Raw genomic sequence first — 144,179 nt, 5'->3', positions numbered from 1 at the left:
ATCAATAAATGTAATCCAGCATATAAACAGAACCAAAGACAAAAACCACATGATTATCTCAATAGATGCAGAAAAGGCCTTTGACAAAATTCAACAACCCTTCATGCTAAAAACTCTCAATAAATTAGGAATTGATGGGACGTATCTCAAAATAATAAGAGCTATTTATGACAAACCCACAGCCAATATCATACTGAATGGGCAAAAACTGGAAGCATTCCCTTTGAAAACTGGCACAAGACAGGGATGCCCTCTCTCACCACTTCTATTCAACATAGTGTTGGAAGTTCTGGCCAGGGCAATTAGGCAGGAGAAGGAAATCAAGGGTATTCAATTAGGAAAAGAGGAAGTCAAATTGTCCCTGTTTGCAGATGACATGATAGTATATCTAGAAAACCCCATTGTCTCAGCCCAAAATCTCCTTAAGCTGATAAGCAACTTCAGCAAAGTCTCAGGATACAAAATCAATGTGCAAAAATCACAAGCATTCTTATACATCAATAACAGACAGAGAGCCAAATCATGAGTGAACTCCCATTCACAATTGCTTCAAAGAGAATAAAATACCTAGGAATCCAACTTACAAGGGATGTGAAAGACCTCTTCAAGGAGAACTACAAACCACTGCTCAAGGAAATAAAAGAGGATACAAACAAATGGAAGAACATTCCATGCTCATGGGTAGGAAGAATCAATATCATGAAAATGGCCATCCTTCCCAAGGTAATTTACAGATTCAATGCCATCCCCATCAAGCTACCAATGACTTTCTTCACAGAATTGGAAAAAACTACTTTAAAGTTCATATGGAACCAAAAAAGAGCCCGCATCGCCAAGTCAATCCTAAGCCAAAAGAACAAAGCTGGAGGCATCACATTACCTGACTTCAAACTATACTACAAGGCTACAGTAACCAAAACAGCATGGTACTGGTACCAAAACAGAGATATAGATCAATGGAACAGAACAGAGCCGTCAGAACTAATGCCACATTTCTACAAGTATCTGATCTTTGACAAACCTGACAAAAACAAGAAATGGGGAAAGGATTCCCTATTTAATAAATGGTGCTGGGAAAACTGGCTAGCCATATGTAGAAAGCTGAAACTGGATCCCTTCCTTACACCTTATACAAAAATCAATTCAAGATGGATTAAAGACTTAAATGTTAGACCTAAAACCATAAAAACCCTAGAAGAAAACCTAGGCATTACCATTCAGGACATAGGCATGGGCAAGGACTTCATGTCTAAAACACCAAAAGCAATGGCAACAAAAGCCAAAATTGACAAATGGGATCTAATTAAACTCAAGAGCTTCTGCACAGCAAAAGAAACTACCTTCAGAGTGAACAGGCAACCTACAAAATGGGAGAAAATTTTCGCAACCTACTCATCTGACAAAGGGCTAATATCCAGAATCTACAATGAACTCCAACAAATTTACAAGAAAAAAACAAACAACCCCATCAAAAAGTGGGCGAAGGACATGAACAGACACTTCTCAAAAGAAGACATTTATGCAGCCAAAAAACACATGAAAAAATGCTCACCATCACTGGCCATCAGAGAAATGCAAATCAAAACCACAATGAGATACCATCTCACACCAGTTAGAATGGCAATCATTAAAAAGTCAGGAAACAACAGGTGCTGGAGAGGATGTGGAGAAATAGGAACACTTTTACACTGTTGGTGGGACTGTAAACTAGTTCAACCCTTGTGGAAGTCAGTGTGGCGATTCCTCAGGGATCTAGAACTACAAATTCCATTCGACCCAGCCATCCCATTACTGGGTATATACCCAAAGGACTATAAATCATGCTGCTATAAAGACACATGCACACGTATGTTTATTGCGGCATTATTCCCAATAGCAAAGACTTGGAACCAACCCAAATGTCCAACAATGATAGACTGGATTAAGAAAATGTGGCACATATACACCATGGAATACTATGCATCCATAAAAAATGATGAGTTCACATCCTTTGTAGGGACATGGATGAAATTGGAAATCATCATTCTCAGTAAACTATCGCAAGAACAAAAAACCAAACACCGCATATTCTCACTCATAGGTGGGAATTGAACAATGAGAACACATGGACACAGGAAGGGGAACATCACACTCTGGGGACTGTTGTGGGGTGGGGGGAGGGGGGAGGGATAGCATTGGGAGATATACCTAATGCTAGATGATGAGTTGGTGGGTGCAGCACACCAGCATGGCACATGTATACATATGTAACTTACCTGCACATTGCGCACATGTACCATAAAACCTAAAGTATAATAATAATAATAATAATAATAAAAGAAAGAAAAAAAAAAAATATTCCATGGGCTGTCTCCAAGGAATACTTCAGTGTTGAAGCCAGGTCTATTCTGTAACTTTGTCTTAGAATCAGAGCTAAAATGGTCAACTCTTCCCATAGAAGTAGAGAGTAGAATAGTGGTAACTAGAGGCTGGAAAAGATAGTGAGGAGGGGTGAATATGAGAGAGGAGAAAGGAAGAAACAGGTCAGGCAGGCAGGTAAGGTGGGTCCTTGGTTGAATTCTTTCAAACAAAAGAAAAACCTGCAGGCACAGATTAAGGGAGCTTGCAGAGGGGGTCTTGCCTAAGACATGCCCACAGTTGCACAGTTAAGAAAGGTTACACAGGTGACTTGCCCAGACATGCCCGCAATAGAAAATTCCATCCCCTGACACATATGAAGTATAAGAGTATAAGGAACAAAGCAATATGCAGTAACTCAAGCTAATAGCCCCCATGTGTATTAAGAGGACAGGGTGGAGCTATCAGAAGTTCACACCTTATGCAAATGAGATGTCCAGGCCTCATCAATTTCTTGTAAAAGCCTTTGCATTCAACTGTAAAAAACGGCAACCCTCTTCTGAGTCCCCTCTTAGCAGCAGAAAACTTTCTTTTTTTCCTTATTAAACTTTTACTCCAACCTCACCCTTGGTGTTTGTGCTCCTTAACTTTCTTGGTTGTGAGACAAAGAACTCTGGGTACTAACTCCGGCAGTGAGAGACTGCTACATTGTGGAGAATTGGCAAGACTGTAACAATAGGGAGGAGTTGGTTAATGGGTATAAAATTATAGTTAGATAGGAGGAATAGGTTCCTTCTATAGCACAATAGGATGACCATAGTTAATAATTTACTGTGTATTTCAAAATAGCTAGAGGAGAGGATTTTTAATGTCCTAACACAAAGAAATGATAAATGTTTCAGGCGATGGATATCCCAGTTACCCTGATTTAATCATTACACAGCATATACATACATCTAAATATCACATGTGCTCCATAAATATGTACAATTATTATGTATCAATTAAAAATTAAAACGTAAGATTGTCAACCATGTACAGGAGAGAGTCTACTTTGTCCTTCTCTGACTACAGGCAGGAAATAAAAATCTGTTCCATGCTTAAACTAATACAACGTTTTCAAGAAAACTAAGTGAATAACTGTAAATCAAAAGCTTATTAAATTGAACCCAAAACAATTAAATGTATCCTTTTAATTTATTTCTTCCTTCATATATATGCCTTGAATTTGAGGCAATTGGCAAAAAATCTGCAACTATATTATCTCTTGTAAGCCTTTCACTTTTACTTTTATTTATCTTTTGGTTAGCTTATAAATCACTCTATGTGCCATCAGTGGCTTCGGTTTTGTTTTTAGGTTTGTTAGAAACACAGGGCATTATATTAAAATGAAAAATGTTTAGGTCTTTTAAAGGCTCCAAGTCCAAAACTTGAAATAAAGAGAGAACATTATTAAAGATATTAGAGCCTTAGCACTTTGGAGTTGTATCTGCAGGAGGTGAGTGTGGTCTCTCTATTCCTTGTGTCTCCATGCAGTACACTTTGGCAGTATGAAGAAAGTCAGCGGGAGCAGGCTGTCATCTGGAAAATGGGTCGGTGGTCAGCCCAGGCAGCTGAGTCCAACAACTATTTATTTTGTCAACAAGGGACAGTCACTTCCACATAGACTTCCATGTACATGAAATATTATTTGAGATTATAATTCAGGGATACTTTAATGGCCAAAATATGAATAAAAATGAGATTACCTCAAAATTCATCTCAAGGTGTTATTTAAAACTTGTGAAAGAGTTGAAATAAAAGTTCATTTTTTTTCTAATTTGGAAAAAAAATCTCTTCATATGCAGAAGCTATTTAAATGAGCAGATTAATTGGATTTTGAAAAATAGCATTTCCCCAATAAAAAATAATTCACTTAATTTTAAACACATGGAATATTTGTAATAATAACATGAATGGTTTAGGAGATTAAAGAGGAATAAAGAGAAGATAGATAGACAAAGCTGATGTATGAAGAAAAACAAAGAAACCTGAAGATTAAAAAGTCTTAGGGATATTTGAATCAGTGCAGTGATAAAGCCATTGAAGGAAGACAAATGATGGATAAATTATTACATTTTAACATCCCAAGTTAGAAAAAGTCAAAATATGACAATAAATGCACATAAGCTATAGAGCAAAATATATGAGGAGTTTTGTTTTATATATTAATGAAACAATACTTTACTGGATGCTTATGAGCTACCAAGTGCTCTGCTAAGCATTGACAATGTTAAAATAGAATTCCCAGTCTAGAATCTCATGAAGTTTATCATCTAGTGAAGAGACAGATATACAAATAAGCTACTCAAGTACAATAGATAAAATTCTTAAACATAAAGATTGTATCTAAAATTCAATAGGGACATTATCCTAGTTATCAATATGACCAACTTTATAATTGAGCCCTTCTGATAAACTGTTGGGAGAAATATTCTCATTGGATTTCTTGTGTTTCTGCATAGTCCAGCCTTTCTGACCCAAAGGCATGTTTTCATAGTCAATAGCATTGGAAGCTACAGATAATGTATCCTTCCGGAGAGATGTGGCAACTTTTTCTCCCTGGAGAAGTCCCAGGGTAGTAAAGATAAAGCCCTCTTCTCCCTCTCTCTAGAGACATTTGCTTACAGTTCAGGGTTAGGAGTCAAGGGATGCCTTTATCTTCTCCTCTAGAGGAGAATTACTGGCATTTTGGGGTATTTTGAAATCTTTCTCTCCAGAGGGTAGAATGGGCAGATATTCAAGCAGAACCCTCATCACTCAGTCTCCTAACTTGGTGGTTCTTCTCCTGAGTTATATGCACCCCTTTGTGTGCAGCTAACATCCTCCCCTCATTGTGTCATCCTGTGGGATTGAGGACTGGGGAACCTGGGCAAGATGCCGCTGTGGCTGCTGTTTCTTGTGTAAAAACAAACATGGGCTTCTGTGCTTCTCTGACCCAGGAATCTTGAGGTCTCACACACGTGCCCATGTGTGTGTCAGTGTATGTTTATATATGTATACAGATGTTTATATTTATATCACCAGCCAATCATATTTCAGCTTTACTCATTGTTAAGAGAAGCTAATTGTTATGAGTTAAATTGTGTCTTCCCTGAAATCATAGGCTGAAGTTTTAACCTGCAGTATCTTAGAATGGGACCCTGTTTGTAACAGTTATTGCAAATGTAATTAGTTAAGATGAGGTCATTAGGATGTGCTCTAATCCACCATGACTGGTGTTCTTACACAAAGGGGGAAATTTAGACATGCAGACACACAGGCAGGAAAACCATGAGAAGATGAAGACAGACATCAGAGTGCTATGTCTGCAAACCAAGTAATTCCACAGATTGCCAGCAAACCACCAGAACCATCCCCAGTAGAGACACATGAAACAGATCTTCCCTCACAGCCTTCCAAAGGAACCCACCTTAGCCCCTGGAAATGTGAGAACTGTGAGAAAATACATTTCTGTTGTTTAAGCCACCTAGCTTGTGGAACTTTCTATGGCAGTCACATTTATCAATACCTATTTGACACCATTGTTTTGAGCATATGGAACTCATGTTTTCAAAGGGGGCAATGTGCTCCACTCACTAAACCACTAAAGCTCCTCCTCCCACTACCAAATGGTGGGCACATCTCATTACATCTGCCTGTGTTCTCGCTGCTCAATGACTGGAAGTCTTACCCTGTCAGGAGGCTGACCCTGTCAATACCTGGCTGAATATGTGGCAGGTGTCTGGTTGAAAGAAGCCTTAGGAACACTGTTACACTGTCCTTCATGTAATGCAGGTCCTACAGGGTCTGGACTATATTATCTATGTCTACTTGGTCTGTCTGTATATCTGGCTGTCACTCCCTTTTTTTCTACTAGACTCACAGTTAATTCACTGTTGCTGGCAAGAGAGTAAATTGTAAATTGTTTGTGGGAAACATGGAAAAAACCCTGCACCAGAAGGTTATCAGCAGTGAGTCTGAACTCTAGTGTGGCTACTCCATTGCTGGATGGGTAAGTCACTCAGCATATCTAAGCCTCATGGTCCCTGTGCAAAATTGATCAACAATAGCTGTTGAATCCATTTCTAACATTGTGTAGTGACTCAAAAGAGATGATGCACACAAAAAGTATATGCAATATAAATATGACAATTTTTCTACATTTAATTATCATTTTCAATGTTTTTAAACTGAAAAGAAATGTTTGATTCTTCATCTTTTTGACTTATCAAATTTGACATTGTCAACCTCTCTTTTGTTTTTGTAACTCTCTTGCATTGTCAATCTCTCTCTCCTTCTTGTAACTCTCTCTCCTCTGAATTTCTGTGGCACAGTATGCTCCTGGTTTCCTTCTGCATCTTTGACTACTGTTCTTGGCCACATTCATAGGCTCGTTTTCCTCTGTGTAAACATTAATATTAAACATTGAAGTTTTCCAGGCTTGGCCTTAGGCTATCATCTCTGTGCATTTCCACTAGGCTAGCCGATCTATGGCCACAAATCATCACCTTTGCCCCCATAACTTGCAAATAGATATCTCCACTCCAGACACCTTCTCTGAACTGCAGACATGTATATCCAACTGCCCACTTGAAATCTCTCTTTATATTATTCAAGGCACCTAAAACTCAAAAATATCCAAGAAGCAAATTTTGCTGTTCCTAATTAAACCTTGTATTCTTCTAGTGTTCATGTGTGCATTAAGGCCACCAAATCCTTCCTGTTACCAACCCAGAAATCTAAGTTTCCTGTTCTTCCCCCATATGTATTCCATCACAATCCAGTAGATTTTAAATTCTGTATCATTGAAGATGGTTTAGCTATGCGTAATATAAATATTTGTCCATTTAAATTTATTTAAGTTTTTTTTTTAATGTCAAGTAATAAGAAGTCCTAGTATAAGAGATATCCAGGGTTGGTTAAGTCAGAACCAGCATTCTTCTCTACTTTTCTCTTTGTTATCATTAACAAGTCTGCCTTGTTCTGAGACTATTTCTATTATAGTAGCAAGATGACTGCAGCACACTTCAGTTTCACACACAATTTCAACAATGCCCAGCAGATAAAAAGGCCATCTCTTCTTAAGTATCTCATTTTAGGAATGCAGAAACATTTTTCCAGAAGGCTCCCAGTGGCCTCTCCCTTACATATCATTTGCCTGAATTGTATTACATGCCTATGCCTAAATCAATTACTGGCAAGGGAACTGGAACCAGTTTACCCTGAAGTGCAGAGGAGGGAAAGCACCTGAACAAAATCCACTCATTATTGGCAAAGAAGATAATGCAAAATAGAATTGCGAAAGAGCAATAGTATTTGCATCACTTTCTAAATATCTCCCCAAACTAATCATTCTTTTTATCCCAATTTCAAATACTTGTGATAGACATTACTGGTACTTACTAACAGTTTGGGTTCTCTTGCAATGTGTCCGCTCCAAGCAGAAGCAGTGGTACTGATCACCACACCTACAAGGTACAATAGGCTTCATTTTGCACAAAATGTGTGTAGCATTAAGAAAGGATATACACAGGTAACAATACAGTATTGGGGATTACAACCTCCAAGCATAGCTTCCAACTTTCCAGCACTGCTGTACGCTTGGCATGAGAGATGATGCTGAGAGGGTGTGGATGCCTTCAGTTCAGGGAAGCATCAACTATGGCATCTTTTACATTTTATTCCTTGCAAAGCACACAGCTCTGTTAGGTCTAAGTGACTAGTACACATGCCCCAGTGCAGCAGCTGCAGATGATCAAGTATGCGTTACTCAGTAAACTTCTTAGATACAGCTGCTTGGCTTATTGCTTAGCCTGCTCAGCAAGATACCATATATGGCTATACATTCCTTGAGTCCGAATTGCATTGAAAATACAACCATCCATCAAGTTTTCAGTTGTTCATGGGCCTAGAGCAGGGTTTCTCAACCTCAGCACTATTGATGTTTGGCCCAGATAATGTTTTGTTGTGGTTCTTTGCTGTGGGGGGAGTGCCCTGTGCATTTTAGGATGTTTAACAGCATCTTTGGCCTCTGCCCATTAGATACCAAGAGGAACCACTCCAGTTGTAACAACCAAAACTGTTTCCAGACATTGTAAAATGTCACCTTGGGCAAAATTGTACCCAACTGAGAACTACCGGGTTAGAATAAAGGCTACATATGAGGCATTAGCTTTGTTTCTGCCAACATAGGTGAATTCTCCACCCCTTGAAGTAAGAAAGCATGGCACAAGTGACTTTTTATTTTTTCCAATGAAATATGAGCAAAGGTTATGTGGTCACTTCCTTAAAAAAGTACTTAAGGCCGGGCGCAGTGGCTCATACCTGTAATCCCAGCACTTTGGGAGGCTGAAGCGGGCAGAGGTCAGGAGATCGAGACCATCCTGGCTAACATGGTGAAACCCCGTCTCTACTAAAACAATACCAAAAAAAAAAAAAAAAAAAAATTAGCCAGGCATGGTGGCGGGCGCCTGTAGTCCCAGCTACTCGGGAGGCTAAGGCAGGAGAATGGAGTGAACGTGGGGGGCAGAGCCTGCAGTGAGCCGAGATTGCGCCACTGCACTCCAGCCTGGGTGACAGAGCGAGACTCCGTCTCAAAAAAAAAAAAGTACTTAAAATCAGTGTACTATTTTTCAGTCTCTCTCTCCTGCTTGGGATTTGTGTAAGCACTTGAAATAGAGTGGCCATGAGGTCAAAGCAACCTGAGAGACTGTGCTTGAAGGACAGCTATGCTGGATGGTCAGCTGGGCTCACAGCAGACACAGAACAAACAGCAGATACACATTTGTTTGTTTGTTTGTTTTATTCCATTGAAATTTTAGGGTTGTTTGTTACTTCAGTGTAAACCTATCCTAACTGGTACCCCACCCCACTCCGAGGTGCCATCATCTTCGGATCAGAGAGCTACAACAGTCTCTAAATTGGTCTTCCTCAAACACACTTACTCTCTTCCGATGCAGTAATCCTACTGCCAGGTATGTTGTCTTAAAAATTCAAATCTGATCATGCCGTCCCTCAGATGATAACGCTTTACTGATCTCAATAACTTTCTATTGTGTTTAGAATCAAGTCCAAACTTGATAGATATTGCTAGCATGGACCACAAGGCCCTGCATCATTGGATCTCCTGCTTTGTCTCCAGACTCATTTTATGCATTTGTCTCTCTCAATCTCCTTATTCCAGATTTTTCCCTCACCACCTTCAAAAGGAACATTGATTTTTAGTTTCTGGAAATTTTCAGAACCTCACCTGTTACCTGAGTTTTGCATATGCTGTATCCCTCCTCCTTCTATGCCCAGGTAACCCTGACCCTCTCCTCAGAGCTTGAGTCAGTTGTCATTTCTTCAGAGATCCACTCCAGTATCTTCCTAACTAACCTAAGTCTTTTAATTAAAAGGTCTTTCTCATGATACTGTGTACCTCCCTGTATAGTAAATGTTCTGTTGTAATATTTACCTTAATTTGTAAGACTACATTGTTAATATCTAGGTTGTCCAGGAGACCATAAGCCCCTTGAGGTCAGGGCCAATTTTTACTCAACATTGTTGCGCCTACTATGTGTCCAGGGCATGACATATAGTAGATTCCCATCTATGTTGAATGATGAAAGGCTTTTAAATAACTGACAGTCTCACTGTTAGGAAAGAAATGTTTAAACCTTGATGTTAACCTTCCATATAGTTTCTAGTTGTGCAAATGAGATTGTTTTTAAAGCTATAAATCTGTCTTACTGCTTTAATGTCTGAATGGATTTGTGGGCCTGTAGACATTTAATGGAACACACATCTGGAATAATCAACTGGAACCACGAACTTCATACATTCACAAGAACAAGTGAAAGATGACCTTATTTTTATTCAACATCCTATTACAATTGAAGTAAGGAATAAAGCAATTCTGACCCAGCTGAATTACTGATAACCATTATGTATAGCTGGAGAGCAGAGGTTAGAAATATATGACCATGTCCTTTGTCTTTGCTCATTCACTTTGCATAAGAACAATACCTCATATCGGCCGGCGCGGTGGCTCACGCCTGTAATCCCAGCACTTTGGAAGCCGAGGCGGGCGGATCACAAGGTCAGGAGATCGAGACCATCCTGGCTAACACGGTGAAACCCCGTCTCTACCGAAAATACAAAACCGGGCGTGGTAGCGGGCGCCTGTAGTCCCAGCTACTCGAGAGGCTGAGGCAGGAGGAGAATGGCGTGAACCTGGGAGGCGGAGCTTGCCGTGAGCCGAGATCGCGCCACTGCACTCCAGCCTGCGTGACAGAGCAAGACTTTGTCTCAAAAAAATAAAAGAGGAAAAAAGAACAATACTTCCTATCAGTATAATTCTTTTAAATTGTAAGATCACTTTCATTCCAGTTGATCCTCATAAATAACCCTGGTCGAGTTAGGACAGGAAATGTATCTTCATTGTGCAAAAGAGTAAGCATGGCACAGAAAAGTTAAGTAATTTCAATAGTTCAAAAATCTAAGTAAATAGTAGAGTCAAGATGTAGTCCAGGCTTCCTGTCCCCCATCTGGGGTTATATGATTACTCATGTACTTGTGGATATTTGTGGTGGGATAAATTTGTGGTTGGCAAAACAGGGACAGGAGAAAGAAGCTGGAGATGAAGTCATCAAAGTCTCGAACTTTATATTAATTTTCACTTACTAAAACAAAGCCGTAAAAACAATGTATTTAGTAAAATGACATTGTCATATTCCAGTGCAATTAATGTTTATCCCGTAATACATTTCCATTTAGCAAGCATTCATTGTGTTGGCTTAGCTGATAGTATTATTATAATTATTATAATTATTTACTAAAACTTAATTCCAAGAAACATTTCAAAATTACCTCTGCTGCTGTTCCAATAATTTTCTTATACAATAATTTTACATAGAACATTTGAGAGAAGAATGAGAAAAAATAAAAAGGTTTTTAGTAGTTATCTGTATCTAAGCAAATTGCCCAAGTCCTGTTGCTCTGTAGAAGAGAAATAGCTTCCTAAGGGAGAACTAACTGGGTAACACAGTAGCCTTGTTAAATGTAATTTTAGGATAGTTTGTGATATACACAAATAACATGAGTTCCAGTGTGGGGAAAAGATAACCAGAAGTAAATCAATGGGAGAGAGTTTCAGTTAGGGACCCTCAATGCTGGGGACTGGATCACTGTACCCTCTATATCCTTTTAATTTTCCCATGGAGAACTTGGTCTAACAGAATAGAGCACAAGTTTTGAGTCACAGTGACCCGAATTTGATTCCTGGTGCTGCTATTTATGGCTGTGTTCAGGCAAATCTCCTGCGGTGTCAGACTCAGGGAGCTCATCTGTAAATGGGACAAAAATGGGGCCAGCATGACTGAAAGACGTGGGCGAGGAGCTGAGCACTGTGCCCGGCACATACTAACTGCTCCTCGTACCAACACCCCACGCTGCGGCAGTAGCCTTGACAACTAGGCTGAGTGAATGAGGTGCCAACTACAGCATGCTCTGTCTTCTGTAATGCCGGTCATCCGGGGGCTCCTCCAAAGCCTGTGCTGAAAGAGGGCCCAGGCCACCACTTCCTCCTCAGTAGGGGAGTCCCAGGCAGCCAAGTCAGTGCACCGCATGAAGTCCGCGGGACTTAAAAAGCAGTAACGACTGTGCAAAATGTTGCCTAAATTCGTTTGTGGTTGTTTTAGGCTTGTCTGTACAGAGATTCATTTCCCCCCTTTGTCCAACCATTTATGTTTTATAACTCACTCATTTATGCCCAAGCAACTCTCTCCGTCAACATGGTCTCGGCAGTCTTCCACATATGTGAGCTACATGAAAGCCAGCCAAATATGCTCCCACATTCTGAATATATGTAGGATGAGTGTAGAAGGCATCTCTTTCAAAGAATACTTAGCATTTTCAGGATAATTTTTATACCAAAGAGTTCATATCTCTGAAGAAACATTATCTGTATATAGAAGAAATACCATTTCAACGTAAACCAGATGAATAAACTGAGCTACAGATATATTCTACTCATTGATTGAAGTCACCCAAAAGACCTCATACCCCAAGAAAACAATCAAGGAAGGGAAAGGGGGGTGGAAATAATTTTTATTGTGCCCTTTCCTTGGGCCTGTTTCTTTGTCAGACTCTTTACATACCTTTCTTCATTTTTTTTTTCAAGTCATATTATTTGAAATATTTTGATATTGGCAAATACTACTTCTCTTACCCCCCCCACATTGATATTTGAACATATCTAAATTTTTCAAATCATATATCTAATGAGTTTGATATTTAGAGTATATAAAAACTCATACAACTCAACAATAAAAAGACAAATAACCTAATTTAAAAATGAGCAAAACTTTTGGATAGATGTTTCTCCTAAGAAGATACACAAATGGCCAACAAACACATGAAAAGATTCTCAGCATTGTCAGTACTTTATACCATTTAATAAGTACAACAATGTTACATAGGTTTTAATGTTATTTTCTTACAACCAAGAAAACAATCAAAATAAGGAGGATATTGGTTTAATTCAGATTTAATTTAGTGACTATCAATATTTTTATTTTATTTTATCATTTAAGAAATGATGAAGTTTTTATTCCAATCCAAAATGACTTTTTAGTTTATCTATGTGTGTGCTTTTAACATAAAAGATTTTCATAGTTAGAGCTGGGCGTGGTGGCTCACACCTGTAATCCCAGCACTTTGGGAGGCCGAGGTGGGTGGATCACCTGAGGTCGGGAGTTCGAGACCAGCCTGGCCAACATGGTGAAACCCCGTCTCTACTAAAAATACAAAAAATTAGCCAGGCATGGCGGATGCCTGTAATCCCAGCTACTTGGGAGGCTGAGGCAGGAGAATCTCTTGAGCCTGGGAGGCGGAGGTTGCAGTGAGCCGAAATCATACCATTGCACTTCAGCTTGGGCGACAGAGTGAGACTCTGTTTTTTTAAAAAAAAAAGAGAGAGATTTTCATTGTTGAATAAAATGTATATGTTGGAATTCAGCAAATTTGAACAATTCATTTAAAGTTTTAATTCATAGTTCTATTTGATTGCAAGTTACTTAAAAATAATTATATTTCTTCATTAAAATGAACTGTAATCTATCGTCTGATCCAGACTTCTACCCACAGAAATTTCCTCCACATTATTCTTGAAATGTGGCATCCAGGCACTGCTTAATGGCTTCTGGTGACCAGGAGCCTATCACTAGAAGAGATAACCCAGAGGATATTCTATTAGTTTATTGGCTGGCCTTAGTCCTGTCCTACAGATCTAAACAGATACAGTGACTTCCTTTTTCCACATATGATAGAACTGAAAGTGAGAATTCGTGCCCTTATTTTAGTGATGGTATTAGCTGAAAAAGTGACAATGTTCTAACATACCTCACAGCATCACCTGTCTAATTTGAGAAATGCTACACAGGACAGAGGCCTGGGGCAAGAAGAGAGGAAAACAGTTTGAGGTTGAGAGGTCAGGAAAGCAACAAAGAGGAATTCTATGAGCTGAATCTTTACGTCTGTGACTTTTTCTTTTTATTGATTTCAAAAAGATCATTTTATTCCTTTTTGTTTTTTTTTTTTCCACTTTCCTGGTCTTCTTTTCATTATTGTACTGAATTTGAATTTCCAATGGGAAACAGCTATTTGTACACAGTGGAACAGGTGCCTGGGGCAGGAGGGGAGTGGTCTCAGAATACAACCAGTAGGCCTGCCTGGCTACGAACACGGAGACAATGAGATTCCTGGACTCCTTGTTAACGTTAAGAAAGAACAGCATCTGAAAAAAAGGCTAATTCTCCAAACTGGCAGCAGAAACTATCCTCAGAGAAATTCCTCCCAATACAGTAAGAATTAAAACTCAAACTGAGAAAACGAGCAAAAGCAGCAGTAATCCTCACGGGGAAGCCAGATTGGAGCCACAAATCAAAGAGCAATATTAGAAAACGCTGCAAAAATGAGAAAGAAACATAGCGGGACAGCAGGAGGGAGCCGGGGGACCGTGCGTTTTCCTTTTTGTTGAACACACAAGCCCAGAGTGTGTTCTTTGAAAACTTCCCAAGAGATCAAAACAAGAAATTACGGCCTGCAGAACAATTGGTTAGGAAGACGAGGAGAGAGCTGAGATGAACAGCAAAGTCTCTTAGAACTGGGTCTGAGCTTTAACCCCTCCCCAGCCTGCATCTGACGGCATCCTCCTCCTCCTGCAGCAGCAGGCTGCCAATGCAGTTGCCGCACGTGCCTGAGGAGGGCGCCCTCCTCTGCTCTGCTAGATGCCGCCCTTGTCCTTGGACAGTCCCCTGGGAGGGGAGAAGTAGTGGCCCTACCCAGTCAGGAGCCCAGCACTGTATACAACAAAGAATGCTTATTTATTTATTGTTTTAAACTTAAAAAATCGTATGTAACATGTACAAGGTGATTTTTGATATACACATACTTAGTGAAAGTGATTACTATGATCAAGAGCGCTTTTTTTTAATGAACATAAATTGGCATTTTAACCACAATCTTGTACCTCTTCCTATTCCAACTTCTCCTGACATTTTTACCCACTAATTGAGTGGTGCAAGAGGGGCATTGATATTTTTAGAATCCAACTAAAAGACGGTTAAGTCAGAAGCACAATTAGTTTGGTGTATTTATAGTTGTTTAGCTGTCGCTTCAGTAGACAGTACAGGAAAAGCTTGTAGACATGGCCCCACCACTCACCACACCAGATCAACTGGCTTGACAAAAAGACACAGAGACCGAAGTATGTCACAAAATGAGTGGGTCATTGAGTGCCAGAAAAGAAATGTGTGTGTAGCCAAGGGGAAACAAGGTTTGATACGTGAGGAGCTGGAAGCTAGTCTAGGGAAATTCTTCTAAGTCTTATAGTTCATACAACAAATAAGCTTGATATATTTTTCCCCAAACTTGAAAGCAATCCCAAAAATGTTTGTGGTATTACCAATAACAATTTGTGCAGCTAAAATAAACTTTTTTATGTGATGAAAAACTAAGAAAAAATAACTTGGATCGACTTGCTAGAAGCAACATTGGATTGTTTTTCTGTTCTCTTTATAGATAATTGTGCTACAAAATTGATGCCATACAAATAAAGAATTTGCAGCCAAAAATGTACAAAAAAGGTATTATAGAGATATGTCAGTTTGTTAATTAATCAAAACACTATGTTCTTTTTCTGGATTTTATAATGTTGATTTTTTTTGTGTTTTAATAATTTGTATTGTGTTTGGAATTTTACCATTAACATCCCAACTAATTTTATATTTGGGGATTATGTATTCTTTTTTCTTCAAGGGTGCACTCCAAATTGTTAAGCTTCTGGCTCTAAAAATCCTGCATCTGCCTTTGCTTCTTTCATTGCACTTAATATATTGTGTCATCTTTTACTTGATTACACATCTCTGTTGCCTCCCGGGTGTCAAGGATGAAAATCTAATTATTTCTATCTAATATCCCCAGCACCTAACGTAGTAAAAGCTAGCAGTTGTTCAATATATTGTTGTTCATTGAAGTGTAATTGATGGCTATTGCAAAGAAAGTGGAGACTGGTGATACTATGCCTCAGATAGAAACCCTATGGCAACATCAAGACCTGAAGTGGTATTTTTCCTCCCCAAAGACCCAGACACTTCTGAGATCCCATTTCAACTTTGCAGCATTGAAAGGCAAGAACAGAAGCATATTTGGCAGTTATGAAGGGGGAAAAAGCCACCACAGAGTCTGCAAACCTGGACATCCGTGTGCCTCCATAGGAAAGAGATGCCCAAGAAAGAAGTTTCCCTGTAGGTAGAGGACTGGGTTGGAGAAGGTGTGGACCCTCCTAGTTGCCAGCTGTTTTCAAGCCTTGGGAATCTGGCCCAACGTTTGTGTTTGGGTCATATTTGATGCCTCCCAGAACACCTAAGTGAGGTTTGCACTATGTGTTCATAGAGACAACAAGCAGCATACTTCTCAGCATCACTGGGGGCAGAGTGGGAGAGCTGGAGACTCACAATGTGAATACCTGAACCAGGACAACTTTTAGAGGAGCAGCACACTTAGGTGGGAAGATATGGAAGGATATCAGAAACAGCTCCCTCAAGCCATTCCCTGGCTGCCCTCTCTAGTAAGCAGAGAAATCTGTACTTACCAGGTACAATTATAAATGCCCGTATAAGCCTGATGCTCATACATGGGATGTGTGATGTACTAATTAAGTTCCTTCTATATTCTTAGAGTAAGAGACTTATGGGATAGGAGAAAGATCCCGTCTTTCTACTTAGGTAGGACCCCAGTTAAATTTGAATTTCAGATCAACAATTAACAATTTTTAATTGTAAATGTGTCCCTTATATTTCACGGGACATATTCATACTAAAAAAATTATCTAAAATTGAAATTTAACTGGGTGTTCTGTGTTTCCTAAGTTTGGCAACCTTACCTAAGAACTAAATCTGCCCTGCTAAGCCATTTTTAAACCTGCGACCAGGGGATCTGGTGGAGATAGATGACGAAAGACCAACCCAAGGTAACGCCTCCTCTAGAGGGCAAGGACTATGCCCTTAATACTTGTCTCCTTTAATATATATGCATCTTGTATTCTGTGCGAAATGTTATAGTTAAATGGTAACTCTTATAGAAGCAAGTCTGAAATAGGGGAAGGAACAACCACACACAAAAAAGATTAACACATGATGTCTCTAATTTACAATCCAGGGGACATTTATGTCTCTAGAACAATGAATCTAAGTACCTTAAAATTGCTCTGTGGCAAAATGCCCCTTCCTTAGACGTAGCTGTATACTAGTATGCACTATTATAGGTTTGCTCCCAGTTAGATGTTGATTTCCATTGACAAGAAGATGTTGATTTTGGTTATAAGAATAGGATGACTGAATATGCAAGTATGTATTTTTTATTATAATTAGCATATTTTAGATACACTCTATCTAGAAAAGTGATGTACTTGAGTGGGTACAGAGTCGAACCTTGGTTCTATCTCTTACAGAACCCTTGGTGCCTCAGTTTTCTCATATGTAGTTTCGGTTGAAAATGATAGTGATATCAATGAGTTATAAGCAAAAATAACATATTCCATGAAAGTTTTTTATTCAGGGCTTGAAATATATAACCAGGTCCAGCAAATATTAAAGATTATTAGGCATTAAGCCAGGATTGAAGAGAGTGTGAAACATTATATAAAAACAGAAAAGAAGCCTGGCGCAGTGGCTCACACCTGTAATCCCAGCACTTTGGGAGGCCAAAGAGGGGGGATCACTTGAGGTCAGGAGTTTGAGATCAGCCTGGCCATCATGGTGAAACCTCATCTCTACTAAAAATACAAAAATTAGCTGGGCGTGGTGGCAGGTGCCTGTAATTCCAGCTACTCGGGAGACTGAGGCAGGAGAATCAATTGAACCTGGGAGGCAGAGGTTTCAGTGAGCCAAGACCATGCCACTGCACTTCAGCCTGGGTGACAGAGCGAGGCTCTGTCTCAAAAACAAACAAACAAACAACAAACAAACAAAGAACAGAAAAGGAGCTAGAAAGAGAGAGGAAAGCTTGGGAGAGCATACAGAAGAAGCTCTAATTTGGAGGTCAAAGACACAGAACAATGGAGAAGGAAAACCCTGTTAAAAATGGAGGTGGGTGGAGGTACAGCAAATATTGCAGGGTACTGAATGTAGACAAATAGTAGGGGAGACTATGAGAAAGATCCTGCAGAATAAAAATAACCAGTTTATAGGAAATTCCAGTAAGGAATGTATTTGGGAACAAATGGTAGAAAAATAGAAAGCCTAAAACCAATAGTTTTACTTCCTCCGAAGGAGGGAGATTTATTTTTTCTTTTTCTTTTTTTTTCCTTTTTTGTTGGAATAAAATGTAATAGCATGTAAAGCATTTAGGCATTTAGCTTAAAATTGGTCACATAGCAAAACTGATCAACAAACACCACTTTACTCCACCCCGATTTCCCTTTAAGAGCACAGATTTGGACCCAGAAACTAGAAGGGAACGTAAACCAACCACACACAAGTAGGATGCTTTAAAGTTATGAATCTATTTCAGGTGAAGTGAACAGAATCAGAATATATATATATATATATATTCTGTCCATATGAGGTGGTTGAGTTGAGTATTGGAAATGATTGTGTGTCCCGAAGTAGGCAGAGTGGGACAAAGAGGCCCTAAAGGAAAAGAAAGAGAGAAGCCAGGGCCCAGAACCTCACTCATCTCCTATCTGCAAAGTCAGGCAGCCTCTCCTCCCTTTTCATCCTCATCTGGCAGTGGTCCTTCGTAGCCATCCAGCGACAACATAGGGCTCTTGGTTCCATCTCCCTAGAAGCTCATTTTTGAAGGGAGCTCTTTAAGGAATCATCTTTAATTGCAATGTGCCTTAATGGATTTTACATTTAGTCAGGCATATCCTCTCACCCATAATTCCCTCCCAACGATGGCAGCTCATCCACTTACCAGCATTATGGCAATTTTCCCTTCACTGGAAATCTCCCCTAAGTGTCTACTTAGGAAGCTCTTTGTTTGATGTGGTTGACATGTTAACAGGAATAGCTCTGTGTTCTCTGAGGTAGTAAACACTGAAAGCTGAAGGAAATTTCAGAGAAGCTGGCAGGGGCCTTCCTTATTCCAAGTTCCTTTATTGAATTCTAAGTGGAAAAGGATTTGGAGCAATAATTAAAAAGTTTTGAACTCAAAGTTTTGTACGTGTTAGAATGGAAGAGGCTGGAGTAACCGGCTGCTCTAAATACACGCCGTTGGTTAGAACTGAGGAGGAGTGGCTGGCTCACCTGCGAGTCCTCTTTTGTACAGTCTATAACTAGGAGTGTTCTCACTTCTACATTTGCACTAAGCTGAAGCCCATTCACTAATCTGATTAATGATAAATCACCATCTATTCTTGAGCCAGGGACTTTGGGGGATAAGTAAGGCACAGAAGCTTACAGTCAAAGTGCTGAGGAGATTACAGTCAAACAAAGGAGAGCAATTTCGGACACAAAAGAATAGATGATGGAATGTGATCAGGGTCACAGTCAGAAACAATGGAGGGCTATTTGGGTTTCTGAGAACCAGACCAATTTGAATTGCTTAGGTTCAGAGCCCTATGCATGGCGGGAGTGGGGGGAATAAAAATGGATATTTATCTAAGTTTTGCAAGGATCCTGGTCCCGTTCCCTTCTGTGTTTTGCTAGTTTAGGAATGAAAACAGACTGTTGTTTTCTACATCCTAGTCCAAGGAAGGAAATGTTGACCACGTGGAACTTTTTCCTAGAGCGTGCAGTTGGGTTGAGAAGATGTGGACCCTCAGCGTGGCTGACAGTTATACACAAACTGCCTTAGGACAGCTGTGAGCTGCCTGGGAGCAATCATCACTGCCAGAAACGCTACCCCAAACCCATCTGTGTGTCTTCAGAAGATGAAGAGAGAAAGGTAAATGAAGTTGACTTCCTTGATTGGAAAGAATGTAGATTTGAGAGTCAGACAGACCTGGTTTCAGGTCTTAGCTTTGTTGTTATTTACTACTTAATCTTGCACAAGTTGCTTTTACATATCTCAGTTTTATTAAGGATAATATGGGGTTTTAATTTCTGTTTCATAATGTTCATCTTAAGTGACATAATAGAGCTGCAAAGGGGAGCCATTCCCAAAATTGGCCCCATGAATCATGATGCCGTGAACAACATGAAAAAAGTCACTATTGTTAACTTCAAGCAGTTTCATTTTCATGGAGGTAGAGGCTTTAAAATTCCTATTGTGTCTTTGCTGTATGAGAGTTGCAGAAAGAATATTTTCTTTCTTTTAGAAAGAAAAAGAAGATACTATTTTACTCAAGAAAAGCTCAAAAGTCACTATTAACCAGAATGCAGATGTTCTAAGCTACAAAAATGTTCCATTTGGTAATAATTGTAGGATATGGTTTAATCGGTAGTATATATGTTTGGAATTTTGTCTTCTGAGACATTTTGAGAAAAGCATTTCTTTTCTCTTTTGCTTATGTTATATACTGTGTTTATACAGTTATTTTGTTGTAGTTTGTTAGGTTATAAACAGTTTATTGTTAGTAATGAAGAAATTAGAATAGCATTATACAAAGCCGTAGTAGAAATTACTATTTGTTATTTAATATTTTAGATCTTATTCTACTTAACTATTTTAAAAAATATTTATATGTAGCTTAAAGCTCTAATTGGGAATTTTTCTTAGTTCATTGCATTTTTTTTTTTTTTTGTCTAGGTTGGATGTGTCATTTATTTTATGTCTGATATTCCTTTTTTTCCTCTTTTTTGAGTCCTTTTTTTCTGTATTAGGCTTGCATCGTTTTTTATTTTTTTTTTATTTCACTGATGCTTCATATGAACAATTTTACCTTCTAGGAGCTCTGATAATGCAACTCATTCATCTTTCCTTCTGAGCTGTAATCCATATTTCATCCTATGCACATTTTATTGTAGATGCCTTGGGTGGTTGGAGTGTAGGTAGGGTGGAGAGAACATAGCTGCTGCTCTATCTGACACTGGTTGGAGATGTGGGCTCTGTCCACCTGTTTTGCTAACTGTCCTACATCAGAGTTTATTCTTCCCAGGGTTGAATGTGTGTGTGTGTGTCTGTGTGTGTGTGTGTATGTATGTGTGTGTCTGTGTGAGTGAATATGCTATAAACATATACCCTGGACTTTGCTTGGTTCTCCCAGTCCATTCTGGGGCACTGAAAAAATTAAAAAAAAATCCTACTGTCATTTTCTCCATTTTTGATACGATGGGCCCATTACAGGGTGAGTTTAGTATTAAGAAAAAAAATTCAACTTTTTTTCTGAGTTGTTTTCTAATCCTTCAGTTTACTTCTCTTCAAATTGGAGATTTTGGTTAGATTCCTCAGGCTTTGTCAGATGTCTCTTCTTCCTATACTCAATTTTTCAGAAGTAGAGACAGAACTGAGCTCTGTGCTAAGCCGCACTCTCTCCTGGTGTCTCTTAATTTGGACATAAAATTACAAAGTTTTAAAGATAATATTTTAGACCTTTTCCTAGTTAATTTTTTACATTGACCTTTTTCTAAAATGCATTTTATATTGGGAAGAGATTCTGTGATTGTTTCATTCTGCAATGCTTACCCATGAGTTACAGTTTTATATATAGAAGCAAATAAGGAAGTTTATATATAGCTAGATAGATAAAGGAAACAAATATTCTATGAGAAGTTATGTAAATTGAAGTGAAACTGTATTATGAAACAGCATACAACCATCAAAACCATATTTAAGGAGATTTAAAAAAAATGACATAGGAAATGCTGGGTTAAATTTTGAAATGTTCAAGTAATACATACAGAGGAGAGTAACCTTAACCATGTAAAAAATACAGTTTATTGTTCAAGAAGGCTGACTAAACATATGTGTTTACCTCTCCTTCATCCAAAAATCCCATTGAAATGACAGAAGGAAATATAACAATAGCAATAAATCACAAGCAATGTGGCAATGATAAATAGCCAGGAAAGGAGCCTCTTGCATTTCAAACCAGAATAAAATTTTTAGTTTTTAGTTTTTGGTCAACTGTGGTCTGAAAATATAAAATGAAAAATTCCAGAAATAAATGACTCATAAGTTTTAATTGCTTGCTGTTCTAAGTAGCATGGTAAAATTTCACAACATCCCGACGCCATCATGAATCGTGTCTTTGTCCAGCATATCCACACTGTATACACTCTCTGCCCATCACTTAGTAGTTCTCTCAGTTATGAGATAGAGAAAACAGTTTACATAGGATTTGACACTTTCTGCCGTTTCAGGCATCCACTGGGGGTCTTGAAACACATCTCCTGCAGATAAGAAGGGACTTCTGTACATGCTTTGATAAACTCACCTGGTTAAAACACCTTTTCTTTATTAGTAACATGTACGATATACAATAGCAGTATTTGTTTTATGGTCCTAGTTACTAGGCTTTTATTCAACAATTATCAAGCCTTTATCATGTACCTGTCCTCTTGTAGGTAGTTAAAATGAGACAGTGTACAAAATAGGCAAAAATCTTGGCCCTCATATGTGAACAAAAACAATACAAAAATAAACTATATGCATATACACACACATACTCGTATGTATATGTACACACATATACGTGTGCATATATATATATGTATATAATTTGTTAGAAGGTGATTCATGCAGTGAGAAAAAGAAACCATAGGTCCCAGTAAAGGATATTAAGATCATTGGTGTGGGACTTGAGGAACATGTTGTGATTTTAAACAGGATGGTAAACATGAATGTCATTTAGCAGATGGCATTTGAGCAAACACTTGCAAAAGGTGAGGGAGATAGCCATTATAGCTGATGGAACAAGCAACACAAAAGTCATAAGGAAGAATTGTACTCTTATGTTTGAAGACATCAAGGAATCCAGGGCAATAGACATAGCAAGTGAGGGGAGGGTATGAGAGGAATTGGGTGGGAGGCACAGTGGGAGGCCAGGGCATTTAAGATGTTGAGGGCTTTGGGCTTCATGCAGCATAACTGAGTTTATTTAAGAGAGAATGCTCATTGAATGTTCCCATTAAACCATGCACTGAGGTAAGCACTTTATATTTCTGTGTGATTTTTTTGGTTAGTCTTCATAAGAACCCTATGTATAAAATAGTATTATTAATATCTATATTTTATTAACAAGCATGTTTAGTCCTAAAGAAGTCGATTAAGTCACCCAAGGTCACATAGATGGTAAATGATGAGAACTGTATCTAGGCTTTCTGACACCTGTCTGTTTGATCATAGCATTATCCTGAGTCCAAGTTGAATGGCTTCTATTTGATTTTGCAATGTCAAATTACCTGAAATGATGTAGACATGCAATTCAAATTTCCACTGCTGTGCAAAGACTTAATTCTTGCTATGGTCTGAAAGTTTCCATTCCCCTCAAATTGATGTTATACTGCTAACCCCCAAAATTATGGTATTAGGAGCTGTGGAATTTGGGGAGGTGATGAAGTCATTGGGCAGAGTCCTCATGAGTGAGATTAGTGCCCTATTAAAAGAGGCCTAAAAAAGACTCCTGCTCACCTCTTCCACCATGTGAGGGCACAGCAAGAAGGTGCCATCAGTGAACCAGAAACTGAGCACTCATGAGGCATGGAATCTGCCAGCGCCTTGATCTGGTACTTCCCAAGATCCAGGGCTGTAGTCTGTGAGCTGTCCAGTTTCTGGTATTTTGTTATAGCAGCCCAAAAGCTATACAGACTTAGCCCATGTGGACTAAGATAATTGGTAAGAGGTCTTCCCACTTTCTCAGCTACCAGAAAGTACATTTGAATTCAACTGAGGAACTCTATTTAGTCATTGTTTTGCCATGTTATCCCCACCCAACAAGCATTTGTTATGTTTTCATGTTGCAAGTTGGATTCTTGGAGAGGCCTTTGGGATCAACCCCTGTGAAAAGGAGGGAAGAGAAGGGGGAATAGGCAGAAGAGGAATGAGCTGTGATGGAGGCCCACTGATGGCCTCAGCTGATCTCACCAGATCAGCTTGGCACTCTGGTGTCTCTCAGCAAGACTTTATTCTCTTACATCAATCGATCATTGGTTGTGGGCCTCTGAAGGAGTATTGAAGCACAACACCTTACAGCATCCACCACAATCTATAGCATCAAAACGCTTTCTGATTACTTGAGTTGTCCTGGGTGCTACAAGGAAAATACAAGCAGACTCTAATTGTGGTTTTATTGATGTTGAAGTAGCTTCCTTTCATGGAAAAAGAGGCAAAAACCTCGACATTTCCCCTATTTCCCCTTCTGGTGTACAGAAATGCATTTGGTATGGATCTATAAATTTAAAGCTAATAAGATTTCTATTCTACTGATGCTATAACTGTTTGATGGTCTAAAAAGATTCTCAAATGATTTTTGTGGTGGGGATAACCTAGATTTGTGAAGGTGCACATATGTGTTCGTGAGTGTGTATGTATTTTAAAGATATAATAGAAAGAGGAGAGATAACATAAGGAAATGTATCACTTTTCCCAATTTTTCTTTCTCATGAATGCTCACTTCTTCCTTTTGCTTTCATGGTGGCTGAGGGTTATTTGCTGGCGGGACAATAGTCCCCGTGTCAAAGGGCTTGGTGGGTCAACTCACCAACTAAGCTGCCTGCTGACAGATGAGTGATGGAAAGATGTACTGTTGTATCTGTCAGCTTTGATGAGAAAAAGTGGAGCTTAGCTTAGAATCATTCTCATTTCCAGATTATAATTTTTATTGCTGTTTTATTCCTGAAAAGAGGATTGATTTCTTTCTGCATTATGTAGATCTCTTTTTCAATGCTCCCAGGTAAACCAATCTCAAAGCACAAAGACTGAAATTCCTCTACTTTCCACAGTTTGTAGGCAAAGAATTTAGAATGTGTCTCCTCACCACTTTATTCTTCTCATCACCTTGAAAAGTGACTAGCAGAATTCCCACTTGGTTTATAATAAAAGAAAGCAACAATTTCATCTATGAATTAGCATACTAGTATGAATGCACACTCTTGAAAATAAATGTGCTATTTTGTGTAGTCTTGTTTACTGAGAGAGCAGTGACTTGCATTTTTATATAAACACGCTGAATTTTACGTGTGTTTAGAAAAATTTGGCATACATATTTCCAGAATACTGAAAATCTGACAAACCCTTGTGCCCTACTGTCATTACCCAACGTTCCTTCTCTCGGAACTGCCTATTAAAAAATCCTGCAGATTGTCTCCCATCCCTTATTAAAATGTGCAGGAAATAAGCCTAACTGTTAAGTGTATGAAGGTCTTGAAAACCATACTCTGTTGGCTATTGTCATTGACATTAAACTCCCTAAAATATTTTAAAACAAGGACATTCAAGTTAACCTTACTTCATTATTTAACACTTCAGAAGGCAACATGGATTCTCCAATCTCTGAGACTGTTAGGAGATAAGATCTTCCAGAACCTTATCACTCAATCATAGAATCAAAGAATGTGCTCAGCTAAGACACATTGATTGACAAATCCTTTATGCACATGAGTGACAATGTCAGCTTTCAGGAAGCAGAGAAAAGATGAAGAAAAATAAAATCTCTAGATGACTCACAATTAACTAGGAAAAATTTTCTGGACATACAGACTTCATAGGTACCTTGGGAGGAGTTTATAATGTTTGCCCATTAATTGAAGCATTTATTTATTTAATAATCAAACATTTATTGAATGCCTATGGGGACCCAGGATTTAAAGATACAGAGCTTAAAAACTCAGACCTTGCCTCTGCTATAGGGATTTACAGAAAAAGAAATGAATTTATAATGCAATAGAATGAAGGCATCCCTGGAAGTACGCTCAGGAATATGGAAGGATATGGGCTGGAAACCAAACCCAAATAGCAGACATGGAGGAAGAAGTTTTGTTTTTCTCCAGGAATTCCACGTGACTTCAAATAAGCTTGAAATATGAGTATGGATAGGCCAGGCGGCCCAGAAACAGGGATTGGTGAAGTGGTAGTGATGGTGGGTTGGGGTTACATAAAGGAGAGAAAGGACAGCACATTTGGAGTCACCAAGGGGCGGGATTGAGAAACTTGCAAGCAATTAAAGATGGCTGGAATAGAACCGATGAGGCTAGAAATAAAGAGGTTGATCCATAAGAGGAGGACAAGGGCCATATCGATGCCTTATAAGCCCTGCTAAGGAATTTGAATTTTATCATGAAGGCACTAGGGACCCAATGAAGGCTAAGTAGGGAAATCCTATGGACATTTCTGCTTTAGAGCTGGGAGTTACACACAGAGGTTTTGAATCCATTAGGACCATGAAATTAGATATTCAGACCGGTATATTTTCTTAATGAAATAGAATCAATTATAATAAAAAGGAAATCTTAAAATACATTGCAAGTAGTAAGAGTAATTAATTTGTTTTATAAAATGTGTGTAGTAGGTCATAAAGTAAGTTTTTGTTACTGAGGGTGTGGCCAAAATAATTTGAAAAGCAGTAATTTCAAAAGATCTTTCAGGCAGCTGAAAGCAGGGAGACCAGTTAAAAGATTATTCCTAGAACCATATTATACAAGAGGATAGAAGTGGGTCCTGCAGAATCACTGGAAGATGGGAAGACGCATCATTTCATTTCATTCCTGCGATGTCTCTGAGCTGAGTAAAGCCTCCAGACTCTGCATTTCACAGAATGCAACATGAGACATGGATGCCTACGACCTCTCAAATGAAGGGCTTCCACCATGTTTGCAGTGCTGCTTTGCTGTTCCCTCCACCTCAGATGATAGCACTCCATTTCTACATGAAAGATCCATTATTCAAAAGGCAGCTGAAACTGCTGCATTTTCCATGAAATTTCCTCAGATCTCCCTATCTAGAAATAACCTAGCATCAATCCTTTCTTCCACTGTATTAGTCATTTGTGTAGCATGCCCCATAAATCCCTTTTTGCTGCATCCACATGTTGAATGGTCTTCAGAATAATCAACACTATTTGAAAAGTGCTTACAAGTGTATTTGCATTTCTTCCTTCTCTTCCCTCTTCTAGAAGGTAAGACACTTGAGGGCAGGAATGGAACTGTCTTCTTCACTATTTCAAGGGCCAGGAAAGGGAGTAACATTGAGAAGAGACTGAATAAAAAGTTGTTAAATGAAGGAATGGATTTAAAAGCACCCTGATCTGCAGTGTACCTGAAACAGCATATACTTCATATCACAACTGTAGTATCTTCATCCTTGCTCATGTTTTTTCCACTGCACCTAAAGTGCTTCTTTAAATAGAAGAATCAAAATAGTGAGATTCAATGATAAGTAGATGCTATTTTGAAATTTTATTTTGATTAGAAATGGATTGCAGTAATATTTTTACTTTCTGTGGAATGGTTATGTACATAATAAATACTCTGCCTGCATTATATTTGCAAAACATCGATGTCTTTGATTTTATGGCTTTAGAAAGTTTTTCAAATACAAATTCAATCTGCCATTGTTTGTGTGAGTTGGGGAAAGAAGGGCCCACACATTTTGGAGCTTCCCGAATGGCATGTTGGCAATGATTCCATGAGTCCTGTCCCTGAAGTCTTTGGGAAGGTCTCCAACTTCCTACCCACTTATTTTTTTCCTTGTTTATTTTTATGGAGGAAGCCAAAATCAAGTTGAGGATATTTAATTATAGGCTGTGGCTTTCTTTAGAGTTAAAATAATCAGTGATACATTACCATTTTGCCAAACATCTCATGATGCTCTTGTTTTTAAGGATGACAACAATTTTTAATTTAAAATGCAAACAAACCTGCTGCTTAGCCCTTTGTGCTCTACCTGTTGAGAGTATTTGGAAACCTGACATTGGAAGGCTTGTGTGACCTTTCATCAGGTTCAACAAGGCAGTAGCAACATAAAGAAAACCCTGGGGAATCAGACTCATGATACACTCATAGGCTTATTTAGCATTAAGATACAAATATCTAGGGTGTGATGTCCATGCTAATGGTTGATGGAAGAATTTACATTATTGCTATAACCTGACCATGCACAATTGTCTAACTCTTACTTTGGATTGATTACTTATATGTGATGTCATAATGTGGTTAAGAAAGGCAAAAACGTTACTGAAATCAAAATACCTGGATTGTAATTGCTGTTCTGCTATAAGTTAGTTGTGCAATAATTAGAGGATTCTAAAACAAAGCTATAACAGCAACCACAACAAATATAGACAAATGTAGTTGAATTCAAAGAATTAGAGACAAATTTAAAATTAAATTCTACTTTCAGCACTTACCATTTTTGTTAGATTGACAAGGCCCTCCACCTCTCAGAGCCTCAGTTTTCTTATTTGTGAAAAATGGTGCATCAGGAGCTTGTCAGAATTCACTGAGTTGTGTTATTGAAATGCCTGGGAAAAATGCTGGGGATATTATTTTTTTGGATAACTAAACTCAGGTGAACTGAAGCACTGCTGGAGCTGTTTTGGGAGAAAGTGACCAAGATCTAGAAGAGGTAGGAAAAGAGTCTTGAACAAAGAGTACTTGGAGGATGAAATTCAGTAATTCAAACTTAAAATAATTCAGACGTAAAGCTGTTGGAACTTTATTCTGAGGAATGTGTCTGTGAAGCCTGAGTCGCATGGTATGCGGATGCAACTTCCGTCTTTTTTCTGTAAATATTTAAGACCAAATAGTGCCAAAGAAAAGACACCCCCCGTCCCTCAGATTATCCTCCTCATGGAGTAATAAAGTCCTCTTCCTTGTAGTGTAGAAATGCTAATCAAATCACTGGGGTGTTTGCACTGGTCTTGTATAAAAAATATAATCCTGCTAAAATTTCTATGTAAAGGAATGCTGTCCCCATTCCTTTGGATTCGATGTTTCTGGGTGGCCAGCTTCAAACTTTGCCTCAAAGAAACTGTATACTTAATCATATTCTCTGAATCTCGTTATTTAAAGTTGACAGGAGGAACTGGGAAGTTCACAATGGAGAAGAGAAGGGAGCATATTAAAAAGAGAAGTGGGTTGAGAGTTGGCAATATGATTTATCCACTCAGCACTGCCACTAAATATGTATGCCGTGGGAGGCTGGTGACTGTCCTATTCTGGACCAATTTTTCTTGGCTTAAAAAATGAGAAAGTTGAAGTGGATGACCTTTGAAGTCTCTCACTGCTCTCACAGTTATTTGAGTCTAAGGATAAACCAAGCAGCTACTTGCACATTTTTTAAGGTATTAATATATGGTAGGAGGAATAGACTTATTCAGTGCTGCTATGGAAGGCAGAACAAGTCATGAAAGTTATACTGAGAAAGAATATTTGCTTAACATAAAAAAGGGCCTCTCAAAAAATTAGAATTATTTAATGATAGAAAAGCTGCCTTAGAAGGTGGTAAGCTCCAGTGTTGAGATTTTAAGTCTGTGTATTTCCTCTAAATATTTAGAATATTCTTCCTTTCACTTTTTCACTAAGCCAGTTCATATTGAGATACAACCAACTTATCACCTTTTTGGGGGAAACTTCCTAGGGTCTCTCTGTCTGGTAAAATCATCCTCTTTCTTTTCCCTCAGACTTTTGTGCTTATCTCTATTTTGGGGGCAAACATTTGTCATGAAGAGAAATTGAAACCTCTCCAAAATGGAAGAATACTTGAAAAATTATGGGCCATCCATGTGATAAAATACTTCACAATCATTTAAAATTTTGTTCATGAAAAGATTGTTTTGAAATACAAAATTATGTTATTTTATAATGCTACCTGAGAAAAGCAAGGTACAAATTGTGTATATAAGTATAGTCTTCTTCTTCTTCTTTTTTTTTTTTATTTAATGTTGTTTCACTCTTGTTGCCCAGGCTGGCATGCAATGGTGCAATCTCGGCTCACTGCAACCTCTGTCTTCCAGGTTCAAGCAGTTCTCCGGCCTCAGCCTCCTGAGCAGCTGGGATTACAGGCATGCGCCACCATGCCCGGCTAATTTTTTGTATTTTTAGTATAGATGGGGTTTCTTCACGTTGGTCAGGCTGGTCTCAAACTCCCAACCTCAGGTGATCCACCTGCCTTGGCCTCCCAAAGTGCTGGGATTATAGGTGTGAGCCACTGCACCCGGCCTAACTCCAACTGTTTTAAATGTGCTTATAAACACTTGAATAGAAGGGTATATATATTAAAATACTAACTCATTTTCAAAGTGGGCAAATCTTTACAGGCAAATATTTATTATTTTATCTACATTTTTCTTTATTTTCTTATGTTCTCAAGTGAGCATGTCTGCTTTTATAATATAATAATTGTTAAAATAGAAAAACAATAAATTGTATTTTGAAAACCAAGAAAATAGTTGATATTCAATTATCTGGACTTCTGGATTAGGTTTTGTGCTGTAGGTAGGAATACAAAACTGTCACGCACGAATCCTGATTAACAATCTTTTTATTTTGCAAGCATCTTTTGTCCTTCATCCTCATCCAGTATCCAGCATCACAGGCCACCGCAGGAAAGCTGAGGCCTCGTGAACAATGAAACCACATTAACTGAGCTCAGAGAAATTCAGCTTGATGAAATAAAGTAGTTGAAATGGAAAAATAGTTCCCTATATTCTTCTTGATTCCTTCAGGTTACCTGCTTCAACTATGGCTAAAGTGCTGGAGAATTTTGATTGCCAGCCACTTCTTGATCATTTCTTTGAGTCTCTATTCTTTCCTTGTTTAAGCCCTTAACCCTATCCTTCCAGAGCTCCTGGCATAAAAGGGGCTAAGGTCCTAGTGATTATAATACAACAAAACTCTGATGTTGACTCCAGGGAGGGAAAGAATTCAACATCAATGTGCTATAATCCAAAGAAAGAATTTGGTTTTATTGTGAGAAGGTGACTCAAGTCAGGTGCCTGCAATAAGCTAGAAAAAGGCAACTTTGTGAAAGTTATCAAACTGTTAATCTAGTTTAATCTCCTCAACCAGCAAACATTGGGAAAGAGCATACAATATTCCAGGCTCAGTGCTAGGCATTTAGGGTAACATAAAGGTAAAGAAATCTCAAGGTACTCATCAGGGATGGCAGCAAGAAGAGATGTGAGGAATCAATTATGGTGCTGAGCCATGGGCAAAACTCTACACATTATCCACAGTGTATACACATTATACACATACATGTAGATGTGAATGTGTCTTCCAACTTAGCAGACATGAACAATGAGAAAAAGAGTTTTACGATTGAATGAGAATTTACCGAAAAATATGAACAAGGAAAAAAGAGGTTTTTAGGTGGATGAAAGTGCCCAGGTAGATCCTCAGACATATGAATAGGTATATGTGATGGGTGACTAATTGTTACTTTCATTAATATTTAGTGGGAGCCTATGCATATTAGGAACTATACCAGGAACTGTTTTAGGCAATGAGAATCCCAAGCTGAGCTTATATTGTGTTAGGAAGGGAGAAAATAAACCTATTAACAAATGAAAGTATAATTCCTACTCTGCCCTCAAGGAGGTGGAGCTTGTCTTCCTACCTCATAAGTGTGGGTAGCACATAGTGCCTTTCTTTCAAAGAACACAGCGTGGAAAGGAGTAGGAGGAGAGCAACTTCCCAGTGGAGAAACATGACAAACTTTTCCTCCACCAGGTCATGAAGGTCAACATCAACAGTCATAAATCATGTGTGTAACATTTACCTTTGACATACTGCGATGAAAAGGGCACTTCACCTCTGCAGTCTTTCTCCCCAGAGCACATAACCCTAGTCTAATCATGAGAAAAAAATCAGACAAATTTCAAAAGAGAAAAATTTTATAGAATACATGGCCAATGGCTCCTGAAAACATTAAAAGTCATCAAAAAGCAGTAACATGTGAGGAATTATCCCAGCAGAGAGGAGACCAAGGAGACATGACAGCTGAATGTAATGTGTTGTCCTGGATGGGATCCTGGAAGGGAAAAAGGACACTAAGGAAACGTGAATAAAGTATGGACGTTAGTTAATCATAATGCATTGATATTGTTTTATTCACTGTGACATATGTACCCCTAATGTAAGTTGTTAATAATAGGGGAAACTGAGTGTATACAATATGGACTCTATAACATCTTCATAATTTTTCTGTGAATCTAAACTATTTTTTAAAAATATATAATACAAAGTCAGTTGATGATAAGTGCTATGAAACATAGTAAGGCAAGGAATGGGGTCAGGAAGGGGCTGGGGAGTGAGGAGTCTTTTGGCAAAGGTCCTAAGGGAGGTCTCCATGCACAGGTGTATTTGAAAGAGGCCTGAGTGAAGAGGGAGAGCACATGGGAATGCAGATCCGAAGGCCACAAGGCCGAGACACGCTTGTTGTGTTTGAAGGACAGCATGCATGCAAGCATGCATAGAGCACAGTGAGCTAGTGGGAGTATGATGAGGTTACAGAGGAAGCTGAGGCTAGATTATGTAAAACTTTGGGGGCCATAGTAAAGGATTTGAATTTTACTTGGAGTAAGATTGAACAGTGTTGCATGATTTGCCTTGTATATTCCTAAGATTTACCTGGTTGTTGCCTGGACTATAGATAGTAGAGGGCAGAGTAGAAACAGGTAAACACTTAGCACCCTATTGCAGTGGACTAGTTAAATGTTGATGGCTACCTAGGCCAGGATGGCAGTAGTGGCAGTGGTGAGTAGTAGTCAGGTCTTGGATGTGTTTTGAGGAAACATGGCATGCTGATGCATGAGAATCAGGGAAAAGGAAAAAATTAAGGATGTTTTAAAATTCTTTGGGAAATTGGGTGGATGGTGGATAGGTGGTCTGAGTCCATAAACTGAATGAGAAGAATGGTGGAGTAGAAGGGTGCAGATGGGGTTAATAGATTTGGTGGTGTAAGGCTGAAGACCTTCTCTGATTAAATCTATTTTTTTTTGCTGTTGTTGTTTGGAAAATGAGAAGCAGGTCAGTAAGCTGGGAGGAACTTAGGGAGCAGCAGATTTCAGTGGTAAACCAAGAATTCAAATTGAGAGATGTGAAGTTTGAGATTCATGTTAGGCTTCCAATTAGAGAATCAGATGGGTAGTTATGTAGATGACTTTGGAAAGCAAGGTAGTGATAGGAGCTGAAGTATAAACTTAGTTACCAGTTTTTATGAGTGTTTAATCAAGCATAAATGGTGAGTTTACGTAGGGAATGATTGTAAGTTGGAGGTGTCTGAAGACTGAGCCCTCTGGAACTCCAAGAGTGAGTGGTCAGAAAGAAAATAATTTAACAAATGGACATTCCATTGATGTAGAAGTAAAAGCAAAAAGCGATTGTATTCCAGGAGACAAATGCAAAAGTTGTTTTAAGATAGCAATCAGTTGGAAATGGGTTCCAAGATGGCTGAATGGGAACAGCTCCAGTCTACAGCTCTCAGCATGAGCAACGCAGAAGATGGATAATTTCTGCATTTCCAACTGAGGTACCAGGTTCATCTCACTGGGGCTTATCGGACAGTGGGGGCAGAACAGTGGGTGCAGTGCACTGAGTGTGAGCTGAAGCAGGGTGAGGCATCGCCTCCCCTGGGAAGTGCAAGGGGTCAGGGAATTCCCTTTCCTAGTGAAGGAAAGGGGTGACAGACGGCACCTGGAAAATCGGGTCATTCCCACACTAATACCGTGCTTTTCTGATGGTCTTAGCAAACGGCACACCAGGAGATTATATCCCACACCTGGCTCAGAGGGTCCTATGCCCACGGAGCCTCGCTCATTGCTAGCACAGCAGTCTGAGATCAAACTGCAAGGCGGCAGCGAGTCTGGGGGAGGAGTGCCCACCATTGCCAAGGCTTAAGTAAGTAAACAAAGCAGCTGGGAAGCTCGAACTGGGTGGAGCCCACCACAGCTCAAGGAGGCCTGCCTGCCTCTGTAGACTCCACTTCTGGGGGTAGGGCATAGCTGAACAAAAGGCAGCAGAAACCTCTGCAGATTTGAATGTCCCTGTCTAACAACTTGGAAGACAGTAGTGGTTCTCCCAGCACGCAGCTGGAGATCTGAGAACAGTTAGACTGCCTCCTCGAGTGGGTCCCTAACCCCCGAGTAGCCTAACTGGGAGGCACCCCCAAGTAGGGGCAGACTGACACCTCACACGGCTGGGTACCCCTCTGAGACAAAACTTCCAGAGGAACGATCAGGCAGCAACATTTGCTGTTCACCAATATTCGCTGTTCTGCAGCCTCCGCTGCTGATACCCAGGCAAACAGGGTCTGGAGTGGACCTCCAGCAAACTCCAACAGACCTGCAGCTGAGGGTCCTGACTGTTAGAAGGAAAACTAACAAACAGAAAGGACATCCACACCAAAACCCCATCTGTATGTCACCATTATCAAAGACCAAAAGTAGATAAAACCACAAAGATGGGGAAAAAACAGAGCAGAAAAACTGAAAATTCTAAAAATCAGTGCACTTCTCCTCCTCCAAAGGAACACAGCACCTCACCAACAACAGAACAAAGCTGGACGGAGAATGACTTTGATGAGCTGAGAGAAGAAAGCTTCAGATGATCAAACTTCTCGGAGCTAAAGGGGAAAGTTTGAACTCATGGCAAACAAGTTAAAAACCTTGAAAAAAGATTAGATGAATGGCTAACTAGAATAAACAATGCAGAGAAGTCCTTAAAGGACCTGATGGAGCTAAAAACCATGGCATGAGAACTATGTGACGAATGCACAAGCTTCAGTAGCTGATTCGATCAACTGGAAGAAAGGGTGTCAGTGATGGAAGATCAAATGAATGAAATGAAGTGAGAAGAGAGGTTTAGAAAAAAAGAATAAAAAGAAATGAACAAAGCCTCCAAGAAATATGGGACTATGTGAAAAGACCAAATCTACATCTTATTGGTGTACCTGAAAGTGACGGGGAGAATGGAACCAAGTTGGAAAACACTCTGCAGGATATTATCCAGGAGAAATTCCCCAATCCAGCAAGGCAGGCCAACATTCAAATTCAGGAAATACAGAGAACGGCACAAAGATACTCCTTGAGAAGAGCAACTCCAAGACACATAATTGTCAGATTCACCAAAGTTGAAATGAAGGAAAAAATGTTAAGGGCAGCCAGAGAGAAAGGTCAGGTTACCCACAAAGGGAAGCCCATCAGACTAACAGCTGATCTCTTGGCAGAAACTCTACAAGCCAGAAGAGAGTGGGGGCCAATATTCAACATTCTTAAAGACAAGAATTTTCAACCCAGAATTTCATATCCAGCCAAACTAAGCTTCATAAGTGAAGGAGAAATAAAATCCTTTACAGACAAGCAAATGCTGAGAGATTTTGTCACCACCAGGCCTGCCCTAAAACAGCTCTTGAAGGAAGCACTAAACATGGAAAGGAACAACTGGTACCAGCCACTGCAAAAACATGCCAAATTGTAAAGACCATTGAGGCTAGGAAGAAACTGCATCAACTAATGAGCAAAATAACCAGCTAACCTCATAATGACAGGATCAAATTCACATGTAACAATATTAACCTTAAATGTAAATGGGCTAAATGCTCCAATTAAAAGACACAGACTGGCAAATTGGATAAAGAGTCAAGACCCATCAGTGTGCTGTATTCAGGAGACCCCTTTCACTTGCAGAGACACACATAGGCTCAAAATAAAAGGATAGAGGAAGATCTACCAAGAAAATGGAAAACAAAAAAAGGCAAGGGTTGCAATCCTAGTCTCTGATAAAACAGACTTTAAACCAACAAAGATCAAAAGAGACAAAGAAGGCCATTACATAATGGTAAAGGGATCAATTCAACAAGAAGAGCTAACTATCCTAAATATATATGCACCCAATACAGGAGCACCCAGATTCATAAAGCAAGTCCTTAGAGACCTACAAAGAGACTTAGACTCCCACACAATAATAATGGGAGACTTTAACACCCCACTGTCAACATTAGACAGATCAACGAGACAGAAAGTTAACAAGGATATCCAGGAATTGAACTCAGCTCTGCACTAAGTGGACCTAATAGACATCTACAGAACCCTCCACCCAATCAGCAGAATATACATTCTTCTCAGCACCACACTGCACATACTCCAAAACTGACCACATACTTGGAAGTAAAGCTCTCCTCAGCAAATGTAAAAGAACAGAAATTATAACAAACTCTCTCTCAGACCACAGTGCAATCAAACTAGAACTCAGGATTAAGCATCTCACTCAAAACCGCTCAACTCATGGAAACTGAACAATCTGCTCCTGAATGACTACTGGGTACATAACAAAATGAAGGCAGAAATAAAGATGTTCTTTGAAACCAATGAGAACAAAGACACAACATACCGGAATCTCTGGGACAAATTTAAAGCAGTGTGTAGAGGGAAATATATAGCACTAAATGCCCGCAAGAGAAAGCAGGAAAGATCTAAAATTGACACCATAAAATCACAGTTAAAAGAACTAGAGAAGCAAGAGCAAACACATTCAAAAGCTAGCAGAAGGCAAGAAATAACTAAGATCAGAGCAGAACTGAAAGAGATGGAGACACAAAACACCCTTCAAAAAATCAATGAATACAGGAGCTGTTTTTTTGAAAAGATCAACAAAATTGATAGACCATTAGCAAGACTAATGAAGAAGAAAAGAGAGAAGAATCAAATAGATGTAATAAAAAATGATAAAGGGGATATCACCACCGATCCCACAGAAATACAAACTACCATCAGAGAATATTGTAAACACCTCTACGCAAATCAACTAGAAAATCTAGAAGAAATGAATAAATCCCTTGACACATATACTCTCCCAGGACTAAACCAGGAAGAAGTTGAATCTCTGAATAGACCAATAACAGACTCTGAAATTAAGGCAATAATTAATAGCTTACCAACCAACAAAAGTCCAGGACAAGATGATTCACAGCCGAATTCCACCAGAGGTACAAAGAGGAGCTGGTACCATTCCTTCTGAAACTATTCCAATCAGTAGAAAAAGAGGGAATCCTCCCTAACTCATTTTATGAGGCCTGCATCATCCTGATACCAAAGCCTGGCAGAGACACAACAGAAAAAGAATTTTAGACCAATATCCCTGATGAACATTGATGCAAAAACCCTCAATGAAATACTGGCAAACCGAATCCAGCAGCACATCAAAAAGATTATCCACCATGATCAAGTGGGCTTCATACCTAGGATGCAAGGCTGGTTCAACATACGCAAATCAATAAACATAATCCAGCATATAAACAGAACCAAAGACAAAAACCACATGATTATCTCAATAGATGCAGAAAAGGCCTTTGACAAAATTCAACAGCCCTTCATGCTAAAAACTCTCAATAAATTAGGTATTGATGGAATGTATCTCCAAATAGCAAGAGCTATTTATGACAAACCCACAGCCAATATCATACTGAATGGACAAAAACTGGAAGCATTCCCTTTGAAAACTGGCACAACACAGGGATGCCCTCTCTCACCACTCCTATTCAACATAGTGTTGGAAGTTCTGGCCAAGGCAATCAAGCAGAAGAAAGAAATAAAGGGTATTCAATTAGGAAAAGAGGAAGTCAAATTGTCCCTCTTTGCAGATGACATGATTGTATATCTAGAAAACCCCATTGTCTCAGCCCCAAATCTTCTTAAGCTGATAAGCTACTTCAGCAACCTCTTAGAATACAAAATCAATGTACAAAAATCACAAGCATTCTTATACACCAATAACAGACAAACAGAGAGTCAAATCATGAGTGAACTCCCATTCACAAATGCTTCAAAGAGAATAAAATACCTAGGAATCCAACTTACAAGGGATGTGAAGGACCTCTTCAGGGAGATCTACAAACCACTGCTCAATGAAATAAAAGAAGATACAAACAAATGGAAGAACATTCCATGCTCATGGATAGGAAGAATCAATATCATGAAAATGGCCATACTGCCCAAGCTAATTTATAGATTCAATGCCATCCCCATCAAGCTACCAATGACTTTCTTCACACAATTGGAAAAACCTACTTTAAAGTTCATATGGAACCAAAAAAAAGCCCACATCGCCAAGTCAATCCTAAGCCAAAAGAACAAAGCTGGAGGCATCACGCTACCTGACTTCAAACTATACTACAAGGCTACAGTAACCAAAACAGCATGGTACTGGTACCAAAACAGAGATATAGATCAATGGAACAGAACAGAGCCCTCAGAAATAGTGCCACACATCTACAGCTATCTGATCTTTGACAAATCTGACAAAAACAAGAAATGGGAAAAGGATTCCCTATTTAATAAATGGTGCTGGGAAAACTGGCTAGCCATATGTAGAAAGCTGAAACTGGATCCCTTCCTTACACCTTATACAAAAATTAATTCAAGATGGATTAAAGACTTACATGTTAGACCTAAAACCATAAAAACCCTAGAAGAAAACCTAGGCAATACCATTCAGGACATAGGCATGGGCAAGGACTTCATGTCTATAACATCAAAAGCAATGGCAACAAAAGCCAAAATTGACAAATGGGATCTAATTAAACTAAAGAGCTTCTGCACAGCAAAAGAACTACCATCAGAGTGAACAGGAAACCTACAGAATGGGAGAAAATTATTGCAATTTACTCATCTGACAAGGGGCTAATATCCAGAATCTACAAAGAACTCAAACAAATTTACAAGAAAAAAACAAACAACCCCATCAACAAGTGGGCGAAGCATATGAATAGACACTTCTCAAAAGAAGACATCTATGCAGCCAAAAGACACATGAAAAAATGCTCGTCATCACCGGCCATCAGAAAAATGCAAATCAAAACTGCAATGAGATACCATCTCATACCAGTTAGAATGGCAATCATTAAAAAGTCAGGAAACAACAGGTGCTGGAGAGGATGTGGAGAAACAGGACGACTTTTACACTGTTGGTGGGACTGTAAACTAGTTCAACCACTGGGGAAGTCAGTGTGGCTATTCCTCAGGGATCTAGAACTAGAAATACCATTTGACCCAGCCATCCCATTACTGGGTATATACTCAAAGGATTATAAATCATGCTGCTATAAAGTCACATGCAGACGTATGTTTATTGCGGCACTATTCACAATAGCAAAGACTTGGAACCAACCCGAATGTCCAACAATGACAGACTGGATTAAGAAAATGTGACACATATACACCATGGAATACTCTGCAGCCATAAAAAATGATGATTTCATGTTCTTTGTAGGGACATGGATGAAGCTGGAAACCATCATTCTCAGCAAACTATTGCAAGTACAAAAAACCAAACACCGCATATTCTCACTCATAGTTGGATATTGAACAATGAGAACACTTGGACACAGGAAGGGGAATATCACAAACCAGGGCCTGTTGTGGGGTGGGGAAGAGGGAGGGATACCATTAGGAGATATACCTAATGTAAATGACGAGTTAATGGGTGCAGCACGGTGAAAGCCCGTCTCTACTAAAAATACAAAAAACTGGCCGGGCGAGGTGGCAGACGCTTGTAGTCCCAGCTACTCGGGAGGCTGAGGCAGGAGAATGGCATGAATCCTGGGGCAGTGAGCCGAGATCACGCCACTGCACTCCAGCCTGGGCAACAGCGAGAATCTGTCTCAAAAAAAAAAAAAAAAAAAAAAAAAAAAAAGCACCTACCTGGGAGACTGCTGTGAATCTTAAAGGTGCCAATGCACACTAAAACTTTGCATATTTCCAGGCACATAAGAAACCCTTAGCATTACCTATCTCAATATTTTTCTTGGTTTTGTTTTGAATAAAAGCATTTGGACCTAATTTTAATGGTTAATTATAATAAATAATTTATTTGTGAAAAAAAAGATAGAAATCAATTGTGTCAAATGCTACAAAGAGTCAATTAAGTAAGTTCAGGGGTGGGAACTGACCAGTGAATTAACTCCTTTGACAAATGCGTGTTAGAGTAATGATGAGGATAAAGGCATGACTCGATGGAATTCAAGAGAGATTAAAGGGTGAGAGAGTGAAAACAGTGTAAGCAACACTTGCTGCAAATTTGTCAAAAAGAGGAAGGAAATGTTAATGGTATCTGTTGAAGGAAAAAAAAATTTTTTTCCTATTGGGTATTTATTAAGCACAATTTTTATTTGATGAAAATGACCCAATAGAGAAAGAATAGTTGATGGCATGCAAAGAGATGGGAAAAATTTTAGGAGCAAAGCACTTTAGGGACGAGAATAAATATGACCCAGTTTACAAATAAAGGGGTTTGCTTAGATAGGGGGTCTGAATCCATTCACTGAATGAGAAGAATGGAGGAGTAAAAGGGTGCAGATGGGGTTAATAGATTTGGTGTATGGCTGAAGACCTTCTCTGATTAAATATATATATATATTTTTTTTCAGAAAGTGAGAAGCAGGTCACCAGTTGAAAATGAGGAGGGGGAAGTGATGATTTACTATTTTAAATGTGAAGAAAAAGTGAGAAATAGTTGTTTTGTTGAGTAAGAGATTGAATTGGATGAGCAAATGTAATAGATTTCCTGGACAGAGTTTGGATCATACATTTGAAGTTAAGTACAGTTAGCATGTACTGTGATTTCTCCAGCCTCAATCATCTTGCAAGGGTGACAGAGACAAAAGCAAAAGTTGAATTTAAGCCAAAGTTTGGATTTTGCAGAAGATTATGATGAAGGAAACAGGCAAGAAAGAGAATGACATAGACAAGTAATGAGATGATAACAATAGATGAATCATATAGACTCTCGACTGAATACACGGTAGTGACAAACTGATGGAAGATGGAGAAGAAAAGGGGAAAATGTTAATGGAATCACAGACCTATCTGATGAGTTGTTGGAGTGTTGGAGTGAGAGATCTAGAGAAAGTAGAAATGGAAAAACGAGTGTTGCTACACAGAAGACTAGATGCTGAGGTGAAATATTTAATTATGTTTGAGTTATTGGTAAGGACATCTAAGAAATGGCCTGGGAGGTGGGGACAGTTAGACAAAGGAAGGTGGAAATGTAAGATGGGGTGTCTGGAAGACAAGAAGACAAGCTATTGAGAAGCTTGAGTAGTAGATGGTTTTGAGTGATCCAGGATGATGTTAAGAGTAGTAAGTCGTGGAGAAACCGAGCTAAATTAGGTGCTAAAATCTTGCAAAAATTAGGAGGATTAGTCAGAAGGATAGCAATGTGACAAAGGAAAATAGTGGGTGGTATAACTTTGGAGTATATTTGTCAAAGAAGCTGAAAGGTTTAGGGAGGACGAAGGAGCAACATTCTGGAACTGAGAATGGAGATCAAAGAGGACACTTATCCTAAGCCCAGTGAAATAAGAAAGATATCACGCCATGGGAGGGCTGTAGGGAAGGATAACCTCTGGGGAGGGCCAGGTTTGTAGAATGGAAGGTAAACTAAATATTTAGAGAAGTGATTGAATATATAATATGGAGATTTTACTTTTCCTAGAGTTTAAATTCTGGAGAAAGAATTTTGAGGAGTCTGGAAAGGATTATAGCTTGAGTCCCATGAGGGAACTTACAGAACAATGGATGGAAGAACAAGTTTTGACTTATTGTAGTAATAGAGACAAAAAGGGCATCATGCTAGTGTTCTCTTATGGAGAGGGGGAAACTACCAGAGTATACACAAAGACTAAAGAACAGAGTATGAGTATCGTGATTAGGAAAGGTCACTTCAGCAATTCCTAGTGATGTAGCAGACAGTGTTGGATGGAGAGAAAGTGGAGTTCTATGAGCCTCCAGGAAATCCAGCTGTGGGCATTGTTGATAACCAAAATTGAAGCTAAGAAAGCAAGCTAAAGTCATGGGAAGAAGATTGGACTTAGTCTTTAGGCATTAGGCTGCTGTATTAGGTTTAATAATGACACCGTCTGATATGGTTAGGCTTGGTGTCACCACCCAAATCTTGAATTGTAATCCCCATAATCCCCATAGTCCCTTCATATCAAGGGAGAGACCAGGTGGAAGTAATGGAATCATGGGTGCCATCTCCCCGATGCTGTTCTGGTGATAGTGAGTGAGTCTCACAAGATTTGATGGTATTATAAGCGTCTGGCATTTCCCCTTCTGGCACTTCTCCTTCCTGCTGCCTTATGAAGAAGGCGCCTTGCTTCGTCTTCACCTTCCACCTTACACCATGATTGTAAGTTTCCTGTGGCCTTCCCAGTAATGCAGACTGCGAGTCAATTAAACCTCTTTCCTTTATAAATTGCCCCATCTCAGGCAGTTCTTTATAGCAGTATGAAAACAGACTAATACACTCCCTCCCCAATAATATGTTCATAACCACAGAACCTGTGAATCTAACCTTATTTGGAATAAGTGACTTTGCTTATGTAATGAAGTTAAGGATCTTGAGATATAATCATCATGGATGAGTATAAGCCTTAAATCTAATGACATCTTTATAAGAGAAGAGAAGATAAAGAAGAGAAGATAAAAGAAGATAACAGAAGAGAAGACAAGAGAACACAAGAGAACAAAGACACAGACACAGAGAAGAATGCGACGTGAAGACAGAGGCAGAGACTGGAGTGAGGCAACAAGCCAAAGAGCACCAAGGGTTGCCAGCAGCCACCAGGAGCCAGGATAGGGGCATAGAACAGATTCTCCCTCAGGTTCCAGAAGGAATCAACCAAATACCTTGGCTTCATACTCTAGTCTCTAGATCTGTGAGTAAACAGGCTTCTGTGGTTTTAAGCCATTAAATTTGTGGTAATTTGTTATGACAGTCCTAGAAAACTAATCCATATGCCTAAGTAAGAATAACTTAGTCACATATATGAACACATATGCATGACTTCTCGCACTTTTGAAGCAGCTAATTCTCAGAGACCCGTGGCCAGCATGGTCTGAGATATCCTCAGCCCAGAGTGCTTATTGAATTGATAGAAACTCATAGTAATTGCATTACTGAATGCTATTCTAATATTGTGTTAGAAATAACTTTATTTTAACAGAATGAGCAAAGAGATTGGAATAAATTAGTTGCATGAGAAAAAAATATTGTGTGTAAAAGAAAGCAGGTCAAATATTTCAGTAGATGAGCTAACCCAAAGACAGTTTTCTGAAGCTGGCAGGACTCCTTCTTCATAAGATCAGCAAGAACTGATTGACCAACATGCCTTGGGGGTATGAAGGGACAAGAAGTTTTGTCTGACCTGACTTTGTGCCTTGACTTAGGACTGACCCCCAAAATACACCACAGAAAACAAAATAACAAATCTCTGCAGAAATTCTCTTGGACTCTTTCTGTTTGTTCTTTAGTCTTCATGGATTCTCTGGTAGTTTCCACTGTCTTCCCCCATGATGTGGAGAAGTTTCCTCCAGTCTGCTTCACCCTGTAAAGCAGATTGTCCGTGATCTCTGGCTCCTCTGGCTATGCCACCAGGAATCGCTCTAGTTTCCCAATGACATCCTGGTCTTGGCCCACCTGGTAGATGCTTCCTCTGGCTTCTCTGTGAGGTGATAGACTTTTGTGTTATTCATTTTTACATCAATTTGACCAATATTTTACCTCTTACTCTTTGCCAAGCATTGTTTTAGATATAGGAGATAAAAACATCTCATAAAGCATATATTTTAGTGAATGAGCAAGAAAATTACCATGTAAAAACATAAATGCCACTTCAGAAAAGAAACAAAATAAAGAAATATACAAAGAGGAATGTTATTTTGGAAAGAGTAATGAAGACAAACTCTAAGGGGTGACAGTAGAGCACAGATATACATTATCATGCATGTGGGGAAGAATATTTTAGGTAGAGAGAAAAGCAAGTGAAAAGCCCTTAGAACTTGCTATATGTGAGTAACAGCAGGATGCTGTGGACTGAGTTGGGGGAAGAGATGAGGCTAGAGAGACTGGATTTTAAGTGTCATTGTTTTAAATGACAGTGGAGGAGTAAAGGGAGCCACATAAACTGATTTATATTTCCAAAGTATCACAATGACTTCAGGGTGAAGGAGGGAGTATAGAAGCCAAGAGTGGACTTGGAGAACCATTTGAGAGATGTCCCCAGTAGTTGAGATGAGAGATGATAGTGACTGGGATGATAGTGACAATGGAGGAAGTGCTGAAAAGCAAACTGATTCCAGGAATATTTAAGGGTAGAGTCAACAGAATGTGCTGGTTGACTTAAAAATGGATGTGAAAGAAAGGGAGAAATCAAGACTCCTGGGCTTTGGACTAACAATTGGATGAATATTGATTATATTTATTGAGATGAGGAAGGCTAGTGAAGTGTCATGTTGAGATAGGAGATGGGAAACAAAAGAGGTCTGTTTTTAGATATTTAAGTCTGCAATGTATTTCTGATGTTTAGATGAGACATTGTGTAGGCAGATAGAAATATGAGTTGATGCTCAGGACAGAAATTGAAGCTAGAGTTACAATTATGGTGTGCAAAGCCATGAATAAGGATGAGCTCATCCAGGGAGTGAGCGGAGGATGAAATTTCCATGCTGGCATGGAAAGATAACAAAGAGGCCTGGAAAGTCTTCAAATCTGCAAAACAGTATTGCTGCCACCCAAACTATCCTCTTGTGTAAGAGAGATGGACACAGCACTGATGAAATGGTGTCAAAGGCATCATCACAAACTTCAGTATTAAATTGAAGTTGTCATTTGCTTGTCTTCCAATTATATTGGGACACTGGGTAAATGTACTAATCTTTGGTGATTTGGTGTGTGTGTGTGTGTGGCTGGGTGTGCTCTGTGTGTATTTATGTGAATACATGGACTTTTAAAATATGGATGATTATGAAATACATTAAAAATGGGTAACCCATATCCACTTGCTTTGCATTATAAAGCTTTCTTCCTGAGAAACTATGCTAAGAAACATTGGGGACAACTTTTTTCTTTTTTTAAAGAGAAATTGAGACTATTTTGTCCTGGCATCAGGCCACCATCAAAATGAGTTTGAGTTTTCTATTACAGAGGATGAGGAATTTATGGAAAAATTTAAGAGGAACTTTGAGATGTGGATTAAAGCTTAATAATGTGATCAAGGCTGGAGATATGAATTTAGGTGTCTTCCATTTATAAGTGAGTTTTGAAACCATAGAAATGGACATGTTTTCCAAGAGAAAAGCATGCCCAGAGACGAGAGGGCAGGGAGTAAAACTGTGTCCTTGTGTAAGCACATGGATTCTTATTTGACAGCTAAACTTATACAACACAGAGAAATGTCATTCCAAGAAGCTTAAAGCCTAGCATGTGGAAGTGTCACATTAAATATTTTTCCAGTTCATGAAAAAATGGAGTAAATGAAGACGTAGTTGAAAGGAAAAGAAATTTGCACAGAAATCTGAGAAGAAATAGTTGGAGATACAGCAGCAGAAGCAAGTTAGAATGTTGTCAAAAAAGGCAACATAGTAGAAAACTAAGAATTCTGAAGTTGTTTAAAATATTGAAAGAGAGAGGAATTCAGTTAGCAATGAGTCAATATTCATAGTTTATTGTTGACCTTGATGACAGCAGTTTTAAAACGATGCAGTAGAATGCTAGGAAATGCAGAAGAGTCATAAATCCAAGGAACAAAGTGAGGGTGAGTCTCTGAAGGCTTCCTGGAAGAAGTGTTACGAGGCTAGAGTCTTGAATGGCTAGGAGGAGTTTCCCAGGAAAAGTTGGAAAGGATGAAAAATATTAGTTAATATTTTCCAATCACTTTGTGTCCTGTTCCTTTTGAATTAACCCCTGACAGCTCTATGGAATGTGATTCTTATTCACAAATCCTATTTTATACTAACTAAAAAGAATCTCACATCAATCAGGTTCTAATAATGACTATATAATTTTTTGAGTACCTTCTATGTACCTGAACCTGTGCAAAGTACTATGGTAGATCCAAAGGTGCCAGAGCACTGTTCTATTCTCAAAGTGCGTATGCTACATTTGCAGATCAAAAAAAATGAAAGTCCATTTATAAAGCACAGATTACATGTCTGGTCCTACACTCTGGATTGCCGGCATTAAGATAAAAACACAAGGCGTGTCTCTGGAGAATTCACAATCTAGTAGTATTTAGATATACATGCAAACAGACACAGTTTCTCATGACCTATGATATGACAGGGTATTGTGAGAACAAAGAGGAGGGATGCCTAACCTAGGTCACATGAGGGGTCATGGAAAGTATAGAATGGGTAAACCTTCAGTGCAGTCTTGCAGGGGACTCTATCTGGGAAGTTACCTAGGTGAAGTTATCTAGGAGAAGCAGAATATCCTGCAAGGGTTAATGCAGAGATCTGAGAGAGTAAGCTGCATTTGAGCATTCAGAATGAACACCTGAAAAGTAAAATATGAAGATGAGGGTGATAGAGAAAAGACTTGAGAGCATGAATTTTGGCTACAAAATGATAACCTCAGATTATCCAGAAAAATGTGACTTTCTAACCTTTTAACAATTCCATATTTCCTAGTAAACCTTCCAATAACATCATCTTTATTAACAGCTTCTACAAACCCACTAGCATGATAGAGTTCTGCTTCAGCACATCTGGATCCCAAATGGTTGTCATTAGTCATTTCAAAGCCTTAGCTTATTTTATTTATGACTTGCTCCAATAAACACACTATTCCTACATGGAATTTAATGTGAACTTTTGACAGTGATTACTATTCAACATTTGGCCTCTAATCTCTTCTGTGCCTCGAAGTAGTTAACGAGCACTCATTCAACCAGAATTTATTGAGCACTTGCTACATGTCTGGAACAAGGCCAGGTGCCTTACAGTGGTGCTTCTCAACCTTCCATATCCAAATTTACTCTTACTAAACATTAAATATCACTCTTTAAAAAATATCAATTGCAATTTCAAAATTAGCTTCAATTTAGAACAACAGATATTTACAGAAGACATTAATTTCGATATAGAGATGTTTAAAGGCTTTTCTTGGCTCATATGATGACAATAGAAAGACAAAGGTGCACTTGATTGCTTGTTAAAAACTTCTCTATCCTAAATTTATATGTTCATTTAACCAATATTTATTGAAACTCAATTCTGCACTGAGCACTGATCATTTTTGGGATACTTCAATGAATACAACAAATAAAAAAAAAAAAAACCTGAAATGGAGCTTATGTTCTAGGAAGTTCAGACAGTAATATACACAAACAAAATGAATAAGCTAAACAAAGTTTACCTTTCTGTTCAAATCTAAGGTGCTGTTGCTGCTGCTGAATTTCATCATCAGTGCAAATAATGGTCTCAAAACCCATGTGAAAAATTGCAGGACAAGAGAAAAAAAAAACTTCCCTTGGAATCTTTCAGTCAAAGACTAAGCATTGGTTACTTAAGCTCACAGGCAGATATAGAGGTGGCCATAGAGGTCCCTAGAATCAGACTACCTTGGTTCAAGTCTTGGTCCCCCCACTTCCAGGCCAGGTGCCTTCAGCAAGTTACCTGGCCTGTCTTTGTCTCATCTCCTCACATGAAAAAAGTAGCATTAATCTTTCCATTATAGTGACTCTGTGAGAATTAAGTGAGATAATACACATAAGACACCCAAGGGGGTTGAGGATCAAGACGGCTGATGGAAGGCACCCTTGTCTGACACAGACTAAATTCTCTATGGATATCATCTACTATTATTGCTGAGAAGACAGTTTCATTCATGTGTTTAACAGAAACTTTCAGCTCCAATGTGAAGAAAATATCTTCTGCACACAGAGTAGATGAGATTTGATACTTTCCCTCAAATTGCTTTCAAGATCTTTGTCCTTGAGAGTCTCATCAATCCGAGAAGATGAAGAGATGTTTTAGTACCAATTCACAGTGTTCATAGATATATTTTGGCTATAAATGGTGAAGTATGTCAAAATAAGTAAAGCTATTGGTATTTGTCCCTAAGCTTTTTGTGTCATGTATTCCAAGCTTCAAAATGTATGTTTTTATATGCTGAACAGAACTGTAAAGCATAATTGTGGGAAGTTTGGAGCAAATGATTGTTTTAATGGTTTTCACAAAGCAGCTTATTTCCCCTTGACCACTAACAATCATACAATTGAAGAACTTTGTGACTGGTCTTCAGATTTGCACAGAGACAGGCAGTGGCCGTGTTTTTATCTTTACTGCGCTTGTCTTGAATGCCATCAGCTGACAGGAAGCATAGCAAGACTGAAGGCCTCTTGTGAATTAATGGGCAATTTTAGTTGTCAAAGCCAGGTAGAGAATAATGGAAGGAGTTCTTGAAATTAAAGTGCGTCTGTGAGTGTGTGTTTAAATGAATTGTATTTGTTTTGTTTTTCTTGTCCTTATTTCTTTTTTTTTTTTTTCTAACAGAAGAAATCCTGACACTCCTGCAGAAAGCTTGGCTGACTCACAGTCAGAAGAGACCCTCTTTATTAATTTCAAATTCACCTCATTCACTCCAGGACATAGCTTTAAAGAAAAAAAATTAGCATTTTTTTGGTAATATCCTAGGTTACAGAAAGCATCAATTCTTCTGCACATAGTTAAACACAATTCCTCTTATCACTGAAGGCTTTAAAACTAAAAGCTAAAGAGAGTGACAACCATATATTTGAAAAATGTTGTTGATCTCTTTTGTTACATTACCAATTTGGCACTTCACTGAAATTTGTTTTAAAATGTATAATCCAAGCAATGTTTTCCAAAGTAGTTATTCTATACATTTTTATAAGTTTTTCTATGTTTTTTTAAATTTTCTATTTCATAAAATGTTTTCTTAAGCTGTGAATTCCTGGTACTCTTTAGTCCAGTATTGCCTAGCTTCATGTGTAGGAAAAGCCAAATTAATCAACCAATCACAGAAACAAACGAACAAACAAATAATAAAGAACATTTGTTTAAATAATGTACAATATAAATATTTTTTACTTAATTAATTTTTAAGTCAAGAGAGCTCGGCTCAGGTTTAAAACATAAAACTCACAAATTTCTACACTCTTCTTTACAATGTATACAAAAAACACCGACTAGGAATGCACTGGAGGTTGGCATTGGCCTTGATATTTGACCAAAATCTGATATTTGGCTTCTATGTTAGTATTCAAAGGGCTGAGTGTCTACTTCAGTATAATTTTAATTTTGTGATCAGATAGATTACCATCAATCTAGTCACAATAAAGGCGTGAGTACCAGGAGCACAGGCAATTTTGATTCTTTAATGCCTAAATATTATTTTTCAGATATAAAAATATTTACCTGGAACTTGAAGTGAACATTTCTCTCCCTACTTTTATGCATGAAAAAATTGTCTACTTGGTTGAAGAGTAAATGTATATTTACTATTACAAGTAGAAAATGTTGCAAAAATAAATAATATTGATTATGAAAAATGTTAATTTTATTTTAAAAACCAATAAAGAATTCACCAGTAAAGCCATCTGGTCCTGAGTTTTTCTTTCTTGAGAAGTTTTTGATTGTTGAGTCAATCTCCTTATTCTCTATTGGTCTGTTCAAACGTTCTATTTATTCATAATACAGGCATGGTAGGTTGTAAGTTTCTAAAAACTATTTATTTCTTCTAGATTATTCAATATGTTGGCAAATAATTGATCAGAATAATCACATGATCTTTTTATTTCTGTGGAATCTGTTGTAATATGTTCTTTTACAGTTTGGTTTTCATTTCAGTCTTCTGGGTTTTTTTTTTTGTTTGTTTTCTAAAAGCTAAAAGTTTATCAGTTTTGTTTTATCTTTGCAAAAAGCCAACTTTAAGTTCTGTTGATTTTTTCTATCGTTTTCGTATTCTATGTTTAGTTTATTTCTGCTTTAATATTTATTATTTCCTACATCCTACTAACTTTAGGCTTGCTTTGTCCTCCTTTTTCTAGCTCATTGATTTGTAAAATTAAGTTGTTTATTTGAAATTTTTCTTCTTCTTTAATATAGATTTTTATCACTGTAAGCTTTTCTCTTAGAACTGCTTTTGCTGCACCTCATAAGTTTTGGTATGTTTTCTACATTTTTATATATTTCCTAAATCCCCTTACAATGTATTCCTTGGCCCGTTGATTGTCCAAATTCCACATATTTGTGTTTTTTTTTTCCTTCTTTCTGTCATTTTTAGTTAGATATTTTTAGTTTTTAGTATTTTTTAGTAATTTTTTTTAGTATTTTTAGTTTTTTTTCTGTTATTCATTTTTAGTTTCATTCATCTCTGTTGGAAAAGATACTTGGTATAATTTCAATCTTCTTAAATTTATTAAGACTTCTGTTGCGACCTTATATGTGATCTACCTTGGAGAACGTTTCATGTACATTTGAAAAGAATGTATTCTGCTCTTGTAGGCAGAATGTTCTGTTTATGTGTGTTGGTCCATATGGTGTATAGTGTTGTTCTAGGGAGAATTAACAATAATCCTTCAAAAACTCTTCCAAAAAATAAAGAAGTATTATTTCCAAACTTATTTTATGAGGTCGGCATTATCCTGATACCAAAGCAAGACAAAAACACTATAAGAAAAGAGAACTATAGGCCAATATCCTTGATAAACATAGATGCAGAAATCTTTAAAATATTAGCAAACTGGGGAAAACTGGCTAACTATGGGCAGAAAAATGAAGCTGGACTCCTACCTCTCAATATATACAAAAACTAACTCAAGATGGATTAAAGATTTTAGTATTAAGTCCTTGAACTATAAACCTCCTAGAAGAAAACCTAGGAAATATTCTTCTGTACATTGGCCTAAGCAGGGAATTTATGACCAAGTCCTTAAAAGCAAATGCAATAAAAACAAAAATTGACAAGTGGGACATAGTTAAATTAAAAATCTTCTTCATAACAAAAGAAAGTATCAACAGACAACCTACAGAATCAGAGAAAATATTTGCAATCTGTGTATCTGAAAAGGGACTAATATCCAGAATCTATAAGGACCTTAAATCAAGACAAAACAAATTACTTCATTAAAAAGTGGTCAAAGAACATGAACACACACTTTCTAAAGAAGACATACAAGCAACCAATGAACATATGAAAAATTCCCCACATCACTATCGGAGACATGCAAATCAAAACCACGATGAGATACCATCTCACACCAGTAAGAATGGCTATTACAATAAAGTAAAAAATAACGTGTTGGTGAGGTTGTGGCAAAAAGAGAACACTTATACACTGTTGGTGGGGATGTAAACTAATTCAGCCCTTATGGAAAGCAGTTTGAAGACTTATCAAAGAACTAAAAATACAACTGCCATTCAACCCAGCAGTCCCATTACTGGGTATATACCCAAAAGAAATGAATTGACATACCAAAAAGACACATGCACTTATATGTTCATTGCAGCACTATTCACAACAGCAAAGACATAAAATCAAACTAAGTACCGATCAATGGTGGATTGGATAAAAGAAATGTAGTACAGACACCATGGAATATTATGCAGGCATAAAAAAGAATGAAATTATTTGCTTTGCAGTAACATGGATGCAGCTGGTGGCCATTATCCTAAGTGAATTAATGCAGAAACTGAATACAAAATACTGCATATTCTCACTTATAAGTGAGAGCTAAACATTAGGCACACATACACATAAAAATGGGAAAAATAGACACTAGAGACCCCAAAAAGTAAGAGAAAGAGGGACAAGGGCAAGGGTTGAAAAACTACCTATTAGTACTATGTTCTCTATATGGGTGACGGAATCAATATAAACCCAGACCTCAGCATCATGCAGTATACCTATGTAACAAACCTGCACGTGTACCCTGAATCTAAAATAAAAAATATGTATTTTAAAAACTAGCAAGATAAATTGGATAACACATTTTTTAGTTCTTCTTCAAATATTTGTGAGAATTCACCAGTGAAGCCATCTAGTTCAGGGCTTTTCTTTGTGGGGAAGTTTTGATTTCTGATTAAATCCTGCTTATTTTAGGTATATTTAGATTTTCTCATTTTCTTGCATTAGTTTTGGTAGTTTGTGTCTTTCTAGGAATTTGTTCATTTGATCTGCAGAGTATTCTTTCATAATCCTTTCAATTTCTGTAAAGTTTGTAGTGATGTTTCTACTTTCACATCTGACTAAGTATTTTTGCTTCGTGATTAATTTTTTGTTAGTCAATTTACTTAATGATTGACTAACTTTATTGATCTTATCAAAGATCCAACTTTTGGTTGTACTGATTCTCTCTATTGTTTTTCTATGAACTATTTTGAATATGGCTTTCTAAGATTAACTGTATTCAGTGCTTTTGCATGTTGTAATTTCCTACAGAAACTCTTTCCCAGCTTTGCTTCCCAGGCTTTAGGGAGTCTTTTGTACATCACAACTACAATCTTTTGCCCCAGATAACTGGGTTTTTGGTTCATCATCAAATGTTTTTGAGCAATGCTTTCTCCTTTTTCTCCTTGAGTTCTGAGTTAGGTGAAAGAGAGATAAGCATCTTCCACAGTCCTTCATGTAGCCTCTAGACTAGTTAGAACAGACAAACACACTAATTTTCAAATAAAGTCTGCTCAGCTCCATCCAGAACCAGGGACAAGGACGACACTGGAAATGCAGGGTGTCACTTTCAAGTCTGCAGCAGAATTAGGAAGGGTAGCCAAGGGCAACTGAAAATGCCACAAACTTTTTCTACTATTTTTATGTTGCTTTTTTCTTGATTCAACATTCACTTACTTCCTGTATGCTTTTGACCATTTTCCAGGGCTCTGACAAAGCGGTTTCTTACAATTCTGCTTGCTTTTTGATGTTTTTGTGGAGGAACAGGTGTTTCGAGCCACTTGCTCCATCAGTTTGCTTACCTCACCTATCCAAATTTATTTCTGATGCCAGAATTTAATTCTGTGATGGTGATTATCAGTTTTGGCCTCAACTTTCAGCCACTTTATATAATTGGGCCTTTTGACATTTGGTCAAAATGGGTATTCATTTCACCTTATTATTGAAATGGGAGGAATTTTCCCTTATCCCCCTAGCATGGCCAGCGACAGGGACAGGGGTGTGGCTCAGTTCTTCAGTGCCCCACAGCTCAAACCCCTAGGGGGACCAGGCAGATGGGCAAGCCATGGGGAGCATTTTTGGGCTTCAACTCTATGGCGATGTCTAGGGTTGAGTGTTTACAGTTCCCAAAGCCCCAGTGGGTGTGTATTACAGTGTGCTCTTTCAGTTTTGCCGTCCACAGGTGGCTTGTGTTAAACAGTTCAGTTAGATCCTCCGCTTTATCGCAAGGACAGAGGGATTTCTGTATCCTGGGTGCTTGCCTTAGTGTACCGAAAAAATCAGATCACGCGTGGGCTTGGAGGATGGGTGCAAGGTTTTATTGAGTGGTGGAAGTAGCTCTCAGCAGATGGATGGGGAACCAGAAGGGGGATGGCATGGGAAGATGGTCCTTCCCTGGAGTCTGGCCTCTCAGCAGTCAGGCTCTTCTCCAACCGCCTGCCCTTGGCCGAATTCCCCTCTGCATTTGCGTCGTTCTGCCCTCCATGGCCTGCGAGCGTCTGTCGGTGGGTGCGTTTCTCTGGAAATCCAGCCACTTGTATGTGTGCCCGCTAGGGCCTCGGGGTTTTTATAGGCACAGGATGGCGGGTGTGGCCGGCCAAAGTGGTCTTGGCAAATACAAAATTTGGGCACGAAAATAGGAGTGCCTGTCCTCACTTAGGTCTGCGGGCACAGGCCCAACGGTGAATCCCGCAGCAGGGACCCCGTTCTTGTCTCGCCAGCACTTTCCTGCCGCCCTCCCATATCTTTATGAACCTTGGAAAATGTTCATTCTTGTCACAATCTTGATTTATCCCTTCTTCTTCCAAAACATAAATATGAGGAGTATTAATGAGGTTGTTTAATTTACCTTTTGGAGAAATTAGTGGATTCTTGGCTTGGCTATCTGCAGTATTTACTCATGTCTGAAACTTAACAAACCTGCTTTCACATTTATGTCTTGATCTGTAGTCTAACACTTGACTCAATTTAATAATGTCCAAAAGAAGATTAAAATGCTCTTTATTTGATAAAATAGTAATTCCTAGCATAGTGATTTCAAGACAAAATTTTAAAAATGAAAGAGGTAACAAAAATAACCCTGTTGAGTTCAAACCCGATATAGTTTCTAAGACCAACAAACAAAAAATAGTTTTTAAACTTCCTTATTTTTAAAAATAGAAAGCTTATTTACATTTATAATACAAGAAACACTCTTAAACTGAACTGTAATGCAAATAGGAACAGTGGTTATGTTTTAGAGGATGCTGTGACTTGAGAAGTTTCACCCATCAGACAAAGAAAAAAACAAGGATGGCAGAGAACACAGCACCCTTTTCGTGTGTAAAATATGACTTGTCACCTGTCAAACTCTGAATGATAATCTGGAACTCAACTAGTTGGCAATTTGAAAAGTACACATAAATATTTATCCAATATGGCACACAAAACAACCACCATTTTGGAGAGCTTTGAGGCAGTATCTCATTAATTTTAAGATGTGCATACATTACTATCTAGAAATGCCCACAGTTAGGTGGCTACCTTAGAAAAATTTTCAAATACTTGTCACAAGGACACATGTAACACAATGTTCTTTTCAGAATTCTATAACACAAAATAATCATAGAAAAACAAAATTATTACAATTAGAGAAAAAAATTAAATGGTTGCTTTCTTTCCATCCATGAGTTTAAAATAATATATCAAATTAATAAGCATAGATAAATGAATGAGATCTACATGTATTAACATTGATATAAACATTACACTGAGTGAAAAGTTGCAAAAGGATATATTTTATCAGTTATTGAGAAACACAGGAAAAACTATATATTCCTTCAAATGTTTTTGAGCAATGCCTTTTCCTTTTTCTCCTTGATTGAGTTCTGAGTTAGGAGAAACAGAGATAAGCTATCACTAGGAGTTAACACGCAGATGTGCACTCCTTAACACTCGGCATTGTTTGGAATGATTTCCCACTTCTTTTTTCACTCTATGGTGAAATTTGATATCACCCTATGATATTTGTTATTTGAACAATAAGACTATTTTTTTATAAGTATTTTCTTTAGTTGCCCCCAAATAAGTTAATATTACAAAAATAGTATAGGCTTGTTTACACTGAAAACATCCTTCTCTATCAAAGAAATTGTGATGGATTTCCTTAGGTGGTTGCACTGCCCTTTCACCCCTCCTCCCTACTCCTACCCTGGATAAGCCACAGCTTCAGGGGACGTGAGAGTAATTTCTTATAAGATTTCTCTGTGGCAGACATCAGAGGACAAGTTATATACTCATGAGATTCTGAAATTGTAAAATATTAGTGCCAAAAATCCCTTAGAAACTGAATTATCTTTTACAACACCTCAATGAAAATACTAAGAACTGAAGATTAGTGGGGTATATTCACCTTTCTAGGGTCACATAATGAAGCAGGGCATGTAATACTTATACAGCAATAAAGGAGAAGAAAGAGATTAAATGCTGAAGTGAGTGGTGAGGTTAACAATTCTAAAAAAGGCAGAAACAAAATGGATTTGAGTTGTTTAAAGGTTACTTAACATTTCATGTAAACTTTCATGGTACAGAAAACTATAGGAAAGCATTCCAAATTTGCAGACCACAGTCTGATAAAAGAAATGAATAGCTTATTCTTAACCAAGATCTGTTTGGCCCATCTAGGAAGTTATGTTGGGAAAGATATGAAATTAACACGCATTAAGAGATAGACCCTCTATCTGTGCAACGTTTCTTCTCTCATAATTAAGAAAAATTCACTGAATTCATGCCAGGAAGTCTGTCTGACCCTGATGCCTACCTTACTGTCACCATAAAACACTGTCTTCCAGGGTATTGGGGGATGGAGAGATTGAATGGGTGTACATTTTGGGAAAAAAACTTCAAAGGCAAATATTTTGTGTGTGACTTTAATGCTAAGGCCACCAATTAGCTATTGAGGATAATTATACCATGGGGCTAACTTCTATGACATTTAAATTCGTTTTCATTGTGAATCATTTCAGCCATATAAAAAAGAATAGTAATATAAAAAAAATCCAAGTGTTTACTAATATGATTTATGAAATGCTGACATTTTGCTGTATTTGTTTCATGTTGTTTTTGTTTATCTTAGAAGTTTTAGATAAGATTAAAGCTCCTCCTCTTTTTGTACCCCGTCTTTCAGTCCCAGAAGTAACCATTTCCTGAAGCAACTATTTTGGTGTGTGGCCTCCTGAAGCTACTTCACTCTTTACAACATGTCTACACTATATATTCTTATGTGTATAAAGCCTATATAATATTTCCTGTGTTTCTCAAATATATGTAACTGATAAAATATATCCTTTTGCAACTTTTCCATCAATGTAATGTTTATATCAATGTTGGTACATGTAGCTCTCATTCATTTATCTATGCTTATTAATTTGATGTATTATTTTAAACTAGTGGATTGAAGGAATAGCAACCATTTAATTTTTTTCTCTAATTGTAATAATTTTGTTTTTCTGTTTTTTTATTATATAATTCTGAAAAGAACATTGTGTTACATGTGTCCTTGTGACAAATTTTTCTAAGGTAGCTACCTAATTGTGGACATTTCTAGATAGTAATGTATGTACATCTTAAAATTAATGAGATATTGCCTCAAGGCTCTCCAAAATGGTGGTTGTTTTGTGTGCCATATTGGATAAATATTTGTGTGTAGTTTTCAAATTGCCAACTAGTTGAGTTCCAGATTATCATTCAGAGTCTGACAGGTGACAAGTCACGTTTTACACGTGAAAACGGTGCTGAGTTCTCTGCCATATTTGTTTTTTTTCTTTGTCTGATGGGTGAAACTACTCAAGTCACAGCATCTTCTAAAGTATACTCACTGTTCCTGTTTGCAATTTTTTGCTTTTTCTGATACAAAAAGAAGGCGTAGGAACTTGCTACATGACCTTGTTCCATGCATGTTTGCTACACATGAGTCTCATGTACACCTGTGACCTCCTGCAAGAATGCAATCAGTACCAGAGAAAGAATTTGCCCTCAAACCTCCTCCATGAGCTGATAAAGATTCTTGAGTCCTACTGACTGCTTGAATTGTCTAATGGATAAGATGTAGAGTCTTTTTAGTGGACTAATTGGTATCCTGTCACATGTTAAAGATACCCAAAAATATGAGTTGTCCAAATATACTAGGAGTCATTTAGTCATTGAAGGTTTACCACCCAGAGGCCAAAATCCATTCAAGCATCAAACAACTGTGTCTCACTCCTTCAATTTTACCCTGGTGCAAAATGGATCCTGCTGCTGGTTATCTGAGGCAAACTCTATCATGACTGGTTAATAATAATCATATTTCTTCTTGATATATCTTTACTCTACCAACCAATTAAGCCCTTTTCTATCAATCAGTGAAGAAAGCTGAATTGTGTCTTTCATTTGAACCGCATAGCCCAGGAGGTGCAAATCTTCTCCTCTATCACTAGACTCTGAGCTCTCTCTAAGTGATATGGACAATGAAGACCTATGCACGTGATCTTTCCAGTCAATCTCAAAAGAGCTAGAATCAAGTTCTGCCATACCTAGCCACTTTGTGTCAATATGAAAAAGGTGTTTCTTCCATGTGAAAGGAGCGCTGTTCAGGGTGTGTTAGTTAGAGGGAAGAGCCCAGACTGGGATTGGGCCCACTAAGCCCCTTATCAGGGCAGCCCATTGCAGTCAACACCCGATATGGCCATAAGCTGCAGCTGTCTGCTAACAGTTGGCTCTCTTTGTTATTGTGCTGTTCCAGAGAGGGATTTGGGAAAGGGCAGTAAGAGACACAAACTCAGATTGTCATCTTCTCACAATCCTCTCCAACATGTTTACATTGTTTATAGATAATTTTAATTAAAGGGGATTACAATGCAGATAAAGTAATTTTATATCCTATTTTGTATGGTTGTATTGTATTGGTTCCATTTTCTAATGTCATTAAATTTCAATAAATGCAAATCTTGCATATTTTATTGTAGGAATAGATATTGATCATAAGACTTATGTGACTAGAGCTCTGTTTTAAAGATTTTTATTTCCAGTAATTTTTAGCTTAGTACATAATGCTCTGAAACTTTTTTATGCATACATTTTGGTCTGCTTTTCAGACTACTTTCTCATTCTTTCATTTTGCACATATATATTTTGTGTCTTTTATGGGACAGAAACTGTTTCTAGCACTTTTGATACACCAATAATGAAGAATTAAAAGGAAATATGGGACTCTAGAAATCTAAATAATTTAATGTTCTTTACAAATATTGGCAGATTTGCACCTATGATTTTAAAGTTAGAGATGGTCTTCAAGCACTACACACTTTGAAGCCTTGAGATTAATCACTGATTGTTGGAGGTGGGATCCCAAGACCTGTCTCTTCTTTGCTCTACAATACAAAATATTATAAATTACTTTCAAAAAACTCTTGGTCAAAGGAAGGTAGCAATATCAGCTTTATTGAGATCAAATGACTGCAGAGCACGGTTTCCATCTGAGATCCACATTGCTGGTCCTAGTTTCTCCCCACTGACAGGAAAGACCTTCGAAGAAGCAGCTGAAGAAGCTGCCAGAAGGCACAGATCCTGGTAATATTCCTGTGCTAGCCAGAAGCTCAGAAGGACCAAGCTTCACTCATCCATAAAACAGGCAACATAACAGAAGACGCAGCTTGTTCCTTACACAGAAATCCTATACACCCTCACCAGGTTCCAGGATTTATCTCGCTCTTTCCAGTCAAATTATCTATAGCTCCTTCCAGCTTCCTCCATTCAGAGAAAAAATAGGCGGCCTATCTTCAGAAGGAATGTGAGGAGGAGTATTTAAGAGCAGTTAGTCCTTTGGAGAATATCGAATGAAAGTTATAGGGAGCAATATGGCTTCCCAGAAGGGGTAAGGCAATAGGGCTCTGATTCCTGGACACTTACTATCTATCTAACCTTGAACAAATTACTTAAATTATCAGAACTTCAGAGAGTGAGAAATAAGACACTAATTTCATAGTGTTGCATGAATTAAAAGAGATAATATTGTTGAGTAATTTTTCCTCCCTACGAAGTTGCCAATTCATTGACAGAGAGAAAACTAAACACACACACACACAAAACAACAACAACAAAAATAGTTGTTTGATACATTACCTCATTGAATGTTATAGCCATGTAGGTCAATGGTTAAATTAGAAATGCTTTGTATATATTCTCATTACTAAGACAGTTTACTAGATCTTATGGCTCCCATAGTCCCAATATACATAAATCAGTCACACATAATTGTCCACATATGCTCTACATTATTACACTAACATGAGCTTGCTTATTTTATTTGTATGTGATATTAACAGATTTGTTTCTTACTTGATAGGCCTTGGAGATGACTTAGCTGTTGAGTTCAGTAGCTGTGTCTGTTCTGCCGTGCACTGAATGTTACTGACTTGTACAGAAATCATGCTCAAGGTTTGGTGTCCACACTGATTGTCTCTAGAAGATTAAAATATATGTAAGTGACTTATCTATACTTACTCCTTTGGTTTATGGAAAAATTAAATTCTTTATAGAGTATTATTGAAGCTTGCTCTGATAAAATTTTTCCATAACTGTCAAAGTGGAAAGTATGATGAGTTCAGGATTAGATTAGAATCCTAATGGTATTATGGCCAGGAACCCAAATATTTCTGAATCCTTCCTGGGTTATCACCCTTTTTAACCATAGGATACTGGAGAGAGTCACAAACAGAAAAAAAAATAATAATGGCATAAATGGGAATCTGGAACATAGTTTATGTGCAGATTTCTGTCAAAAGCCTAAGTGGAAGCTCATGTCTTAGCCTAGAAGCTTCATTGATGCCTCCAAATCTCCTATCCCAGCATCCTAAAATCTGGCATGCTGAGAGAAACAAGACACTGAAAAAGGCTTGGAGTCTACAGAAAAACCTTATGAATCCACACAACTACTTTTGATAGAAAATAAGACAAGACAGAGATTCACTAAGCCTACCTGAGTTGTCAAGCATCACATGCCAAAGAAAGGCAGAAACTGGAAGGCACCAAAAAGACTGTAAAAAGCATTTGGTTTCTGACTATAAGACAATGAGACATTCATTCGTTAGGAGCAACTCCTCAGCTCTTGGCTAGCAGTGGAGATGAAAGCCCAGAAAGGGAGAAGCTCGCTGATTTGTGGATAGGGTTAGAAGTGTTAACTTTTCCCTACATTTCCCTCTCCTTAGGCGCCCTTTTAAGTGATTAGACTTAAAAAAAAAAAAAAAAAAAGAAGTTCAATGAAAGGGCAAGCAGAGAGGTGGGACCCATCTTAGGATAGGAAAGAAATAGTCAAAGCTGCTCTCTCCCTCCTACTATAAGCTATTTTCTGGGGCCCTCTTTGGCATCTTGGAAGACTAAGATGGGTAAGCTGTTTCTCTAAGAATCCACAAAATAGATCAGAACTTGAAGTTAACTCCAAAGAGGCAATGCACATTAGGATGAACAACTATTCCTCTTGAAGTTCTCAACTCATGTTATACCTTGTTGTGTTCTTTACCCTAGTTTACCAGAAGGGCACATTATGAGCACACATATTATAAAACCGTGATACAATTAAAATGACATGGAGTCAAACAAGGAAACTCTCTTTCCTCCAGAGAAATTAAATTTCAAATTGAAATTTCAGAGGTGACATGAATGGAAATATTGTAAAAGTGATATTGCCATCGTCTTTTGGCCATCAGTTTTCTGAATATGCTTTCTAATATTTAGATTTCTGGAGTGAAAGAGGGGAAGTCTTGGGAACTCAAACTCCAATAAATCAGAGGTCAATTATAAGGCCATATAAATGTTTGGTGCTTAAAGAGCACCTCACTAAAAAATGATAGGTGCAGGTCAGGTGTAGTACTCACGCCTGTAATCCCAGCACTTTGGGAGACCAAGGCAGGCGGATCATTTGAGGTCAGGAGTTCAAAACCATCCTGGCCAATATGGTGAAACTCTGTCTTTACTAAAAACACAAAAATTAGCTGAGCCTGTTAATGGGTACCTGTAATCCCAGCTACTTGGGGGGCTGAGGCAGGAGAATTGCTTGAATCCAGGAGGCAGTGATTGCAGTGAGCCGAGATCGTATCACTACACTCCTGCCCAATAACAAAGCAATACTCCATCTCAAAACCAAAACAAAACAAAACCAAAAATCTAGTGTAAAATACCTCCAAAAAGCTGCTCCTTTATAAAGGCAAGGAGTACACTGGAAAAGTAGTAAATAAACTTTTTCAGAACTCAAATTAAGCAAAAGCTTGCAAACAAAAAAATGAAGTTCTTATTAAAAAAAAAAGACTGAATCTCAGTAAAAGGGAACTTTGTGATGTTTTACCTTATACTATTCTCAGTTCCCTCCCTTTCAGACCCAGAGTAGCTGTTACAGATTGAATTAAGTGGTTTGCCCCACCACAATTCATATGTTAAACCCTAATTCTTAATATGATTGTATTTGAAGATACTGCCTTTAAGGAGGTAACTGAGGCTAAATGATGTCTTAAGTATAGGGCACCAATCCAATAGAACTAGTGGTCTTTTAAGAAGAGAAAGAGGTACCAGAGCTCTCTCTTTCTCTGTGTGTACAGAGAGGAAAGGCCATGCAAGGACATAGCAAAAAGGCAGCCATCTACAAGCCAGGAAGAGAGGTCTTACCAGAAACCATCCCTGATGATAACTTGATCTTGGACTTTTTGTCTCCAGAACCTTGAGAAAATAAATGCATGTTGTTTAAGCTATTCAGCCTATGGTACTTTTTAATGGAAGCCTGAATAAACGAATACAGAAGCCTTTAAAATCAACAGACTTATAAGGCAGAGTTGTAAGCTGCCTGCCTCAGTATTGAAGTCATACCCCAACATGGACACAAACACTACTGTCAAAGGTAGCAATGATTATTAATCCTAAACATTTAAGAAAATCTTTGGCTGGTCAGTAGCTGGCCACTAATATAACTGGGCAAAAACTTTGGTGACCATACAAAGAAAATAAGAACTTTACAGAATTCTTTCCTAACAAGCAAACAATAACAGCAACAAACAGCAACATCAAACTCGGTGTGGGGAATGGAATCTGACTTTCAGAGTTTCCATATTATATTATTTTAAATGTCCAGTTTTCAACACAAATTATGAAATGTACACATTAACAAGAAAGTGTACCCTATATGAAGAAAAAAAAATCAGTCAATAGTGTCCCTGAAGATCCCAGACATTGGACTTGTTAGAAAGCTTTTAAATCAACTGTTTTAAATATGTTCTAAGAACTAAATAAAAACAATCATTTCTAAAGAAATCTAGGAAAATATGAGAACAATATTGCACCAAATAAAGAATATCAGTAAATTAATATAAATAATAAAAAAGAAACCAATAGAAATTCTGTAATGTGCAGTAATTGAAATAAAAACTTCCCCAGAGGAGCTCAACACAGATTAGACTTAGCAGAAGAACAAATAACTAAATATGAAGATAGATCAATTGAGATTGTCCATCTGAGGAACAGAAAGAAAAACAAGTAAATAAACATGAACAGAGCTAGAGATCTGTAGTACGCCACCAATCACACAAACATATGCATCATGAGAGTTTCAGAAGAAAAAAAAAAGAGAGAAAGAGGTAGAGAGAATATTGGAAAATAACTGATGTCCCCAATTTTTCCAAACATTAATCTACACAGCCAAGAAGCTCAACAAACTCTAAGTTGGATAAGTTCAAGGAGAGACTCTTCAAAGCAGCAAGGGAAAGCAATTGATAAGATACCATTAATAATATTAATAGACTTATTCTCAGAAACCATAGAGGCAAGAATAGAGTAGAACGACATGTTCAAAGAGCTAAACAAAATTAATCTCCATCAGTATTTCCATATTTCAGCAAAATTATTCATCAAAAATGAAAAAATATATCATCAGTAAACAAGAATTGAAATAAACTGTTGCCACAAAATGTATTCTAAAGGAAACATTAAAGAGAATCCTTCAGGCTGAAATGAAACACTAAACAGTAACTTGAATCCATGTGACAAAATAAATAACACCAATATAAATGAGTGCATAGGTAAATGTAAAATACAGTATCAATGTATTTTATGTTTGCAAGTTATTTTTCCCTTTTATTTTATTTTCAAAAAATTGTATAAAGCAATAATTCTACATTGTGTTTATAGGCATATGATGAATAAAGACACAGCTTGTATGATAATTATAGCACAGAGAAGGGGGAAGAAAATGAAGTTATTTAAGAGCCAGGTTTTTGTATATGAATGAAGTCAGTGTTCATTTGAACTAAATTGTTGCAAATTAACGTGTTAATTGTAATCCCCAGGGAAACCACTGAAAAAATAACAAAAATAAACAGTAAAATAAATTACAATTTATTGGTTAGAGCTGCAGAGAAAAAAAAGAAATGATACTGATATTAAAACACTACAGAGACAAATATCTGTTTGACAGAAAAGGCAGTAATAAAGAAAAGGAGGAACAAAAAATAAGATATTTAACAAATAAATATCAAACTGGTATATAAAGGAGAACTTTTCAGTAACTGTATTAAATAAAAATGGGTTAAATACTCCAACCAAAAGGCAGAGATTGACAAAATATTAAAAAAAAAAGCCATAGTCCACAATATGCTGCATACAAAATACTTTAGATTAAAAGATACAAATAGGTTAAGAGTAAAAAGATGGAGAAAGATATACTAAACAAACAGTAACCACAGAGCTGGAATGGCTATGTTACTCACAGACAAAACAGATTTTGGGATAAACATTACCAAAGACAACATTATATATTATAAAAGCATCAATCCATCAGAAATATATAACAATTATAAGCATATATGCCCATAACAAAGAGTCCAAAAATACACTTAGCAAAGCATGACAGAATTGAAGGAATAAATAGACATTCAACAATAATACTTAGAGAGTTAAATTTTCACTTTCAGTAATGGCTAGACAGCAGGCTAGTAAATCAACAAGGAAGAAGGTTTGGAAAACATTATTAACCAATTGGACCTAACATACATCTATAGAAGGCTCCAACTAACAACAGCAAATGTATTTTTTCTCAATTGCACATTAATATTCTCCATGATAGACCATATGTTAGAACTCAAAACAAGTCTTAATAAATTTTAAATAATTTATACTACACAAATATATTCTCCTACCATAGTGGAATATAATTAGTAATTATTAATAAATGGAAAATTGGTAAATTGCCAAACATGTAGAAATTTAAAAATATATTTCTAAATAACCATTGTGTCAAGGAAGAAATCACAAGGGAAATTAGGAAATTATTGGAGATGAAAAACACAACATATAATTTATGGTAGGTAGCTAAAGCTGTACATAGAGAAACATTCATAACTACTTATCTATAATTAATAGTAACTGAAATCAATAACATAATTGTTCACCTTTCAAAACTAAGAAACTAGAAACAACTTAACAAGATTTGCTAACAATGTTAAGCAAGCAGAAAGAAGAAAATAATAAGCGTATGAGAGAAAAATGAATGAAATAGAGAATAGAAAAGCAATGGAAAAATAAAAAAACAGAATTTAGTTCTTCAAAAATATAAACAAAATTGATAAATGTTTAGCTGGGTTAGATTAAGAACAAAAAGAGATTAACCATTTAGCTGGATCAGATTAAGAACAAAAAGAGATTAAAGTTAATAAAACTTGGAATAAAAGAAGGAAAATTACTACTGATTAAGAAAACAAAAATGATCATATGACATACTATAAATAATTATATGCTTACTAATTAGATAATGTGGATGCACTGAAGAGATCCCTAGAAAAACAAACCCCTAAAATTAAATTATGGAAGAAAAACGTCTGTATAGACTTTTAACAAGAAAATATGTAGAATTAGTATTAAAAAAAAAGCTTTCCACAAAGAAAAGCCTGGTCCACATGGTTTCACTGATGAATTCTATCAAATGCTTAAAGAATAAGCATCAATAATCTTCAAACTACTTCAAAATATAGAAAATCTTCTTATTTTATTCTATGAGGCTAGTATTATCCTGACATAAAAACTATACAAAGTCATCACAATAAAATTAAACAACTATACATTAGTATCCCTTTTGAATACTGACACAAAAATTCTGACAGAATACTTGCAAACTGAATCCAGCAACATAGAAAAAAAGGATTATACAATATTACCAAGTTGGGCTTATGCCAGGAATGCAGGGTTGGCTCATCCTATGAAAGTCAATCAAGGTAATATAACATACAACCAGGCTAACAAACAAAAACCATATGATGATTTCAACTGATGCAGAAAAAGCACTCAACAAAATCTAACACTCTTACATGATTAAAATATAAAAATAAAAAACACTAAACAAACTAGAGATACAAGTAATGTCCTTAACATGTTAAACGGCATTTGTGAGAAACCCATAATTAGTGCCAGGCTTCTTGAAGACTGAGTGCTTTTCTTCCTAAGATCAAGAATCAGACAAAGATGCCTGTAATGTCTGCTCCTGCTATTTCCATTTAATGTTGAAGTATATGTTCAGGCCATGACAATTAGGCCAAAAAAAAAAAAAAAAAGAAAAAGAAAAGAGAGGAGAGGAGTGGGGAGTGGAGGGGAGGGCCAGGGAGGGGAGTGGAAGTGGGGAGAGGGGAGGGGAGGGGAGAGGAGGAGATGGGGAAGGAATGAAGGAAAAGGAACAAAGGAAAAGGAAGGAAGGAGGGAAGGAAGGAAGGAGGGAAGGAAGGAAGGAGGGAAGAAAGGAAGGGGAAGGAAAAGGAAGGAAGGGGAAGGAAGGAAGAGGAAGGAAGGAAGAAGGAAAGAAAGAAAGAAGAAAAAGGAAGGAGGAAGGAAAGAAAAGGAAGGAAGGAAAAGGAAGGAAGAAAGAAGGAAAGAAAGATAAAAAGAAAGAAAGAAGAGGAAGGAAAAGAAAGGAAGGAAGGAAGAGGAAGTTAAAGAAAAGAAAGAGAAAGGAAGGAAGAAAGAAAGAAAGTAAAAGAAAGAAAGAAAGAAAGAGAAAGGAAGGAAGGGAAAGGAAGAAGGAAAGGAAGAAAGAAGGAAGGAAGGAAAGAAAGAAAGAGAAATAAAGAAAGAGGAAGGAAGGGAAGGATGGAAGGAAAGGAATAAAGTAAGGAAGAAAGGAAAGAAAGAGAAAAAGAAAGAAAGAAAAGACAAGAAAGAAAAAAGAAAGGAAGGGAAAGGGAGAAAGGAATGAAGAAGGAAGGAAAGAAAGAGAGAGAAAGAAAGAAAGGAAGAAAGGAAGAAAGAAAGAAAGAAAAAGTGAAGGAAGGAAGGGAGGCAAAGGAAGAAAGAAAGGAAAGAAAGAAAAAAGAAAGGAAGGGATGGAGGGAGGGAGGGAGGAAGGAAGAAAGGAAGGAAAGGAGGGAGGGAGGGAAAGGAAGGAAGAAAGGAAGGAAGAAGAAAGGAAGGAAAGAAAGAAAGAAGAAAAGAAAAGAAAAGAAAAAAAGGAAGGAAGAAAGAGCATCCAAATTAAAAATAACATTTAAAATTATATCTGTTTATAGGGTACATGGTTTGCATTAAGAAAATCCAAAATAATTTACAAGAGAGCTAACAAATTAATTCAGCCAGGTTGCAGGATACAATATCAACATAAAAAAACTTAATTGTCTTTCTCTACACTATCATGAAACATTTGAGAAATTAAGGAAATGATTACATTTGCATTAGCAGCAAAATAGTTTCCTTAGTAAATTGTGCTTAGACAGCTGTATATTCACTTGCAAAAGAATTCAGTTGGATTTTCATCTCACGTTATGTACGAATATAAACTTAAAATTGACTAAAATATCTAAACGTAAGAGCTAAAACTATAAACATATTTTAAAAAAAGAACCAACCCAAATGTCCACCAATGATAGACTGGATTAAGAAAATGTGGCACATACACATCATGGAATAGTATGTAGCCATAAAGAAGGATGAATTCATGTCCTTTGTAGGGACATGGATGAAGCTGGAAACCATCATTTTCAGCAAACTATTGCAAGGACAAAAAACCAAACACCGCATGTTCTCACTCATAGGTGGGAATTGAACAATGAGAACACTTGGACACAGGGTGGGGGACATCACACACCGGGACCTGTCATGGGGTGGGGGAAGGGGGGAGGGATAATATTAGGAGAAATACCTAACGTAAATGATGAGTTAATGGGTGCAGCACGCCAACATGGCACATGTGTACATATGTAACAAACCTGCATGTCATGCACATGTACCCTAGAACTTAAAGTATTAAAAAAAAAAGGGGGGGAAATTCATGACCCTGACTTTGACAAAGTTTTCATAGATATGATACCAGAAATACAAGCAACAAAAGAAAAAAAATAGATATGTTGTGCTTCATCAAAATTTAAAACTTATGTAAATAAAGTCACTAACGAGAATAAAAATGCAATTCAAAACATGGGAAAATATATTTGCAAATTATATATCTAATAATGGACTAGTATCCAGAATCTATAAAGAAGTCTTACGACTCATTAAAAAGAGATGAACAACAAAATTAAAAGTGGACAAAGGCTAGAATGCATGTTTTTCAAAATAAGAGGTAATGAATGTCCAACAAACACATTAAATGATATTCAACATCCTTAGTCACTAGGGAAATGCAAATAGGGACCACAATAAAATGCCACTTCACACTCACTAGGTTGCTCAGAATCAAAACAATGAAAATATAATGCATATGGTCAAGCATGTTGAAAAGTCAAAACCCTTGTTCCTTGCTGAATGTAAAATTGTGCAGCCACTCTCTCTGGAAAACAGTTTTGGTAGTTCCTCAAAAGTTCAAACATAATTTCCATATTACCCAGCAATTCCACTTCTAGGTACATACCAAAAAGAATCTAAAATAGTTACCGAAATGCAATTGCACATATGTTCATGGCAGCATTATTCACAATGGATAAATGATGAAAATGCCCAAATGCCCATCAATTGATGAATGAATAAAATGTGGTATATTCACACAATGGAACGTTATTTAGCCATAAAAATGAAGGGAGTACTGATAACATACTATAACATAAACGAGCCTTGCAAAAATTGTGTTAACTGAAAGCAGACCTACACAAAATGCCACACAATATATGATTCCACTTGTATGAAATGACCAGAATAGGCAAATGTATAGAGATAAAGAGCAAGTAGCTAATGTCTGTGGATCGGCAGAATGGCAAGTGATTTTTTTATAAGCGTGGGTTTCCTTTTTGGAGTGATGAAAGAGTTTTGAAACTTAATGCTGTTGAGGGTCACAGAACATTTTGAATATACTAAGAAACCCTGTATTTTATACCTTAAAATGTATAATATATAATTTTTTCCCAATGGGAAGAAATAAAAATTTGAAAATAACAACAAAAAAAACAAATTCCTGACTATTGCTACCAACAATAGCGATAAATTTTCAGCTATAAATTTACCAAAAGAAAATAGAAACACTAAATTAGTAGAAAGAAAAATTAAAATGAGGAAAACAGTCAACAAAGTTCTCTTAGTGCTTTGGAATTACCTAAGAAAATAAAGGAAAGAGTTGCCTAAATTTTAACCTTATATGTGGTACACTTTTCTGTCATTGGAGTTTAGATGGCACTAGTAAGTAAATCAATTGGGCATATTGATATGAACTCCAAAATATTTAAAAGCAACTTTCGATAAAAGGGTAAAATCAGGGCATTAATACAGATATGGACATTTTAAGGGAACATGAATATTGATCAAAATATTAACTGAATATATAAGTAGGGAAATTGATTTTGTTACAGTGTGAGGAGGGTGGACAATTGAATCTCTATTGGAAAAAACATTGTCTGTCAGTGACCTATGACTTATAGTGTATAAAAGAACTCAAAGACAATGAAAGTCTAGTATCAGGTAACCTGAAGTGGTGTCTTCTAGACCGGACAAATTTTTCTATTGGGAGTTTTTTTTTTCTACAATATTCTACAATATCAAATAGAAAGTTAGACTTCTTTCTAAAAGAGGGTTCAGCCATTAGAGTGACAAAATGTCTATCACAAACATTTCTAGCCCCAGGCCTGATCAGGGGTCACCAATGACATTCCTAAGTCTAGGTGTCAGAAAGGCTATTCCCTAACCAATGAGGGGCTGACACATGGAGATACAATTGTTGAGACAGAACTGGTATATTGAGAAGCCCAGGGCAACTGAAAAATCAAAGTGGGACAATTGGAGCAAAGACCATATTAGAGAGAAGGAGCCATCAGAGTTTCTAGAGGAGTGGAAATTAAATCTGCTCCTACTTCATAAGAGATGATCTGTAAGTTCCTGGTGAGCCACATGGCCTGCCTCCTGCAGAAGAATCATTATGCCTAGCACTTGAGCTCCCAGGAGGGTTTTTCTTGCTGCCAATCTCAAGCAAATGAAGCCCATATCCTGGATTTGGCAAGAATGGAAGCTCACAACCACTGCAGCAGGACGTGTAGACATGACAGTGCACAATAATCCCAAGACTGGCTGCCTCTTGAGGGATATAACCATTTCTCTGGTTGATGAACTTCTGATCCAGGAAAGTTTCTGATTTCTGGGTCCCGGAGCTTTGGGGGAGGCCTCACAGACTCATCCAGTAAGTACTGTCAAAGAGTTTAAATATATGGGCTTGCTTCCGACTCCTCACAATTCTAGCCTTCTTTAATTGGAAGTATCTATGAGACATCTGTATTAGTCCGTTCTCACATTGCTGTGAAGAAATACAAGAGACTGGGTAATTTATAAAGAAAAGAGGTTTAATTGACTCACAGTTTCACATGTCTAGGGAGGCCTCACAAAACTTACAATCATGGTGGAAGGCATCTCTTCACAGGGCAGCAGGAGAGAGAAGTGCAGAGCAAAGGGGGAAAAGCCCCTTATAAAACCATCAGATCTTGTAAGAACTCACTCACTTTCATGAGAACAGCATAAGGGAACCACCTCCATGATCTAGTCACCTCCCACGAGGTCCCTCCTGCAACTCTTGGGGATTACAATTCGGATTACAATTCAAGATGAGATTTGGGTGGGGACACAGCCAAACCAACATCCAAGCAAAGATATCCCAAAGAGATTTGGAGGGTTAGAAGGTGGTGGTCCTGTGAGATGTTCGAATCAGTAATGTCAGAAAGGAACAGTTTCTTATGGTGACACTCGAGGAAGTGGCCTTGGGTAGAAGTGTCTGGCTGAGGTGTCAGGATAGAGAAGACCACCTCATTGGCCTTGAGGAAGCTGAGGTCTTGTGAGGCCAGGATGTTGGCTGGAGGCCTCTGGGGTGTGTTGAAGTTCCTAGAGTGAAGGTAGTAATTGAGGTAGAGCTGGAGATCTTGGTGGACTTGCTAACAACTTTATTTAGTATAGAGAATATCTACAGGTAGGAAGACGTTGGCAATGGGGATGAGGTGGAGAAGGCAGCATCCCAGTTGGCATGGACTTAAATGGGGCAGGGGTTTTTATGTGAAGATTGAAGGGTGATAAGTGAAACAAAAAAGAAATACACAGAAAAGAAAAAAAAGGAATTGATTCCAAATACATATTGCAACATATGTGTTATGGACTGAACTGAAGTGGGTATACTTTGTTATGGCAATCTTGCTAACTCATACAGATTCTGGTATCAAAAGGGAGGATGTTGCTGTAACAAATAATGAAAAATCTAGAAGTGGCTTTGGAACTGGGTAGAGAAAGCCATCTCATTTGGATGGATGTTACACAAAGCCTAAACTGATTGGAAGAGAGTATTGTTAAAAATATAGATGTTGAATGTGATTCCAGTGAGTCCTCAGAAAATTAGAGAGCTGTAGAGAAATCTCCTAACATCTCATAAAAATACATGTACAGTCATTAACAAAATGTTGCTAGAAATATGTATGCTTCTGGTGAGGTCTCAGAGCTTAGGAATATGTTATTGAAAACTGGAGGAGAGGAGATTCTTCCTACAAGGTGGCAAGGACCTGGCTGAATTGTATTCTAGTGCTTTGTGGAAAATATATCTTGTAAGTGATGAACTTGAATAATTCACTGAGGGGATTTCTAGGCAAAATGTTGAAGGCATGACTTGATTTCTCTTTGCTTGTATGGTAATATGTAAAAGGAGAGATAGATTGAAGAACTGTCAGCAAAAAGATACCAGAACTTGGAGATTTGAGAAAATCTCAGCCTATCCATATTGCAGAAAATAAGAAATTGTGTCCTGAAAAATATCAAGGATAGGGCTGGATAATGATTTGCTAAAAAAATAATTATAGGTGTGTGACTTAGGATTCCAATCAGCTGTCTCAGCTGAAACCATGAACGGAGATGGGGATTTACACCAGTAGAAGCACTGTCAGGTTGACTGAAGGAGACAAAGATGAAATGAAATGAAGCAAGGCTGTTGGACTCCTGGGATTTTATAGCATGGGCTAATACAGACAACTGGTTGTGAACGTATGTTATCTTTCATGAAAAAGGAATGGCTGTGAAGGCAGTTCAGAGGTTATCGGGGCTGCCACTGTCAACATGGACCCTCAGATCTGAGAGTTTTGGGGTAGTGCCACCACACTGGTGGGCCCAAAAGGCAGGGTTACGACTTGGATGGGCTCTGAGGACAGAGCATGGAGTCAAAGAGGGTTATTCTCAAGCTTCAAAATCCTATGGAATTTTCCTTGCTAGCTTTCAGACTTGCTTGCAACCTGTTACCCCTTTATTCTTCCCAATTTCTCCCTTTTGCAATGGGAAAGTTTACCTCATGTCTATTGCTCTGAGATGAATTTTGTCTCCCCAAAATCCATATATCAAAACCCTAACCCCCAGGATCTCGGAATGTGACTGTATTTGGAGATAGGTACTTTAAAGAGGTGATTAAGTTAAAAAGACAGTTAAGATGAGCCCTCATCCAATCTTACCAGTGTCCTTACAAGAACAAGAAGCAAGCCGGGTACATTGGCTCATTCCTGTAATCCCAGCACTTTGGGAGGCCGAGGCAGGCAGATCACAAGGTCAGGAGATTGAGACCACCCTGGCCAACATGGTGAAACCCCAATCTCTACCGAAAATGCAAAAATTAGCTGGGCCTGGTGGTGTGTGCCTGTAATCCAGCTAATCGGGAGGCTAAGGCAGGAGAATTGCTTGAACCAGGGAGTCAGAGGTTGCAATGAGCCGAGATCGTGCCACTGCACTCTAGCCTGGTAACACAGCAAGACTCTGGCAAAAAAAAAAAAAAAAAAAAAAAAAAAAGAACAAGAAGCTAGGATACACAGGAAGGTACCAGAGGTGTGCAAGCTCAGAGAAAAGACCATATAAGAACACAACAAGAAGGCGGCCACCTGCAAGCCAAGGCAAGAGGCCTCAGAAGAAACCAAATCTGCTGACACCTCAATCTTGGACTTCTAGCCTCCAGAACTAAAAAGAAAATAAATTTCTGTTATTTAATGTTATTTAAGTCACTCAGTCTGTGGTATTTTGTTATGGTAGCCCTAGCAAACTAATACACCTACCATTCTATTTTAGAAGCAGATAACTCAACAATTTCACAGGATCACAGCTGGAGAGAAATTTTGCCCCAGGAATCATGCCTCAAGTCTCATTCATACCTGATTTAGACAGTATTTATATGAGATTTTGGACTGAGATTTGATGTTGGAATGAGTTGACTTTTGGGACTGTTGGGATGGTGTGAAAGTATTTTGCATATGAGAAGACAATGAATTTGCAGAGTGGCAGGGGTGAAGTATTATGGACAGAATTGTGTTCTCCTCAAATTTGTATGCTAAAATTCTAACCCCAGTACCTTAGAATGTGACTGAATTTGGAAATAGGGATTTTAAAGAGGTAATTAAGTTAAAATGAGGTTGTGTGGAAACTAGTCCAATATTACTTGAATCCTTATAAGAAGAAGAGAATAGAAACACACAGAGAGAAGACCACGTATGGAGACCAGAAAAAGATGGCTATCTCCAAGCCAAGGAGAGAGGCCTCAGAAGAAACAACCCTGCCGACACCTTCTTAGACTACCAGCCTCCAAAATGATGAGAAAAAAAATTTCTGTTGTTTAGGTCATCCAGTCTTCAGTACTCTGTTGTGGCAGTTTAAGCAAATGAGTACAATGGGTGAATCTTGAAAACATTATGCTAAGTAAAAGAAGTCATATGCAAAAGACCACATACTAAATGATTCTGTTTATATAAAACGTCCAGAAAAGGCAAATCCATAGACTTATAAGGCAAATCAGTGGGTGTCAAAGGCAAGGGAGTGGGCACTTAGGAGTGAATGCTAATGGATATGAGATTCCTTTCCAGGATATGAAAATACTCTGGAATTATATAGGGGTGATGGTTGCACAACTCTGTGAATGTACTAAAAACTACTGAATTATACACTTAAAGAAACAAATTTTATGATACAATGTATCTCACATAAAAAAATGAAATCACAGAATTTATAGCTTCAAAGTTCATAGAGCTTAAATACTTCCTCTGTAGACTGCTGCTTGGTTAAGCAAGAAGCGTTGCACCCGGTGGCTTGATGGGGTCTGAGCCATTCCCCTTTGGAATAAGAATAGCTCCTTCCATATCTCCAAAGTAGATTGGAAGCCTTGCCACACAGGTGTTCCACTTTTCTAAAATTCTAGTGAAACAAAAAGATATATAAACATATCTTAAAATTCTCAGCAAGGAAAGTATTTTATCCATAGCAATATGTTTCTAGAATCCAGTTTACATTACTTACATCCACACTGCTGTTACAAACAAAAATCAGTAACAGATTCTTACACATTTACATAAAGAAATTAGAATTGAGAGAATTAGAATGGAGTAAAGAAGTTGAGTCTCTTCTATTTAGCATTTTCTCCCAAAAGGATGTCTGGCTTTCCAGACAAATTGTCTGGAGAAACTGTTACCTTTAACTGAGTTGGTATAATTCTCCCATCCAGTGTCTTTTGTTTTGCTGAAGGATTTTCCTAACCCTATCAGAGGCCCAAGAGCAACTTAGCCCCTTCCTGCTGCTGCAGACCTTCCCTAGACTGGGCATTGATCTTTGCCATATGATTGTCCCCTAAATTGTGAAGAACAATAAGGCTTTTAGCCTTGTGCTGTCTCTGTTTTTGACACATCTCAGTCTACATCTTTAGAGGACCAGAGAGAAGTTGTGACCACCGTCTCCTCCACCATTTTTTTTCTTTTGTTAATCGTTCTTATTCCTCTGGTTTTATTTTATCTTATCTACATCACCAGTGACATAAAAAGTTTCTTTCAATCTCAAATGTTCCTGCTACAACAGGATTTTGATTTGATGCTCCTCAGCACTGGCTGAGAAAACATAATCTGCAGTGGCCACATATATTCCCCAAAGGTCTGCCCTTTTGAGTTGAACCCCAACTTTGGCCTCTCCATGTGGGACTCTGTCTAAGGAATGAAAGGTTGCCTTGGGAGTTCAAGGTCTCCAAGAGCATCTCTCCTATCTTCCCCCAAATTTTCTATTCAAGCCAAGACCAAGTCATAATTTGCTTTGTCTAAGATTATGAACAGACCTTGTCTTACCCACAGGTGGATTGTCTTTGACAATAACACTAGTTATAGCCACACTGGAAAACTCAAACTATCAACATAATATCTGCCAAAACAGTCATGGTACTTTATTGGTATCCAGAGTTTCTTTCCTCATGAGATATTCATAACCTGCTGGCTAGTACCTGTGCAAAACTTACTCTATTCCTGCTTCTACATTCTATGAACACTCCAAAGTGGACATTGCTAATCAGATTGGCCCTAGATATGGAGAGGAGATAATTAGAAGAGGGATCACTTCACTTGAAGACAGAAGTTTGAGACCAGCCTGGCCAACATGGTGAAACCCCGTTTCTACTAAAAATACAAAAGTTAGCTGGGTGTGGTGGTGCACACTTGTAATCCCAGCTACTTGGGAGGCTGAGACAGGAGTATCACTTGAGCTTAGGAAAAGCGAGCCGAGATCGCACCACCACATTCCAACCTTGATGACAGAGTGAGACTCCATCTCAAAATTAAAAAAAAAAGAAGAAGAAGAAGAAGAGGGATCCCTGCATTTTAATTGCTAGGAAGCAACTTAGGCTCCCTGGCTTATAATTTTTAACTTTTCATGGAAGACTTAACAAGTTGAATGTAGCCTTTCTTGGAATTGTCACCTAACTTTCTCTTTTTCTTTATGATTCCTGTGGCTTGGTTGTAAATGGACTCGACATTCATATTGGCACTAGCTGGATCTCTCTACAGACACACAGGCAGAGTGGCAGGCCCTTCTTAGGCCTGGAATATTAGCCACAGCAATTCAGCATTTTACCAGAGTACTGCACAGAGTTCTGCAGAACTATTAATATTAATAATTTAGTGAACATTTTTCTGTTATTTCTTCCGATAACTTTTTAAAAATTTTTGGAAGAATGTATGGATAATCATAGGTTAAATTTGTGGAAATTATTGGTTTTCTTACTATAACATCATTGTAATATTCCACAAATTAAGGGATTTGCTACTTGCAGTTGCAATATTCTATAAGCTATTATTAGCAATTTTGGCCTAGACAATTTTGAAAAACAAAATGAAACAAAAAAACAAACTTGACCAACAATGAGAATTATAGTAATAAAGAACTATGTGAATATGTATATATATGAGTGTGTCTCTACGAATTTTAAATTAAATTTGGTTAAAGAAACCAACCTGTGCAAAACTTAAGCTCTAGCAATAGCCTCAGCCTTAATATTTAAAAGACACTTAACGGAAATTTAGCAAAAAGCTCCGGCCATTGAGGACAATTTTATCAGATGCCCAAAATGTGGCCTTGAAGCTTATCTAAAACCTGCTCAAAAAAATCTGATGAATAAGGAATATGAAGAACTTTCAATTGGGAAGATAAGAGATGAAGATAAACATCTGTGACTTAAGAAAGAAGCAATGTCAGCTACTATGGAAGGACCAAGGAAAGTGACACCCATATAAAGAAAAGGTAATTTGAATGTGAAGACAATGGGGTTGTCATCACCTCATGTGAAAGCTAGCCACCTACTAGCAATGATCTGGAAGGAACAAAACAAATCATAGTCAATAAATGTGCAAAGATAAATATTGTTTTAGTAACTATTTGTGCTTTTTTCTCTTATCGGTTGTCCAAGGTGTCTTAGCTGCAAATTAGGATAGCTTACGACAACATGGTGGCAGATAGGAATAGGGGAGGATATGCCCATACCAGGAGGTCTGGAGCTGAGGATTCTGACTTTATCGAAGGGCTAGGCTTCAAGATGGAAGATCAGTAGTTTTTTTTTTTTTGTTTGTTTGTTTTGTTTTTTGTTTTGTTTTGTTTTGAGACAAAGTCTCGCTCTGTAACCCAGGTTGCAGTGCAGTGGCGCGATCTCTGCTCACCGCAACTTCCACCTCCCTGGTTCAAGTGATTCTTCTGCCTCAACCTTCCGAGTAGCTGGGATTACCGGTGCACACAACTCCACCTGGCTAATTTATTTTTTGCATTTTGAGTAGAGAAGAGTTTCCACCATGTTGGCCAGACTGGTCTTGAACTCCCAACCTCAGGTAATCTGCCTGCCTTGGCCTCCCAAAATGCTAGGATTACAGGTGTGAGCCACCACACCCAGCCGATGGTCAGTGGTTTTGTAAACAGTATTATTCAAATGCAGATAGTAAGTTTAGTTGTGATTTACAACCATGTGATATATGAGGAGGTTCAACTCTGTAGGATACCCAAAACAAGAGTAAACTGAATGTAACAGTGTCTTGTATAAGTCAGGGGTAGGGGTCTCTAGTGAAAAGTACATTCCAAGAGCATATAGAAGCAAGTTTCACTCATTTGAAAAGATGCTTTGTTAGAATTGTTAGAATTAGGTAGAGTGATGGGTTTCCAGTGATATAGGGTAGGGTTGGCCAAATAATCCATTTTCAGTAAGAATCTGAAACCAGTGGGACTGGAGCAATGAAAATCTAAAGGTCAAAACAAGATACAGAGATTTAGCCAACACGGCAGGGGGTAATGAAAAGACCTGCAATTCATGGCCAGGTGTGATGGTTCATGCCTGTATTCCCTGCATCTTGGGAGACCAAGACGGGCAGATCACTAGAGGCTAGGAATTCGAGAACAGCCTGATCAACATGGTGAAACCCGTCTCTACTAAAAATAGAAAAATTGGCTGGGAGTGGTGGCGCACGCCCATGGTTCCAGCAACTGGAGGCTGAGGTGGGAGAATTGGTTAAACCTGGGACCTGGGAGGTGAAGGTTGCAGCAAGCTGCAACCTCCTGTACTCCAGCCTGCACTGCTGTACTCCAGCCTGGGCCACAGAGAGAGACTCTGTCAAAAAAAAAAAGATGTACAATTATTGGATATATGTGTATCCAGAGTTTACCCTAACTACTGCAGATACTAAGCCTGCTCCTTAGCTACCTAGCAAATTACAAAACTAATGAGTGGAGCAAGATTTGGGAGTTGTAGCTGATCTTATACAGTGCCTTTAGTTAAGTGCTTCATGTTTTCTAGATTTCCTGGTTTCCCAAGTTACTTGTCAAATAAGCTTAAAAATCATTTATGTAATATTTCCATTTGGATGGATTTATAAAGCATATTATCCTATAGTAAATAACAATAAAAAAACCCTTTGCTTCTCCCAATTCTATTTTGATCTGTTTTTGCCCACAAAACACTTCTGACACCAAATGTGTGGGTTTTGTCCACACTAACAACCAATTCTTCAACTCTCCAGACATCAAGTGGGCGTTCAACAATTCAGTTCAATTCTGATGCTAACTTTAGAACCCAAAGGTGAAGGGTGCAGTCCCACAAGACTGATCCCACATGACATGACCACTGCAGGTCCTGGATTTCTCATACTTCTGACTGACTGGCTATAAATTGGGAGTTCCCACAACCCCCTCCTTGGGTTCTATAATTTGCTACAACAGTTTACAGAACTCAGGAGACCAGTTTCCTTACTACTGGTAATTTATTTTTATAAAGGAAATAACTCATAAAATGCTGGAAGAGAAACATGGGGTGAGGTATGAGGGTTATGTGTGGAGCTTCCAGGCTCTCTCCAGCTGTGCCACCCACCCAGCATCTCCATGGGGTCACAAAATTGGAAGCACTCTGAACTCTGTTTTGGGATTTTATTACAGTTTCATTACATAGGCATGATTGATTAAATCATTGGCTGTTGGTGATTGATTCAATCTCTCCTGCCCCTTTTCTGACCCCAGAGGTTAGGGTGAGATTGAAAGTTCCAACCCTCTACTCATGTGCTTGGTTCTTTTGGTCACCAGCCCCCAACTTAAAGCTATCTAGGGCCCATGGAGAGTCACTGCCTTAGCATAAACTCAGGTACGGTTGAAAGGGCTGACTATGGTTATCAAAAGATGTTTCTCTCACCGCCACCACTCAGGAGGTTATAAGAATTTTAGAAGCCTTTGCCAGGAACCTGGGACAAGGACTAAATATGTTTCTTTTTATATTACAATATCACATACTTAATATATTATACCAAAGCAATGTATTAATATATTGCAATATCAATGCATTTTCATTACTTAAGAAATGAATCCTTGGAAAAGTACTTTGAAAGCCTTGCTTTAATCCAATACATTTGTCTCAGGACCAGATATCCAACAATCTGATCCAGAACATATCCAACTCTGAACATCCTTTTCCAAAAAGTATTGTTCACTCTATTTTCTGCATTGCTGTCTAGTCTCTGTCCTTGGTCCCTTTAGCCTCTACTCCAAGCATTTTCTTTCCTAGAGAAGGAGCTGCCCAGACTCATTTATTTCTTACTAGCCTTTGCACATACTATTCCTCACCACCAGAATGCCTCATACTTCACACACTCTCCCCACTTAAGTTGTATGAAGTCCTCCTCCTTCCTAGCGCTCTTTTGTTTGTATTTATTGAGCATCTATTTTGTGCCAGGTACTAGGTGTTTGGGTTACATCTGTGAACAAAAGTTCTGGCATTAACATCTGTCTCACTAGATCCTGATGTTATACTCATCTCATTAGATTATGAAGTATGCACTTTGCTTATCTAGTTCTCATGTTTAACTCTAGCTCTGTAAGAAAAGAATCCATCCAATTATGTGAAAGTATTATTCCTGAAGCCCAGCATAGTTTTTGGCATGTCCTAATCATTCAGTAAGTGCTTGGTGGAATTTAAAAACAATCACATTATTTCTTATCCATTTTTTTCTTTGTTTGCTACAGTTGCATCTATCAAAATCCTATCTGGGAAGCTGTGTCTAACATATCCAAATAATTTATAGTGCAAACCTCAACAGAAGCTTCTACAGTTTTGCCAAGTTCCCCCTGGCCATCTCTCAGTTTTCTACCAAAAATGTTTTCTGTTATCTCAGAAATATTTTCTAGAGTTAGGAAGAGTCCAGACTGACTCATTTGAATTAAGTCCTCCCTTTGTCCTGGTGGCTTCTATAACTTTGAGAAACTTACTTAACATTTTTGAGCCTTGCTCTCTTCACTTGCAAAACAGGAATGACTATGGTAACCTCCAGAATTATGCTAACAGTCAAAGAAATAGGAGCGGGGCATACCTCGCACAGTTGTGTGTCTGACATATAGTAGAAGCTCTATAAATGTTAGTTTCTTCCTTCTCCCAAGAGAGGGACTTTCCTTTTATGGAAAGGATTGGGGAAAGCTATATGAGAATGTCAAATTTTGGTAAGAATGTTAAATGAAGACATTTTAAGGTACAAATTTTATGTCTCCCTTACCTGAGCTTTAATTATTCAAAGGACTGAACAGGAGTAACTTGAGGTAAATGCATCATTTAAAAAAATTACCCACTTAATCTACAGAGGCTCTTTCACTTGCTTGAGTCCTGTAATTAAGACTTGTCTGAATAAGCACTAGTAGTTTAATTGAGGTATAAGAGGAAGAAGATGAAATGCAGGGAAGATGGAGCTTCCAGCTTTCTTCAGAATGAAAGATTACTCACTTTAGAGAACAGAGTGAGCCTTCAAAAACTGCTTACAATGGGAAAATTTTAACATTTTCTTTTAACTACACAAGTAACATCAATGTGCTAATTATTCTAAAATGAGCTCAGAATTTGCTGTATGGTTACACTTTATGAAATACTTGAGCTCCATTACACCAAGAAATAAAACGCTGCAAATTCATTTCTGTTAATTCATGCATAATTGAAGCAAGGGTTGGTATGAAGCCTCTAGAATATGCACATTTTGGTTTCTTTGTTCTCACTGCCATTATAGTTAAAGGTTTACAGCGACAAAAAGGGGTAAATACATTGGACTCATAACTTTTATGAACTGTTTAAATGCACAATGAAGATGATTCATAAAAGTCTCTAATTGTATAAGCACATCACTAAATATGGATTGTAAAATATCTTGTTTACTTTTTATATAAACCCACTATAGATGAAGGAATATTGCAAACATAGCATGTATTTTGTGCAGAATGGAGATTGGATCTACTTTTAAAAAAAGTGGTCCCACATCTTTGAGGCCAATTTTCTTCAATTACTTTTTAACCAAAATCAGAAAAATCATTCTGGTAACATCTTGGTAAATATAAATGAGGGCCATGTTTAGCTGAACTTCTTAATTAAAGCTTTAAGCTAAACCACATTTATAATAATAGCTAAAAGAGAGGTTTTGAATGTCTTCATCACAAAGAAAAGATAAATGTTCAAGGCAATGGATATGCTGATTACTCTGATTTGAGCATTACATAATTTATATATGTATTAAAACATTGCTTTATACTCCATAAATATGTACAATGATTACATATCAATTATAAATTTTAGACATTTCTGCTTTGAAAATCTTGTTAAAATGTTTTAATCAAGCCCCTGCTGCTCCTAGGCCCCACTTTTTAGATACATATAACATACTATTATGATTAGATCATGATTTGTCTTGCTGGGGGTTGTGTGTGACATTAAGAAAGTCACAATAGCTATTATCTAATGATCAGGTAGTATAGGCCAAACATATTTGCAATTACCTGTTCTCCTGTATGCCTCTCCAACACCACCCCCCACCTTCCAGATAGTGATCCAGGAATCAACTTCTTCAGGCATATATCAGGTATTGGAGGCACTCAGAACTGTTCATGAATGATTTTTCTTTAGTTCATTTGTGAATAAATACATGGTGGGAGAAATTTACAGTAAACATCTCCAATCCCCTGCAAACTCTTTGTGGCAGCATTAACTAAAAAAGTCTGTGTCATCTAGCCATTGTAACACTGAGGAGAAATAAGAGGACTGGATTTCACGCCAGGTCTTCAAGATCTAACCTGAGTTGTTTCCAGTGCTCAAACTGTGCTACAACTTCGTCTGCCCAAACAGGGTCATTGGCTTGGATTGCAGGAAACTAAAAAATATACAGGGAATGAGGGGGTTCCATGGACTTGCACCAACCTCTGAAAGGTGGGTTTCTGTGTCCTGATTAAGGTAATTTTTGGTTTGCTTCCAAATTGTTTTTTAGCAAGTATCTTTGGTTAGTTGAGGTTGTGGTTAGTTTCTCTTTAATTGGTGTTTTCTCCACCTCAATGCCTGATACTTGGGATTCTATAGACTAGGGGAAACTCTGGGGCTTATAGGATAACATCAATTTTAGGCATTAGCCCAGTCTAATATAATTGGGATGGATAGGGTTCTTCCCAATTAGCAACCACACTGGTGACTGAAATTAAAGTTGGTGGTTATAAAAGTCATGCCTAGAGAGTAAAAAGGAAAGTTCATTAGTTTTTGTAGAGGCAAAGGGAAAACTGCCCATTGGTCTTCTGAAGGTTCACTGAAAATCAACTGACAAAAGGTAGATTCATGGGAGGAAAGGCATAGAAATGTACTAACATGCACAAGGGGGAAATCCCAGAGTGATTACCTCACTACCCAGTGAGGTACAGGTCCTTATATACCCTCTTCCTAGGAGAAAGGGAGATGCCGAAGTGTGGATGATTTTGAGGGGTTAGTAAATTATCTTTAGGATTATCAATGGATTTGAAAAACATACAATGGCCTGGGACAAAGTCTGTCAGATCAGCACAATAGTTTGTGACAAAAGTCCGCCCAGCTGTGTTGACAAGCTTCAGTTTTTCTTCCTGCGATATGAGATTCAGTTAATGAAAACTCAGGGAAGGGACCAGAAGTCACTGTCACCACTTTTTGATGGTCTGGACCTTAGGCAGATTAGGACACTTTAGAGAACGATTTTATCCTGTGCTTTGGAAGAGAGAGTGTGGAGCTGGGGAAGGTCATAGAGACCCTGAGCGGCTTCTTCTTCAGTTCAGCAAGTTGAAGCACCATATTTTGGGGTATAGGTTTCTGATCCCCAATACCTTCTTCACTAAAGCCGAATGCTTTGGAGGGGAACACGTTCCAGGAGAAACTGTGTAAGTTTGGGGGTCAGACAAAACTAGATCCTAATCCTGGTATACCTACTTATCGACTATATAACTTTGAGACAGTTACTTAATCCTGCTCAACCTCAGTTTCTTTTCTGTATAATGGGGACTCACACCTCATCTGTGAAGTTGGGATAAGGAATATTACACATATATATATATGATATATTTGAAGTACCTAAACCATAAGTTTTTGTCTTTAAACTCTGGCTTTTTGCACATATGGGTTGTCTAAATTCCTGGTGGAACTTACAGAATCATCACCATTTGAGGTTACAACCATCAGAACTTCACAATAAACTAAATATCATTTTTGGAGGAATTATACATAATTAAAATATTTGTAGACTGCATCATCAGTGGTAGTTGCCAAGACTGTGAGAGATGAAGAGATATATATATATATATCTCCATCCTGTGGCACCTAGAACCAACTAATAAGCCCCTAGGGAGAATGCTAAATGGCTATGATTTCCTCATGCCCTGGAGTTACAGCTGAGGCTAAATTACAGCTGTAGAAACAGAAAAGCTGGAAACAGAAGCCATCAGCCCAGCATGCTCTTCCCAAGGCTCTCTGTTCTGGAAGTCTGAAGGCCCTGGAGTGGTGCTTTAAACCACACTTGGACTAAGAAAAAGGGATATAATTTGTGAATGCCCTAAACATTGAAGGCTTTTATTATTGGAACGCTTTGATTATTTGAAGGCTTTTTTTAAAATTTAAAAAACACAATTTTCAACTAATTAATGAATTAGTTTTTTTTATCATTCAGAAAGTAGTATAAACCTGTGTATATAAAAAGTCTCCTTAAATTTATCCTCCATGTTTTTATTGGTTTTAAGCACATCACTACATAAAAGTGCCTACACGGCATCTCTCCACTTCAAACATAGATTGCAATACTTATACAATGGTAAAAGTTGGATATATACCTTTCCAGAAATGTATGTAATGGAATACACAGAGAGAGAGAGAGACAGAGAGAGAAAGAGAAAAAGACAGAGAGAGAGAGAGAGAGAGAGATCATTCTACACATATTGTTCTGTCATGAGTTTTGTTTCATAATACATGTGGACAAATTAATACATAATGGCCTTTTCATTCTGTTTATTGCTTGTATAATATTCTTTGCACAGATGCATTATGAATAATTTAAACATTCGTTTCTTGATATACATGCAGACTTGACATTGTTTGTTATTTTGGCTAAGTCCAACTCTCCTGCAGTGGATATTCTTTTATGCCTTTGCATGCATTCTGGGGAAAGACTGTTTGAAGTAGTTACTAAAGGGTGTGTACAAATTGCCTTCCAAAAATGCATTTTCATCCACAATACATGTCTTCTCATTCTTACCAGCTCTAGATGTTTTGTTTCATTTTTGAACTTGTCAGTCTGAAAATTGAAAATGACATTTAATTTTACTAAGATTTGTGTTTTTCTAATTACTAGTGAGCTTGAGTATATTTAATATCTTTATGTCCTGGAAATGAATCTACTGTTGAGTGAGCTTTCCTCTGATCCATGCCCACAATATGAAAACCAGTTTCCCTGATTACAAAAAAACAGAGGAGTATGTGTGTGGCCTGGTGTGTGTGTGTGTGTGTGTGTGCGTGTGTGTAACACCTACTGCAGATAAGCAAGGCCACGTTGGCATTTTCCTCATGTTTGCTCTGGGTATTCATTTCTGCAAAAGCACACCTTTTTCTAAATAAAACTAAATTCATTGTAGGTCTTTTATTTCTAATTTGGAAATATTTTAGAATTTCTCAAAGTATCATAAAATAATTTAGAAATTATTTTAGAATTTCTCATAAATACCATTCAAATTCCTAAAGAATATGGAGAAAGATATATTATAAAACAAGAACTTAGAAGCTCTTCTTTAGAGAAAGTTTTAAGCATGAAATCATGTCTAGTTCCCAATCCTAAAAAATAGCCCTTGACTCAGTCAGCCCACAGACATTAAGCATTTGTGACATGCCACAAGTAGGCTGGTATGGAGATTCAGAAATGAAGGGGATATTCTCTACCTTCCTGGAGCCCTCCAGGGGAGGAGGAGGTGAAAAGTAGAGATAAGCATAATACAGTGTCTGAATGCTATAAATATTGAGTGTAGTGGCGACCCGGGGAAGGGGAGTGTTTGGGACCTGCTGCCTGCTTTATTGTCTCTTGTCACAGGAGGAAAAATAATTTTCCTCCTGTGACAGGAGAATAAAACCTCAGGACCTTCCAAATTTACTATGCCAAGGGGGAAAGTTAAACGTTGAAAACGGGCTTGCATAACACAGCTGTTTTTCTTCTCTGGTGCGTGACTACTGCTTACTGACTTTTGCGCTGAGACGTTATACCTTGACCAGACTCCTTGTTCTTCATTCAAACCTAGACTAGATGACATGAAGATAGAGACCCTTGTGACTATTACCCTTTATGAGAGAATGTTAAGCAAGCCTTTTAGAGTGTAATCAATAGTAGCCAATAAAATCTTATATCTGTATGTTAGCCTTTGTACGGAAAATGTTATAGTTCAAGCCCTCCATTTTTGCTTATAGAAACAATCCTCATATTTCCCCCACACTAGGAGCACTGATCACTATTCTTTGGTGTAATTCTGCTCCCTGGTCAGCTGCCCTACCTTTGTGCTTGAGTAAACTCTTTTAACCGGATGCTGAGCCTTTTGACTGTTTTATGTTGGCATTCGCTACCCTTGATAGTTCTTAGTTGGGACAAATCCCTGTAACAAAAGAAAGATTCACAAGAGAAAAACAAACAGAAGTTTAATAACATGTATACTTTACGTGTACATAGAAGATATCCAGGAAAATGAGTAAATCTCAAAGAAGTGGCTTAAATTTAGGCTTAAATGCCATCTTCAGTTGAAACGATAAGAGTATTTGGGTAAGGAGCAGTAATGGGAAGATGACCACAGAAGCACGGGAAGCAGGATAAGTTTTGTTATGCAGATTGGTCCATGACTTCTCTACAGATGAGAGTTTCTAGTGACTGAGAGTCATCCTTCCCTTCCTGCTACAGAGAAGAAGACGTTCTTACAAATGGATGTTTCCTTTATAGATATAAATTACTCTTGTGAAAGGACAACTTCTACTGTTTTCAGAGCTTCTTTTATCTTTGCTGTTGCCCAAATTAATCAGTTCAAAATAATCCTTATGCTAAAGAGGCATATTTTGGGGTGGCATATTCTGGTCTCCTACAGTCATATTTTGTTGTGGTACATACTAAACACAACTACTCCATAACAGCTCATATGCTGAACACCACTATGCAACAACAGCTCATATATTAAATACCACTACTCCATAACAGCTGTAAAATTCTGTATAAAAAGAAATTTGCTTTTTGTGGGTGCATATGTGTGTGCTTGTATCTGTGTGTTTGCATGTACTAAACATTTATTGAATTCGCTGATCTACAAAATGTATGACCAACTTCCATCCAGCAATTTTAATAAGATTGCACCATACCAAAAGCCAGAGAATGAGGAGATAGATTACAGACTATGCTGTAATTCAACTACAGAACTACAGAAGTAGAGGGGATTAATAAAGGCTAAAGTTGGATGGGGTGGTGGCTCATGACTGTAATCCCAGCACTTTGGGAGGCCAAGGCTGGTGGATCACCTGAGGTCAGGAGTTCAAGACCAGCCTGGCCAACATGGCGAAAATCCATCTCTACTAAAAATACAAAAAAATTAGCCGGGCGTGGTGGTGGGTGCCTGTAATCCCAGCTACTTGGGAGGCTGAGGCAGGAGAATAGCTTGAACCTGGGAGGCGGAGGTTGCAGTGAGCCGAGATCATGCCATTGCACTCCAGCCTGGATGACAAGAGTGAAACTTCATCTCAAAAAATAAATAAATAAATAAATAAATAAATAAATATAGGCTAAAGTTCCACATTTGCAAATGAGTTGCTACAACCAACAAAAAAATTAAGGGTTTTTTCAGATGCCAGCAGTCACAGAGGTGAAGGTGCAGGAATCAGAATGGAAAGATCATTAGGAGCAAAGAAAGCAGGCATTAAGATAGAATGAATCACCAAAGCTGATAACACCTGAAGCCCCTGATTTCAATTTTAATGATTCCTGGCATGGTTGAAAATAGTTGGCATACTGTTCCTCTATTATATTTGTGTTTTCCTGCTGCCTTCACTCTTTCGGACAGAGGGAGTAGAGCTACAAATATTAAAAGAAAAAAAATTTTTTGCAATATTTTGAAAAAAGCTAAGTTAAAAGTGCTGAAAATTTTGCAAAAACTTGTCTTTGTCAGTTTTGGAAACTCACGGGTTCCATGTAATTCGAGTAAACAAAGAACACCTTTCACTGACATTTTCTTTTTTTTTTTTTTTCTGTCTCACTCGTTCCAGTAACATTTTGGTCCTTGCATTCCTGAACATCTTCCTGGGAACCCCCTGTTTCTTCTTATTACTGGTCTATTGCTCTGCTTTATAAACCCCTTAAAGAAGCTTTGAACACTCTGAAGAAGTGAATAATATATCTCAGAGGAAAGGTATAGACTAAATTGACTACTGCAAATAGTTTGCAAAGAAAAGTAATGCTTGGAAAAATAGATTGGGGTCTCAGTATTGGGACATAGAATGTTTGGTTGTGGCGTTTAGAGCTTATTGAATAGGCCTCAGGGATACACACTTAAAAAGTAATGCTTTGGTAAGATTAATCAGATGTAAACCTAGAGAATGACTGTAGGATGGGGATAGGAGAAGATGCTGAAGACAGACTATTACAACAATATGTGTTATAGAAATATTATATAATACTACAGAAATATTGCAGAAATACTATTGCAGAAATATAGAAATGTGAGTTGCAAATTTATATTTGAAATATTGTAGAAATGGAAGATTAAGAACACATGTAGAGTCATAATTCAATCATTAAGCTTTTTATTTGACATTTGTGTTGCTTGATTTGAGAAGATTCAAAGATGTATCAAGCCTGTTTTACCCTGTAACAGCTTCTATAACTAATTGCAACTTTTGTATAAAATTTATTCAAGCACAACCTGCTGAAGAAAGCTTTCTCTGATACCATGCAACATTGAGACTGATGCTCAGCTTGATGCTTCCAGAGTCTCAGTGGTTTCTATCATCAAGTACTCTTCACACTGAAATCATGATCTCTTTATATGTATACTACCCACTTTACACGGTGAGGCCCTTGAAGGAAGGAACTATGTCTCATTTATGTAGGCACCTCAGAGAAAGTAGTGCAGTGCCTGCAACAGAGGAAGAATCAGCATTAGCCAAGGGAATGATGGCTGCAAGTATGGGAAGAAACACAATTCTGGTACAAAGTATTGTCCATACCGTTGGGTAAAAAAAGTATCATTGCTTGTATAAGAGCTGGGCAAATGTTGGAAAATCAGAAGAATGGTAATTTTTCTGTGAAGAAATTGAGTTCATTTAATTACATGTTGAATGTGAAGAGATATTTGCTCTCTGGCAAAAATGTAAAGAAGTCAAGTCAAAAGCACAGCACAATCGAGGATGGAAAGCTCTGCACAGATTTGGAGAAGGAAGATTAAGTATTAGATTTAAAGAAAGAAGAAAGGGTCTAAGGAATGAGGGAATAAGGGAGCAGCATTAAAAATCAAAGAGATTAAAAATATGCAGGAAGTTGAATACAAGATAAATTAGACTGTAAAGGTCAGTTTGGAGACAGAGCAATCAGAGGATTCTGGAGACCAATTTCTTTTCTTTTCTTTTTTTTGCAGTGGAGTTTCACTCCTGTCACCCATGCTGGAGTGCAGTGGTGCAATCTCAGCTCACTATAACCTCCGCCTCCCAGGTTCAAGCGTTTCTCCTGCCTCAGCCTCCTGAGTAGCTGGGACCACAGGCACCTGCCACCATGCCCAGCTAATTTTTGTGTTTTTAGTAGAGATGGGGTTTTACCCTGTTGGCAAGGCTGGTCTTGAACTCCTGACCTCAGGAGATCTACCCGTCTCGGCTTATCAAAGTGCAGGGATTACAGGCATGAGTCACTCTCCCTGGCCCTGGAGGCCAATTTTTATGCAGTGTTGATCTTATGGCATTGGGCACACCTGCTGCTCAAAAAGATACAGCAACCTGAGCATGGAGTGTCAATGTAGCAATCTAGAGAGCAGCTAGGGTTGTAGAAGTTGCTTTTCAATGGACAGTCCCAGATGGATTTATAGATGCCATTCAGTTATTCATTCATTAATGCAACATTTTTTAATGTTTATTGGCTAACACCGTTTGAGAAACTGAATTGGCTTTAACAAATTTTTGCTGAATAAATGCTAGATGCTTTGAACATTACACAAGTAAGACACATGCTCTATAACTCTAATTCTAAGTAAAATAGGAAGATTTTAAGGGACAGAGAGGACCGGTTAGAACACCATGAAAAGGCATCAGTTGATTTTATGCTGAAAGATAAATAAAATCCTAGCAAATAGAATTTGGGAAAAGGAATTGTGAAAGAGAGATCTAGACATCAGGAAATGAAGGAATAGACATTTTATACCAGAAAATAATACATGTGTCTAAGAAAATGGTAGGAGTTCTCTTTAGTAAAAGAATAGGACATGTGCGTAACCTCCATTAAAATGAAGATTCTATTGGTGAGATACTTCATACCAAGTGAAAGGCCGATGCAGTTCAAGGTTGTATAAATGTATATAAGTAAGCAGTCATTCTGCACACATTTATGAAAATGCCCTTAGAGAATTTACCCCCTCCCATAGCTCATCATGTGCTTTTCACACTAAGCCTCGATTTTATTCACAAAGATCATGATAAAAAGCAACTAATGGAACTGAAAGTCAATAAATTTGAAAGGAGCCTTGGATCAGGTAGAGAAACCAGGAGCCAGCCAGGCTTTCCTTCTGCTTAACAATGTGACTTTGGAGATACTTGATAAGAGAATTCTGAGTATCAATTTCCCCATATGTTAAAACGGTATTGAGCTAAATGATAGCTTCAATTCATTCTGGCCCTGAATAATTGTAAGTTTATTTCTGTTTTTTGTTCACATTTGGTTAAACACACAGAAAGAAAGTGCATGATCTGGATAAAGCAGTACCTTCTGATGATGTTTTGTTTCCCCCAGATGATTCATATAACTACATAATGGGATATTTAAAAACAAATAGGCCAGGCACGGTGGCTCACACCTGTAATTCCTGAAATTTGGGAGGCCAAGGTGGGTGGATCACTTGAGGTCAGGAGTTCGAGACCAGCCTGGCCAACATGGTGAAACCCCATCTCTACTAAAAATACAAAAAATTGGCCAAGTGTGGTGGCAGGCACTTGTAATCTCAGCTACTTGGGAGGCTGAAGCAGGAGAATCTCTTGAACCCAGGAGGCAGAGGTTGCAGCAAGCTGAGATCGCGCCACTGTACTCCAGCCTGGGTGACAGAGTGAAACTCCGTCTCAAAAACAAAAAACAAAAAACAAAACAAAACAAAACTGAAATAAACCATGATAAAAACAAGTGATACTAGCATCCTATAATTCTATTGATTGAGTAATGACATAGTAACAAATTCTCTATTGCAGAACTGGGGTAGGAGTTCCTCTCCCTGGGCAAATTAAATCCACCCAAGTCATCAGACCTTTAATTTTCATTTTATAGTGAGAAAATACACAAGCAATCATCTAAAAATATAATTACAGGGTGAAATAAATAAGGCAGAGTATGTGTGTGTATGTGTGTATTTTAAATTACTCTTTTCAGAATAAATGACTTTAGGAAATTATTTTTGTGGAATGAGTTTCTCTACTATTAAAGAGATTTCCCTCTATTGTATTCAAATTTAGGTAAAATAATAGGTAAAAGTGCATATTCCAGTACTAAACTAATAAGCAATCTGAAGGAAAAATAGATTTCAGCCGTTATGCCCATAGAATGAATTTGATTGCCAAAGGTGGTATCTTCAGGGTAATGTTATTGTTACTTTTGCTGAAATAATAGGTCAGATTTTATTTTATAAAAGAAAACTATAGATTTTTCTTCTAAGTTCAGACTTGCCAGCTAGTTCTACTGCTATTATTCAGAAGTGCATAAAGTCCTCATTAACTGATGCCAGCTTACCCGGAAGCACGTTGATAGACGCCTTCTTACTGGTGGGGATGTTCACTTAACATCTGTGCTTGGTCGTGCAGGCGGGTGCTTGGCAGGTGACAGCCTGCAATGGGTGCTGTCATGCTATAAGCAAGCAGGCTGCAGAGCCAGAGTTTAGCTTCTGTTTAGCTCTCTTTCCCAGCATAATGTGTGCAAAACACAAGTGATGAAATTGATGCACAGCCCTGTGTGTTCCTACACCTCTGCATTATATGAATAAGGAACATGGAACAAAATGGCAACATTAAGATATGTCAAATTATTTAGCAGAAATTTGTTCCTTTTTCCCTTGCAGTCAAACCCACAGCATTCTATCTCAGAAATAAATATAGAGGATTCTGTTAGATTTTGCCTTGAGGTTTGTATTTGTCCCAAAGAGAAAAGGAGACTTATTTAGAGGACTGGTTGTGCAGAGTTGAGAACATTAGCCTTTCTCTCAGGCATTATGAGATGTCAGCATGATTCTACAACTCTGACTTCACATTATCAAGCGTTTGCTTATTTCTGGGAAATGTGAAAGTAGGCAGCCACAAAGTTATTTAAAATATGAAGAATTTACGCGAAAATTTTTCTTGGGTCCAAATCCACCAATTGGTTAAAAGGTTTACCCAAACTGTGTGCATCCAGATATTCCACTGACAAATATCCATTCATTCACTCATTCATACATTCACTGCACAAATATCTATTAAATACCTGGTACAACAGAAAAATTAACAGAAAGTCCTGATTGTATGAAGTTTATATTCTAGTAGATCCTTGTCATTTTAGCAGTTTTATAATTTAAACATTTTTTATAGATTTGTTGATATGCTTTGACTCTGTGTTCCCACCCAAATCTCATCTTGAATTGTACTCCCATCATTCCCATGTGTTGTGGGAGGGATCTGGTGGGAGATAATTGAATCACGGGGGTAGTTTCCCCCATGCTGTTCTTGTGCTAGTGAATAAGTCTCAGGAGATCTGATGGTTTTAACAGGGGGTTCTGCTTTTGCATCTTCCTCTTTTTTCTCTTGCTGTCGCCATGATTCTGAGGCTTCCCCAGCCATGTAGAACTGTAAGTTCAATTAAACTTCTTTTTCTCCCCAGTCTTGAGTATGTCTTTATCAGCAATGTGAAAACAGACTAATACAGTTGTATACCTACACACACACATGCACACAAACGCACACACGCACAGGCGCACATACATGTAGTGTTTTATCAGTTAGGGTCTTAATAGGAAGAAATAACAGGAATAGGAAGCAATAAAAAAACTGACTACAGTTTGTTTAAACTAAAAACAAATTGCTGAAAGGGTATTGAGTAGTTCATAGAATTGTAGAGAATGTTACGTAACCAGGTTTAGATACGAGGCAGGAATATAGAACCATGGCCAGTAAATACTACAGAACCAGCAAGGGAAGACTCTGCCATCACTACTGATGAACAAACAATGTTGTAGCTTCAACCCTGGAGACTGGATGTTGCCATTGAAAAACATAAGCTCTTGCATCTGGGCTTTCAAAGCTATTGCTTCCACTCTGCCTGTTTCTTAGGATCACAGACTATGATGCAAGTCTCAGGGAGGCAAGTTTGATTGGTTGAGCCTGGTCTGAGTGAAACAAAAGTTGAGTCTTAGTGAAATACACACTGCTTTTGGTCAAATGTCAGTGGTTGTGAAAAAGGTAGCTACCTGCACCCTCATCCCCATTTTATTGTAGCTTCATGAGACAGGACATGTTTGATTTTACCTCTGTCATCTCAGTTTCTAGCATAACACAGGCCACATCAAATATATTCATTAAATGTAGGCATGGAATCATTTATTAGGTGTGGTGGTGAAGATAGCTTTATACTCATGCCACACATTTGCATTTTTTTAATTTTCTCTGAGGTTTGAGTTAGCTCTTAATGCTTTACTCAGGTTTCTAAAGGCACAGACTAGGATGAGTCTTTGGTCTCTTCCAGATCATATCAGGATTCTGGGGCCTTTGAACTCCTTTGAGAGATAACTGAGTGTTGAGTGGACCCAGAAAGGAATTTTTCATCCAGGGCAAGAAGTCCTCAGAGGAAACAAGGCAGAGACAGCAGAGCCGCTGCTGCCAGAAGCCTGAAAACTATCAACTCTTTCTGACTCTCCTTTGAGACCGGGCAACAGGTTTGGGTCCACACCATTCTTGTAACTGTTTAGGATGTGTTATGCTGCCCTGAAAAATTCACCTTGAGATTCAGGGTGGTCTGCATGGGAAGAAAAGAATGGTGCAATATTAGTGTCCCATATTCAAGGAGGCTTAGTTCTTGAAAGGCTCATTATTCAGAGCAGACATTTAATCAGAGGGAGTTGAGTGTCATGGTCAAACTCCTTGAGATGAGCCACTGTGAGGAGACTCTTCTACTTTTCAAGCTAATTTCCTGTGTGCCATAAATCTTGGAAAGTTAAAAAGAGGGCGGGATTTGCTAGGTAGTCAATTTAGTAACATTTTCTTACAACTTTCAGACATTTTTTTCTTTACTATTAGAGAACTATTTAGAATTTTTAGGACTCTAATTATCATGCACACAGCTTGGAAGAAATTAACCAACAAAGTTCAGAAAGCAAAAAGTTTATAAGACATAATTTAATGCACTTTATATATTTAAACAGCAACAATGAAATACTATCCTCCTGTGATGTAAAGTTCTCTCTTTCCACCTTCTAAATATAAAAAAATGCAGCTCTCATATACAAATACAAACACACACATGTGCACACGTGAACACACATGCATACACATGAACACACATGTGCATCACAAATACATTAAGAAGAACAAGAGAAAAAATAATCCATATTTTTGTGGTGCTTACAATGCCAGACTAAGGAGGTGATTTTACTTGCCTTCTGATTTATTAATCACATAGCAAAGTTGACAGTAATGTACTAAAATTACTATTTTTTTTGTAGAATATAGCTTAGAATCAAAGAGGTTGCATATGCTTTTCAAGCCAATGCAGCTAATAAATGACAGAATCAATATTTGATAATGAAGGGGTGGAGCAAGAGAGTTGAATAAAAGGCTTTACCAACTGTCCCTTCTGCAGGAACACCAAATTTAACAACTATCTACATTAAAAAAAATCCACTTTCTCAAGACCAAAAATCAGGTCAGTGTTCACAGTACCTGATTTTAACTTCATATCACTGAAAGAGGCATTGAAGAGACTAGGAAAAGCAGCCTTGAACTGCCAATGTCATCCCTGCCCCATCCCCACCCCATCCCCTGGCAGAAGTTGTGTAGCATCAAAAAAGAATAATATTTGTGCTTGGGAGAGGGAGAATGCAGTGATTGTGAAACTGCATCGACCTCAGTGGTGCCCCGTCATAGTGGAAAGCAAAACTGGGCTGAATTCAGCCAATGCCTGTGCACAGAGGGAGCATTTAGATCAGCCACAACAAGATGAAAATTGCCCATTCTAGAGGTCAGAAGTTGAGTTCTAGAAAGCCTCACCATAGGAGGCTAAAGTGTTCTGGGTCTCTAAATAAACTTGAAAGACAGTGTAGGCCATAAGAACTGCAACTCATAGGCAAGTCCTTGTCCTGAGCTGTGCTCTAAGCCAGTGGGCTTGGGGGACTCGTGTCCTACTGAGATGCCAACTGGGGCAGCTAAGGGAGTACTTGTTCCGTCCCTCCCCCAGCCTCAGGCAGCACAGCTCATAGCTCCAAAAAAACCCCTTCCTTTCATTTCAGGAGAGGAGAGGGAAGAGTAAAGAGAACTTCATCTCACATCTTGGATAACAGCTTAGTCACAGTAGGATAGGACATAGGGAAGAGTTAATAGGCCTCCATTCCAGACCCTAACTCCTTAATGACTTTTCTAGACACACCCTGGGCCAGAAGGGAACCTGCTACCTTAAAGGGAAGGACCCAGTACTAGAAAGATCCATCACTTGATGATTGAAGAGCCCTTGAGCCCTGAATAACCAGCAACAATACCCAGTTAGTATGCTATGGGCCTTGGGTAAGACTCTGAGACATGCTGACTTCAGATGAGACGTAGCATATTCTCATCTGTGATGACTATGGTGAGAAACTCCTTGTCCTTAAGAAAAGCAGAGGGAAAAGTAAAGAGGACTTTATCTTGCACTTTAGGTACAAGCTCAGCCACATTGGGGTAATGCAACAAATGAGCTCCTAGGGTTTCCAACTGCAGATCTTGACTTTTGTACAGCATTACTAGACCTGGCTGGGTGAGAGGGGAGCCCACTTTCCCGAAGGGTGAGTTCCAGGGCTGGCAGCATTCACTTCAAGCTGACTGAAGAGCCATTGAGCCTTAAGTGAATATCAGTGGTAGCCTGGCAATACTCCGCATGGGCCTGTGGTGGTGGTGGCCATGGGATGAGCCCCCTCTGCCTATGGAAAGATAAAGGAATAGTGAAAAGAGCTGTGTCTCATGGTTTCAGTGCAGCTCAGTTGCAGTAGAATAGAACACCAGGTAGGTTTCTAAGGTTCTTAACTCCAGTCTCTGGCTGCCAGATGAAATCTCTGGACCTCACTCAGTGCCTGGGGGAACTTGTCAGCCCAAAGGTAAAGACAGAATCCTGTCTGGCTTTGTCACCTGCTGACTATAGAGCCCTAGGGCCATGAGTGAACATAGGCAATAGCGAGGTAGTGGTAACAGTGGGCTTTGGGCAAGACCCAGTTCTGTGCTGGCCTCTGGTCTGACCCAGCACAGTCCCACTGGTGGTAGCCACAGGGGTGCTTCTGTCACTTTATCCTCAGCTCCAGGCAGCCCAGCAGAGAGAAGGAGACTCCATTTGTTTGGGACAAAGTAAGAGAACCAGTGTCTCTGCCTGTTATCTAGAGAATTTTTCCAGATTTTATCCAAGACCACCAAGGTTTTGTGCAAGAACCACAGCATTACTGGGCTTGTGGTGCTCCCTAATGCAGAAATAACTTAGATCACAACATCCAAGACTTTTTTTTTTTTTTTTTTTTTTTTGCTGTCTGGAAAGCCTTCCCAAGAAGAACGGGTATAATAAAGCCCAGACATTGAAGACTACAATACCTAACTCTTCAATGATGAGACACCAATAAACATCCATAAGCATAAAGACCATCTAGGAAAACAAGACTTTACCAAATGAACTAAATGAGGCATCAGCAACCAATAATGAAGAAAGACAGATATGTGACCTTTCAGACAGAGGATTCAAAATAGTGTTGAGAAAACTAAAAAAAAATCAGGATAATTCAGAGAAAAAAATTCAGAATTCCATCAGATATATTTAGCAAAGAGATTAAAATAATTAAGAAGAATTAAGCAGAAATTCTGGAGCTGAAAGATTCCAATTGGCATACTGAATAATGCATCAGAATCTCTTACCAGCAGAACTAATCAAGAAAGAAAGAAAGAAGGAAAGAAAGAAAGAAAAAGAAAGAAAGAAAGAAAGAAAGAAAGAAAGAAAGAAATGGCAAGCCTGAATGCAGGTAATTTAAAAATACATAGAGGAGACAAAAGAAAAAAGAATAAAGCATGCCTACAAGATCTAGAAAGTAGCCTCACATTGGCAAATCTAAGAGTTATTGGCCTTATAGAGAAGGTAGAGAAAGAGAGAGAGGTAGAAAATTTATTCAAAGATAATATCAGACAATTTCCCAAACCTAAAGAAGATATCAATATCTAAGTATAAGAAGGTTATAGAACATCAATCAGACCTATTCCAAAGAAGACTGTCTCAAGTCATTTAATAATCAAACTCCCAAAGGTCAAGGGTAAAGAAATAATCCTAAAAGCATCAAGAAAAAAGAAACAAATAACATACAATGGAGCACCAATACATCTGGCACCAGACTTTTCAGTTTACACTTTACAGGTCAGAAGAGTGACGTGACATATTCAAAGTGCTGAAGGAAAAAAACAACAAAAAACTTTTACACTAGAGTAGTATATCTGGTAAAAATATTCTTCAAATGTAAAGGAGAAATAAAGACTTTCCCATACAAACAAAAGCTGAGGGATTTCATCAGCACTAGACACGTCCTATAAGAAATTCTGAAGGGAGTACTTCAATCAGAAAAAAAGGACATTATTGAGCAATAAGAAACCATCTGAAGGTACAAAAAAAAAAGTGTAATAGTAAGTGCAAAGAAAAACAGAACGTTATAACAGTGTTAACTATGGTGTGTAAACTAAATTTTCTTAAGTAAAAAGACTAAAAGATGAGCGAGTCAAGAATAACAACCTTTCAAGACATAGACAGTACAATAAGATATAAATAGAAGCAAGGAAAAGTTAATAAGCCAAGCAACACAGTTAAAGTGTAGAGTTTCAATACTTTTGTTTGTGCTTGTTAGTTTGTTTATATAATCAGGATTAAGTTGTCAGCTTAAAATGATTAGTTATAGAATAATATTTGCAAGCCTCTTGTTAACATCAAATCAAATAACATACAATGAATACACAAAAATAAAAACCAATAAATTAAATCATACCACCAGAGAAAATTATCCTTACTAAAAGGAAGGCAGTAAAGAAGGAAAAAAGAAGGAGAAGACCACAAAACAACCAGAAAACAAATAACAAAATGGCAGGAATAAGCCCTTACTTTTCAGTAATAACTTTGAATATAAATGGACTAAACTATCCATTCAAAAGTTATAGAGTGGCTGAATGGATTAAAACAAACAAACAACAACAAAAAATAAGAAAAAACAAGACTGTATGATCTGTTGCCTACAAGAAACACATTTCATCTAAAGACATACATAGATTAAATATAAAAGAATAGCAAAAGATATTCCATGCCAATAGAAGCAGAAAAAAAAAAAGTGGAAGTATCTATACTGATATCAGACAAAATAGATTTCAAGATAAAAACTATAAGAAGAGATAAAGAAGTGTTCATTGTTAGTATATGGAAATACAAGTAGATTTTGTGTGTTGTTTTTATACGCTGAAATTTTGCTGAGTTCATTTATTCATTCTAACACATGTATGTGTTTGCGTGTGTATGTGTGTGTGCCTGTGTATGCGTGACTGTACATGTAATTTTAGGATTGACTGCATATAAGATCATGTCATCTCTGAACACAGGGTTAATTTTTCTTCCTTTTTTTTCTATTTGAATGCCTTTATTTCTTTTTCTTGCCTAATTTTGCAACAGGGATTCCCGGTACTATGTTGAATAGAAGTAGCAAAAACAGGCATCTTGTCTTGTTCTTGATCTTAGAGGAAAGGCTTTCAGTCATTAATTATGTTAGCTATGGATGTTTCATATATGGCTTTTATTATGTGGAAATATTTTTTTTCTATTCCTAGCTTTTTGAATTTTTAATCACGTAAGAACATTTAATTTTGTAAATTTTTTTCTGCATCAATTCAGTTGTTCACATAGTATTTTTTCTTCATTCTGTTAATGTGTATAATATTAATTGATTTGCATATATTGAAACATCCTTGAATCCAATAAATAATTCCCCTTGATTTTGAGTGTATTTTAATTTTAATATGTCATTGAAATTGGTTTGGTAGTATTTTGTTAAGAATTTTACATCAATGTTTATACAGCATATGAGTCTGTAGCTTTTTTATGTTACAGTGGTTTTATTTGTTTGTTTTTTGAATCAGGCTGATGCTGGACCCAGAATAAGTTAGGAGGTGTTCCCGCTTCTTCAATATTTTGGAGGAATTTCAGAAGAATTGATGTTAACTCTAAATGATTGGTAGAATTTATCAGTAAAGTCATCTTGTTCAAGATGTTTCTTTATTAAGAGGTATTGACTACTGACTAAATCTGCTTACTAGCTATAGGTTTATTTAGATTTTCTCTTTATAATTCAGCCTTGGAAGGTTGATTATTTATTGGAAATTGCCTAGTTCATCTAGGTTATCCAATTTGTTTGTGTGTTACCGTTCATAGCATTTTCTTACACTCCTTTTTATTTGTATAAAATCAGTAGTAATGTTTCCACTTTCATATCTGATTTTAGTTATATTAATCCTTTTCATAGTCAATTTAGATAACTTTATTAATTTTGTTGATATTTTTGAAGAATCAGTTATTTGTTTTGTTAAATTTTTAATTGTTTTTCTGTTTTGTTTACCTCTGTTCTAATCTTTATTTCCTTTCTTCTGCTAATTTTAAATTTAGATTTGTCTTCTTCTTCAAGTGCAAAGTTAAGTTGCTGATTTGATATCTTTCTCTTTCAATTACAGTGTTTGTAGGTATGATTTGTTATATTAGCATTACTTTCACTGCAACTCAGAAGTTTTAGTAAATTGCGTTTTAATTTTTATGAAGATATTTTCTAATTTTTTGTAATCTTTTTTTGATTTATTGCATGTCTAAGGGTGTGATGCTTAATTTCCTCATTGTTGTGTGAATTTTCCAGTTTTCCTTTTGATATTGATTTTTAGTTTCACTCCATTGTGATTGAAAAATATACTTTATATGATTTTAATCTTTTAAAATTTATTGACTTGTTTTTTTGCCTAACATGATCTACTCTGGCAAATGTTGCATGTGCCCTAAAGAAAAATACGTATTCCATTGTTGCTGGGTTGAAAATTCTGTGTTTGTCTTTTGGATATAATTGGTCTACGCTTATTGTTCAATAGAAATTTCTTATTGATCTTCTGTTAGGTTGCTATATCCATTATTGAAAGTGAGGTATTGAGATGTCTATTTTTATAGTGCTATTTCTCCCTTCAATTCTGTCAGTGTTGTTTTATACATTTTGGAGCTCTGATATTTGGTGCATGTATGTTTATAATTATTATATCTCCTTGGTGAATTGAGTATTTATCGTTATATAATGTTTTCTTTATCTCTTGCCACAGTTTTTGACTTAAAATCTATTTTTTATTGTATTAGTGTAGTCATCTTGCCCTTTTTTGGTTACTGTTTGCAAGTAATATCTTTTTCCATTCTTTCACCTTCAAATTTTGTGTGTCCTTGCATGTAAATTTATTCTATAGTTGGATCATGTTTTATTATACACTTTCTCAATCTATGTTTTTTGATCAGAGAAGTTAATCTATGTAAACCTAAAATGATGTTTATAGGGAAGGGGTTACTCTTCCATTTTGTTTTTTGTTTTCTCCATGTCTTCAATGGTTTATAAGAATCCATTGTCTTCTTCTTTATCATCTTCTATTGTAGTTAATTCATTTTTTAGTGGACCATTTTGATTCCCTTTTCATTTCCTTTTACAAATATTCTACAGATTTTATTTTTTGTTGCCATGGAGATTACATATAATATTAGGAAGTTATAACAATCTAAGTTGATACGAAGTTAAATTTAGTTGCATACAAAAACTTCCCACCCTTACAGCCCCCCTATTTGAGGTTATTGATGTCACAAATTACATCATTAGTTATTATGTACTCAATTAAGATAGATTTATAGTAATATTTATTCATTTGCCTTAAAAATGGTGTAAGAAATAAAACCTGACTTTACCAACCAAAATGAAAAAAATAAACCTTGTTTTTATATTTGCTCATATCTTTATCAAAGATTTCTATGTCATCATACATTTTTGAGTTACTGCCTATCATCTTTTCATTTTGACCTAATTTATTTCATTTAACATTTCACATAGGGTTGGTCTAGTGATAATTAACTCTCTCAGATCTTATCTGGGAATGTCTAATTTCTCCCACAAACCTGTCTGAAGGACAGTTTTGTTGCATACAATTCTTTCTGGACAATTTTAATACAAGATCCCACTGCCTTCTGACCTGCATGATTTCTGCTGAGAAATCTGCTTATTATCTCATTATGGATTTCTTGTATATAATGACTCACTTCATTTTTATTTTCTTTTTGTGTGTCTGTGTGTGTGTGTGGACTTTTTTTTTTTGTCTGTTGACAAAATTCTCTTTGTCTTCAGATTTTAACAGTTTGATTATAATGTTTTTTAATGTGAGTCTTCTTATATTTATTCTTTATGATGTCTGTTGAGCTTCTTAAATTTGTAGATTCATGTATTCCATCAAATTTTGTAAGCTTTCCATAATTATTTCTTTAGATAATCTGTCTTCTCTTTCTCTCACCCTTCTTCTGTGATTTTCATAATACAGACATGTTTGTCCCACAAGTTCCTTAAGCTCTGTTCACTTTTCTTCACTTGTCCCATAATACTTGATGGTGTCCCATAAGTTCCTTAGGATTTGTTCACTTTTCTTCATTCCTTTTTTTTTCTTTTTGCTCCTTAAGTTTGATTATTTCAAATGTCTTTTCTTCAAGTTTGCTGATTCTTTTTTATGCCTGTTGAAGTATACTGTTGGACTCCTTTAGTGAGTTTTTCAATTGTCATTCTATTTTTCAGCTCCAGAATTTTCAGTCAGTTCCTTTTTACAATATTATCTTTGTTGATACGATTATTTTGTTCATGTATCATTTTTCCATCTTCCTTTATTTATTTTTCTGTGTTTTCTTTTAGCTTTTAGAGCATATGTAAACAGTTGCTTTAAAATCTTTTTCTAGTACACCTGATGCCTATATTTCTTCAGGAAACACTTTTACTAGTTTTTTTCATTTGAATAGGCCATGATTTTTAATTTTTCTTTGTATTCCTTCTTCCTTTTGTTGAAAATTCATCATTTGAATAAAAAGTTACTTCTGGTCTTGGCAGAGTGATATTGTGTGGAAAATACCTTGCTAATTAGTAGGGCATGCCCAAACAATTCATTTTGCCTGGACTACGTGTGTGCTTTTTTCAATCCCTTTATATACATGGCTATTTTTTAATGTCTTTATTTTACAGAGAGTTTCATCTCAGCCTATCCATGGGGACTTAGATGATCTATTATGTGTCTTCATGCATAATTTCTTATGCCAGAGTCTGCAGGTCAGTAGTCCCTGGCTGTTTTCATGCGCACTGCCTGTTACTGCTTTCCATAGCTTTTCCCAGGCTGAGATCTGAGCTATGTCACTTTTCCCCACACAGCCTTTTCTCCAAACAAGTATATATATAGAAAAACTTCTGGTCTTTATTTCTTTTCTTATAAGGACAACAATTCTGTTGAATTAGAGTCCACTCTTATGACTCAATTAACTTCAATTACCTCCTTACAGGTCCTATTTCCAAATACAGTCACACTGGGTTTTAGGGCTTCAACATATGAATTTGGGTGAGGGAGCTCCAATTCAGTCCATAGCAGACACAACAATTGCATGTTGGTGATTAATATTTGTTTGCTTTTTATTTATTTATTTTTATTTTTTGCGGTTGCTGGTTTTACTTTTTCTTAATATGTCACTATTTTCCCTTCGTTCTTGAAAGGCTATTTTACCAGGGATACCATTCTAAGTTGGCAATTATTTTCTCCTCTCCCTCTGATGATATTTGCTCCACTCTCTCCTGACCCTTTTGGTGCTATTGTTAAGTTTACTGTTTCTCTAAATAATGCTTCTTATATTCTTGCTTAAAAAAAATCAATTTGTTTTTGGTGTTCTATATTTTCACTGAAATGTGTCAGGATAATTTTTTCTCTATTCATAGTATTTAGAGTATGCTATGCTTTCTGAATCATAAGAGTTCTTTTCTTTATAATTTCTGGAAAATTCTCAGTGATCATTTTATTACTTTGGTCCCGTTCTCTCTAAGTTCCTATGTTCTCTTTCTCTTTATGTTCTGCATCAGGAAACCTGAGTCAATGCACATTAGACCTTCTGACTTTATTTTCCATTTATCTCATTTGTACTTTTACTCCTTTTTCTCTGAGTTCTGCATTTCGTTAACTTTTTCCTATTTTTTTAGTTTACTAATTCTCCGTTCAACTATGTTTAATCTGTTCTTTAATATATTTATTGGGTTTTTGATATAAACGGAGATATTTTTAATGACTGTAAATTCTGTTTGATTCTTTAAAAAATAAACTTGGTCATTGTATAGCTGTTTTCCCTTCTTTTGCTTTCAATTCTCTGTTTTGTTCCTTTACCCTTTTCCCATAAGCCCCAAGAATACTTGCCAGCAGTACTTGCGGCTGCAGCATTTACCCTGAGATAAATTTGTCACAAAATATCTTGCTTTTATTATTAATTTTTGCATCATTCTAGTATACCCACTTTGGAAACAAATGATATCATTCTGTTTATAGCATTCTGTTTTTAGTAGTGGTTATTTGTATTTATGAAATATAGTAATTCTCCATCGATGAATTAATAAATCCATTTTTTTCTAAATATATGATTGATGATTCAGATGATTCTGATGTTAGTTCCGTTTAGAAATAACTCAAAGAATAATTTTATATTTTATTTTCATATTAAAAATCAGATTCTCTTCAGCCTCAAAGAGTGTGTTTATATAAAATTAAATGAGCATTGGCAGTGAGCTATCTGTTCTTTTTCTAAATAAGAAAATGGTTAAACACATAAAGTATATTTTCTGCGTGTGCTATTTTCAATCCCTGAAGTCTTTGGAAGTCTAATTCTGTTGTTTTTTAATTTCTGCTGACTCTCACTAATAATGGCTTATTTTCATGCAAATTTTGAAAGATTGGGGAAAACCCAATTAATGTGAACCTCAGTTTAAAAAATGTGAAGGACTAAGGTTATGGATTTTTTGAGGAGAATATTTTTTCTTCTCTACCACTTTGGGTGCTGTAATTTACTCTCTCATATCTGTTCTAACTTGGAGATGCCTGATGCCATCTCTCCTGCACTGTTAAATCTCAATACCCTGGATCACCGTGAATCATTGGTTCTCAGTGCATCTGCTAGCTCCAGAATGTACTGTTTAACCTCCAGACGTCTGTGACTTCTAGTGAACTGAATTCTTTATTTAAAAAATCACATTTTATCTTTTTATGTTTTTTGAGAAGGGGTCTTGCTCTGTCACCCAGGCTGGAGTGCAGTGGTCAGGTCTCGGCTCACTGCAACCTCTGCCTCCCGGGTTAAAGCAATTCTCCTTCCCCAGCCTCCCGAGCAGCTGGGATTACAGGCATGCGCCAACCATGCCTGGCTAATTTTTTGTATTTTTAGTAGCGACAGGGTTTTACCATGTTAGCCAGGATGGTGTCGATCTCCTGACCTTGTGATCCACCCGCCTTGGCCACCCAAAGTGCTGGGATTACAAGCGTGAACCACCGCGCCCGGCCATCACATTTTATCTTGTATTTTGTAGTTTTAGCTACTTTTTTTTTCTTTTTTCAAGCTTCCTGTTTCTTTATGAGAAAGGAAATGGTAAATAATCACTTAATTTTGAACTCTTTATGTGAGTACGTGACTGTGTGGGAAAATAAAAGAGACATTAAGCCAAGTGAATTCAGGAAAAGCTTCCAAACCGATAGAAGGGAAAATATATGGGAGAAAAATATATATATTTTTCAATCTAACAGATAACAGGAAAGAAATAAAAACAAGAAGCCTGGCAACTAGGAAAAAAAAATGATATGGTTTCATCAAACCTACTATATCAGTACTCTAATTCAGAAGGTTTAAAGTAATCTATTAAATGATTTTTCAAAAATGGATTACATATTTTTGAAATCCAACTTTATTCTCCTTATAAGACATGAGTATTGACCCTATGTTTTACAGTATCTAAAACTGTATAGTAAGTACCGTTCTCTACCTTAGCATATATCAACTCTCATTGAAACTTTACCATGTCACCATTATGCATAGTCTCTTTATGTGTAAACTTTATTAGTCTAGAAAAATTATTTTTAAAAATAGATTGTCTCTATCTTCTTTCTTATCAACCCATCCTCTGGGCTAAATTTGCTTCTTTCTAATTTTTTTTTCATACTCATACTTTTAGTTACAAAGTCTGTAAGTTTAACTTAGTGGTTTATATCTAAAGTTTTTATTTTGGCTTTACAATTAAATGATTGTTTGCCTTGATGTATAATTCCAGATTGACAGTTATCTTCCCTAAGCACTTTCATTCTATTATTCCATTTTTGTCTGGCATTTATTATTGGTGATAAAACATATGCTTGTCTTGATAATAAGACATTCTAATTGCCATTTGCTAGTAAGTAACCTGTTTTTTTGCTTTAGAACATTAAATTTTTTATGTTCTTCAGTTTTATTACTATATGTTTAGTGTAGATTTATTTGGATTTATCCTTTTTAATATTTAACATCTTTTCAATCTGAAAACCACGGTTCTTATAAATTATAGAAAGTTCTCATCAAAAACCTTTTTGAATTTTTTTTTTTTTTTCATTCTCTTCATTATCTACTTCGGGAATTCTTACGAAGCAAATACCAAAGCCTCTTAATCTATCTTTCATGTTTTAAAATTTCTTTTACATTTTCCTCATCCTTTTAGCTTTCTATATAGTGGTCAGCAGTGTGTTCTAAAACTGTATTAATATACTGTAGATGTTACACTTTTGAAGACTTTGGTTTCAATGGTCATGTTTCCCTACTCCAGATTTTTATTGAATGGCTCTATTTCTATATTCTGGTTACTTCTCATGCAGCAAAAAGCTATCTTTTCTTACCACCTTTTCTGATAAATTTGTTTTACCCATCTCTCATTTCTTTTTTATTTTTTGCTTCATTTCTTCTCATAGCTCATATTACTTCCTCAAATGTTTGTTCTTAATTTCTTTCTTTCCCCACTCCCTCTCCCTCTCTTTTGCTTCCCTTCATTCTTGATTTTCTCCCTCACTACAAGTCAGTAGTGACTTCTGTGTTTTGTTCATGTTTCTTTCTAGCACCTATAATAGCGCCTGCTACATAGTAATGTTCAATAAATACTTGATGAATGGATGATTCTCTTTAATTTTCCTTCTCTTGATACAAATCTATTTTTGTTTTTAAATTCGTTTGGTTAAAATATTGTTAATTTCTTTAACTTTTGAGAGTTTTTAAACATGCAGTTATTCCTTTCTGATTCTTTTGGTAGTTAAATTAATTTTCTGACTGTTTACATTAGTTTGCTCTTTCACTTAGCCTACTTTAATCTAGGGGATTTGGGATTTCAGCTTGCATGTTCCCTTTGAGGACTGTAATTCTTTTCTCCCATGTTCCCTTTGTGTTCTGCTCCCTTTGTGCATATTGGTTTAATGATTGCATCTACCCAGACACATTCCAAAATCAGGTTTCCAAGTGGCACAGAATGGACAGAGTAGCTTTTGTCCTCAGTGCTATCAGAGCTTGCTCACTGATCCTGGGGGTGCTTTGGCAAGGTCCTGATGATCAGGCTGTCTCTGGTCACTCCCACCATCCTAGTTGTATAGGCTGACATAAAGCAAAACCCTGACAGTGGTCACTATTTTCTTGACCACTTTTACATACGTGAGAAATCTATTCTAGCCCCTTTTTAGGCCTAGTTGTATTCTCCTATTCTCCTTTATTCATGGGAAGACTTTTTTTTCTTTTTTCTTTTCTTTCTTTCTTTTTTTTTCTTTTTTTCTTTGGCCTCCATTGTACTAAGAAGATAAATTCCCAGTTACCTCTACCTATTTTGGGATCTGGAACTCAGAATTGTCAGTTTGTGTCTTCAGCACACTTACTGATTTGCATTTTAAAACTAGCTAAGTCTTACAATTCAAAAAAAAAATGATTATCAAAGTCGTGTTTACAACAGAAAGGTTGGGAGGAAATTTAATACAAGAACTTGACTAAATTTTTAAAATGTTAAATATAATACAAATATAGAAGAGTGCATAAAATAAGTACACAAATTAGCAAGTTGTTATAATATAAATACCACGTTAAAGATAATCCAAATCAAGAGATTTACCAGCACCCAAAGTTCCTCTCATGCTCCTTCTGTTTTTATAACTACAGTTTGTTTTTATTGCTGTATAATAGTACATTCTACCAGAGATCAGCAAACCATGGCCTGGGAGTCAGTTCAGCTCACCACATGTTTCTGAAAACAAAGTGTTGTTGGGACACAGATATAATTTTTTATTTAAAAATTATTTATAGCTTTTTTTTTTTTTGCTAAAATGACCAAGTTGAGTACTTGTGACAGAGAACATATGGCTCAGAAAGCCATATGTTTTTATTGTCTAGTCCTTTCAGAAAAAAACTTGTCAATCTCCTCCTTATATGATTATATGGTAATATTTTATCCATTCTAATGTTGTTAAAGATGCAGATTATTATTAACTTCTGATACTTCAGTAAATGCTACTAAAAGAATTCATCTTCACTTCTCTTGGATCACATATCTGTGTCTGTGCAGCGGTATATTTAGGAAAGGAATGATTGGGTTTTTGGTACACTTACCATCAATATTATGAGACAACACAAACAGTTTTCCAAAGTCATCATATCATATTGCATTTCCACTATGAGCGTGTTGGAGTCAACTTTATTCTACATCCTTGGTAACACTTGATATTATTGAATCTTTTAATTTTAGCCATTTTGATTAGTGTGTAGTTTTCATTTCATTTTCCTGTTGGCTAATGAGATTGGTGGTTTTTTTTGTATGTTTATTGGCCATTTGGACATTCTCTTTTGTAAGTCCATATTCAAATTGTGTGTTTGCTTTTCATCTAGGTTCCCCTTTTACTTCTAAATTTTGAGAGTACAAATTATCTGATAGTGTGTCAAATTTTCCCCCACTGCTATATAATGTCATATTTGTAAACGAACAAACAAACAAACACCTCAACAAATACAAACTCATGGGTCCATTTCTAGGGCTCTGTAGCTTGTTCCAATAGTATTCTGTCCTAAGTCTTGATACGCAGAGAAGCAAGTCCTCCTGATTTTTCTTCAAAAATATCTTGGATGTTCTTGAACCTTTATCTTTCCATATTAATTTTACAATTAGCTTTTCAGTTTACACACACATACACACACACGCACACACCCTGTTATGATTTTTAATGTGGATTAACTTTATAGGTCAATTTGAAAGTTTCCAAAAAGTATTTTTGCTGTGGCTTCCAGGAAACTCTGAAAAAGATTTTGATTAATCTGCATATTTGTTGGAACTTTCTATGTCCTTGACCTTTTATTCCACTGTTTCATGTTTCCTAAGAATTGCCTGAAATTGTGTGTGAAGGGATGCAAGGCATATTAACAGTTTACAATTGGAGCAGGAGCAGGAGGATGTGGTGTAACTCAGTACCATCTATGTCTATCTGATTAGGACTATAGTCTTAAAACCTGTGTTACTTAAAAAATACAGATATAATTTTTAGATCCAAAGCATGAAGATACTAATGCTGGTAGGCCTGAAATTTGACTGAGTTATCAATATTTTTAAAATCTTAGCAGGTGCTTCTAATAGATAAGGCTAGGTTGAGCATTGCTGGGTTAGGATGTTGTATAGAGAGCAGGGCCTCTTGAAATGCTGATAGCAGCATCCTCTCTGGCCTTGAACAATACACTTGTGTTTGGAGTCAAAGTCACTTAATTTTCAAATAAATGAATTATGAGTATATACACCTAAATCTTTGTGTACTATCATAAAATTCTGCCACCCTATGAAGATGGATTGATGTGAACATGGCAGTTGGGACTTGTCTCCTCTTATTTTTATTTTTTTTGTGCATGAATATAGTCCTCACAAATAAATCCCATCCTTGGTAAACAATTCAATGGTTATGTTTCTATTCTCACTGAACAAACACAGAAGAAATATGCCAGACTAAATTAATGAAGTGAAAACAACGATATATTCGGTAACCCCATACATTTTCTGATATAGATCAAAAACCTATTTTCTTCCATCTTATCTTCAGACATAATGATATGAGGAAAAAAAAATTCAAAGAGGAAGTCTTTAAGGCAATTTCTACATAAAGTAATATTTGCTGGGTTCATGTGTCACATAACAGGCATTCCACCTTTTACAATTCAATCCCTTTAAGCGGCTTATGAATTAGGCAGCTATTTCTATTGAAAAAATGAAGATAATAAAATCAGAAAACTTAAATAAATAAAAACTTATATTCAGTGAATGAATAGGAGTAGAGTCTGGATTTGAATCTTGCTTTTGGCTTTTGTGTGTGACCACACGTCACATTCTTTCCACCACCCACAGAGACAAAGGGACATTCATATTGAAGATGTAAGAGATGGCAGCGAATCCATGACCTCAGAGAATCACTTCACTGCTGCATGAAACGGATAATAATTATTTCTACTCCTTTGGCTGGATGTTATGGGTTAATTAACATTTGTAGGATGTTACGGATAAAATCACTACAATCGCTAACAGGCATTTATGTTCCACAGTCTCTTTGGGCTTCTTGCCTTTTACCTTCCAGCCTGCCGTAGCGATGGTACTCGCTGGATTTATGAACACCGTGACTGTCTGTTTGGAACACTGAAATGTGAAATTGCCTCCACACTGAACAAGATTTGGTTCTTGGTGGTAGGAGGGTTGTGAATAAATTGAGCACTGGTGGTACAGAGGAGGAGCTGCTGCAACATTATTTTCAGTAATAATCCTTTAGTTACCAGGAATGATCATTTTTTCCAATTCATTGTTTAGTTTGAAAACAATTAACAACTAAAAATATCGTACATTTAAAGATAATATTTAAGTAAAATACTTGCATGTAGAATAAAGGTTTTTACTTACCAGATAAAAATACTACATCTTGAAGTTTGCATTCTGCTTTACTGTTTTACATTTTAGACAGAAATTAACATTTGAAATGGTCACAAAGAATGATAGAAAGAAAGTCACTCATATTCTGTTTGTTCCTCTTTACAGTTAAGACATTATCTGGTTTATTTTGACTCCTGTTTAGACATGAGAATAATGTGGTCCTACAGGCTCTGGAGACATGAACTATAATGCACTGTCCTCTAAGTGAGCTCAAATGATGCTAACTCCTTACCAACTGACCCTCCGAACAAACACCTGTAGCTGAGTTTGTATTTGTCAGGGGCCAACAGTATGACTGGGAGTTCTTAAAGTAATTTGCATGTAGAACATAATGTTTATTATAGGATAGGTCATAAAAATGTGCTCATTTGACACAGAGAAATGTAATATCAGAACTCAACAGCAGTTAAAACACTCCCTAGAAGCTAGACCAAAAAAAGATTTTTTGAGGAGAAATATTTTTCTTTGACATTGTTTATAATTGGTGAAGCACAGCAATGACAAGTAGGTGAATTTCAGGTCAGTGTTTCCTTTTTTAATTGTCTACAGACAATGAGCATCCTTGCTGTCTGCATGTGGGGTGGATCACTTCACCCTGTAGCCTACCTCAGCTAACAGCACTTTTTCTGTAACTGTTACCACAATCCAAGAGACCTTGGAGAAAAGCTGCTTTCTTACATAAAACACCTTCAAAGAAACTAAGCAAAGATGCTAAGTGTACATGGCACATGACAAGGGTGAGCACAAATGGATTCAGGCTTTCTTGGAAAATCAAGAGGATAGAGTGTGTTGACCAAAATATCTGTAAATGGATATAGGGCTAGAGGAGTCTGGTGGGGCCCTGTATTGCAAAAGAAGGGGAGGTGCCCATTCTGAAATGAAAAAAGTTAAGTGAAAAGTCTACTTATATGTGATTCAGGGACAGAGGGAATAACTGAAAACCCTCCCTCTCCACTGAGCTCTGGGCTCAGCCAGCTGAGTGTTGTGAGTCATGAAAGCCGAGATTTGGAGAGTCCTGTGTAAGAAAGCACAAGGCATGAATGCCATAAACACATTCAGTGGGGGGCAGCCAGGTAGACACTGAAGTCAGGGCATTCAGAGGGATGCAAGCAGAGAGATGTGGATTAGGAAAATGATCATAAGGTAAAGTCTTAAGCAGAGCTTGAATTCAAGCTCTGCCATTTATTAGCTATATCCTTTTGGCCAGTTTACTTAACCTCTCTGACCATTAACATCTTCATTTGCAAAATGGAGTAATGACATCTAGTGTTCCTAGGATTGTTGCAAATATAAAAGAATAATATATGCAAACCTCTTGCCATGTTGAAGGTATCTAGGAAATGTTACCTATCTAGCTGTGGCAGTAATAAAAATAAGCATGCAAAGCCACAGCCAGACCTACAGGAGGAGCCCAGAGCTATGACGGCAGACTTGGGAGAAGCTGGAAGCCAATAGAGAGGGGTCCCTGAATAACTCTTCTTGTCGAAAGCCTAGGACCAAAGTCAGGAGAATAGATTTCAGCTCTTTCCTTGCCACTGGCTGGCTGTGTGACAGATGGTTTGCTAGTTGTCTTTTCTGGGCCTTCTTTAATTTCTTCTATAGCAAGATTATTGTTATTGGGTCACTTTGAACCAGTTATTTTATCATCAGGAATATTTTGGTCCGGATAATATAAATGATAATTGTCCCCATGTTTAAGCTATGATGTTAAAAACATACTACCTCTTTTTTGTCTGTTTGCCTACTTCCATGCCCAATCCTTACCACATCTGACCCTATGCTGTCCTCACTCCCACTGCACCCCAGAGCCTTGCTGCATGCTTACCCTTCCACCCAGGTAAGGTGCAAAGATTTCATGGAACCGTGTTTCGGGCCCAGTAGTTAGTAACAGGGGAAAGAAAATGTACCAACGATTCATTCCCTAGATGGTTTTGTTGTTGAGGTGGGAGAATCGGACTTCCTCTGGGTAGATAGCCATCAGGGACAAAGAAAGCTCAGGGACATGTTTAGGATGCTCACTGCAAAAATTATCTAATAATAAAAAAATTCACACATAAAAATAATTGTTTTTAGAGTCCCAAAATGGTGGAGTTTTTATTTCCCTGGTTTTCTTTAAAAAGGCACATTTTTATTTTCTATCTGTCCATTTAGTCATTCATGTATTTAACAAATATTTATTTAGTTCCTCTTATGCCCTTGGTGCTGTTTTAGGTGTTGGCAATAGAACGAGAAATCAACAGTGGATACAACAATAAACAAAGAAATAACTACCTATGGCATATCACAGGTATTCCGAAAGCAATAAACAAACCAGGATAAATAGTTATTGATACGATGGTAAGGCTGCATATCTCCAAATTTCAGTGGCTCATAGCAGCAAACATTGTTTTCTTTTGCACAGTGGCTTGTGGTTGTCTGGAGTGAGTGACCTCAGGCTGCTTTCAGACTGAGTTCTGCTCCACTGTGCTTATCCTCCTTATATTAGCAGCCACCGGTGCTGCTAGTAAATATTCTCCTCTTGTAGAATGATAGGAACACAAGGGGGTGAAGGGAAAGTTATATAGCTTCTTAGTCTTCAATAAGAAATTGCAAAATTCTATCTGAGGCCTGCAGTCTGGTAGACAATTCATGCCACGTGGATAAGCCCAAGATAAATTGGGATATGACGGTTACAGTCAGTTCATAGTGGGTGGTACTGCAATGTCATATGGCAAAGGCATAAATGCGTTATTCTATTAAGGGAAGGAATAAAGAACTGAAGACAACAGTGCCATCTACCACCCAGGGAAATGATGATGAGGAATGTCAGGGTAAGGGGGGGTGGCATTTTGTATACAGTGGTCAGAGAAAGCCTTCCCCATAGATGACATATGACCAGAGACCTTGAGGAGGTGAGCTGGGTAAATACTTGGAAGGAGAGTATTACAACAGAGAAAAGAGCTAGTGCAGGGGTTTGCTTGAGAGGTCGATGGGGCTGAAGCAGTATCTGAGCTGGAAAGATGGAGGAGGTAAAGTCCAAGTTATATTAGGGGAGGAGCATGTGTGATAGGGGGCTGAAGCAGGTAATATAAGCCCTTATAAAGGTTTCAGTCTTTACTCTGAGTCAGATGAGAAGGTATTGAGGGACTTTGATTGGAAGAAAGATGTGAATTGATAAATGGTAACAATACAGCTGATGGCTGTATTGAGAGTGCACGCAAAAAGACCAAGGTGGAAGGAAGCAGTACACTTACAAGTTTATTGCCTTGATCCCTACATGGACTGAAGATAGCTTGGTCTACGGTGGTGAGAAATGATAAGGCTCTGGATATATTTTGGAGGTGGTGATGATAAGATTTCAAGGTATATCAGATGTAGGATATGAGAGACAGAAAGAAGTCAAAGGTGATTCCCAAATGTTTGGTTTGAAACTGGAAAGGTGCATTGCCAAAACATAAGGTCAGGAATATTGTCAGCCACGATATTTAGAAAATCTGATTCTCATTGGTGGGGATAGGAATCTTTCTTCCCCTGCTCTGCAATGCTGAGAAGTCTTTATGAAAACAACGCAATTACCACAGTAAAATACTATTTAGGTTTTTATATGTTCCACTTAAACCAAACCACTGTATCATATAAGCTAGAATTATGTCCACATTAACTTTTGTTGTACTTTGATTTTAAAAGTCATGGGAAATAGATCCTAGAAATAAATAATTCATGGCAACTACATTATTAAGTTAATTCTAACCAATAGCATGTCATTAAAATACAAATGTGAAAATAGTTCAATTTTATTTTTTAATTAACTCTTCAGAAGTAATAGCTGACAATTGTCCTTGATCAGGTCAAATGCTGTACTTAAATGCCTGACAGTTTTTAAGTCTTTAATGGAAATCAATGGTCCAACTTCCTGAAATGTATTAATTACATTTATCTTTCTAGGCAGTTTTTAGTAAGGACCAGGACTTAAAAATAACTTCCAAACATTCTCTGGCTAAAGTCTATTTTTTTCTTAATAAATTCACAGTGGGCATTTACTACTCTGGTATCTTCCCCACAATATCCAAACTTTGTTCACCAATTCCTTTTCCTTTTCTCTCTACGTCCATATACCACTCTATCTTTCAAGCATCAGTATAAATCCCATTTCCTACATTCAATGACCCTGCCTCCAACTCACACTGATCTCATATACTTCAATGTGATATTTTATATGGAAGTCATTGTTTTTTACATAAGATTGCAAAATGATTTGAAAAAAAAAAAAAGTTGGTAAGCAACCATTCAACAAATACTGCATTTTTGTTTTTCATTTCTCATTTTGTATCCCCTTTTATACTGATTCTCTGCAGGAGTATGCAAGAGTGGAAACATGCAAGGTTTCAGAATCTTGTGCAACTTAATTAGGCTCTCCCTGGAATATTCTGAATCCCTGGACCATTGGAGCAGCTGATCCTGGAGTCTGGAGGAAAGATGGGACTGGGAGGCAGGGAGTGGGGATGAGGGAGCAGCCTGTGTCCCCTTCATTTGATGTGGTCCTGGCATGCTATATAAAAGGAGTGGGGATTGAGGCATCAGCTGTTTTGCTGGTGTCCATGGCATCATTTACTGGATGAAACTTGCAATATGCTGAGGTTTGGATAGGGAATGGCTGAGCCAAAACTGAATCTTCCTTGCTAATGGCTGTGCACAGAGAGGATAAATACAAATGAACGCACCCCAAGAGGCAGTCACTGTCATTGAACAAAGGGAAATTCGTTAATTATTGCTATAGTCCATGAAGGAGGGATCTGTCTGTCCTCTTTCCAATCCTCTCCTCACAACAGTGGTAGTAGGAGGAGGAGGTGAGGTGTGGAAAAGCAAACCCCACCTCCCCTCCATGCCAGGCTGCATGAGCTGCAAGGCTAGTCATATCTGGAAGTTTTAAATTGAAAATAAAATTAAAGTTAGTAAGTGAACAACAGTGAGCCAGCACTTTGGGAGGCTGAGGCGGGTGGATCGTGAGGTCAAGAGATCAAGACCATCCTGGCCAACTTGGTGAAACCCCATCTATACTAAAAAAACAAAAATTACCCTGGTGTTGTGGCGGGCACCTGTAATCCCAGCTACTCAGGAGGCTGAGGCAGGAGAATCGCTGGAACCCAGGAGGCGGAGGTTGCAGTGAGCTGAGATTGTGCCACTGCACTCCAGCCTGGCGACAGAGCCAGAATCCATCCCCCCACCCAAAAAATAAATAAATAAAAAAGAAGCAATAACTCTTCCAGTAATCAAAAAAGTCTTAATTTTATGAACTCAGGATGAGATTGTGTTAGGGGAACCCACTACCCAGTGAGCAATGATTTGACAAAAAGCAGATAGTGGTATCTGTCAGGACAAATAAAAACATCTCATGCTTATAGCCCAATAAGTTAAATTTTCTCATTAAATTGGTTATTTTCTGAAACTAGTTTCCTTCTTTAGAAAAAAAAAGCAATAATAACAATCTGTTATTGGTACTATGATCCAGTGGCTGGTAATCGTGAGCCGGACGTGCTGACTCTCTATACCTAGCAGCCTCAAGGGCACCTGTGAGCGGTAAAATGGGCTTTTATCCGTCTCACAACACTTGAACCGTGCATATGTTTAGTGAACAAATGTTTACTTCTCACACTTTGTTTTTATCTGTAGTATTCCTGTAAGCTGTGAACAGGAATTCCTGTAAGTGTGAACACTCCAAGACGCCATACACTTAGTTTGGCATTAAAGGAAAACTACTCTTATCTTTCCCCTTGCGGTCTTTGTTCTGCACTGTTTGTCTCAACACCGCATACTTCCCTCTTATACTGCCAATGCTCCCAACTTTCTCAATCATTATTCATCCTTAAATTTCAGGCCTTGGTGTTCCTTTCCGCTTGACACAGATTTCCCGCATAAAACCTTGGCTTTTCTTCAATCACCATACAGGTTTTCTGGTAGTCTTACACTGCTGTAGGTAAATATTATTCAGTTCTATCCAAAAAAGTACATCCACCAGTTCTGTTCAGGTTTGTTAGAAGTCAATTGGTTATGAGTGATTTTTCTGTACAGCCTGATGTACCAAATTCTCTCTTATGCATTGTTGAGAAATATTATAGTCTCAATACTCACACTGAAAAAGTTGCTTGCTACTTCTCATCTGTCTGTGATTACATTAAAAAGCTTTGCGTGTAGGTCTGAAACAGGGAAACATAAGGAGCCAACACTCATTTCTAATATTAATGGAATGGAGAATAAGGACATTCAGTTTAGTTGTAAGTAAATTAAAAGAAAATAATTTAAAAAGCTATTGTCTTCAGCATTTAAGGTTTTCTCAACACTTGCTCAGCAATGCTATTTATGTCTCAGATTCTGAAATGGCTACCCTCTTATCATTTTAATGTAAGTGACTTTTCTGTATTTCTTTCTCTCTTTTTAAGTAGTTATTCTTCAGGAATGGACATCAGTATGCAAAGAACAATTCACCACCTAATCAGTCATTTATGGCAGAAACTGAATCAAAATGATTAGACTTAGTGACTCTGAGTGTATACTTTGATTATTGCTTTTTCAATTTGACCGACTGAAGAGAACATTATTTTATGCCTGAATTTACTTTGCTCTACTTTTTTCGTTAAAATCTTATAAATTAAAAAAGGCATTTAATAGAAATAAAATGTAGTTCTATTGGCACGAGGGAGATTTTCCATATAAATCGAAGGAAAGAAATTGAATCAACACTTACAAACAACATTGTTTTGGTCATTTGGGATTACTTTTACCCACTGGGCTAGCAAGTAGATGACATTTTGCCTCATATTTGATGTTAGACTAATTCTTTTCTCATTGTGGAATGAGGCAGGTAAAATATGCCTAAGATGTTTTAAGAAGTCACAAAGTAGGTAAAAAATTGTGATCTTTGAAATTGGCCAAATCTGCATTTGAGTTCACATTTCATAACTCAATTGTTGAGTGTCTTTCTTGGCCATCTTGTTGGACCACTCTGAGTTTCACTCTTGCTGTTGAACTGAGGCTAATAAACCCTTCTCCTCAATAGACATTGTCTACAAGGTGAGCAGTCAAAGGCATTTATATGCTATGCAATGAGTGGAAGCCCACTTTCAAATATATGGTTCAAAACAAACTCACGATGTATATATTACATTTTGTCATCGCTCTTTTGAGCTGATTTGATGAGAGGCATTTTAATGTAGCCAAAATAAACAAGCCATTGAACATTAACCTTGATGGACGATGCAACTCAAACTAAAAGTTCCTTGAGAAGTAACTGATCTGCTCAAGGTCACACACTAATCAGGACAGAGGCAAGGCCTGACTCTTGGTCTCACGAGCTAATATTTCTTTATGTTGACCATGCAAGCTATATCCAAAAATAGTACAGAATTTTAGAGAATATTAAACTCTGTCATAGATGAATGTTTGATTAATTGAGCAGACTGTTTTTGTTTAATGGAAACAATTAACATTATCTTTCTAAAATAATATATTGAAACAGACTCACAATACTAAGTTATATGAGTAGAATGACATCTGTTATAGCCACATTCTATTTATTATCTTTAATATATTATTTTAATATACTTGACATTTTATTTACTCTTTAAGTAATAAATATCAAATAAGAGCAATAAATAAAGCTGATATATAAATTACTGTTCTTCTATATGAGTTAAGATGCAGTAGAATATACCCTCTCGAGATTACTAGACTGGGGTTTTATAAACATGAGTGAAATTTGCCCGCATAGTTAGGTTGTGGGAGGATAGTTTTGAAACTCAGGAAGAGTCACTCTGAAGAATTGAGACTGGAGTTCTGCCAAGAGATGTGCAAGTCAAATGGAATTCTGCAACTCCAGAGAGAGAAAGAGAGAGAGAGAGAGAGAGAGTAGAGGCTTGGAAGGAGGAAGAGACAAAGTTTTCAGTTTTCACTAGGCACAGTTGAAATTTCTACTCTGTGTTTTCTTGAAATTTAAGTGACTCTTTCCAATCGACTCTTATATGTGAGTCAGTCTGAATCAGTTTTGGTCTTTGCAAACAAAACATGTATTAAAACCATCTTTTGCTTGTCAGTTTAACATATTGCTGTTGTTTAAATGTAAGAATGGAGAGAAAAGGTGCCATGTAATTCAGGAGTCTCTTTATCTTTGTCACAGAGCTTTGAACTATTTTCCCAATAAATATTTGAATTGAATCTTCAGCACTGAGGGGAAGTGTCTTCTGAAATGATACAGCTTAAGTTTTTATGTAGCAGCCATTTATACGAAGCAAATTTTTGTAACATACAAAAGAGGGGATTTTGCTATTATATCAGTTGGCAAGAATCATTATCATGATTGGAAATAAATAGATACAGAGAGAAAAGAATGAGATTTTTAAAAAAAATTCAGCTTCAAGGAAATTGGATTTTCTGTTGAGTATGGAATCGAGACTTTGGAACCTAAAAGGCTTGAAAAAGATTGCTTTATTAAGAGAAGTAAAAATACATTTTTTTGTTTGAAAAATGCCTACTAGACAATAAAACATCTGGTTAAAAAGTGAAATCTTCAGTGACACATCTGGGTATTTGCTCCATAAGATGTCAAACATGAGGATAATTGAAAACATAGAGCGAAATTACTTAAATGTTAAGCTCCCATCCAGATGTTTGAGCTATGTTAGATGAAAAAAACTCTTTACAAGCCAGACATTAAAGCAATCAGGATTATCTAAATGCCACCATAAATAAAATAGCATTGCAAATATGTTTCACTGGAAAGAATGTATTAACTGATAATTACAGACTACACAAGAAATTTGCTTCTTAGTTAAAAGTTTTTTTAATTTTTTTATTTTATTTTATGTTTTTCCTTCTGATCAGTAGTAACTAATAAAACATGGAAACACAAAATAGACATCCGTAGAGGACAACTGGTCAGGCTTATTGACAAACAAGTGGATCTCATTTCCAAACTATTTTTTTACTATATATAGAAATATCAATGAGTTAGAGGTTTTGGCTCTTAATTAGAGGATATAAAACTTGATTTTTGGAAATGCATTGGAGAAATAGGACAAAATTTTGAATTTCAATTCTTTGGCAATATTTATAAGGAATAAAATCCAAAATAGATGAAATTGATATAATTTAGCTTCAAGAAGTACCAGATGACAACTGAAGTTGGCTCACAAATTATAATCTATGGGAGAATGGGAAGCAGTGAGAGTCAAACAGTCAAGGACAGCATCAGTCGTTTGGCTGACACTGCAGGTTTATACAGACACAGTGTTAAATCCAGGCAGATTCGTTAGTGCAGAGAAGAAAGCACTGTATCCCTTATGTGGTTCAGGCAGGAAGCAAGGGTTATAATCTAGGGAGTCAGAAAAGTTAAAGAGTGCCACCAAGTTATGCGAGTGGACAGAGTTGAATGCTGCCTCAAGGACAAAAAAAAAAAACTTCTCTGTTCTACTTTTTAAAATGGACTTTTAACATTTAGGCCACATTAAAATTTTTCCAATCAAGACAGATTCATCAGGATGTTGGTAACAAATTCTAACACACCTATTATAAGTGTCTACTCAAAATGAAGAGTAAATATCTTAAATTCCATTTATGTAGGAGGAAACTAGGGCTCAGAGAATTCCCATAGCACATCCAAGAGTAACACTCTGTCATGAAGAAGCAGAGTATGAATACAAATCCAGGCCTGGCTAACTCAAAAGATCGCACTTTTTCACTTATCATGCTGACTCTTAAAACATCAAAACCTGACCAGTTGCTTTGGTCTGAACTAAGGTAAAAATTGCTACAGATGAACTCTTTTCTAGATTATTGCTACACATGAACTCTTTCCTAGATTATCACTACACATGAACTGTTTTCTAGATTAATGCAGATGTGTAGATGACACAAAGTGACTTGAGCAACAAATCTGATTACTGAAAAGATTTAACATATTGTAGAGACTACTGTGTGCCTGAACAACAGAAGGTGTTGAATAACAAAAAAATTGTAGGTTTAAAACATTTAAGGCAATCAAGTTCTTTAAAACATGCATTTAACTCCATGATCCTCACTCAGTGTTTGGCACACAGAATCCTGTGAATATAAAATGAATGCCTGCCTGAGGAAACTAATTTTATATCTGTATCTACATCTACATCTATATCTATAGATACATGTATATATATTTTTATCAATATCAATATTTTTCTTGACGTCAAGGTCAGGATTGTGGCTGGTGTGCTGGGGTCCACAAATGTCATCTCATTCAGGAAAGTATTTCAAGCTTAGGTCAAATTGTCAGAAGCATTTGAACCAAAGCAACTCCGTCTTAAATAGGAGCTGGGTAAAATGAGCCTGAAACCTACTGGGCTGCATTCCCAGATGGTTAAGTCATTCTAAGTCACAGGATGAGACAGGAGGTCAGCACAAAATACAGGTCATAAAGACCTGGCTGATAAAACAGGTTGCATTAAAGGAGCCAACCAAAAACCACCAAAACCAAAATGGGGACGAGACTGGTCTCCGATCATCCTCACTGCTGACACTTTCACCAGCGCCATGACAGTTTACAAATGCAATGGCAGCGTCAGGAAGTTACCTTATTTGGTCTAAAATGGGGAAGCATGAATAATCCACCCCTTGTTTAGCATATCATCAAGAAATAGCCATAAAAATGGGCAATCAGCAGCCCTGAGGGCTGCTCTGTCTATGGAGTAGCCATTCTTTTATTCCTTTACTTCCTTAATAAACTTGCTTTCACTTTGTACTGCAGGCTTGCCCTGAATTCTTTCTTGCCGGAGATCCAAGAACCCTCTCTGGGTGTCTGGATCAGGACCACTTTCCTGTAACAAAATCAAGCATCTTTCCAGACAAAGCATGGTTTTACCCATTCTAGAATCTCCTTCTTAATTGATAAGGCCAAGACAAGTGTCCAGGTAGGCCTTAGCTGCCTGGAACTAGTACCTTTATGCAGGTGAATAGTAGAGAAACAGTTGGAATTATATCTGCTTGGTTAAAATCCAAGAAAGCATAAGCCAAGAGTCAGTTGGAACCTCCCAGCTCCTAAAAGCAATATTGGAATATTTTGTTCCAGTATTTATCTATTTCACTTTGCGCTGCAGACTCGCCCTGAAGTCTTCCTTGCCTGAGATCCAAGAACCCTCTCTAGGGGTCTGGATCAGGACCCCTTTCCTGTAACAAAATCAAGCATCTTTCCAGACAAAGCATGGTTTTACCCATTCTAGAATCTCCTTCTTAATTTATAAGGCTAAGGAAAGTGTACAGAAATAAACTTGTTTGATAGTTTTCAGCTGCAACAGAAGTGTGGGATGGGGCAGTGGAGTGAAGAGGGAATTGTGTTTTAGTGGTGAACTTTGGATCAGAATCTGGCTTCTGCCAATTTGTTTAATTTCTTAATTGATTTTTTTCTTTTTTTTTTTTTTGAGACGGAGTCTGGGTCTGTTGCCCAGGCTGGAGTGCAGTGGCGCGATCTTGGCTCACTGAAAACTCTGCCCCCCGGGTTCATGCCATTCTCCTGCCTCAGCCTCCCGAGTAGCTGGGACTATAGGTGCCCACCACCACGCCTGGCTAATTTTTTTGTATTTTTAGTACAGACAGGGTTTCACCGTGTTAGCCAGGATTGTCAGGATCTCCTGACCTCGTGATCCCCCCACCTTGGCCTCCCAAAGTGCTGGGATTACAGGCGTGAGCCACTGAGCCTGGCCAGTTGATTTATTTTATCCTTTTGTGAAGCCTGAATTTTGGGCTTGAAAACCCAGATGTCAAATATACCCTTTTCTTTAATATTTGCAGAAAGTCCTCATTCATAGACATTTGTATTTTGCCACTTTTATGAGAGATACAGTAAGAGGAGGGGGTGGAAGAGGGGGTACTCACATCCAAGGTAACCATCCCACTGGCCCACTTTTGGCCATCCATTGTGAGAACGTTTCCCATGCCATCTCATCCCTAGCTTCAAATCTGCTCCGGCTCCACTTTCTCCCTTTTCCCTTCACCACTCCTCTTTTTTCTTTATCTTCCTCTCATTTTCATATGCAGTACCACTTATTCATCTTTTGTTTGCTGCTGGCTGTTGTTTTGAAGGTTTTAAGTTCTATTGCAAGGTGCTTATGAAATAGTTTCTTAAATTAAAAAAAAACTTCTCAAGTAACTTTATGGTGCAACTATTATTTTATCTTATTTTATAAAAATGATATTTTTGGGGACTAGGCACAGTGGCTCACGCCTGTAATCCCAACACTTTGGGAGGCCAAGGCAGTTGGATCACTTGAGGCCAGGACTTCGAGACCAGCCTAGGCAACATGGCAAAACCCCGTCCCTACTAAACATACAAAAATTAGCCGGGCCTCGTGGCACACGCCTGTAATCCCAGCTACTCAGGAGGCTGAGGCAGGAGAATTACTTGAACCCATAAGGCAAATGTTGCAATGAGCTGAGATTGTGCCGGTGCATTCCAGCCTGGGCAACAGAGCAAGACTCTGTCTCAAAACAACAACAACAACAACAACAATAACAACAACAAAAGATCTTTTTGGTATTCATCCAGGTATTTTTAAACCATATTTAATACATCTAACTAGTGACTTTTAGATTTTATCTCATTAACTTAAGTGTTTTGATGTCTGAATATTTAACAACATCTGGACAAAATGGCTTCAGTAAAGGCAGGCGTATACAGTATTTTGTGTAATTCCATTATAATTCTATTTTTTCCAGGGCAAATTCTTCAATGTTCTCATCAAAAAAGTTATCTATGGAAAGGAACACGGCTTCCTTTGCATTCTCATTTGAAGTAGGAAGCGTGAAAGACCGCGCTAGACTCAGTAATTGGCTGTCATACACTATTTAGAATGCTGCTTTGAAGAAGACCCGCTTCCTCTTTACTCTTCCCTGTTTGCACCACAAAATATTCAAATGGAAAGATCAAAGTGGAATGTTCATTTTTATTGCCTCTATTTCATTTGCGATACTTATTCTAATCCTTCTTGGAGTGAGGGTCAAAGATTGGGGGATTTGAAACATAAAACAGAATTTGAAGGGGAATGGATTGAGTATGGTAGCTGACCAGGAGACTGACTTAAATTAGAAGAACCTGAACTGTAGTATTCAAAATACAGGTAAAACTTGTAATGTTGTCTTTATATACATGAAAGCAGGAATTTATCATCTGAGATAATAAAATGCAAGGTCTGAAAGGAAAAAAAAAACATGAGAGAAAGATAGCCTCATGAATTTGTTTACTGACTGCTCGGTGAAGTTATGGATTACATGCCTGCAGTCCAAAATGGAATTCTGCCTCTGAGAGCTTGCCTTTGCCTGACTTCTAAACACAACTGCCTCGAAGAAGATGGTGATGTGTCTGTAAGGAGACTGGTTCTACAGGAAGTGTTACTTCCCGTCACACTAATTCTCCTGGAGCTAACATTTCAAACACTTGCACTTATAGGTTATTTCTCTTTGTAGAGCAGAAATGAGGCTTCATTTTGGCTACCAGTACTTAAGAATACTTGGTGAAAAGTTTCTTTCTATCCCTCTCTCTCTGTCTCTCTTTCTCTTCCCCACCCTTGCCCATCTTCTCTCTTAATACATTATATTTTATTTTATTTTATTTTTTTCAGAACCTTACCTGGATTCTCCTTAAAAATGGTGAAACATAAATATATACTTAATTTTGTTTTTCTTTGTTGCATAAAACAGTTTTTTTTAATTAAAGAGAAATAGCTATAAGTGGTCTATCATCAACAAAAACACAACAAACAGCTCCTTTGTACACTGTCACGTTGCCTTCCATCTTACAGTCCTCAGTTTCTTACTCCTCACCCACAGTGGCCATAGATGAAGCTAAAATCTCTGGATTTCCCTGGTTTGTGACTCTCAACTGGCTCAGCTATCAGGGATTGGGCACTGGGATAAAGCCTCCCATTGTCTGCTTTCTTTGCTATTCTTCTCTGAGTTGGTCTCTCAACTGTCTCGTAGGAGTCAGCATGGGCACATTGGGTAGGTCTCAGGAAGGCATATCTCACAAGAAGTCTCAGAACACTTCTCTAATGAGGCATCAGGAAGAGTTATGAATAGTTATGAATGGAGCCAGAAACGACTGACTGGGCTGGAGAGGGGCGCCTGGCAATTGGCAGAGCAGTCAAAGGCTGTCAAAATGGACAGGCTGGAATCAGATTGCACTTGATATCTTAGGGCCAAATGTTTCATGAGTTGAGATATTGTGAATGAAAATAGGTGGAGAATATTTCTGAGCAATTGGTTGGTTTACGGGATTATTTCCAACTGTCTTTTTTATAAACCCTCTTTCCACCTGAAAAACTCTTAGTTAACCTTCAAGATTCTGCCTTGCCTGATACAAGAATTAACTTGGTTGCTTCATTCAGGTCCCTTCCAGGAAATGTCATATTGCATAAGTGCCCCAATTGATCCTTTTAATCATGACCTGGTCACCTAGGTGTCCATATCTTCCCTTGACCTCAGTCTTTGATTCATCCCTGTGTCTCCAGTGCAATCACAGCTCCTGATATGAGGATTCTTAATAAATAGCTGCTGCATGAATGAAAAACAAGACATAGAGAGGAAGCACTTATTAGATTCCAGACTCCCTGCTATGCATTGGGGATTCAACAACAAATGTCACAAACTTATTCCAAAAGATTATTTGTTTGTACAGTGAGGCCTGTTTGTTGCCTGGTATGGGTACTGTTGGCAGATATGGGGCTTCTGGGTGTTTAGGAAAGGTCAGGTATCTTCTTCCCGAGAGTTTTAGAAAGACTGTGTGGTCTATTTCTTAATAGGAAGCCTTAAGAGTGGAGTCCAGCGGCACATGGGAAAATATAACATTGAAACTATTGGAAAGCATGGCATCAATGTGGAAAAAAGGGGTCCTACATTGCAATTTAAGTTGTTGTAGATGAAAACAGTAAACTCTGAAGAGTGGGGCCAACATTGACCTGCTGCTCCGGCTACCTCTCAAGGTCAGGTAGCCCTGAGATTTATGCTAAGGGACAAGGCCAGTGCTTTCACATTTAGCAACTTCTCTCTCGGTGAGTCCTAGTTTAGCACAATATTGCCACACTCAAGGACTCGACCCCACAATTTCAAATGGCAACCGAGTGGAAGTGGATATGGAATTTTGCTTCTGTATGTCCATCAAAGGGCATATATGAAGATGTTACCAATGTTAAGCTATTCTGAATATCCCCAGTATCTCTTCAAGTGCAAAGCTTACAGCACTATAAAATAAGGGGAAGATATACCCGAAAAAACATGAAGATTTGGTAATTTAAAAAAAAGTTTTAAAAACAAAAATTGCTGACTTAAAGTCCTATATGAATTTAGGCAAAATACACAAACTAGCTGATCTCCAGATTCCCCATGTAGATGACAGGCAAAGAATGTATACAATTACTGATAAGATTAAATGAGATAATGTGTATATTTCTTGCACATTGTATAAAACTTCAATAAACATTTGCCCACCTAAATTTCCATTTTCTTTCATTATATACCTCTGTATAAGGCCCAGTAAGAATGCCTTTCCAGATACACAGCATGGCAATAACTAGGAAATTTGGAATATTGGTAAAAATTACTTGTATTTTTCTTTTTTTCTCTTTATGGGGTTCCATCAAATTTTGCTGGACCATATCACTTAGGGTATTTTTAGATGAGACCTTAAAAAAGTCATATATGGGCCGGGTGTGGTAGTTCATGCCTGTAATTCCAGCACTTTGGGAGGCCGAGGTGGGTGGATCACCTGAGGTCAGGAGTTCGAGACCAGCCTGGCCAACATGGTGAAACACCGTCTCTACTAAAAATGCAAAAATTAGCCAGGTGTGGTGGCAGGTGCCTGTAATCCCCACTACTTGGGAGGCTGAGGCAGGAGAATTGCTTGAACCCGGGAGGTGGAGGTTGCAGTGAGCTGAGATCACACCGTTGCACACCAGCCTGGGTGACAAGAGTGAAACTCCATCACACACACACAAAAAAAGTCATATATGTTAAGCCAAATATGACTGATAAAACTGAAGAGGTTGAACATGTAAGTAGTAGTTGTGCTCAGACATTAGAGTGCCTGTGAAGAACCTGCAAAGCTTGCTATCGTTTTATACATTTGTTATGATCTTAAGAATTGTATTTCCTCCAGATTCACACGTTGAAACCTAACCCCCAAGGTCACGGTATTACCAGGTGAGGCTTTTGGCTGATTAGGTCAAGAGGGCTCTGCCCTTAAAAATGAAATTAGTGCCCCTGTGAAAAAGGCCTGAGGGAGCTTGTTAACCCCTTTTACCATGTGAAAATGCAGCAAAAAGGTGTTATCTATAAGGAATGGGCCCTTGATGGATGTTGAATCTGCTGGCATTTTGATCTTGGACTTTCCAGCCTTCAGGACTGTGAACCATGAATTCTGTTGCTTATAAATTACCCTGCGGTTTATACTTTGTTACAGCTGCCTGAATAGATGAAGGCACCATTTGAGTCTTTGGATTTTACTTTCCCAGAATTCAGTGAGTTCCAGTATCGTTCTTTGAGAAATCCAAGAATTGTTTTTAACCTTAAGATTAACAGGTAGGAAAGTGACACACACCTGAAGCCTGTTACTCTAGTGGTAGAATCTCATGGTTTGCAAACGTGCTGCTGAAAATATTTCCTGCATGTGAAAGGTACTCTGAAGCCCCTCAGAAGACACCACACCACACAGACTGCTACTAGATAACGTAGACTCCAGGAATGGCATTTGCTAATGTGTGTATAAAATGGCATTTTAGAATTGCCTAAATATCCTTATTAACACTTTCTAAAGAATTGCTGTTAACTCTTTTAAAATCAATTAGATGGCCGAAAGAAGAGGGAGGGGATAGGTTTAAGTGAGGTACTACATCACATAGTGTTGGATAAATTTTCTAAAAAGATCAATGTAAGTCTTTTTGAACACATAATTTTTGTGACCATATTGTCTCTGAATAAAAGGACAATTGGGTTGTCTTCAATCTGGAGAGTTCTAGTTGTTTTCATTTTTTTTTGCCTTTATTCTCCACAGTTTCTTCATGATGATGCATTTGTTTATAGTCTGCAGACCACATCTGATACATTTTTAATCTTTAGTGAGCCATGACAAACTCAGAAATGATTAGAAATTCCAAAAGAACATGTTTTTTAACTTCACTGAGTACTTTTTTTTTTCATTTTACTCTTTGTTTTCTCTGGAAAACAAACAAAATTTCTGCTTCCTCTTAGCCATATCTCTCTAAAGTGTTCTGTTCTGTGTCATTAGCCAACAGGCAGCTGGGTAAGTGCTGGCCCACATCCAAAATGATGATTGCTTTTCATAAGCACTGTCTTTGCTGTTGGCTTTCTGACTAATGGCTTCTGCTTTTAATGGATAAAATTTAGTATGATTAACTCTCAGGTGATTAATAGATGGTGTTTCTGAGAACTAAATAATGAAGAAGCAATTAAACAAATCTGATATGTTGTCTTTACCACAAATCAAATAACACTTTTTCTTCCTATTCCTTGGGCAGTGGTTTGGAGGTCATAAAGCTGTTCTGACTCACAAATGGGAGACTTTGGCAATTGTTTTAGGATAAATAAAGACAGGAAACATAGTACACCCTCTTCACCATCATAGTCACCTGGGTTTGAGATTTTGTGGTGTGTGATTCGAAAAATAGGTGTCATTTAATCCGTGAGCCCCAATTTCTTCATCTCCAAAACAGTGATTATAATAGATAACTTGTATGTTTAAATGAAGATTAATGAAGATTAAACAACACAATGTACACCAAGCATCCCACAAAAATGCCAAATACATAGTATTCAGTTAATATATGTTAGTTTCAAATACCTTCCTTTCTTCCAGCCTTAACACTCATTTTTCTGGAAGCAAAGAATATTAGGAGATAGGATGAGGATTGTCAGAAACTTTCTTTTCTTCTCTGACCTTCAGTAATTCAGAAAAGAAAAAGATTCATCCCTCTACTAACATCAAAATAATTGCCATTTGCAGCCATGATAATCATTTTAAGTTATTAATATTAAAAAAGGCATATCATGGATTATCGTATTTCTAGCCTCCAGTATCAATTTCTATACTCCCTGTTACTTGGCCTTGGCTGCATAGAATTTTACCATCTCACTAAAAATAATAAACAGCAAACATCAAAACAAGCAAAAACAAGTAAGCAAACAAGATATTATAGGTAATTAGTATATTTTATACTTTAAACATTTGAAGATGGTGAGTTTTTTTTTTTTTTTTTTGAGACCGAGTCTTGCTCTGTCGCCCAGGCTGGAGTGCAGCAGCTGGATCTTGGCTCACTGCAAGCTCCGCCTCCCGGGTTCACGCCATTCTCCTGCCTCAGCCTCCCCAGTAGCTGGAACTACAGGCGCCTGCCACCACGCCTGGCTAATTTTTTGTATTTTTTAGTAGAGACGGGGTTTCACCGTGTTAGCCAGGATGGTCTTGATTTCCTGATCTCATGATCCGCCTGCCTTGGCCTCGAGATTTATTTTTTAATGGTAGAAATAGGTGGCTAAGTTGTCTTGGAACAAGTAACACCTTTTGCTTGGTTATGCCTCATGAACAAACAATCCCACAATCTCAGTGGCTTACAGCAACAAAGGCTAACTTCTTGCTCACATCATACCGTAGCTGAAATCATTTCCCAATTTTATCTTTTACCGGTTAGAGATGAGAAATAACTATACTTATTGAACTTGCTAATAAATTTGTTAGTTTTTATCTGCAGCTCTCCTTGTGTTCTCAACCCTGTGTTGAAGTATAATTTACGTATCATAAAATAAATAGTTAAGTATTCCTATTAATCAGTTTTTGTAATAGCATACATTCATGTTACTACCACCTAAAACAATAGAGTTTTTTCCATCACCCCCAAACATATTCTTTGTTTCTTTCCATTCAATCTCTGCTGAGGCAACTTCTACTTTCTGTTAGTTTTACCTACTTTAGAAGTTGATTTAAATAGAATTCTACAATATGTGCTTGTATATATCTGACTCTGTCTAGTCAAAATAATCTGTTTTTTACATTCATGATTTGTATGTATCAGTAGATGACATCTTTTTGCTAAGTAGTTTTCCACTAAATGAATGTATAGAACATCATATTTTATTTTCTTATTCTTTTTGGATGACCATTAGAATTGTTTACAGGTTTGGACTACTATGAATAAGTCTTCTGTTAATCTTGTAGAAGTCTTTTTTACACATGTTTTTATTCCTTGAGAAATTACCTAGGAGTAGAAGTGGTGAATTATAGAGTAGGTGTATATTTGACTCTGTAAACAACTGCCAAACTGTTTTCCAATATGGTTGTATCATTTTACATTGTTACCAGCAATATAATAGAGTTCTGGTTAGTCCACTTTTCATCATCTTTAAGTTGCCTTTCATTATCTCAACAGTGTCTTTTAAGGTGCATAGGCTTTTAATTTTGACAAATTTAAATTTACCAGTGTTTTTTTTTTTTTTTTTTAATAAATTGGGCTTTTGGTGTTAGTTCTTAGAAATCTTTTCCTAACTCCTGCTTTCTTCCAGCAGATTTTTAGTTTTTATTATTTCAGTTGGACCTATGATATAATTTGAGTTCATTTTTGTATATGGTACAGGAAATGAATCAGGGTTTTACTTGTGTTTTCATTTTCTGGGGTTTTTTGTTTGTTTTTGCTTTTGCTTTTGTTTGCTTTTGCAAGTGGATATGTAATTGTTCTAGCACCATTTGTCAAAAGATCATTCTGTCTTCACTGAATAGCCTTTACATCTTTGCTGAAAATCAGTTATCCTATATGTGTGAGTTTATTTCTGCAGTCTCTATTCTGTTTCATTAATCTGTCCATACATATAACAAAACACACTGTCTTTATTACTATAAGGCTTGAAATCAGATAGTTTTCAAACTTGGTTCTTTTTTCTTTTTTCAAAGTTGTTTTGGCTAGTCTGGTTTCTTTGCCTGTCCAAATAAATATTACAATTAACTTGTCAATATCAACAGTGCTATCTTATGTTGTTTTTATTAAGATAGTATTGAAAAGAATTAACATCTTAACAATATTGCATCCTCCAATCCATAAAAATGGCATAGCTCTTCACTTACTTTACTCTCTTTACTTTTCTTCCAGCAATGTTTTGCACAGTTCTTTCAAATTTTTAAGTCACATCTATCCCATACAAATAAAATTTATTTGTATAACTTTTTAATTTGTTCTATATGTCTTGAAACTTTGATGAATATATTTATTAATTCCAGTGACTTTTATTGTAGATTTTGCTAGGCATACTACAAAGATGATTAGTGCCATTAGTGATTAAAGAAAATTTTAGTTCTTCCTTTCTGATTGTGGTATCTTTTACTCGTACCTTAATGTACTGACAGGGACCTTCAGTAAAGTGTTGAGTAGAAATAGTGAGAGCAGAAATCCATGATATGTTCTTGATCTTATTAAAAAATTCAATCTTTTACCATAAAGCTTGATATTAACTGTGGAGTTTTCCCTAGATGTCTTTTTTCAGGTTGAAAATGCTCCCTTCTATTTCACATTTGTTAAAAGTTTATATCAGGAATGAATACTAGAATTGTCAAATGTTTTCTCTCTAACTGTTAAGTGGCTTTTTTCTTTTGTGGTTTAGTAAGATGGTGAATTTTCTTTCTTGTTTTCAAGTGTTAAAGAATTAATGTTTGCAGTCCCAAGAAAAACCCATTTGGTTATCATGTACTATTATTTTTATATATTGTTGAATAAATAGCACTTTCTAAAATTTTTTTCAGAGTGTTGACATTTTATTCATAAGGTATATTAGTCTATAGTTCTCTTTTCTTGAAATATCTATTTCTGGTTTTGGTTTCCAGATGATGCTGGCTCATAGAATGATTTGGCAGATAATACACACTTTTCAATTTTCTGAAGGTTTTTTGTAGATTTGATTTTATTTCTTCATTGAATGCTGGTGGTGGCATTTATTAGTGGTCATCTGGGCCTGGAATGTTCTTTGTACAAGCACAATTTCTTTAGTAAATATAAGATTATTCTAATTATTTGTTTATTTTTGAGTGTACTTTGGTGGTTTTTGTCTTTCAGGAAAGTTGTTCATTTCATCTAAGTTGCCAAAGGTATTGGCAAAAGGTGTTCATTCTACTTTCTCATTATTCTTTTAGTATTTTTAAAATCTGTGGTAATGTCACTACATCATTCTCTTCCTTCTGATTTTGATAAGTTCTGTCTTCTCTCTTCCTTTCCTAATCAATCTGACCAAAACTTTAACAGTTTTAAAATAAGCTTAATGATATTCTTAAATAACTAGCTATCATTTGGTTTCAACAATTTGTATAAATTTAATAAATTTGTATAAATAAAATTGTATACAAATTTAACAATTTGTATAAATTGCATATAACAAGTGCAATTTTGTTATATGCGTACATTGCATCCTAATGAAGTATTGGCTTTCAGTGTATTCATCACCTGAATTATGTACATTGTACTCATTAAGAAGTTTCTTAACACCTTCCCCACTTTCACCCCACCCCTACTTCCAAATCTCCAATGTCTATCATTCCACACTCTGTTGTTTTTCTGTTTTGTATTTCATTGCTTTTTGTTTTGATATTTGCTATTTTTAAAACTTACTTTGGGTTTAATTTGCTCTTCTTTTTCTGGTTTCTTGTGGTTTACACTGAGGACATTGTTCTGAGATCATTCTTCCTTTCTAATACTGAGACTCAGTGCTCTGAATTTTTCTCTGAGCACTGTTTAGCAGCATCCCATAACTTTCGACATTTCATTTTTATTCAGTTCAAAATACTTTCAGTTTTCCATGTTGATATTTTAAAGGTTTGTTACTTAATTTGAAGCTATTTGGAGATTTTCCAGTGACTTTTCCATTTTTCATTCCAATTTAGTTATATTATTTTCAGACAAAAAATTTTTCACAATTTGAATCTTTAAATTTATTGAGAATTGTTTTATGGAAAAGCATACGGCCTAACTTGAAAAATGTTCCATGTACACATGAAAATAATGTGTATTCTGCTGTTGTTGGGTAGAGTGTTCCACCTATTTTAATTTTGTCAAGTTGGTTGATGGTTTTCATATCTTTAATAGCCTTTTTAATTCTGGCTACTTATTTTATCAGTTACTAAAAGAGGTGTATTAAAATTTCCTACAATAATTATCTGTTTCTCCATACAATTCTATTAGGTTTTGCCTCATATATTTTGTTATTAGGTACATAAATGTTGTAAACTAGCATGGTGTCTTAATGTATTCAGTCTTTCATCTTTATAAAATGACTTTTACTTCTTTGCTCTAAAATCTCCTTTTTCTGATGTTAATATTGCCACTCTAGTTCTTTTCTTTTGGCCTAGTGTTATCATTACATATCTATATTTTTAAACTATTCTTTACCTCTTGTATTTATATGTGTATTTGTAATTAAAGTGGATTTTTTTTTTTTTTGGTAGGGAGCTGTATTTATTTCCCAGGGCTGTCAGAACAAATATCCATAAATTGGGTGGATTAGAACAACAAAAATTTATTATCTTTAGAGAAGAACGTTTTCTTGCCACTCCCTGGCTGCTGGCCATTGCTGGCAGTCCCTGTCATTCCCTGACTAGTAGCTGCATCATTCTAATTTCTGCCTCTGTCTTCATATGGCTGTCATTTCACTGTGTGCCTGTCTCTGGGTCTTCATGTGGCCTTTTTATAAGGACACTGGTCATTGGATGTAGGGCCTACCCCAATCCAGTGTAACTTCATCTTAAATAATCACATCTGCAAAGACCCTGTTTCCAAATAAGGCCACATTCACATGCCCTGGAGTTAAAGACATCAACATATCTTTTGGTGAGGGCAGAAGGGGCAATTCAACCCATAATAGTCTTCCTCTAGCCCCTCAAAATTTATATCCTTCCCATGTGCAAAACACATCCACCCCCATCCCAACCTACACAAAATCTTAGCCCTTTTCAGTATCAACGCTAAGTTTAAAACCTCATATAATGCCATCAGTTTTTAAAAGCCCCACTTCTCATTTTCTAAATCATCTAAATAAAGTCTGGATGACAGTCTGGGTATGGCCTACTCTGTGGTAAAATTCTTCATGTGTGGAGCTGTAAAATTAGAGAATTAATTATACACTTTCAAAATGCAAGGGTGGGACAGCTGTAGGATTGACACTTCCATTTTAGGGGAGAGAAATTGGAAGGAATAAAAGGGTCACAGACCCCAAGGTATTTGGAAAGAAAGCAGAATAAATTCCATTAGGTTTCAAGGCCTGCAAATAACCCACTGTGGCTTATCACTCTGCCCTCTGGGTCTACAGAAGCCTAATTCAGCTTCAGAGTCTGCAACCCTAGAGGCCCCATCAGCCTCTTTGGTCTCAAGGCAAACTTGGAGTTATTCTTCCCTTTTCTTGAAGGATCACACATGTTCACACCTCATTAGCTCTATTTGCCTTTTTGCTGCCTGTAGACCTCAGAAGTCTGACAGACTCTCCTTTATTTCTTCTCATCTCTGTTCCATCAGTCAAAGCTGGCGATGTCTTTTGTGCTATCACATTAAGTAGTGAATTCAACAGTGAAGCCATCTGGTCCTGGACTTTCCTTAGTTGGGAGATTTTATATTACTAATTCAATGTTTTTGGTTGTTATAAGTTTGTTGAGAGTTTCTATTTGAGTCAGTTTAGTTATTTATGTGTTTCTAGGAATTTTTCTATTTCATCTGGTTGTCTCATTTGTTGACATATAATTTTTCATAGTATTTTATTGTAATCCTTTTTCTTCCAGTAAGGTAGGAAGTAATGTTTCCACTTTCATTTCTGATTTTAGTTATTTGTGTCTCCTCTCTTTTTATCTTTTTTGTAAGTCCAGCTAGAGATTTGTCAATGTTCTTGTTCCTTTCAAAGAACCAACTTTTGATCTCATTGATTAAAAAAAAATTACAAACAACAAAACAAATAAAAACAAAATAAAATGAAAACCAGAATGAGAGTGAGAGTGAGGGCAAGGCGGGTGCGGGTACAGGGAAAATAACCACTTCTCCTGGTCTTTGCAGATTGGTTCTGTGTCAGCACCCTCCTCAACACTTAGCCAGGTTTACACTGGCTGGACAACAGCCCACGATGAAAACTCGAGGTCTTCTGAGGCCTTTCCTGAGCATGTGTCTTTTGGGTACACATGTAGCTTTCTGAATTTCTCAGCATACTTGTTTCCTTTTGGATGTCTTAATTTTTCTAAAGAAATGCTCCCTAGCTTTTAGTTTTGACTTTAGGCAGTCTATTGTATGCTTTGACTGTCAGCTTTTGACATAAGCATCTGAGTGTCCTTACTTTGGCTTGCAATGTTCCTGGCAATACTAGCTGCCTTTCCAGCCTGAGTTTCCAGTTTGGCAAAACAGAGACAAGGAACTTGTGTCACTCCTACAGGTAGCCCTACACAGGGCAGAACTGATAAACACAATCTTTTCTAATAAGATCTTATTCTTTTCACTCCAGACCAATGGGAAAGGGTCCCACACTGGGAATGCAAGCTATAGACACTTCAAGACCAAGACTGTTCAAAGAGGGTAGGGTGGCAGGTCGGGAGGAAGGGAGAGTACAAATGTTTCCTAGCATTTTAAGGCACCATTTTCTTGATTCTGTATTTTTTGACTACTATAATATTTTACTGTATTCCTGAATTCTGACAAAGTTGGTTCTGACAATTTCTGCTTGTTTCCAATGTTTCTGTTTGGAGACGAAAAGTTGGAGCTTCCTCATCCATCAATTCGCACATGTCTAGGTCAGAAAATTCCTGATTACTGTCTCTTCAAGTATTTCTTCTGCCTCATCCTGTCCCTGCAACCCTCTGAAACTCTCATTACATTTCTGTTGGACATTTCATGTTTTATCTCAGATATCTGATGTTCTGTTTATTTCATTCTTTTTTGTCTTTGTATTTCATTTTCAACAGTTTCTATAGATGTGTTCTCAAGTTCATTGAACTTTCTTCTGCTTTGTACAGTCTGTTGTTAAGAGCAGCTAATAAATTCTTCATTTATATTTTTCACTTCTAATATTTTCATCGTCCTTTTTGTTTCTCTCTCTCTGCTGAAGTTTGCAATTTCTTCACCCATGTTGTCTACACATCCACTAGATCCTTCAGCATTTTCATTACAGTATTTCATTGTCCTGATTTTTAAAACGATGTGTTCCCTCTACAATTATTCTTTGTATTTAATGACTGAAGTTGGTTCTCCTGATTTTGACCTCTGGTGTTTTAAGGACTTTGGTTTTAATTTGTTGTCCAGCTCTTGCCCTCAGTTTGCTCTCCAGGGCTGACAGGTGTTCCCAAGCTCTGGCCTGAGACTCATGCTTAGTCAGTGAGATTCTTTTTATACAGCATGTAATGGAGCACAGCAAACCCTCTCTGATATATATCACCATCCCTCTCTCCAACACCCTTTTGAGACTGGCATAGGCCCCTTCATGTAGTAGGACACTTAATTATGATGTCACTACGTTGAAACATAGTGAATAATAGTATAAGCCTTAGAATAGATGCACCTGCACTTAAATCCCATCTTCATCCTTTATGAGCTCTATGATTTGGGGAAAACTCACTTCACTTTTTCAAGCCTTGGTTCTTTAACTTGTAGGTTAGAGAGAAAATAATCCACCTGGTAGAATCATTGTCAAGATTAAATAAAGAACAGGAGAACACAGTGCCTGACATTCATTAAGCAGTCATTAAACTGTAATTGTTATTATTTGCTTTATGACTCTAACCTCACTGAGCTTTAATTTCTTTACCTGAAAAATGATAGTTATGTTATATAATAGCAACACAGTGTCATGTGCCTTTCCCTATAAAATAACATGATAATTTTAATGACTAAAATTCAGAACACAATTTACAAATTAAAAAGTTCTTACACAGATCACATTTCCCCAGAAACTCAAAAGGTAGGTGTTGTGTTCCCTTCCTGTAGATGAGGAAGCTGATTCTAGAAGACTGCTACCAGGGTGGGTCATAAGCCAGTGTCTGTGTCTCTTTAATCCTGGTTCTGTGCTTTTTACATTGCATGAGTCTAAACTCTACAGGGGCCAGCCTAGAGGAACTCAACCGTTCCTATTCTTTAGGCCAATATACACAAACGGTCTCATGATTTCCTTTCACTTCCCTTAATGCATTCTAAACATTGCTGATTTGCTGTTTTATGGGCTCCTCGGCTGTGTTTCTGAGTATTTTTCCATGCTGCATTTCGTTTCATCATCTCCTGTCTCTATTTCCAAATGTAGCTATTTGTTCAGCCTGGTTTTGCTCTGTGAGGTGTTATTTACAATACTTACTAATTTAATCTTTGTTCAGGGAAATCCAAGGAGCAATTGCATACTTCTGTGAATCACTGATAATTCAAGCCTGGAAAAATTCACCTAGCACTAGGATCCTGCTCTTTTTTTGTTCAGTGCCATATGTATATATAGTGCCATACGCATACATATGTACAGCCTTATTCCATTCTATATTGTAATTGATGTTATTTTGATTGTTTTGTAGCCCTTTGAAGCAGATCCCATTGTCTACAAAATGAAAATGGGTAAATATTATTCACAAAATGGTGATTGATTGCAAGCACGGTTTACCATACATCTAATATGAACAGTAATGTATTCCCTAATCACAAATTCTGGATACAAACTCAGAAGCCAACAATGTGTGACGCTTAAAACTTGAGAAAGCCAAAACTAAAAGGGAATTCACCCAGCCATTTTCCTGTTCCCAGCAGATGAAACATACACAGCAACCTGCAGTAAGTCACATATGATGCATGGCACATGTGGGTAGTCAGAGCCTACCACCATTCTACCTGTCCCCAGACCTTTCTGGAAAGCATCCTTGTTTTAACTCTTGATTTCATTCTAGCATTATTTATCTGACTGTTTCTTCATCTACATGGAGTTGGAGGCTTTGTTAAAAAAATCCACTTAAAATACTAATTTTAACTACTTTACCGGTGTGTAATGCATTTCTAGGATGCATTACTTAATGCAGTACATCAATTAGATTATAGAATTTAACACCGGATTCAAATATATATTTATTTGGTTAGAAATAGCATGCAATTATAGAAAGAGCTCAGCCTGAAGAAGGAGTTTTAATTTCCCATTTCCGTGGTTGGCTACTACTAATAATATTATAGTTGCTATCATTTTAGAGTTTGACTAAATATCAGGCACTCTGTTATATTAATACTTACTTTTTTTTTTTTTTTTTTTTGAGACAAGACTTTGCTCCGTTGCTCAAGTTAGTGTGCAGTGGCGTGATCTTGACTCACTGCAACCTTCACCTCCTGGGCTCAAGAGGTCCTCCTGCCTCAGCCTCCTGAGTGGCTGGAACTACAGGCATGTGCCATCACGCCTGGCTGATTTTTGTATTTTTGATAGAGATGGGGTTTCGCTATGTCACCCAGGCTGGTGTTGAACTCCTAGACTCAAGGGATCCTCCCTCCTCAGCCTCCCAAAGTACTGGGATTACAAGCTTGAGCCACTGCTCCCGGCCAATACCTGCTTTTCTTTAATGGATGCTGGTGAGGTTAAAATGAAATTATTTCTGTACAAGGCAACTGAATGGCTCTTGAGTAATCATAAAGAACATTGTCATGGTTTAGATGTTTGTCTCCCCAAGCCTCATGTTGAAATGTGATCCCCAGTGTTGGAGGTGGGATCTACTGGGAAGCATTAAGTTCACAGTGGTGGGTCCTTTATGAAGGGCTTGGTGTCATCCTCACAATAATGAGTGAGTTCTCACTCTATTAGTTCCCATGAGAGCTGATTGTTGAAAAGATCCTGGCATCTCCTGGTCACACACAGGTTCCCCTTCACCTTCCAACATGAGTGGAAGCCTGAGGCTTTCACCTGACACCCAGTCTTCCAGCTAGCAGAACTGTGAGCCAAATAAACATTTTCCATAAATTACCCAACCTCAGGTATTCATTTATGGCAAAACAAAGAGATGAAAACAGACATTCAATGTTATATATATTTTTTAAATTTTTGTTTAAGATTTTTTTTTACCAGTAACTGACAAGCTAATTTAGTATACACTGTTCACTTAATATATTTTTCAGTCTTCATAACTTAGATCTTGTTATATTTTCGGCCTCAAATATTCTTACTCTTTTCCATCAAGATGTCTGTAAATCTATTTAATCCTTCAAAGTATAATCCAAATCCTTCTGTCCTTGAAGATTTTCAGATTTTTCCAAACAAGGTAATTTCTTTTTCCTCTGAATATTCATAGCTTTTAAATCTCTGTCATAGCAATTGTTTTCTAGTTTAAATTGCCACTGGCTGTGTGCCTCTCTTATTTGCTCTTGTGAACTATGAGCCCCTCAAAGCCAGAACTTATGTTATATAAATATTTTTTCTCTCTCTCTGAATTTAAAAAACAGTACCATATGGCTGTCAGTAAATAGTTGATAGGCATTGCTGAATGATTTCCAATTTTATCTAATATCAGCAGGGGTTGCAGGACTGCAAAATATTTTTTCACTACTGGTTTTGAGAAAAGATACAATGGATGAAGTGTTCAATGGCACTTCCTCAAAAACTTGTTGAAGTTTCATCATTTGGCAGTTGGCTAAGAATCATAGAGGGCATTTATCTTTGAAATCAGTGTTCTCTTTGTCTTGAAAAGAGTAGGCCTGGCATGCTGGCTCATGCCTCTAATCCCTGCACTTTGGGAGGCCAAGGGGGGCGAATCACGAGGTCAGGAGATTGAGACCATCCTGGCCAACATGGTAAAACCCTGTCTCTACTAAAAATACAAAAATTAGCTGGGCATGGAGGCACACACCTGTAGTCCCAGCTACTTGGGAGGCTGAGGCAGGAGAATCGCTTGAACTAGGAGACGGAGCTTGCAGTGAGCCGAGATCGCGCCCCTGCACTCCAGCCTGCCATCTCAAAAAAAAAAAAAAAAGGGTCACATTAGGGATTTTTTTTTTTTTTTTTTGTAAGGCTTATGTATAAGAAACCAGCTTGGAACTGAGAGGGAAGTGTTTTATTAGTCATGCAAATTGAGTTTATTAGCAAGATGGTGCCCCTGTAGAGTCAGGTAAATTTAGTGTGTGTTTGTTTATGTGTGTTTGGTATGGCTTTTGTGTTTTTCTCTACATTTGGATTTATAGTGCAGCCTCTAAAAAGTATTGCTTCTTTTGGGAAATGTGTTTCTGAAACTGCCTTTGAAGAATTACAAGTAATGAGATAAATCTAATATGAATGACTCCATCTTGCTTCTAACCTCACAGACTATTTTTATTTTCTTAATCTAGCATGGAGGCCAAGATAACTATGAGAGAAATTTAGTTTTAGTTAAACTTTGAGGCTAGGGAAATTGCCTCTCCTCCTTGCTGGAAGATTGAAGCCAGATTCATAGGACAATTTTAGAATTATGGTACAGGTTTTACTTTTCTAAAGAATAGGCATTGTTAAACCATAACCTGCCATGGCTTAGCTTGTTTTCCTGTAAGTTGTTTGCTGCCCCAAAGTCACGTAACTGGGCTTGGGTGGGTGGGGGGTGTCACTTCCCACCTACCTCATCACCATAGACAACATCACCACTGAGATATTTTTCAGATTTAGCATTTGAGCAGACCAAGAGCTGCCACCAGGTTCTGAGACTCCCTTCCAAAAACTGACTCAGCTGCATGAAGGCTGTTTTAGACACCTCCATGATTTCATCAGTTGTTTCAGTTTCCCAGCCCCCTGCCTGCCAAAGTACCCTAAAAACCCACATGTTCAAATTCTCATGGAAAGGTGGGTTTAAGAAGTTTCTCCCTGTTCTCTTCACTTGGCTGGCATTGTGATATTAATCTCATTTCTTTGCTGTAATACCTGTTCTTCTCAGTACATTTGACTTTCTGGGCAGCAGGCTAGATGAACCTGTTGCACTATTACCACTCCTCTATCCAAAATCCACCAGGGCAGTTATGGGTCAGAGCTTTAGAAGATGACAGAAGGCAAAGGTCATCTTTGCTTTAGATCCCAGAGCACACCAACTAATCAGCTGGCAGTGCCATTGCCACGCTGGTTTGTTCTGTACTAACCCATAAGGAATGCTTTTCAGTGAAAAACCTAGGCTCTAAGAAAACAGTGATCAAATACTGTGTTTGCCTCCACTAGGTCAGAGAGCAAGGTGAGGCACACTTGGGGCCTGGGGTGAGAGACTGGCTATCGCCAACTGTGCATTATAGAGAAGCACTTTGCCTGCAGAAGGAAGCTCCCTTCTGCAGTGCTATCAAGAAAATTAACAGAGTGTTTTCTGAGAATAAGCAACAGGGAAAGCCAAATCATTTATGGGGGAAAATATGGAAAAAGTTGAGGGGACTTAGAAATTTTCTAGGGATGGATAATCCCTCTTCCAAATGTGAAAATGGCCTTTGGCAACTTGGAAAAGCAACAGAATAGAATGATTTTTCAATTCAGAGTCAAGGATTGTGGCTGAGGTTCTCTCTCTTGGTTTTGGGAGGATGATGTCTACAGGACAGAGAAAAAAAGTCAGAGAGCAGACATACCAGAATTGTGTGGCTTCAAGCTCATGGATAGAACCATTGCTGCCAGTGCATCTAGGTATCTGCTTTTCCAATTGTGACCATATATTCTGGTGTTATAATTATTTTTTTAAGAAACTATACATTTTTATTGGGGCTTATGATGACCCCAGTATTTATCTAGGTAGGTTATAACATTAAATATAGTATTAGCCCCATTTTATTTTATTTTTTATTATTTTTTAATTTTGGGGGGTATATAATAGCTGTTAAAATTTGTTTTAAGGTTCCTCAACAGAGCCTAAAATGCAAGACAAAATAAGTGAAATCTTAAATCTAATTGCTTCAGATACGTAAACATTTTATAGCAAATAAAACAAAACAACAATAAAACACTAAACAACATCACTGCTACCCCCAACAAAACAATCAAACCAGCCAAAAGGATGAAGATCTTGTAAGATAAATGGACAGTTTTTTAATTCATACCTAGAGTGTATGTGATATTTAGTATTAATATTATTATCTTCCATTCAGCTTTGTTTAAATATCTTTCAACATAGTCTAATATTTCAATAAATGAATTATTTTTCTGGAAAAATACCATGGAACATTGCATTCTGAGGCTCATCCAATTACATTCTGAGCAAGTATCATCCTACGGAAAAGAAACAAGTTCTATTATGCCACTGAGTTGAGCACTTCATATCCATTTTTAAATTCAGTCTCCTTAACAACCCTGCAAGGTTGTTGTTGTTAGCTTCATTTTATAGATGGGGCAAATGAAGCTTGATGACATTTGGTAACTTGTGCAAAGAGAACTAGAGTTCATAAATGGCCAACCTTATTCTAAAGGCAAGTCTATAGGCTTCCACAGTGCATTTCCTGAACCGCCATGCTAGACACCCCCTAGGTAAGAGCGCTTCTAACTCCAAACTTCTGTGAGCTAGAGAAGTTTGGAAAAGCAACAGAACAGAATGATTTTTCAATTCAGAGTCAAGGATTGTGGCTAAGGTTCTCTCTCTTGGTTTTGGAAGGATGATGTCTACAGGACAGAGGAAAAAATCAGAGAAAAAAGTCCTGATAATGAGAATTGACAAAGCACTAAAAGATTTTTCACCTTTAACCACATTTTGTTCTATGTCCCTGGATCTTTCTTTAATTAATTATGAAACTTTTGATTTCTTAAGTATCATGTATAGTTTTGACTTTATTTGAGAAATGTGTATTTTGGGTAAACTCATCTTGAGTATAATGATTGTTATGTTTACTAGATCTAAGAAATTAAAATATCTAAGTGTACACTAAAGAAGTACAGGATTATTTTTAAGAAACAGCAACTCATATGTTTGGGAACATCTGTATACATCATTAATGTTTTCTTTTGTTTGTAGATATTCATTATTATGTAGACACCACTCTGCTTTAAATCTTTGAAGATCAATTTTGAGAAATTTGATAGTGTTTGGAACAAACAGTATTTTACTCAACTGGCTTGAGTCAAAGGTCCACATTACCCTTAGTAAAAAAAACAAACAAACAAACCAAAAAAAACCAAAAAACTATTGCTTTCTATGAGGGGTTTTAAAGATGTGACATTTTTCAACATCTGCTTTATAACTTTTGATGATAAAAACAAAATAATAAAAAATTATAACAGTAAACATTCTTTGAAGGCTTATGTGTCAAATTCTATTAAACATGTTTCATATGCATATTTAATTTCATCCTCATAGCATCCCCAAGAGATAGAGGCTATTAGAACCATTTTACAGTTGGGCCAAATTCACTCAGCTCACAAGTGACAGTTCTGGGAGTTTTCTTCTCCAGAGCCCGAGATTTTAAACATTGAGCATATTGCTTTCTAAAGCATATTGCCAAATACTATGGAAGGACCGTGAATTATACCTTGTGATTCAGGCTGCCATCTTGAAACTAAATTATGCGTGAAAACATTTTGTTTGGGTATATTTTTTATATTTAAAATACATTTGAAAAGAATTTGGAATGTGTTAACGTCATAGTCATATATTGAGACCTCATAAGTATCTGAACTGAATTACTTTAAAAAAAGTGGAAGGAACTTTTTCCATCAATTTGAAAAGTAAAGTAAAAGAAAGAAAGAAACAGAGAGATAAAATGTTTTTCCCTTATTTTGTATATTGTGGGCAGTGCCATTTATCTTAGCTATGTTAATAAACATTGGATTTTCAGAAGGTTTATGCTTCATCCTTGCTTTATGCTATAATGTGGCCACACAGAATGTCTCTTTATGTTGACTGAAGTTAATATATGCATCTTACCTTTTAATATTGCATCAACTATAGTCATAGTGGTGGAAAATAATAATGCTCTGTGCTCTGCACTATGCTGGATGTTTTATAAACAGTATCTGCAATTATTACAAACTCCTATTAGAGAGCTATGTCTAACCTTATTTTACATGTAAGACATAGAAATTTGAAGTTCCCAGAATCAGTGAGTAGTAGAATTGAACTGAGTTGTAACACAACTCTAAAGCCCAAGCCTGGCCTCCTTCCACTGTGCAATTCTCCTCCAGAGGGAAAGGCTAGCACCATCCCTAAGAGGGGCTGAAAGTCTTCTAAGGGCACCTGAAACATTGTGAAGAATTGTGTTAATAACCCAGTAATTCACACTTGTTCAAATTTTCAGACATTTCCTGGGATGCAGTCAAAGCTTTTAGGAGGCTGAAGCCTGAGGCTGCCTGCTCTCTGCTGCTGATTATAGAGCTCTCTAGTCGATGAGTGGCGTCTTGGAGCTCCCTGGCCATACATCCACAGGGCTCATGGGTTGACTGCATGGCACCAGCCTCTGCTGCTCCACCTTCTTGAAGAGGCTATTCTTTTGTGGCTGTCTTGGTGTTTGGCTGAATTGTTATTGAATTCCTCCCTGACTTCTTTTTTTTCCTTCGGAAGACAGAAGAAGAGAAGCCGGCGGTGGAAGTCTTCTCTGGGAAGCCTCCTCCCCCTGCACCTGGCTGCTCCCTTTGGGGGAGCCTCGTCTGCCTCTCTGGGCGCCAGGTGCGTCTGCAGCGCTCTCCTGGAGGCCGGCTGCAGGTTCATTAGTGCTCACAATAGGCACGCAACGCAGGGGAATATGTAAAGAAAGTGGAGGACATCGGAGTGGCATTCAAAGCGGCAGGAAGGAGTAGGAGTTTCCCTAGCTTTTCTTCCTTTGTTTCTAATCATCTTTTCTGTTTCTTCAGCTAGGATGCTAACAGAGTGAATACCTGGGGGTTCCAGGAGAAGAGTTAGTGGAGGTTTCAGAAAAGGAAATGCAATCTGGGACGAAAAATAGCTTTTCTTCCCCTTGGGGTGTGTGTGTAGTGTCTGAATGCTTTGCCACCGATGAGGCCGAGGACTAAAAGCAGGATAAAGGCTGTGCTTGGCACAGAATCCCCCTGGTGAAATTTCTGGCTCAGGTACTAGCTTTCTGTGAGTCCTGTGCAATTCGGCACAGCCCTTGGGGCTTTGAGTCCTTTTTTTTTTTTTTTTTTTTTTTTTTTTTTTTTTTTTTTTTAAATAAAATAAGAGACTTGGCTAATAGGATTTCTAGCCCATCACTCCTTTACAGTTTTAAGATACCATTTTAAAAAGTTACATTTCAAGATGGTAGTAAGGAGGTGACATTATATACTTAAACATAAAAATGTGGGGTGACTTGAAAAGCACTGAAATTATTCCACTCTTCAAAGTATATGCATTTATTTATACATACATGTACACACACGTGTACATAAACAAACATATACATATAGTCATTTTTAGATGCCTGAAATTCTGTCCTTAAAGACAGTTGTGAATCCCAGTTCTATTAGCATTTGACTGTGACCCTCTTAGCTTTGCCTACTGTCTGCAAGACTCAATTTTTCTTTTTTTCCTCATAATGGGAATAAATATTGTCTGTCTTCTAACTGTGTTATGATATTTAAATGAGGAAATGTGTTTAATGGTAGTTCTTCTTGTCTGAAAGATAAGAACACATGGGTGCCATCATCCAATCTCAAAGTCATTGGGTTTTGACAGAAATGGTATGATGGGTAATTATCCCATTTCTCCAAAGTCATTAGGACGTGAAGTAATTTTTTTAAACTTGTTTTTCATGCACCTGTGTTGGCTAGATCACAGGGCTTGGGCTCATCCTCTTGAGGAAATATTATCTGTGTCAACCTTCCTCAATGCCTCCTGGATGACTTTATCACCACCTTGCAAATGTCTATTACTTGCTAGCTCTAGAAGACTCAGAGCAATGATTGCACCAATCTGATGCTTTCTGAAGGTTATTTCTTCTATACTGGTCTTCTGCCATTGGTGATATTACAGATGTTAGTCCAGAACATTACTGATGACAGCTACACACCTGGAAAATGAAGTTTCTTGTTTGTTCCTTCCAAATTAATTTTCTGAATGAACACCAGCAACTCAAAATGCATTCAGTTTCAGAATTCAAAGAACAGAAGAGCAAATTTGAGGGACACTCTGGTACAGTGGAGGGTTTGCACAATCATCTGAATGCAAAGTCTTTTACATTTTACCTTACACGTCAATCTTAGCTAATCAGGCTTTATTTTTCAGGAAAGTGCCGCAGAGCAGAGAAGCAATTCTCAACAAGACAAAGCTAGCATAATAGAGACTTGTGGAGTCAAGAAGAAAATAGGCAGCGAAGTGGACTCTTGACTGGAGTCTCATCCATCATTTCCTCTCTGTGCAACCTCAGGCAGGGTACATAATCGATCTAACTTTTAGTTTTCTCTTATATAATCTGGAGATAATAACATATATTTTATATAATTATTGTGAGTATTAAATACCAAAACCCCTTTATGCCACATGTTTAACATAGTGTCTATATCACAATTTAT

This window comes from Pongo abelii, chromosome 11 (genome assembly GCF_028885655.2).
Source record: "Pongo abelii isolate AG06213 chromosome 11, NHGRI_mPonAbe1-v2.0_pri, whole genome shotgun sequence".
NCBI lineage: Eukaryota > Metazoa > Chordata > Mammalia > Primates > Hominidae > Pongo > Pongo abelii.
The sequence above is the reverse complement of the archived record's forward strand: the minus strand, read 5'-3'. Positions refer to the sequence as shown.